The sequence below is a fragment of the Panthera pardus genome, unplaced genomic scaffold (assembly GCF_024362965.1).
Source record: "Panthera pardus isolate Hobbes unplaced genomic scaffold, ASM2436296v1 HiC_scaffold_8, whole genome shotgun sequence".
NCBI lineage: Eukaryota > Metazoa > Chordata > Mammalia > Carnivora > Felidae > Panthera > Panthera pardus.
This window is the reverse complement of record NW_026527013.1, coordinates 118,300,351-118,407,937: the sequence shown is the minus strand read 5'-3', so window position 1 is coordinate 118,407,937 and position 107,587 is coordinate 118,300,351. Positions and strand designations below refer to the sequence as shown.

General features: G+C 44.3%; 4 protein-coding genes and 5 long non-coding RNA genes across 15 annotated transcripts; 5 read left to right on the top strand and 4 right to left on the bottom strand.

Annotated features, from left to right (window-relative positions):
• The first annotated feature begins 10,075 nt into the window (after positions 1-10,075).
• HOXA4 (homeobox A4) lies at positions 10,076-18,455 on the top strand. 2 transcript variants are annotated; one of them, XM_019443665.2, is made up of 3 exons: positions 10,076-10,808; positions 13,861-14,040; positions 18,360-18,455. In XM_019443665.2, the coding sequence occupies exons 1-2, from the start codon at positions 10,175-10,177 to the stop codon at positions 14,037-14,039; spliced, it is 813 nt and encodes a 270-aa protein (XP_019299210.1). In that variant the 5' UTR covers positions 10,076-10,174; the 3' UTR covers position 14,040; positions 18,360-18,455. The 2 variants fall into 2 exon arrangements, with proteins under 2 accessions (XP_019299210.1, XP_019299209.1); XM_019443664.2 differs by lacking the exons at positions 13,861-14,040; positions 18,360-18,455 and adding an exon at positions 11,361-12,403 and having other exon boundaries at positions 10,085-10,808.
• LOC128775642 (uncharacterized) lies at positions 12,484-15,115 on the bottom strand. The gene is made up of 3 exons (XR_008420517.1): positions 15,005-15,115; positions 13,415-13,509; positions 12,484-12,840 (listed from the first exon to the last, which is right to left on the bottom strand). It is a non-coding gene; the product is annotated as an uncharacterized LOC128775642 (long non-coding RNA).
• Positions 17,382-33,149, top strand: HOXA3 (homeobox A3). 4 transcript variants are annotated; one of them, XM_053897932.1, is made up of 3 exons: positions 17,382-18,442; positions 29,681-30,326; positions 31,716-33,149. In XM_053897932.1, exons 2-3 carry the CDS (start codon positions 29,801-29,803, stop codon positions 32,513-32,515), a joined length of 1,326 nt encoding a protein of 441 aa, XP_053753907.1. In that variant the 5' UTR covers positions 17,382-18,442; positions 29,681-29,800; the 3' UTR covers positions 32,516-33,149. The 4 variants fall into 4 exon arrangements, with proteins under 4 accessions (XP_053753907.1, XP_053753908.1, XP_053753909.1 ...); XM_053897933.1 differs by lacking the exon at positions 17,382-18,442 and adding an exon at positions 18,764-18,856; XM_053897934.1 differs by lacking the exon at positions 17,382-18,442 and adding an exon at positions 21,343-22,456.
• Positions 18,120-26,544, bottom strand: LOC109263874 (uncharacterized). Of its 2 annotated transcripts, XR_008420515.1 has the most exons (3): positions 26,438-26,544; positions 25,807-25,900; positions 18,120-19,088 (listed from the first exon to the last, which is right to left on the bottom strand). It is a non-coding gene; the product is annotated as an uncharacterized LOC109263874 (long non-coding RNA). The 2 variants fall into 2 exon arrangements; XR_008420514.1 differs by lacking the exon at positions 18,120-19,088 and having other exon boundaries at positions 24,623-25,900.
• On the bottom strand, positions 32,831-37,256 carry LOC128775641 (uncharacterized). The gene is made up of 2 exons (XR_008420516.1): positions 36,684-37,256; positions 32,831-34,182 (listed from the first exon to the last, which is right to left on the bottom strand). It is a non-coding gene; the product is annotated as an uncharacterized LOC128775641 (long non-coding RNA).
• Positions 37,243-40,307, top strand: HOXA2 (homeobox A2). The gene is made up of 2 exons (XM_019443661.2): positions 37,243-38,444; positions 39,092-40,307. The coding sequence occupies exons 1-2, from the start codon at positions 38,051-38,053 to the stop codon at positions 39,829-39,831; spliced, it is 1,134 nt and encodes a 377-aa protein (XP_019299206.1). The 5' UTR covers positions 37,243-38,050; the 3' UTR covers positions 39,832-40,307.
• A 329-nt stretch (positions 40,308-40,636) lies between these two features.
• On the bottom strand, positions 40,637-44,353 carry LOC109263876 (uncharacterized). The gene is made up of 2 exons (XR_002078435.2): positions 44,124-44,353; positions 40,637-40,775 (listed from the first exon to the last, which is right to left on the bottom strand). It is a non-coding gene; the product is annotated as an uncharacterized LOC109263876 (long non-coding RNA).
• Positions 44,354-44,389: 36 nt separating this feature from the next.
• On the top strand, positions 44,390-46,268 carry HOXA1 (homeobox A1). 2 transcript variants are annotated; one of them, XM_019443663.2, is made up of 3 exons: positions 44,390-44,944; positions 45,148-45,242; positions 45,717-45,828. In XM_019443663.2, the coding sequence occupies exons 1-2, from the start codon at positions 44,591-44,593 to the stop codon at positions 45,205-45,207; spliced, it is 414 nt and encodes a 137-aa protein (XP_019299208.1). In that variant the 5' UTR covers positions 44,390-44,590; the 3' UTR covers positions 45,208-45,242; positions 45,717-45,828. The 2 variants fall into 2 exon arrangements, with proteins under 2 accessions (XP_019299208.1, XP_019299207.1); XM_019443662.2 differs by having other exon boundaries at positions 44,390-45,242; positions 45,717-46,268.
• A 5,939-nt stretch (positions 46,269-52,207) lies between these two features.
• Positions 52,208-88,845, top strand: LOC128775534 (uncharacterized). The gene is made up of 3 exons (XR_008420280.1): positions 52,208-52,647; positions 54,552-54,593; positions 88,780-88,845. It is a non-coding gene; the product is annotated as an uncharacterized LOC128775534 (long non-coding RNA).
• Positions 88,846-107,587: the final 18,742 nt, after the last annotated feature.

Here is a 107,587-nt window from a genome sequence, read left to right as displayed (position 1 = left end):
TCTCTGAGGAAACCAAGTTAACTTGCTGGGTACAAAAAAGAGGAAGAGAGAGAAAGGAGCAAAGCACAGGGCTTTGTTAACAGCCCTCAGGGCCCACACTGATGCTGCCTCTTTCCTGAGGTCACATCCTAGGCCTCCACTTGCTGAAGAGGCTGCTGTGCCACATTGTGGCCCCCAAACCCTCTGCCTCTGACCCACCCAGGCACCCCTTCCCATTCCTCACCCTGAGCCCGGCTGGCTTCTTTTGCTACAATTAATTTGCTACAAATGGAAGGTACTTACCCCATCCTAGCTCGATTGGGAAACTCCTCAGGGCAGCTAAAGCGCAACTAGAGATTTGCACATTTACCGACTGCTTACACTGATGCCGTCTTTCCTTTTAAAAGTTATAAAACAGTAAACTTTATAAGCCCCAGTTCCGGCTATATGACATTTGGGTGCCAAATGAATAGGGTTTTGTCTATGAATTAGATCGTAAAATCATCCATAGCACAGACAGATCGGCTCACTGGCTATAAAACGTCACGTGGGGCCATTAAAGTAAGTTTTATGGTTTTGGGGAGTTGACATCCAACATTATATACCACATAACATATAATCTCACTGACGCTGGACTCCATTTGACTCTTTTGCAGGCTACGTGTGCCGCCTGGTCATTCAAATTGTCAATTTTAGGTCCAGAAGTGTCCAAACCACAAGTTCTCAAAACTCTCTGAAAAATGGCTCCCTCCGAGTTAAGGTAAGCTTGCCTCCTGAGCGCTTTCAAGTTTATTTGTACTCTGAAAACTTTCTTCCTCGATCTCCTTCCCTCCCTCCCTTCCTCCCTCCCTCCCTCTCTCTCCCTCTCTCTCTCTCTCTCTGTGGTTCAGTAACTCGGAGGTTGCCTCTGAATTCAAAAGGGCAGAGCCAACTCTCCCTCTGCCCACAAGAGCAGCGCCAGGAGCCAGCTCTGCGGAGGCACCCCGGTGAAAAGCGCCTGTGGCCGCCGCGTCCCCAGGCCTAACTTTAATTGCTGCACCACCGCGAATGTTAATGACTTCCGCCGCTCTCGCCGGCGCAAAAGATGATTTTTGTGTGCGAATGGGCCTGTGTGGGGGGGACTTGGCGTGGCCGCCCCCCGTTCCGGGGCTGGCGGGGCTGCCTCTTCGGGGGGTAGCGGAGCCCTAGGGTGGGGGCTGGGAGACAGTGGGGCGCCGGCCGCGGGCGCCAAGGGCCGCTCTGCGCTGGGGAGTGCTTGGAGTTTGAAAGAAAGGCCCGGGCTGGGCCGAGGCGGACTCTGGCGGGATTCCTTACGGGGCTGTGGCAATATGTCTTCGCGGGCCGGGGTCATTTGGCAGCACTGAATTGAGGCGGCTGCCTTCGGGGCCGAGTTTCAGGCTGGCTCGGGAGAGCCGGAGGGTGGCAGAGGCCGGCGAGGCGCCGGCCGCACCTCCAGGCTGGGCCCCTGGGTTGCCAGGCCGAGCCCAGGACGCCGGGGACCGCGGGTCCCCACCTGGGGGTGGGGGTGGGGGTGGGGGGGGGAAGGGCTCACCACCCCCTCCCCCGCACCCGGGACCAGGCCCTGAACCTTGTTTGCCTGCACGTTCTTTTTATTTCGGTGGGACTGTTCTCACCCGCCTGTGAGTCTAAAGCAATAAACTTTATGGCCGGATTTAACTTTAGTCTTTGAATCCCCAGGCTAAATGAAAGGAGTTAAAGCGCTTTCTTTTCTTCCGCCTTCCCTTTCTTCTCGCTCTCTCCTTTCCTTTTCCTCTCCTCCTTTGTAGAATTAAAACATGCAGGCAAAGGACGCTCAAAAGGCAACTTAGGGATCCCCCTAGAAAACACTAAAGATTAGAGAAATTTACTCCCCCTCAACATACAGACAAACTCTCTCTTCCAAACTGTGCCCTAAAGTTTGAGGGGAAGTCGAGGTGTCTTCAATGCCCAACTTAAAAGTCCCCAGAGCCATTAGGTTGTTTTTCCTGACACATCATAAAGGGTAGTTTAGGGAAGAAATTGGTCGTTTGTCAGTAGGAGATTTCCGCCTTTCTTTTGTTAGCTGCTCTTTCTGTTTGATCCCAGGAAATTTACATAATCTATGATTTCCAAAACAGTTCCCAATATTGCACCACCACGAAGTAAGGTGAAGTAAATTTTTCCTGGGTACAATTCCAACTTGGCCTCAGCCACCACCCCCTCTGGCCCCAAACCCTCACATTCTTCAGTGACAAAGTGACTGGGGATGCTGTGGCCTGTCCTGGGGTCTTTCTCTGGATGGATACCCACAAGGGACCTTGCAGATTTCCCCCATTCCCTGGAATAATTAAGCCAAATTCTCCAACTCAGAAATGAAACAAACAAACAAAAAATTAGGACCTTCTGTCTCTTTAGGAGCTGGATAGTTTTCTCAAGTGCTAATTGCTAAAGATATTTGCTAAGGGCTTAAAGTGAAAAGATTTCAAGTGCAGTTTTGGAATTTCAACAAACTTTATTGTGCACTCAACATAAGTCCAACAGTTGTCCCCAAAGTCAGAGGCCCAAAAACAAACCTGGGAAGTTTTTTGAAAAATCAAAACCCTCCCACAAGTCCCACTTCTCTGAACCAGTGGCAAGGCAAATCCCTGAAGTCATCTTGCATGACCTGTGAAAAGACTGGCATTGCAGCGCTCAGTGTCCGCATCTTAGTGGGAACTAGAATGTGAACTCTATTTGCGTTCTCTTTTGTTATTTTGTGTGTCTCTGAGAATTCTGGAGTTTTTGTTTTGCTGCTCTGAGTTTTGGGTTCTTTCTTGGAAAATATTGGGTTAAGGTTTTATTTTAGTTACTCATTTGGTGATCTTGGTTGAGTGATTTCTTGGTGACTAAAATTAGTAGCAGAAAAGAGTGATAAGGCTTCTGGCAGGTTCATTTGAGTAACTTGCCTGGAGGAAGCGTCCACACCACCTCCGTGGCCACATCTCACCCCGGGGGTGTAGGGATGGGCAGAAAGGCTATTGGACCGATATCCAGCATTACCCAATATAGAGAATCTTTCCCCTGAGTTAAAAAAAAAAAAAATACAGCCTATAAATGTGGTCAGCTTGCTTATTTCTGTCTGTTGTAATCTTTATAAAACTTCAGAGTTTCTAAGAGAGCAGGTTAACTCACATGGAGTTAAATGACTTTAAAAACATACAGCATCCAATCAGACCTATGTGAGTGTTATGGGAGAATTTTTTTCTTCCTATTTTCATAGGAGGCATAGCAAAGAGGATGGCTTGTTACCTGCTCGTTTTGTAGGTAAGGTATTTCTTCTTGTACATTCTTTGGAGTTGTTTTTGCAGAGGAACTTACTTAGAAGGAAAAAAAAAATCTCTGTCATTAAGGTCTTTATGAAGACATCCAGCCTTAGCCGGTGGCAGAAATGTCTGTCTGTGCTCCTCATCTTGTAAGAGGAGAAGGTGTTCAGTATGTGCAGGGCCTCGTTTGTTTCTACAAGCTGAAGAGACAATATTTCCTGAACTATAAATATAATAGGAAGCTTCTGGTCACACTTACTTAGGGGTTTGTAAGGGTTTCCATGGTCTGATTTCACAACATTATGCCGAGGTTCCTTTTCTCCAGCTCTTTCCCCTGCTTCGTTGTTGGCGGCTCTGGGAGAGCAAGACAGAATTTTCTACCAGAAACAGAGTCATGTTCATTTGTTGAGATGTGAAGAGTATTATAGCCAAACAATTAGGGGGGAGCAAATTACATCCTGAAAGATGGGCTATTAAAGAGGAAAACAATCCTTTTAGCTTAAAAGTTGCCCTTTGAAGCCTCTCCCCTGCCTTAGCTCCAGAGTCTGTCCGAGGTTCTTCTACCATGGAGAGTGCAGAATGTTGTGGGTTCCATCCCTTTGGCTTCTTAGGCAGAATTTCTTTCTAGTCAATGACAGAACTATAAACGGGGCTTCCAGACGGGGCTGAGGGGGTCAGCTTAGGTTCCCACCCACATAGGAGAGGGGACCCACAGTGCTGGCCATTCTAAACCCCAGAAGTGAAGATATGCCTAGGTCTGTTTTGTTTGGTGTTTTTTCACAAAGGAAGCTGTCCTTCCACCAGGTCCCCTCCCCACAAACCGGTCTTTTCAATAATAATATTTGTTATGAAGGTTATTGGGTAATTATTGCGATTTTGTGAAGCAGCCCTTGCTGGAGGTGAAGTCTGTCATCGCCTAACAAATGACGCTCGTGCAGTTCACTGCCGGGTTAAGTAAATGCAGAGAAGATAAATCTGCACACCCTAGGAATCGCCAGCAGAGCACGCTTTAGTACAAGTTCACAGTCAACTCGCCTGCCTGGGCCAGCTCTCCCAACAATTAGGGCTGCGTCTTTATTTTTAAATAAAGGGGGGAAAAATGCCTCCGGCTCCCACTGCCTGCTTTCTCCCATCCTCTATTTTCTTTCACTTTTTTCAAGGTTCCACTGTCCTATTCCAAATTTTCCCTGTAAATGTGATGATGAGTGATTTTAAAAACAATCTCACTTCTATTTAAGTGCTGACAAGAAGAGGTAGGAGGCTGGTTTGACAGGGAATACAGTCACAAACACAAAAATATCCACTCCACCCTCTTAATCCAAAAGGTAGCGGCAGAAGCAGGGTGTCCTGGGAGGGGGGAACCCTGCCCCCTGAAAGAAGAGGCACAGCTTTGTGTATCTTTGTGGTTAGTGCGTTGCAACTGCGGGTCAAAAAGTTGAGGGTCAAAAGTTTATGTTGTGCAGCACTCTTAGTCATCTGCCCAGACAGAGTTTGATGTCAATGTTAGAGCCGCGATCTTGACTATCAGCACAAAAGATAAAATGGCTCGGAGTGACGCGTGTATCATGGTATGGACTCCAGGTGAACCCTAGTGGTTGAATGACCTCAATTACGGAGGAAAGGATAGAAAATTCCTCTTTTCAAGAGTAATACGTGCTGTATTTCATCTTGAATTATCGCTCCCATTCTGAGGGAATAGCAGCAGGTAAATAGGCATAGATGACTGAAGCACCGACACCTCAGATGTTGGGGAACCAGGAGGCTGTTTGTGGGTTTGTCACAAAATTAAAAAGCTCAGAACTCATCAGTGGATCTTTAAGAAATAATGTAGCAAGTCTCCAATGTTTCACCGTACCTTCAAAGGCAAGAGAACGGCGCAGGAAACTTCCTTTATTTGAAAATTGTTATTTTGATTGGCCAGCTTCTTTTTCTTTTTCATACGTACAATGGTCCCGAAAGTGTGTGAGGACAAGGGCAAGCATAGGCACTCCTCGCAAAATGTATTCTTTGCAGTTTTCAAACACAGAATGGTTTTTGTGAAACCGCCACCCACCAGTCGCAAAGAGTTCTCAGAGCTGGGAAGGGGAGGAAAGAAGTGGAAATGCTCCTCAAAGGGCAGGATTCTTCCACCTTCCACCAGCGAGGAAATGCTTATGGGTACCGTGAACATGTTCTTGTTGTTGGAAATTTTTCATTACATTTGTTGTTAACACTGAACGAAATATAAGAGAAATGCCACCGTCTGTAGGTGAATAACTGAACTGTAAAGAAGATTCCATTTGGACAGGAAAATGGAATCCATAAATGCCAGACCACTTCATTAAGACCACCGTGAGGGACTTCTATTCTCCAGAAAAGACTCTTTAAAAATACATTTGGAATAAAAGCTAAGGAGAGGGGAAGCAAGCTCAGGAGGAAGGGTGAGAGGGTCGAAAAGAAAGGGAATAGTGTGTTAAGGAAGCCAACTGGAACCAATGCCTCATATGTGAGTTGCAAGTGGAAAACTAAACAATATTTTATTTTTCATGCACTGACATTAGCCATTGGTGCCATTAGAATCTGTTTTGGGGGGTGGGGACATAGTTTCCTTTTCTATCTACTGAACTTCAAGTAATCAGTGTAGGAAAACAGAGGAGAAAAATGAAATTTTTTTCTACGTTGTTCTTTTTAACTTTAGAGAGAAGTTAATTCAACTACTCAGAATGTGGACTCTTGCAGGGATTTTTGAGATCATCCCAATATACTCTGGTTGATTGGATTTCCTGGTGCCAGGTACGTTTAGTGGCAAAGTAAATATTTCCCAAGCACTGACTTCATGGAAGTCATCAGATTGCTTCCACTGTGCAATGTGTAAAGTTTTTACTCTGGCCAAGAGCTTGAAGCCAAATGGGGGTGTGCCAGATGAAAATAGAAGGAAACAACTGTGGTGATTGCTGTTACAACAATGAACACTTCACCACATCTGGGCTAGCGAAATGAAGAAAACTGAAACCCCCTCTATTACTCACCAAGACAATGATGTGTCTCTTCAAGAAAACCTTGCTATTGTGTTATTGGTTAAAAGCATGCCACACCTTAGAAACATGTCAGCTTCAAGAAGCATAGACACCCCTTAGCCAGTTTTTGTAGTTAAAAAAAAAAAAAAAAAGTACCTGCAGAAGTTACTGCTTTTAGAGTACCTACTTTTTTTATTTGGAGGATTTTTATCTTTAGGCCTCTTGCACAATCCAGGTTAAAATTCAGGTTTAATCCTGATATCAATTTCAATCCTGATGTGTGGGTTGTGTCCACTATTATAAACTACTACAAGGAAACTGCCCTTAAACGATTATTTGGTCAAATGGCTGATTAAGTATTGCTTCTCTAAAATCGTATGCCTAGTGTAGGTATTGGGGAAGCCCTCAAATACCACCATCAGGCATTTTGAAATCCAGCTATTCCCGTATGCGCTCCAGACACAGAACAGTCTGGAGAACTCTCACTCTAAAGAACAAAGGACAAATACAGTCAATACATTCCATAACGTTTACATTTCCTTTGCTTTTCCCCCTTGGTTTTCCCTGAGAAGGAGTGACCTGGGCAAAGCACCCTGCTCTCTAAAAGGCACTGTATAGACCTTTTAGAAGCGCAAAGTCCAAGGCCGAGGTGAACTTCAGGTCAGCGCGTCTAACAAATATGAAAATGTCGGCTGGTGAAGGGCGCGCCTTGTGATTTAACAAAGACTGTCAATGTGTAAGATTAATAAGAAACAAAATGCACACGGTGTCACTGTTCGGTCACTTTGAAACTTGGGACAGGGTTGCATTCAAGAGGGAAGGCTGTTCCAAATATATTCAAAATGATTCAAATCAGATTCAAACTAGGCTGCAAACACTGCCTCCCTTTCGCCCTCCCTCTCCCTTAGACTCCCTTCGCTCTCCTCTTCCATCTGGGATTCGAGGACATGATGAAAAGTTATTTCATTTAATGGGATTTTAAGAAAGCTTTTGTTGGGAATATATGTTATCTCTGCACGTGGAAATGAGCAAATGTGCTCACCAGTTTCCCAAGAAAAGGATAACGCTTTCACCCTGCTAGGGACTGGAGCCAGTTGGTGTGAGAAGATTAGCATGCTCTCTCTCTGCTCGATTTCAGGGCATCCCATCTTTTCTCTGGCGAGATGCTGCTGGTAAACTTCAGTTTATTTATTAATTGAGTTAGACTCTTCCTGGCTTTACTCTGGTGTGTTGGATCTTGTGTAAAGGCAAGACGTTTTTGTGTGTGTGCTTTTTAAAGTGTTTTTCAAAAGATTATTTGATTCAATGGAACGATGCTATGGCTTGCAAAGAGAGATTGTGGAAGGATCAGAAAAGGTACTGAGATTGTTTATTACAGCCATAAATCTTGCAGTAAAATGTCAAAATGTCGGTGTGTGAGATAACACTTGGTGGTCCTGGCTCCGTTTGTGTTTATGATAGGAACCACAAAGACAAGTTACAGGCCTTGGGGGATTCTGTGTAAGCCCATCTTCCTCAAGTAATAGAACCACATAAAACACAGGCACAGTTAACCCGTTTAGGTTAACCATATACAAAACAGTGCCTGTGCCTCATTAATACTTTAAAATAGAAACTCGGTAGAAGGTTCTGAGGCTAAACAACATGAATTTTGTGTTTTAGTGTCTGTAAATAATACTAAACAGACATAGTTAAGACCCTAGTACTCAAGGCTGACGACATAAGGAGGAAGGCAAATTTTCCTTGTCATTTTTTCCCCCTGAAGCTTAGAAAGCCATGTTCTGCAAATTATATTATATATGTATATATTGTTCATATAAAATAGTATATATGTCTATATTATTTTTTCTTGCTTTTGAGAAATACAGATTTAGGCAGCTGTATCACAGGCTAGATTTCCCCCCAACTCTAGAGAGGATGTCTAAAGATTGATTTCTGTCTGTGGCTCAGATTTCATTTCAAAAAATTTCAGGGTGCCCCATGTCGATGGACAGCACTCTTCAGAGACACACATCCAATGTGGGAAACCTCTTTGTACCGCTTCAGGGTGATTCCAGTTGGAAAGCTAACATGATCCCTTTTTTAACCTCTTTTCCTAAATTAGTTTAAAGATTAGTCCCATATAATAGGCTTTATGTGGCTAAGCATTAAATGACTATCCATCAAATGGATATATTCCAGCATTTAGTAACTCATATGAGTAACCGATATAAATGAAGATAGAATTGACATTCCTTTTGAAGTATCTCCAGGCTTAGGCTATAACTTTCCTTGTCTGCGGTTGAGACTCAGTTGTGAGAAGGCTGTTTATCCTGCTCTCTGAAAAACCAACTAAGGTGCGCCAGCTGAAAAATCCTTGCTTTGCATGCCAATATGAAAGTATTTTTAGAATGGTGACTGTGCTACTTTGCACTGCTTTAATCTGGGCTGAAAAGTAGAGGAGCCAGGTGTGTCTGTCACTCAGGAAAAGAAAGGGAAAGTACACACTATGAGTTAAGGCATCAGTATTTACTTCAAAGATCAACATTAGGTGGAATTAATAAGTAATTTATTTCTTAATAATGGCGTAATTAGTTTACCCATCAGATTTCAATTACCAAATGGCAGGCAACAGTCCTCTCCCCCCCCCCCCCCCCCCCCACTTTCCAGAGCTACTGATATCGTTAATATGCTAATTTTCAGCAATTCAGAAATTATAGACTGTCCTGTAGGTGTAACTTTAGCCTCAGATACAGCCTTAGAAAGCAGCGTCCAAAAGATAAAATCTAAAATTCTTAGCGGGGGGGAAAAGACCCGTCAGCGATCAGACTGGGCACGGTACCTATTCTGTCCCTAGCTTGTTTTTGTTTGGGGATTGTTCTGAAATAGGAAGTTGCTGGTTTCCAAGCTCGATTTTGTGGAGGCGTCGCTATCTATTCCCACCCTTTGGCTATCTTCTCTCTCACGGCCGCACCTACTAAATGCAAGCATGTTTAACTCTCATACCGACACCTCCATCAAAATGAGATGCTATCAGAAAGGTTTTGATTTTTCTTAGCTAAAAATTCAAGCAGATTGTCTCTAAAAGGAAGGAAAAATGAAAAACGCCCACCCGGTTACATTGCAATGGCCTTGCTCCTCTGGCCGATTTCTCCCAGCTGTTCACCCACCCACCCTTTGCGGCTCCTGCCGGGCTTCTCAAAGCAGGGGATCTCGGGCGGACTCGGCGAGCACGTTGTGGGGAAGGGGGTCAGCTGGTGAAAATATGGATCTGTTGGCCTTATTCGTTTTAATCCGGGGCCACGGTTAAAATCAGGGTATCTCCTTGGTCCTTACGCCATTCCTTCCCTCCGCCGGCCTCGAACCCTAGAAGACGCCAGGACAGGCTAGGCTGGGCCCGAGGTCAGCGATGGGCCGCGGCCACTCGGCTGCCCCGAGGCCTAGACCAGGAGTAGGGCACGAAAAGGGCCCGACTTGGGCGTCCGAGAGGACCAGAAGCCCTGGCAGGGCCCGAATTGCCAGCAGGACCCAAAGTTGGGGGGCTGGGGGGGACCAAAGCTCCAGCTCCCTCCCTCCGCCCGGGGCCGGACAGCAGCATCCATCACTCGCCCGCGCGCTTCCTGATCCGGGTCCGCGCGCGCGGCGCGCCCATTGGCGGGGGCGGGTCACGTGGGGGTACTAGGCGGGGCGCGCGTGGGGCCGAGGCGAGCGCGCGCGCGCGCGTGCGCGCGGGAGGGGGGGAGGAGCGGCGCGAACTTTGGTGGCGTTGGCGGCGGCGGGAGGGGGAGGGGAGGGGAGGGGTGGGCGCTTGACAGCGGGGGAGGGGAAGGGAGCTGAGGAAAGGGGGGATGGGAAGCGAGGCAGGAGGGGGAGGGGCCTCGGCGAGCCCAGAAAAACGACAACGCGAGAAAAATTAGTATTTTTGCACTTCACAAATTAATGACCATGAGCTCGTTTTTGATAAACTCCAACTACATCGAGCCCAAGTTCCCTCCCTTTGAGGAGTACGCGCAGCACAGCGGCCCGGGCGGCGGAGACGGCGGCCCAGGCGGGGGCCCCAGCTACCAGCAGCCCCCAGCGCCCGCGGCCCAGCACCTGCCGGCGCAGCAGCCCCAGCTCCCCCACGCGGGCAACAGCCGCGAGCCCCCCGCCACCTACTACGCACCACGGGCCGCCCGCGAACCCTCCTACCCCGCTGCCGCGCTCTACCCCGCGCACGGTGCCGCCGAAGCCGCCTACCCCTATGGCTACCGCGGTGGCGCCAGCCCCGGGCGGCAGCCGCAGCCCGAGCAGCCCCCGGCGCGAGCCAAGGGTCCTGCGCACGGCCTGCACGCGAGCCACGTCCTGCCGCCCGGGCGGCAGCCCCCGCCGCCGCCGCCACCTCCCCCGCAGCACCGCGCGGCGCCCCCCGCACCCCCGCGGCGTTGCGAGGCGGCTCCCGCCACCCCGGGCGTCCCGGCAGGGGGCAGCGCCCCCGCGTGCCCGCTGCTCCTGGCCGACAAGAGCCCGCCGGGCCTGAAAGGCAAGGAGCCCGTGGTGTACCCCTGGATGAAGAAGATCCATGTCAGCGCCGGTATGTGGCGCCGCTGGGGAGGCGCGGGAGGGTGGGCTGGGGCCGGGTCGGGGTTCGGGGGTCGCGGTGAGGGTCAGGGGGAGAGGCCGAGGGAAAGGGGGCCTCTGGAGGGGAGCCCCCATCTGGCCCAAGCTACAGTGGGATGTGGGTGTGTGCGCGCCAGCCAGCCGCCTGATCCTAACGTGAGAACCCTTTTGTACCCGGGGTCCCTTTATCGAGAGATTTACGAGACGCCAAACTGTTAGGGCAGTAATTATAGCCCCCATAAATTTAATTGCCCTGGCAGAGGCTTCAGGCCATGTGTCTTTGAAGCTTTTCTTCAGCCCCAATGCCCAGCACCATTCTTTATGGCTCTCGGGTGTTTCCCGTTGTCAATAGCCTGTGAAACATTTTCTTTGCCGTTTTATGTATCTTGCGTGAACTTGGTGTCAGGTTATTATATAATGATGATGTCCAATTGCTCTTCCCCACCCCACCTTCTCTCTCCTCCTCCTTTCCCTCTCTTCCACTCCCTCCTCCTTGGCATTCTCCTTCGGGGTTATGGGCTTTCAGTCAACCCCAGTTATAACGGAGGGGAGCCCAAGCGCTCTCGAACCGCATACACCCGACAGCAGGTCTTGGAGCTGGAGAAGGAGTTCCACTTTAACCGCTACCTGACCCGGCGGCGCCGCATCGAGATCGCCCACACGCTCTGCTTGTCCGAGCGCCAGGTCAAGATCTGGTTTCAGAACCGGAGGATGAAGTGGAAGAAAGATCACAAATTGCCCAACACTAAGATGCGATCCTCCAACTCGGCCTCGGCCTCAGCAGGCCCGCCAGGGAAAGCACAAACTCAGAGCCCGCACCTGCATCCTCACCCCCACCAGGGCGCCTCAACACCCATTCCCTCCTCCATATAACCTTCAGAGATCTAGACCAGTTTCATCCCTCCACCTGTTTTTCTCCTCTCTTCTGCCCCTTTCCCCATACTCCTACCTGTCTGGACTATAACAGACCCCAAAACAAAACCCAGCTTGGCGAAAAGGATAATAAAAAAGAAGACATTCTCCGCAAAAGAGTGTGTGCTGGTTGCCAGCTAAGAGCAGACAATAGCCAAGGTGCTGGCTGGCCTGAATAAGGCCGCCAGGATTGGGTACCTGAGGAGCACCACTTGGCAACCAATACTTTTGAGATGGCTAAAGTCAGCTGGATAGCCCACGCTGACTGGGGACATAAACATGTATGTTTGTTGCAAGCAGAAGGAAACAGATCCTTTCCCCCACCTTCCCTACCTCCCCCTTCCACATTAAGGCAGCTCATACAAGCTTGTATTGAACTGAATAAACGAGTAGACATTGTGGACCTCACAAGATTATTTAATTCTCAAAATGTATAGACCTTGATGGTAGATGTGACACATGTTAGTTTCCTTTCCTTGCATTTATTTAAAATATTGTTGTAGAGATACTGTTGTCTTATTCTGAGGCACAATCTCGGGGGAGAGGGGAGTGCATTTCGACCCATGTGCAACTGTACAAATTGTGGTGTGGCTATATAAAAAGCCATGTGCTAAGAATAAACTCTGTTTTAAAAACCATTAAAAGTTCTAAGACACATTTGTATGTTTCCTACTTTTAATTAAAAAAAAAAAGTTTCTCTGGATGGAGATATCTGCCCTTGTGTGTAAAAATCTTGTAGATGGCTCAAGTTATGTTCACTTGGATTCTGACTGCTCACATAATTTGTGTGAGTGTATTCAACTTGAGCTGAACTCTTGTCAAGTTTGACCCACGGTGGGAAAAGTTCCAAAGAGCAGGAAGGCTCTTGAGCTCTGAGAGGGCTCCTCTTCTTCCCAAACTTGGCCAGGCTTTCAGGCTTCAAGTCTCTGTAAGGCATAGAAACGTGTCCTTCCCTGCAATGAAAGGTGAAACCACGCAGTGCTTCGGGCCCAGGAGTTTCTGCAGCTGTTCTACAGGCTGAACTCTGAGCACACTTGGAAAGAAGTGGTCCCTTTGGTATTTATTGCACCTTCACACTTAATCTGCCTGTTTCCCTGGAGATAAAAAAAAAATAGTTTATGCAAAGAATTGAGATTGCTTTTTTGTTTCTTGGCTGTCTTTAAGGTGCACTTCACTACAGCTTCGGGGTTTTTGTCTTTCTTTCTTTACCTCTTTCCTTCTGAAGCCAGAGCTTTCAAAATAAACTGAATTTTCCCAATAAACCCTCCAAAGTTTCTTCTGAGGAAAGAAAAAGCATAATGCCACCCTCAAAATATACCCCAAGCAAGGCAGACCTGGGACTATTCAGTGCTGGAAGAAAGCTCAACTCTGAGCGAGGGTCACTTTTCTTAAATGCTCCTGGATCTTTCTGCCCAACCTAAAGATCTAGATTCAAAGGCTGAAAATCAAAACCCAGGGCTGTCTCTATAACCATAGTGTTTATGTGCTGATTTACAAAATCAGTAAAGAGGATTTAGACTTGGTTGTCACTGAAGGAGTATTCTACAACAAGATGCAGAAAACCAACACATGCCACCCCTAGAATATAACTGTCACCTGGCCTTATATGAGTGCAATGTTAGGTTCGCGTTATAATTTTAGCAGAGATGGGAGGGGGCGCTCACCTACCTTTGGAATATCAGAGGAATTTTAAGCACATTTTTCCGTCAATGGCAAACCCTCAGCCAGCGGGCAGTGCTGTTCCTCCTCATGCCGCTGCCGCCCTGTGTGTGATAGAGGCAAGGGTGATCAGTTCTTTACCTATGAACAAACCATATCTGAGAGGAGAGTGATGGACACCAGTCTCTGAAGGGCCTCCACCTCTCCCCAAGAAAATTCAGGAGCAAACAAATGCATGCCTTCCCAAGTCAGGCCAAACCTGGCGTGAAGTACGTTTTATATGGTGTGAACGGGTGCCAGGGATTTCTGGGGACACTGCAACTGCTGCTGAAACTTATTAACCCTCCCCCTACTACACGCACTTGTAAAACGAAATTAAATCACGCTGAAAATAGCAATTTTCCCAGGAATCATTAATCACCTCATACAATAAATACTTCTTTGTAATTCAACAGCAATTCTGAAAGGCATTCTCTGGGAAAAGTCTGTGGAGAAGCGAGGGATCTTCTTGCAAATAATATGGTCTCGGGCAAAGACGCAGCATCTCGGCTGTCTGCTCAAAAAATGCCTAGACTCTTGGTGGAAACTGAGTGTCAAGCTGCAAAACCTCAAATGGCAGATTATCATCATTTAAGGTAAATTCTTAAATTTCTCCTTTGTAGGGAAGGAGGGGTATAGAGGCATTCATTCCAGCTTCATACAGGAGGCAGCTGTGTGGGGATAAAGGGGATAACTTTCTTTCACTTACTCTTATAGTCTGTCCAGGAAAGGAAGAGAAAGGATGGACAGATTGTTTTTCTAATATACCAGGACAAAATGGCATTTTTGTCTAAGCTGTCTTAATTATTAAGGTATTGGTAAGTGTTACAAAGCCAAAATGATCCAAAATGACCCAAAGGATTGTGTCATTTCTTTAGTGTTTTTCCTGTTTTAGATTTGGTCTTTAAGGGAGCTTGTTATAACAGCTTAGAAAAATCCCACTTTGTGCTTTAAAATCATGCATTGTCTTCCCTTTGCTAGGGCAACCATAAGAGTTCACCCAGAGGACAAATTTTCTATCTCATTAATTGTTTTTTTTTTTTTACGCGAACCCTAGTGGCCCCTCAAACCCTTGACCTTTAAAGACAGTATTTTGTGTAAGCTCTATAATTCTCCTACCAAAATGACCCTTACACATGCTGCCCTCTTCTTTTTCTCTTTCCCCCTCCTTCCCTCTAACACACACTCTTTTGCTTTAGTCACAGAGCCAAGCTGTGCATGACTCTGGAGATAAAAGTTTTGTCAACATCTGAAATCAACTTAAATCGGATGGGAGACACTTTAATGGTCACAGTTTGAATTAAGTACTTAACACTCTCCCCCCTGAAGAAAAATGGCACTTTGCAGGCTCTCTTTCCTAGTTTTGCTGAAATGTACGATATACCCGGTGTTTTATTACAGCGGGAATTCAACTGTGACAGGCATAGTAGAGTACTTAATACCCAGGATGGGGCTCCTGGGAAGATTACCTAGATATATGGGGAGTGGGCCCTCTGCACAGAATCTCTGACTTTATACCCAGCTCTTTGAGGGTGCCCACATTCTGCCCCCCCCCCTCACCTCTCAGCTTCTTCCCCCGAGGGGTGGGTATCTCCGTCTCTACTCTGTCCCCCTGATCTTCTAAGCTTCCAAACTGGGCTGCTCTTCTCACCACTGCCTTCTCTCCAGCAGTTGCAACATAGAAACTGATCTAGGACTCTTTAGAATGAAAGGGAAAAAAGACACCCAAAGAATCAGTGTAGCAAACAGAGAGTGGGGTGGGGGGGCTTCCTGTCTGAATGGGTGGGTTCTGTGCAGGGAGTAGGCTGTTCTTTGCACTCCTTTGGCTTGCATCCCTAGCCTAGCCGGCAGCCCTGTATTGAAGAACATAGACTCAGCCTTCCCAAGGGCTGTTCCTATTGCCCCTCTTCTATATTATACCCCAGGGGCCCAAGAAGAACTCTGCTTCCTCTACCAAAGGCTAAGGGCTAGGAAAAATAGGAGGAGGAAAGAATGTGGGTTCTCACTTCTTGTTGGAATCAGGGAGGGTGCTGGGGCTGTTAATGAAACATTCTAGTCTGAAACTTCTCTCTTGGAATTCTGGTATCACTTCTCAAGGCCCCACACTCATGGAGTAACTCCTGCCACGCACTCAGGCCAGCTCCCCTGTCTCTGGGCTTGATTTCTGGGGCTACAAGAGATCCTTGTTTCAAAGAATGTCCGAGGTGAAAGAGATTTGGAGGCCATTTTGGTTCAATCTTCTCAGTTTACAGTAGAGGAAACTAAGGCAGTTGAATGTTCCCCATGTTCCTGTTAATGAATGTGCAGGTTGAATAGAGCCTTTGGTCTCACCTTGGAGAGGGGTAAGTGCACAGGCATCTTTCCTCTGGGCAAGCCTATTCTGCCTGGAATGGACCTGCCTCTGGGCTTACACTTGACAAGGATGGCCACAGGTGTGCTGAGGCGTCCAGGGAGGTAGGGTGGGTTCTCGCCTGAAGCGCCATCAAAGCGGCCCCAGGAGATTAGGTCACCAAAGCGCCTTAGCCAGGGCACTGACACAGGTGGGCTGACCTCTGGTCCCAGGAGGGGACAGATGCTTGGGTGCCTGGGAGAGCGGTGGGCACCCCACTATCCACAATGCTCATAGTTCCAGAATGACTAATTCTATGCTGTCCCTGGGATTTCCATGGCAGTCGCTTGCCCTGGAGTTGAGCAAGGAGCAAGGAGTGTCTGCGTTCTGGAGGCCTGGGGACTAAAAAAGCCAAACAAGGACCGTCGTTGCAGCAGATAAAGGTGTAGCGCCAGTTCGAGGGAGATATTGAAATTGTAATCTTTTGAGGTCACGTGACTCATTAAATAATTAATGCGGATCGTCAGGAATGGATCGGAGTCGTCAGGGCCGCACTAGGAATGAATCTCTCAGAAGTGAGACCCCAACTTCCTATTTGATTTTTAAAAACACACACCCTCAGATTTATCTCCAAAGGCTTTTAACTCCTTCAGGAGGTTTGGAGAGAGAGCCCTTCGGCGGGGAGGACCGGAGCTGGCGGGCCCACGCCGGGTTTGGGGGCTTTTTCTTCAGGGTTTCTGCAAGTCCGGGGAGCGCGCCGCGTCCGGGGAAACGTGAGTTTGGGCTGGGTTTTCTGCGGTCACATCCCGGCTTTAGTGATGAAGTGGGACGGATGCGCAGACAGTTGATAATGTTCTGGTTCACACGGGGGAAGGCTGCAGAGATACCACAGGACCGGCGCGCGGCTTTGTTCAATTTTCCCGGTGTTCATAAATCACCCGCGCCGGGCGAGCGAGGGAGCAAGCGAGCGCCAAAAACGCCGAGAGAGAGGCCACGGCGGCGGTGGCGGCGGCGGCGGCCATTGCAGGGGGAAAGAGACCTGGGCAACATCTCTTTGTGACTCATTAGTCTGAACGATTTATGGGGAACGGCAGCCATGAATATTTGACTTGGGGATAAGGAAATAGCAACAACAATAATAACCATAATAATTACAATACTCCTAAGCGTCGTTGGTGGGGAGGGGTGGCGGATGGCGGCATAGCGGTTCTTTCTGGGGCGAAGTTGAGTGGCATTGTGCAGGGTAGCTAAGCCCCACCACGCTCAGGGTCCCTCCAGGAGCCCCAAGGCCGGAGACACTCCCTGTGGGGACATAGAGGGCGAATTTGAATAAGAGAAAGGGGCCCAGCGTGGATTCTGAGTCCCAAGGGCCTGATGGAGGGTGAGGGCTACAGGTCGAGAGGGTGGCAGAGGGCAACTAGTTGCTGGTTTTCCACCATTTGTTCAGTGTGCTAGGGGGCCCTGAAGCCTGAGGGTCAGGGGCTTGTCAGCTATTTGGTGGTCTCTCAGGCCATCAACAGGACTGCATGGACTGGGAATCAGGCATCCAGGGCTGGTTGGGGGCAGGCTGGCATGTGGGGAGGCTACCAGGCCGGGGGTGAAGGGGTAGTGGGGAGTAGGTTTGTGGAAGCAACCGGCCCAGCAGAGTCCCAGGCAGTGGAGAACCTAGCCAGGGTTCAGCATTGGGGATGATTCTTCTCCACCTTCCCCAGTGTCTTCTCTCCATCTCCGGAAAGTTGGCTGACCATTTGCTACTTAGAGAGCAAGAGAGGGTTGCAGATACCTTGAGAGACAAGTTGGCAGCAGAATTAGGGCATCGGTTGGCTTGGGACTGCTGTGCAAGGCAAGGCTGGTTAGGGCCCCCAGATCGGGTATTGTCAGATGTCTGCATCCTTCCTAGTCTTCCCCTATTTCCAACCAGCCGCAGTTGGCCTACTCTCAGGGACTGGGCGCTGCGGTGGTCCCGCCAGCCCACTGGGACCGAGAAGTGAGGCACCCAGGGCTTGAATAAACCAGAAGACAAAACCTCTCAAGACTGCCCCCCAGCCCAAAGACTGCGCCGGGGTCTAATTTCGAGTCAAACAGAAATGAGCACTATTAGTGAGGTTTCAAGAGAGTCTGTGATTGAATGCTCCCAGACAGGGCTTCCCTTTGTTAGCGAAAGAAAATAAAGCGTGCATTCACATTCCCCAAGTTGAGGTGCGTGAGGAGCTCTTGGAGCAGAGCTGGCACCAACGGCAAAGCTTCTTCCACCTTCCCATCTTCCTCCGCCTAATCCATTTTCTTCTCCCTACCCCCTTCCCCCATCCCAGCCCCCGTAAAAAGAAAGAAAGAGGAGAATGTGGGTGCGGAGATGGAGTATGTATTTATTTTACAAAAATAAATCATCATCTGCAGGCCATTCTTAGACTGGACCCTTTCGAGCAACGAGTGCGCCTCATGGACGAGTGCCCTGGCGACTCCTCCGTGTCCGCGTCACCCCGGGGGCCACCCTGGCGCCCGCGCAGGGCCGCACTTCCAACTCCGGTTCTCCAGCTCCCTTCCTTCGCAGCCACCGTTTACTCTCTGCTGTTTATTTGTCCGCAGAGCGCCAGGACACCGGAAAAGGCGATTCCCTGAGTGCCCGGAGTTGGAGACAATCACTGGTTCAGTCTTAAACATCTTTCGAGGTAAGCGCTGCGCCAACTCTTCACTCCTCCGGGCTTTGCACGGGCCTTTGGAAGGAGTTTCCTCGTCCAGGCAGCTGCAGCCCCTTGAAGGAGGTTCTGGTCAATATTTAACCTCGGAGACGTTTTGGAGCTGGGTTCTCTTGAGCTGCACGCCCCGGGAATGCGGGGTTTCAGGCAGACAAAGAGTCCGCCCCGAAAAACGGCCGGCACTGTGCAGGCGGGGCGGCTGCAGAGACCAAAGATGTGCGTGCGGGGGCGGCCGGGGGTGTCAGAGGAGCGTGTTTGTTTCTTCGAGCGAGCTCCAAACAAACCCCTACACGGAGCAGCAGGGCAGAAGCAAGTAGAGGCCACGGGTGCGGCGGCCGCTGCGTGGGCCGCGCTCCCTGTCGACTGTTTGCGGCGCCCGCGGAGACTGTGAGTTCGGGAATGGTCGTCAGTCACAGATCTGCGTTGAGGAAACTTGTCTCGCCGCCTTGCAGTTTCTCCTATCCTTTTGCCTTTCCGCGGCATGAGGGAGGTTGCTGCCTTTCGAATGTGTAGACCGTCGCAGGCAGCGGGTCTTCTCCGTTCCTTTAGGTGGGCGGAACTGCTCTTTTTCCTACGGGAAAAGCACGCGTTTCCCAGGTCTCTGCGTTTTCTTTTCCTACTGGAAACAAGGGAAGACTCTTTAAAATTCTTTCCAAGTTCTGGCTTAATTTGTTCTCTTAGTTTGGGATGCAGGGAGGTAATTACTGTGGTTTATTACCTTGTAAAAGATCCATAAATTTTGTGCCTGTTTGGGGGAGGGGCTGTTGGAATAGTGTTCAGAAGCTTGGTATGAGGGAATGGGTTTGCTTTGTTCTTTCAGGAGTTATTTATTTTAAAAAGTTTTCTGAGTTTTTGTTTTCTATTCCGCGGGCCTCAGTCTTCCCTAAAATTTGCTCCTCAAATAGATATCAGGTTGTTAATTAAGTGCAACATGCTATTCAGTGATGCTGTAAGGCTGATATGTTGTTCTGGATACAATTATTATCTTATCAGATAGAACGTAAACAGGGGAATAGTAAACCTGGGTTACTTTCTCAGCTCCTGTATGTCTATTTATATCAAGTATAGGTTGAGTATTTTAGGAATTTGCAACTCACTGTGTACATATGATTTGAATCTCTGCACACAACAGAATCACTGCATGTGTACATAGTCACAGGAATTGGAGACCATGTGTATAAAATGATATACACATCCATATGTGTCCAGAGAACTTGGAGCCCATTTGTACTGTAGTTGCACCCACAGGAAATATCTCATGTTAAATAATGATATATAACCTACACACACACACACACACACGCACACACAGACAAAAGTGGGCTAAGCAGGCCTTACCAGACACTAAGAAAAACCACTAGAACTAACTAAAGGGAGAAAAATGTTAAGTGTATTTTTGACAGAGAAATCAGATTGCAGTGTTTGGATACAGATATATCTAATCTGCCAACAGCCTTGCAAATATTGACTAAAGCCCTGTATCCATGCTCACCTGCTCCTTCCAAGACAACTTTTGGCTCTGGCGAAATGGATTCAGGGCATGTGTCCCCAGCCCTGGCCAGGTTGGGGGCTGGAGTGGAAGGGGACCGGCAGCTAGATTTTCCCGGCTGGGCTTCGATACTTGAGTATCTCTATTCTCGTTCTCTGGAAATGAACTTTAAAAGGTCCATAGCCTTGTTCAAGGAGAGTGGATTTCAGAGTGGTGAGGGAGGACTCTCAGCTGCTGGTTCCCTGGTGGCCTGCCGAGACCAAGGTCTCTCTTAGGAAAGCCATTTTCACCTCAAAAGTTAAATTTCTTTTGACTTCCTCAGATTTTTTCCTCCACATCCCACCAAATCACCCCATTCCAGCCCAAGTCGTTAATGTTAATTGTTAAACAGCAGTTGGAGCATTAACTGGGCTGTTAATAGCGGCAATGGAGGCTCCTGGCTAGAGCCGAGATGCCGCTGGGCCTTCCTGGCGTTAAGGCATTTCTCTGAAGCAGTACCAAATACTTCTCTCATTGATTTATGGCCTCGGAGTTACGATTTGCTCCAGACTGTTCTGAGAGTTCTGAAGGGGGCCCCTTCTCATCTTTGAGTTGAAGTCTCTGCAGAAACTTTGGTTGGGGGAGATGGGAGTTTGCCAGCAATTTGGCAATACTTCCAGGTCCTTTCTAGGCTACCTGGAGAGTTCGGTGTGAAATATTTGGCACAGGCAGGGTGGGGGGACTGCATAAGGGGAGCAGAGGACAATGTGTTAGTTGTGTGAGTCCTTGGGGGACTGCAGAGTGCTTTTTGGGAAACCAGCCTTTGGTTCTATCCCCCACACCCCATACCTGAGAGAAGTAGGTTTGCACTTTGGGTTCTCACTTTCCAGCTTGTGGCTTAGGTCAGAGTTGGGTCAGTTCACAGAGAGGTTCTCTCCCAGCTCTACCACAGACAGAACTTTGTTGGAATACTGCCACCAGCGTAGGCCAGGGCTCACTTCCAAAGGATTAGGTCTCCTCCTCTTTTATTGCCCTTCTGATTTGGACACCCCCGTGACCAGGCCCCCTTACTGAGGGCCTTACATTCTCACTAGGCCCCTGCAGGGCAGGAGAGGAGGAGGAGGAATCCTGTAGCTGCTATAAGTGAGTCCTCACTCTTAGAGAGGCCTAGCCAGCTGAAGACCCACTCTAAAGAAAGAAAAGAATAAGGCACCAGGAGCCCATCACTTCAGAAACTAAGAAGTTCAGAAACTAAGACCTGAAAAGAGAAACTTTTAAGGCAGGTCCTGAGAGGGTGAAGTGTTACAATCAGTAGACAGTGTCACCAAGCAGAAGTCAGGAGTAGAAGCAGGGCAGGGCCGGGGGGCGGGGGGGGGGGGGGGGGGCGGGGGTTGGTTCAGCTCGGTTGCTCCAGAGCAGAGTTGGTCCTGTTCATTTTCTGCTGGTGGACAGATTTGTCTTAGGGGAGGGTGGACAGACCCATCTGCAAAAGGGTCCCAGGTTACCTTGTAGGTTAATTCAAGGGATGCCAGCAAAGATTGGTTGTATGTATAGTTTTTCTCTTACAGAGTCAATTAGATCATTTCCCCTTACATTTTCCATTGTTAGAAGCCTATAATTTCATGTATCGCTCAGCTGTACACTGAGGAAGTACGCAAGTGTAGGTTTAGCCAGGGCACTGAGTCCCTCCAGATTTTGCAAAACCCTGACCCACCACTCTACAGGCAAGCACCTCTTCCCTAGAGGGCTCCCATTGAACAAAATCAACTTAGCCTTTTGTCAGGTAATTTGGGGCCTTTTGGCGTGGGTGGTAGCAAACTCCATACAATGGCAGGCCATGGGGGAGTCCACTGACTAAGCCAGTCATTACTGGGTTTTCTTCTGGAAACAGGGCCCGGGCCTTGCCTTTTGACGTACTGGCTAGCAGGCCAGAGGAGACTGGTGTGCTTGGGTGTGCAGGCTTCAGCTTGTCTGCATGTGGAAGACTGTACAGAAAGTTACATGGACTCTAAGAATGGGGACAGCATTGCTGTTTGGATCATTTGTAAAGAAATATAAGTGGAGATAAGTGGCCCAGTGTGGCACATGTTGGGGGGGGGTGCCCCCAGCGTCCTACTGCCCTAGATGAAACTCTTCCCCACTGCTGGGCAAGGTTCCCCACTTCCCCTCCCCCAAAGCCGAATGTTCTGCTTGGAAACCTAGTCCCTTCAGTGATTTCCTATTTCAAATAAAAGGATTTAAGTTGACGTATGACCACGTGAGCACATAATACAGCGCATTATTGTGGCATTTGGAGCGGAGACCCGGGCGGGCTTCGCCTGTGATTACGTTTTCTAGATTCTCTACAGAGCGAGAGCTTTTCCCCCCCCACCCCCACGCACCCACCTCCTCCTTCTCCTTCCCCTTCTCCGGAGAGCGCTCTCCTAGCGGGTTGCAGTTTTCAGCGCTCATGGAGCGGTTCTGGGCGAGCTAGCCGATGGGACTCGAGGCCACACCAGGAGGATGGAATTTATTTTAAGGTATTTCCGCCGATTGTTCATATTTAGAGTGAGTTACGGCTGTGAGAGACAAAGGTCAGGCGAGGAGACCCTGGTTCACCGACAGGACCCTCAGCCCCTCTCTTCCTTTGTTTCTCTCATAGAACCGAAACCATCTGAAAGATCTCCAGTAGCACCTCAGACTGAGTTTAATTCTCTGGAAAGTGTAGGGGGATGTAAAGGAAAGGGCGCTTGGGGGCTGCGAGGTGAGCCCGGTGGCCTCCAGCGCTCTGGCGGCTTTGTCCACTGCAGCGGGGCTTGAGTCCCAGGAGCTGAGCCGCAGGCGGAGGGAGGGTCCCGAAGCAGCGGCTCTGGCCGAGGTGGCCCGCGCGGCGCTTGCTCGGCGAGACGGCCTGGAGGGGGTGGGGGCTGGGTGGATGGGAAGGGGAATCTCTCCCGGCTTGGCCGCGTTTGCTGGCGGCCAGGGATGGAGAGGTAGGGCTGACCTAGGCAGCCAGAGCAGCTGGGAGAGGGAAATCAATGAGTGTGCAGACGCGCTGCCATTTTATTGATGATGCTTCAGGCCACTTTGTTCAGTGCTGGGTTGGTTGGAGGACGCGCTTTCCCACGCGCGGGACCGAAGGTGCAAGACCCGGAGGACGGAGGACGCGCCATTGTTTCCCCAGTACTCTACCCGGGTAGGGGTGAAGACAGTTCAGATCTAGGAGAGGCTTAGGGTAGGGGTAAGCGTGCCCGACGCCCAGAAGCTCTGTTAGTCTAAATTTCGGGAGCCAGAACTGGGTTTGGGCTTCATAATGTGCATGGCCTGTATGCCCCATTGTAATGCACCCAGCTGGCTTGCAGAGTTTTAAGGACTGGCTGGTGCACCCTGGGCTAGAGAGAATTCGAGGCAGAGTCCGCAGGAAGCAGAGGCAGACATTTCTCCGGCTTCAGACCCCAGAAACAGTGCTGTAGCCAGGATAGAAGCAGATGAGAGATAAACCATGCTTGCAAATTACTGGGAAAGCCTGTGCTAATTGCACTTTGGAGACCCAGCACTCCTGGGAAGGATGAAAACTCCCTGAAACGGTGAAGGAAACTTCACTTTTCTCTGCTCTTGGAGATCTTGGGGTGGAGGAAAGGGGTGTCTACAAGGAGTCGGGAATCAGATTTTCTCCGTGACTTAAACAAAAAAAAATCTTATTTCTTTCTGTACTTGAAAAAAAAAAAACCAAATCAGGTTTCCCCTACTTGAGAGGGATTTACATCCCCAGAAGGGAAACGCTGCTTCTACCCTCCCCCGCTGCCGTCCTCGGGCGCTAACCGTGTTTAACTGAGGCGGTTTCAAGTGCCCTAAAACACCCCTTGGAAATAAAATGTAAGCTTTAATTGCTGTTCAATTACTTGTCAGCATTTCATATGATTTATGACCCAGTTCTGGCGCATTTTTGACCCAGTTAAAGACTCATAAATAATATAGTTTCGCTAGAAAGAATGAGAGAGGGAATAGAGGTTTGTTAAAGGCATCTTTTTATTGTCACTTCAGTGCCAGCCAGCGGAATAAATATCTAGGGATGGACTCTCAAACTGGTTCTGTATAAAAGTGTGCACAGTGAAAAGAAACCAGTAGTCCAGTTTATAGAGCACCAGTTGGTTTTTCCTTCATGCAAGGAGCTAAAGCCACTCCATAATAGCTAAACTACAGCTATAAAAAACAGGCTAGTCCCCTTTTACCCTCAAAATGCCAGCCTCACCCTCACAGGCAAGCATATTTCCTCATTAATTTTCCTCTCCATTCCCAGATTTCAGTGCCTCTTGTGCCTTACCTTCCTCCCTGGCTTATAGACAGCCTTGCAGGGACCCCAGCGCCCCCCACCCCAACCCGCAGACCTGTTCTCAAGGAGGCCCCTGCAAAGGGTAGAGAGGCACAAGCACACCTTCGCTATTTCAGATATTTTTCTAGCGCTGGGAAAATGTTTTCTTCTAGTCCTGGTGGGCAAGACATAAGGGAGCACAGGGACTGAGGAGGGGGGTTTGGGGGAGCGAAGGGGTCCTTTCCACAAAGATAACCTCAGTGGTTTTGGCTGAGCAGGGTGAATGGCTGCGGGATTTGCCTAGAAAAGACACCGCAGCCGCAGCAGTGGGCAATTTCTGGCAGTGAAAATCGGCAGGCGGTATTTTTCTCTTAAAAAACAGTAACACAGAACCTTCAGCAATCATAAATTATTACCTTTAATCACATCGCCTGCCTTGCTCTAAAAGCCAGTCCTGTGGATTTCAGCAGAGAGGCCCAAACCCGGAGGTCTGCATGCCAGGGTGTGAGACCAGTCTTGAGGTCAGAGCCAGATTTGTGCCCACTGCAGCCAGCTGCCCAGAAGCCATCTAGTCTGGGACCATCCAGCAGAGACCCTGTCCCAAGCTCCCACTCCAGCTCTCCCTCAACTCCCATGGCTCTTCAAGTCCAGTCCCAGCATTTTGCCCGGCACAGTCTTGGTGCGGGTGAAAAGGTATGCGCCCCAGATGCCCCAGCCCTCACCTCGGAACCCTCGGCCCTCTTGGCCCAGGCGGTCCCCTCCCCTGGCAGGTTCTCACGGAAAGCTGGCCTTCCCTGCAGCTGGCTTAGCTGAGAAGGCGGTGAGAGTCGTGTCAGCAGTTTGGAGGAGAAAGTGCGGGTTGATTATTGACCCACGCCTTCTTTCTTCAAATGCCACATCCGACCAGGCCAGTTTGAAGAGAAAATGCAGCGGAGCGATTTTTGCGGCGGCTCTCACCTCCTACGCCGCCCGGCTCCCCCTTTTAAGTTGCGCTGCCGCAATATGCCATAAGGAGCAAGTGTTTGCTGTTTTGTGCTCTGTTTACAGCTTTGGGGCGCCGAGTCATAAATCTTGCCCAGCCATAAATGACAAAAACCATTGGTATGCATGAGGCCACCCTGGCCAGGAGTGCTTTTTGATTTCTCCCTTTTCCCTTGGCTTTGTTTTTGCTTTAAGGTGACACTTTGGCTCCCTGACAGTTTAAACATACTACTTATATTTTTAACACCTTCCTTTGAGAAGGACTGGCCGTTGACACCTTGGAATTGCATGAAAGCTCCATTTCTCTTTTTGCCACACACATACCCTTGCAGAGTTCGCTGGAGAGTGGAGGGAGGCATTAGAAGAGAGAAAGACCATCCTCCTTAAAGTTGTGGCAGTATTGCGGGGCACACCCAGGCCTTTCCTTTGCTCAGTGTCCCTGCATACCACTAATTAGAGAAGAAAACATTATAGATGTCGGTTTGTGTTGGGGTCAGAGTTTTATCTGTCTTTTCCTGTGAGTGAGCTGCCCGTCTGTACTATGAAGTAGGCATAGAAAAGCTGGAGACCCGGGTTTCTAGGCACCCTAGTACGTACCTGAGCCCAGCGCATCCCACTTCACTGCCTGGACTTGTGTCCATTTCCCCCAGGTTACTTCCCTCTTGGCTGCCAGGATTTTAAGAGTTTCTGCCTAAAAATATAATGAAAGACAGCCCAGTTGGCTCTTGGGGAGGTCTCTTGAGAAGGGAGGCCCTATCCCTGTCCCCCAAGGATTGCCTTTGAGGTTCTCAGGTTGGGGGTGGAAGATTTGGTAAAGTGCTCAAAGTCTGGGGGACTCTCCTTATGGTTCTCTTTCCCCTTGCACCCCAGCTGGAAGTGTTCAGAGCAGAGGGTTACATGGTTTCTCAAAAGGATTCCCAAGAAATAGAGCCCGGCAAGAGCCCCTTTGTGAGAGCCGTTTGTCCTCATTAGCATAATTTTCCTGGACTTTAGTGACGCCTAGAAGCGAGGAGAGGAGGGCGTTGGGGGTTGGGGGGAGGCTGCCCTCCTCCCGCCGCCGCGGAGCTCCCCCTCTCGCTCCTGTCCCTCCCCTCGCCTCAGCCCCATCCCCCACGCCGCCCCGCGCTTCCCCAGCCGCCTCGGCCTCCCCTCCCGCCCGCCCCCAGTACCCCCCACCGCACCCCGCAGCCAGACGCTGCTCCGCGTGTAATATTCATAAGAAACATACCCAAGTCGGTGCCACTAGCCCAGGCAGAGCCCTGCGCCGCGCTAGCGCTTATCTCCGGGCCACGGCTGCTGCCCTCGGGAAGGGCAGGGGGCGGGGGTGTGGGGGAGGGGTGGGTGGGTGGGGTGGGTGGGAGGGGGGGGGTCCAAGCCGCCCCAGTCCGCCCTGGGCGAGCCGTGCCGGAGCAGCGAGGCGGCCACGCTCTGCGCCGCGGCGTCCGGGCCTCGGGGTCTCCCTCCCGCCAGCCGTCTCGGCTGATGCTGAGGGTCGGTGCCCATCCCGCGCCTAGGGGACCCGGCCGGGCCGCTAAGCCGGGCCGGGGGCCGGAGCCCGAGCCCGAGCCCAAGCCCGAGCCCGAGCCTGAGCTTGCGGCGCTCATCAGAAGTTAAGGTAAGCAGGGCCACAACCGGCCGCTCTCCGCGCTGAATGGCGGAGTTTACGTCTCGGTGATTTATGGCTGCAGACTTAAATCTCGGTTCAAGAAGAGTTCACAAGCCGGAGCTTCCTTCCCGGCAGTGACTGATACCCTTACACTTCGAGTTCAGGCCGCTTTCCCATCCCCGCCCCCACCTCTTCCCTCTCCCCTAGCCCAGCCCCAACTTTTCTGGGTTGGGGAGGGAGGGGTGGGCAAGGGGACGAGGGGGCTCTTACCCGATATTCCCGCTTAAACTCGGGGTGAGGGCAGGCTGAGGAAGGGGCGGGAGTGGAAAGAGGGAGCGGTGTCTGAAGGAAGGAGGTTGAATTTGGGCAGATCTTCCAGAAAGACAATAGGGCTTGCTTTCTGCACTCAATTTAGCCTCCTCAACTCTCTTTCAGCTCTTGCACCTGGGGGTTATTGTCCAGAAACAGATCTTTTAGGAGGAATCTCCTCCCACCCCCAGCCCTTGCTTGAGGGGGTGCAAAGCAAGTTTCCTGACTGGCAGATCTCCAACTTCTTTACTGGATTGCAAACTTTGGGGGCTGGGGTGGGGTGGGAGGGGAGAACTGTGTGGGTCCCAAGGTGGTTGTCTGCTGACCTCAAACAATAGGAAGGACTCTGGTGGGATCTCCAAGGTGAATTCATATTTTTAGTTTATGGGGGTTGTTGTGTGCTCTTTGGTTTTTAATGGTATTTTTGTTATTTACAAGACAATGATCAACTTGATGAAAAGGCTTAAGTAAGCAGCAGGCCAGTGTAGCTTGTGATAATGGATTGAAAAGTCACTTGAAATGTTGCACATTCAAAATCACCTTTATTTTGTTTTATCTAATATCTTGCTGTTCAGGTGTCTGGAGTAATTTTCTTAACCTGACATTTTATTTTACACAAGCCTGGTATCTTAAAAATTTATAATGGCAGACAGTAACACTGCCAAATGTAATAGAACTATTTTCAATGAAAGAGCAGGAAACTGAGACATTCAATTACTATTCAGTTTTAAAATTTATTTTATCCTTTTTAAATTTTTGATCATAGTATCTGTAGCTTCCAAAATAGAAACAATACTCCAGGGCTCAGGATCACGCACACTAACTTCGAATAAGGGAAGCTGTAATTTTTAATTGAGGTTCTGGAAAATTAATTGTGCTTGTTTTCCATATGTTGGTCAGATTGTTGGTTTAATAATGAAATCCAAAGGAGCCCATTATTAAAAACAAAATTGTAGTCATCTGCTTGTGGATGGCTTTTTCTAGTTAACAAAGTGTCTGCTATTCCTAGAGAACTTGAATGACTCCAGGACTCAAATATACATAGTTGGGGCATGAACTAAACCATTTTCTTCTTGAATTTGTCATTGTATTTTTTCTTAAATGGTCACACTAACATTCTGAGTGTGTGTGTGTGTGTGTGTGTGTGTGTGTGTGTGTGTGTATGCATATTAACTCACGTAGAACTTTTCTCAGCTGAGAACGAGAGATTGACCATGCACAGGTTGAAAACAAAAATAAAACAGATTTCACTTCTGCAAACTGCTTTCTAAATAATATATTTTTAATAAGGGGTTGAGAAGGCTTTCAGTTGCTTTTAAGATTTCCAGTCTTGACCTTTACTTGGTGTTTCTGAAGCAGGTAAATAGGCCAAGTAACAAACATCAACAACAAGAGCACACAAAGATCAGGGCACTCTGGCAGGATTTTATGGCTTGTGCTTCCATCCCTCGTCCGGAGCCAAATGACCCCCATACATCAAATTACATAGCAGTTTCTAAGACAGAACCTATTATCGTTAAGTTGGAGGGAGAGTTCAAGCCGTGGTCATGGAGATGAACGCTGGTTTTTCAGGTTCCTGGTGGGTTGTTTTTTTCTCTAATCCATCATGTTTTAACAGGTAGAATTTGATAGTTATCCTGAATAACAGCACCTCAGAAAGTCCAAGGCAGGAGGGTCTGGGGACCTTCTGTAACAGGGGAGAAGAGGTGGGAGTGGCTTGCTGGGTCAAGCCTGAGAAATAGGGAGAGGAAAGGAGTAAAGAACTGTCCAGGATTTGAGTTTGACTTGCTGGAGCAAGTGTTGTTGTTGGTCCTTTTCCACGCAGGATGTCCCCTCCAAAGTTTTTTCTCTTCCCTTCTTGGCTACAAGGGGCTCATTTGGAGGAGGTAGGTCATATCCCCTGCCCAAGGGTAGATTAACTGCCCAACAAGCTCAGCTTCTGAAATCCAGCGGGGTAGTAGGGCAATTGCCTGAAAATGTTTTGTGCATACCTGTCTTGGGTGCTGAAAGATCCAAGAAGGGGCTCGATGGGAAGTCACCCCGCATCAGGGCTCTTTTGCCAAATATTAGTCCTAAAGCGAGGATTGGAGAACAAATTGGCAACCTAAGCTCTCCTTTGCCTCCTTGCCCCCTTCCCCATGATCCTGAGAGGGAAGGAGTCGCAGGGCTCGCTGGACAAGGCCAAAGAGCAGAGACGAAGGGACACCCCAAGTTTCTTCTCTCCTGGAAAAGAAGAATCCCAGCCCTGTTCCTTTCTAGCCCATCAACCTTTCTTCTTTAGGACTCCGGTTCTGGAGTCCCGGCTTCCAGCCCTCACTTACTCTCCTCCTCTCTCCCCGGAAAACCCCCTAACTCCAGACGCAAGTTAAGCAAATATTTGTAGCTGCCAGTAAATTCCAGCGGCTTTTTATAGCGCGGCTCTCTGCGCCCGGGGCCAAGTCGTGCTGCTAAATATTGCTGACCACTTTTTCTTTTATGGCTTTCATGTCACTTAGCTATTGAGAGTAAGATGGATTTGCGCGGAGCCCTCACCGCGCTGCGATTCTCGCCCCCCAGGTCTGCGCGGGGCAGCCATTGGCGGCGGAGTATCACGTGACCGCGGGGGCGTGCCAATGTGCGCCCTCAAGGGTGTCAAGCCCCTGTCAGAGTGTGCGATCAAGATTGTGAGACAACGCGATGCAAAAAGCGACCTACTACGACAGTTCGGCGATCTACGGTGGCTACCCCTACCAGGCAGCCAACGGGTTCGCTTATAATGCCAATCAGCAGCCGTATCCGGCGTCCTCGGCACTGGGCACTGATGGCGAGTACCACCGACCTGCCTGTTCACTCCAGTCGCCCGCCAGCGCCGGGGGCCACCCCAAGGCGCACGAGCTGAGCGAGGCGTGTCTGCGCACCCTGAGTGGCCCACCCAGCCAACCCCCAGGCCTCGGCGAGCCCCCCCTGGCCCCGCCGCCCCCCCAGGCCGCGCCCCCTGCTCCACAGCAGCCTCAACCCCCGCCACAGCCCCCAGCACCCGCTCCTGCCGCGCCCCCACCCCCCTCTTCAGTTTCCCCACCTCAGAATGCCAGCAGCAACCCCACGCCTGCCAGCGCAGCCAAGAGTCCCCTACTCAACTCACCCACCGTGGCCAAACAAATCTTCCCCTGGATGAAAGAGTCTCGGCAAAACACAAAGCAGAAAACCAGCGGCTCCAGCTCAGGTAAAGCCGTACCTTCTAGAGGAGGGGTCCCCTGGCCTGGCTCCCGGGCCCCCAAGCTACCTCCAGTCACAGTCTGGGAGCGCTGGAACATTTTCAAGAACTAACAGCTCCTTCTCCTTCAACTAGGGGGGTGACAGGACTCTGTGTCCAGGAAACCCCCAGACAGACCTGATGAGAGTCTCTCTTGACTTCCTCAAGAGCAAGTGGGGCCTAGTGAGTTTGGAACTCCTTCTTGTTACACTCTAGGAGTTAGGACCTTTGGGCATAGCAAACCTGAGCTCCACACTCTCTTTTTAGCATAACTCCTTTCTAGTGGAACAGTGACATCCATCCCACACTGAAATGTGGTAGAATAAAAGCAGGCCTAGTCACCATCCAAGTCAGAATCAATGCTTTGCCTATAAACAGAGCCTATTTTTAATTTTTGCTCCAGTAGATGGAGTGGCTGCCTTACCTCTGGGAAGGCCCTACTCAGATTTAGTACAATGAAGGCAGCCAGGGATCTCCTGCGGGTGGGGATTTGGATTTGTCATGCTAATAGGAACCACTTGGGCCTACCAGAAACTAGACTAGAGGACAGGGCCTGGGTCTTAGGCTTCCCAGCATCTTGGTTACCTTTCCCCCTGCCTTCTCCAGTTCCCAGTACTCTGCTCTGAGCCTGAGCATCTGGGACCCTGCAGAACCAAGGTGGGGGTAGGGCGAAGGGGAGGATAGGAGGGTACAAGATTAGTGGATTAAATTGGGGAGGCAGCTTGATAACATGAAGAACGCTTTAAAGGGACCCCGCCAGGGGCCTGGGCCTCCCCACCAGAAATTGGTACTTCCAATGTGATCTCTTCCTTTGGGCACAGAAGGCCTTCCAGATTGGGGCTTCCACTCCACCTGTCTCCACTGGGTAGACCAAATAAGTGGCCAGTTGAGGCAACTGTGCAATCCTTCCATCAGACAGTGAAAGAGAGAAAGGTTTATTGAGTGTATAATAGGTGCCCCACATCCCAGTTACTGTGAAGGGAGTGAAGATGGGAGACCTGCCCATAGGGAGCTTGTAGTCTGATAGGCCTGAATGACTACATGGTTCAGAAAGTGAATAGCTCCAGGAAGGAAATACAGATCAGGAAGGCAAACTGGGGGTTCTGCTTTCCTATCTCTTGCCCTTAGGGAAGCCTGTGATTTGCACCTTAACTGAATGAGGGGCTAGCTACCCAGCTGCTGGCACTATTTCCCCTCCAGGACAGAGGACAGCACCTAGTTCCTCCTCCCCCTTTCTGGGCCCTGACAGACCGAGGGATCTTGGGCCCTGGAGTGAGGAGGGGCCTGGCGGGTTCAGGGGCTAGGCGGGGCCTCGGGCAGCCCCTGACGCCACTCTTCCTCTCTCCTCTGTCCTCGCAGGGGAGAGCTGCGCTGGCGACAAGAGTCCGCCTGGGCAGGCGTCGTCCAAACGGGCGCGCACCGCCTACACGAGCGCGCAGCTGGTGGAGCTGGAGAAGGAATTCCACTTCAACCGCTACCTGTGCCGGCCGCGCCGGGTAGAGATGGCCAACCTGCTGAACCTCACAGAGCGCCAGATCAAGATCTGGTTCCAGAATCGCCGCATGAAGTACAAGAAGGATCAGAAGGGCAAGGGCATGCTGACGTCATCAGGGGGCCAGTCCCCAAGTCGTAGCCCGGTGCCCCCCGGCGCGGGCGGCTATCTGAACTCTATGCATTCGCTGGTCAACAGCGTCCCATACGAGCCCCAGTCGCCCCCGCCTTTCTCCAAGCCTCCCCAGGGTGCCTATGGGCTGCCCCCCGCCTCCTACCCCGCACCCCTGCCAAGCTGCGCGCCCCCACCGCCCCCACAGAAGCGCTACACCGCGGCGGGGGCAGGGGGCACACCCGACTATGACCCGCACGCTCATGGCCTGCAGGGCAACGGCAGCTATGGGACCCCACACTTACAGGGAAGCCCCGTCTTCGTGGGGGGCAGCTATGTGGAGCCCATGAGCAACTCTGGGCCTGCCCTCTTTGGCCTAACTCACCTCCCCCACGCCGCCTCGGCAGCCATGGACTACGGGGGTGCTGGGCCACTGGGCAGCGGCCACCATCACGGGCCCGGGCCAGGGGAGCCGCACCCCACCTACACGGACCTTACCGCCCACCATCCTTCTCAGGGAAGAATTCAGGAAGCCCCCAAGCTCACCCACCTGTGATGGTGGGCTCGGGGCTGCGCGCCAGGAGAGTTCCCCCCCCCCACCCCCACCTTTCTTCGTCGTTTCCCTGTTTTGTTTTGTTTTAAGATTCTTCCTGTCCTCTCTTTTCTGTTCTCCGCCCCTTCTACCTTCCCCTCCTCCTCGTTTTGTTTTCTTTGGTAACGCGTTTTTATAGTTTATGTGACGTAGCAATCTTGGTTGCTGGAATGGCTGTCAGTATCAGTAGCGATGTTTATCTCCTCCTACCCCCTCGCTCGGCCGCTGGCCCTGCACCCTTTACTTTCTCTACTCTTTGATCAGAAACAGGGTATATGAACAAATTTTCTAGCCGAGTTCTTCAATGTGAATTTGTTCGTACATTATGGCTCCCGAGGGGAAGCAATTACTTTTTTTTTTTTAACTTTTAGATTTTTTTTAAATTGCACTTCTTGTAAAGAGCGAGAAAAAAATCAAAGGCGCTTTGAAACAGGGGCTCCCTGTGCAAGGACGACTAAGTGTACGTCTTTCCGTGTGTGTATGCTGGTGAACAGTCAGATTTATTTATATTTTTTTTGCAAGCATTGAATAATCTAAGTTTTAAATATTATTTATCCCCATCCGTTCGTATTTATATTAAAGAAATTCTGTACCCTGATTGTTCAGAAGGTTTCTTGGGCCTTTTGTTCAATAGTGTATTGGCGTACATAGAAAATTTTTTTTTATTTGAAAGGGAAATATAATTCCTTTATAAAAACGGTAATGATGCAATAATACCAGAGAGGATCCAGCTTTTGAAAAGACTGATTTAGGTTTGTAACATCCGGCCAAACTGAAAAAAAAAAAAAAACAATCTGTAAACGTGAAAAATGCTAGATTTGTTTCGAGAGTTCTACATTCCTTGCTGCTCACATTCTGAGAAACTAAACAAAAAAAATAAATAAAGTTTTTATTCTGAATAATATCCGTGTTCAGAAGGGGTTCTTTGGCCGAAGACGGGGGTCTGCGTGGAATTCAGGCAGAGGCGAACTGGCTTGAGCAGGCCGCGGCAAGCCCTCTAGCTCCGGAGTGGGGCCTGGCCGGGCGGCTCGCCCGGGAGCGCAGCGAATTCTCGGAAGGCTGTAGGAGCTCCCGGAGGCGGGCAGCTTTGCAAACCGCCGAACGCCAGCCCGCTGGGCAGCCTGATTCCCAGCTGCCACGGAGGGGCCAGCCGCAGGCGCAGAAGCTGCGTGAGTGCAGAGTGCGGGAGAAACAAAAGGCCGCGGGCCGAAGCGCGGCGGGGACGCACAGGTGCCCGAGAGGCCCCGCTGGGGAGTAAGGCAGGGCGGTCTTCTCCAAGATCTTCCTCTAGGTCGAAGAGGACCAGTCAATGCCTTAACCCTGGGAATCGCCAGCCGCGCGGAGGATGGCGAGCATTTTCTCGAGCAACCGGACTCTCTGTAGATGCTTTTCGGTCCTTTATCGCACTAGGAGGAAAGAATCACTCCTAAAATCGCCACGGGGAGCTAGGAGGCTCGAACCGGACAGCCTCACCCAGGTCTCCGGCTGAAGAAAAGAAAGGCTGAACTCCCAGGAGCCTCCCCGAGCCCTTCCCTGGACTGTTTGAGTCCCAGCTTTGGCTTCATCCTGGAATTTGGGATCTGGCATTCTCTGGATTTATTTCCTCTCCTTCATCCCTCCTCGTTCTCCTTCTGTGGCCCCAGGGGGAGGAGGGGAGATAAGGGAGATTGGCATCTTTCTAATAAAAATGCAATTTTATAAGTATTTCTTTCTCATGATGCTTCAGGAGCTAAATGTTACATTTCTACTCCTGGATTTAAGATAAGGCTACCTACTGACTGGCTGGCAGAGGCAAAAGCAGGCACAGGAAAGGGAAATATTTTCATCTTCAGATTAAAGAACTGCTTGGAGAAGGAACCAAATTCAGAAAGTGTAAGCCTCAGAACTGTATCCCCATCAACATCCCCTTTCTAAATTGGAAGCAAGGAACCACCTGCGTCTGGGGATCAGAAGCATCTGATGTGAGAAATAAATCCTCCTTCTCCCTGGATTGTATCTTTCAGAGACGGAGGTGAAAAATGTCGCCATTTTGTTTGCAATCCAAAATATCCATCATCATGGCCACTATCTTTCCCCTGAGAAGCTCCCTCAGCTGATCTTTAGAAACAGGCACTGGAGCCATTTTTGGGTATCTCCTGGGTCCACAGGAGCTGCTTTTAGGGAACCTTTTCACATTTTAAGAAAAAGAAAAAGGCTCTGAAGGTATAAAGCCAGGTAGCTGTAGAGATCTGAGTTTTTCTCTCACAGCCAGAGATGCTTCTCCCATATCTGTTCAGGGGCTCCTGATACACATTTTTTTTTTTTTCATTTTTGAAAGAGTTTGGGTTACAGAAGGAGTAGATCTACTCCCCACCCCACCCCAACCTCCCTGCCGAAATATGGCGCACCTCAGAAATGCAGAGTCTGGAAAACCAGTCTTTGTGAGGACTGGAGCGTCTGCTCTTTTAGTTGTTCAGATCTGAACTGAGCAGGCTAAGCAACACGGAAGTCTTATGAGTAATAATTTTAGAGAAGTGTATAAAATTACCTAGTAAAATAAGGAACAGTGGAGAAAGAGAGACAGAAAGAGAGAGAGAGCGAGCCAGGGAGCTCTATCCATTCAGAGAGGGAAATCTTTCAGGGATATCACTATTTGAACCCGTTTCCAAAATCTGCTATTTAGCTGAGAGGCAACTGGTTTGGAGGCATCCTTCCTCCCTCAGGACACAGATTTTTAAATGAAATTCCAATATGATTTCCCATATCTTGGCAATCAAAACATTCGTTTTGGGTTTCAAAGAAAAAATATTGATCTCACCTCCAGCTTCCAAGATATTAAAAATAAGTCCTTATTAAAAGATTCCTGGGTTAAAGCAATAGATTTGGGGAAGATTTCAGTGTTGAATGGTCAAAGAAAAGGGTTTGCTTCCAGATGGTGTTTGAATTAAGGCCGCTGAGGCGAGCAGAAAGCTCTCACCCACGCAGCCCCTGACAAAGCCTCAGCGATATGGGGGCAGCGCTGCTCTCTCTCCGTAGCTCCCCCTCCCCTTAACCCCTCAATATTATTTCTGGTAAAAGCAAATGGCAAAAGCCGCTATCCCAGAATCTGCAAAGCACCTTTCCTAAAAGCAGCCTTATAACTCTTTCTGCTGCCAGAAAGATATATTTTAAAAGACTAGTTTTCCTTGTTTACTTGCGTTTCCTGCTCTCCTCTTTGCTCGGCCACATTTGATCTTGGAAAGAGCTCGAAGCTGAAATGTGTTCTTAAGGGCCAGAAGCTGTCAAGGCTTTTGGTGAGCAAGATTGATCGCGCCCAGACTTCCTTCAGAGCTTTGTTTGGAATAAAAGCAAGAAAACTGAAAAACCTCACATTTTCCAAAATAGCATCTCTATCTGTAAGGCAATGCTGTGGGCCAGTCAATGACGGAGGCCACTTTATATGTAATTTCCAACTCAAGCCCCCTTTGATGCCGGCCTTAGAGAAGGAGTCCTAGCCTTGTGCTGCGGTCGGCCTTTCTTGTTTTCTACGTAGATTTTTCTCCCCCACCAACCTCTCTCTCCCTGGCCATCAGAATGATTTATTTTCCTGCCACGGATGCCTGCCGGCCTGGGGGAGTCTGATCACTCGGTCCATTTCAAAGGAAGCAAAAGCGAATCATCATCCTCAGGGTTTGAGGGAAAAGAGATACCTTCAGATTTCTCTCTCAGCCTCCTCCCCTCTTTCTGGCTTGGTGGATTTTTAAAAAGTTATTGTTTGGTACCTAAAGGTGTTATCTTTTGAACCCTCCAGCACAGTCCACGATGCCCTCAGTCTCAAGTCTCCGAATTGGAAAAAGGAGAGAGTGAGCAGAGAAAAGAGAACGTTTATAATTCCTCCTGAGGTTGCCCTCTCTCACCTGCGATGCTGTTGCCCACAACAGAACCTGAGTGCAAACATCCCTGGTGGCCAAGGAGCGGAAAGGTGCGGGAGACAATTTGGGCTGCCAGGGAACACGAATTGCATCTGAACCAACAAGCCCCCAATCAGAGCGACAAGGACCAGGAGAAGAAGGAGAGGGAAAGAAAAAGGAAAAGAGAGAGAGAGAGGAATAAGCGCCTTCTCCTTCCCTGCTGCTAACTTCCAACAGACTTCCTGGAAATCAGAAATACTCACCGCACCCGAGCCCTACGGGTATGAAACCCAGAATGCCAGGAGCCGCAGGAGCCTGCTCCGGGTGGCATTGCTTTGGTTGGTCGCCGCCCTGGCTACAGAGATTTGGACACATGAACCTGGGGTTGTTGTCTTGCTTGGCACATGCATCTATCTTTCTTGAGCCACTCCTGAAAAGTTGATGGCACCGGAAGGTTGGGAAGCTTCGAGAGCCGCCTCCCCGTCTTCCGCTTCCCTCTGGAGCCAGATGCATAGCTGCCTTGGAAAAGCCGGCTAACAATGGGCCGGGGTCCGGGTCCGGCGAGGGGGGGGGGGCGCAGACTCCGAGCTGGGCTTTGGGAGGGGGGCGAGGGCATGCGGGAGGGGTTTGGGGAAGGAGAGGTGGACAGAGGAGAGAGGGAAGGGGACAGGGGGGAAGAGGAAAAGAGGGAAGGAAAGAGAGGAAGGAAAACAGGAATCACTTCTGAGATCCAGTAACTGGTTTTAGAAAAGGCAGAGGAAAATGGAAATAAAAGAGGGGAGACCCCAGAATGAATCCTCTTTTCTGTGTCTTCTCTCTCTGTCTGTCTCTGTCTGTCTCTCTCCCTCCCTCCTCCTTCCCTCTCTCTTTCTTCTCCCAGTCTCATCTCCCCTCTCCCTCTGCTCCTTCCTCCTGCCTTAGCAGAACTTATGTGGCTGGGATGCGGGGCTCTCGGGTGTCAAAACTTTGAAGATTAATGGATTACTTTGTTAATGACTGCAGGCGTCAGACTGAGGTGCTTAGATGATTTGTGAGGTGCGAGGCGTCTTCCCGACAGTCCCAAACAATGCGCGGAGTGTGCGGGGGAGTTAGAGGGCGGCCGCCGGCGGGCCGGGCAGCAGGGCTCACACTCGCACACACTCACACACTCACACACACTCCCAAGCGCACACACCAGGTTCTGTGCTGATCAGGAGGCAGGCAGGCACCCTCGCCCCCACGCACTCCCGGGCATCCCCACCCACACCCACATATATGTATTTTTGCCCTGAAAAAAGTGTAAATAAAGCCTCGCTGGCCCCCAATGAGGCGTTCCTTCCCGACTTTTTTGGATCAATCAAACAGACAGTGGCTTCTTTTGATTAAAGCCCAAATTGTCATTGGGCAGAAGCAATCATGTGACAGCCAATTCGGTCCAATTTCAACCTTGTCTCCATGAATTCAATAGTTTAATAGTAGCGCGGTCCCCATACGGCTGTAATCAGTGAATTAGAAAAAAAACACCCCAGCAGCGATCTTCTATGATAGATTTTTTTTTTCCTCTGCTCTCGCCTTTTTCCCGGGCCTTGCCCCCCCAAAGCCCCTCCAGAAGAGGGAACTTTTTCTCCGAGGGGGCTCCAAGGAGAAGGCCATGAATTACGAATTTGAGCGAGAGATTGGTTTTATCAATAGCCAGCCGTCGCTCGCTGAGTGCCTGACATCTTTTCCCCCTGTCGCTGATACATTTCAAAGTTCATCAATCAAGACCTCGACGCTTTCACACTCGACACTGATTCCTCCTCCTTTTGAGCAGACCATTCCCAGCCTGAACCCGGGCAGTCACCCTCGCCACGGCGCTGGCGGCCGCCCCAAGCCGAGCCCCGCGGGCAGCCGCGGCAGCCCAGTGCCCGCCGGCGCCCTGCAGCCGCCCGAATACCCCTGGATGAAGGAGAAGAAGGCGGCCAAGAAAACCGCGCTGCCGCCCGCCTCGGCCGCCGCCGCCGCCGCCGCCGCCGCCACCGGCCCTGCCTGCCTCAGCCACAAAGGTCAGTCCAAAGACTTGGCCCCAGGTCCCGGGACCCTCTGCTCCTTCGGGGCTGCCCGGGGAGCGGTTATGGGGGAGGGGAGCGTGGGCTGGGAGAGAAGGGGGAGAGAGGGAGAGATGCTTGGCTGCCTTCCCTTCCCCTGTGGGCTCAGGAGTGGGTGTGATGGAGAGAAAAGGGATCCTGCGCTGCACAATGAGACATATATATATTTTTAAGAAGGGGGGGGGGGAAACTTTCCCTAACTTGTGTAATGTGGGATGATTTATTTGAGTTGGAACTGACCTCCTCTTGTCTAGTTGTCCTAGAGTTTGGCTTTTTGACAGTAATGAAGAGTGATAGATCGCTCTTGCTCAGCTAAGCAGCTGATGCATTAATTATAAATTGTGGTGTGGCTAATATAAAGTTTGCTCCCGGATGGAGAGGTTGGGGGGAGCCACAGGCAGGAATCTGGTGGAAGTGGAAAGAGATGGGGTCTCCCCGGGCTGGGCTCCCAGGAAAGGCAGCACAATAGCTCCACTGCATCCAGGGGCGGCCATTTTGTTGCAGTTGATCTTTTCTGCTATATTTATTCTCCAGTGGAATAACCCCGCTCGGACCCCTCCACCTCCAACTGTGCGCGTGTCTCTTGTTGGTTTCCCTTTCCGCAGAATCCCTGGAAATCGCCGATGGCAGCGGCGGGGGCTCCCGACGCCTGAGAACTGCTTACACCAACACGCAGCTTTTAGAGCTGGAGAAAGAATTTCATTTCAACAAGTACCTTTGCAGACCCCGAAGGGTGGAAATCGCAGCGCTGCTGGATCTGACTGAGAGACAAGTGAAAGTGTGGTTTCAGAACCGGAGGATGAAGCACAAGAGGCAGACCCAGTGCAAGGAGAACCACAACAGCGAGGGGAAATTTAAAAGCCTCGAAGACTCTGAGAAAGTGGAGGAGGACGAGGAAGAGAAGTCGCTCTTTGAGCAAGCCCTGAGCGTCTCCGGGGCCCTTCTGGAGAGGGAAGGTTACACTTTTCAGCAAAATGCCCTCTCTCAGCAGCAGGCTCCCAATGGACACAATGGCGACTCCCAAAGTTTCCCAGTTTCGCCTTTAACCAGCAATGAGAAAAATCTGAAACATTTTCAGCACCAGTCACCCACTGTTTCTAACTGCTTGTCAACAATGGGCCAGAACTGTGGCTCAGGCCTAAACAATGACAGTCCCGAGGCCCTCGAGGTCCCCTCTTTGCAGGACTTTAACGTTTTTTCCACAGATTCCTGCCTGCAGCTTTCAGATGCAGTCTCGCCCAGTTTGCCAGGTTCCCTCGACAGTCCCGTAGATATTTCAGCTGACAGCTTTGACTTTTTTACAGACACACTCACCACAATCGACTTGCAGCATCTGAATTACTAAAAACATTAAAGCAAAACAAAGCATCACAAAACAAAAACCCCTTTGACCAGGTGCTTTTGCCTTCTTTTATTCTGAGAGTTGATTTTTATTTTCTTTTCTTCCTGACCTACCCTCTCTCTCCTCTAAATGTGGAAGATTTTCTGTTTAGTGATTCTCCTGGTCCAGTTTCAGAGCCATCTTTTACAGATTATTTTGGAGTTTTAGTTGTTCTAAATCTAATCCAACACCCCTCTATGTGATTTCCTGAAAGCAATATATGAGGCCTGCAAGAAAGTGATCATATAATTGTATCTTCACTTTCTTTTTATTTTTGTATTACATTAGGATGCATTGTCATGAGTATTTTTGGTAGAATAAATTCTCCTTTGCTATAAGTAGCTTTCTTATTTTTTCTCCCCCCTCTTTCTCAAGGCTCATAACGGTTTCTTTTTCTTCTTTTAGTCTAACTTGGTAAATAAAATTCTGGTCACAATTCATCTTCTTTTTCAATTTTAATATATTTATTAAGGGGGCATGTTCAAAGTCTTCAGTAGTCAATAACAAAAAAGAAAGCCAGAACATAGGACTTCTGAGAAATGTTTTTTTTTTTTCTCTCTTTTTAAAGGGAATGGATTTGGTTTTTCAGTGTAGAGGTTCAAGCCATACATTTAAATTGGTAATAGAAACAGGATTGGGCAGCCTCACAGTTGGGCCAAGCCCAAGCTTTTGAAAGTGGAGAAATAAAAGTGCCTACAGAAACCGCCCAACTCCAGGAAGAAGGAACATGGAGTTTCTTTAACAAGCTACCAGTCTCCAGGTCAATAACTAAGTTATCAACAATTCATTTATTTATACACATTTGTTTCAAACATCTACATTCCAACCCCCTCCCCCACAATCCCCCGGAAACATTTTCAGTGTGGTTGATTAGTCTCCCAGATGTTGATGGGTCCAGGCAAACAGACCTAAAAGGTAGAGAAAACAAAAATAAAACAAAACATGGTTACTAGCTGGAAAATGCACTTCAGAAAGCGTTCTTTCCAATCCTCTGGTCCAGTCATTCTAGGATTCTTTTTTTCAGGGTCAGAAAAATCAATATTTCATTCTTAAATCTGTTTACATGGCAAATAATGGATCATTAAAGCTTTGAAGCCAGGTTACCAAGTTGAGATTTAAAATGGAGAGTTTCTGCGCCCTTGGTTATAAATTAACCCAGTTTCTAGAGAGAGAAAGAGAAAAAGCACTTTAAATGAAATATCAATAAAATGTAATCTAGGGCACGTTCCTGGGCTGTCTTGCTCCCCCCCCCCCCTTCTTATATCTCCCCATGCTGATTTTTTCCTTACTGAGCTCTGTTGTGATGGCTACTTACCGTGAGAAAACGCAGTGTGTAAGCAACATGTGTGGGGGGCAGGTTGATTTAGGAACCCGGCTCTTAATAGTTAAGGCTTGGAAGTTACAATGAAATCGCGATCTTTCTCCATGGGTTTGCACCCTATCTTCCTTCACCCTTTTGCCCCCTACATCCTGGCAGCGGCGGAGGCGTGTAAGGACCCCGGCGGGTCTCCAGCCCCAGGCGCGGAGCTGAGCAGGGCAGCCCGGCCGCAGCCAGGGCTGAGCCGCTGCTGTTTGCGATTCGTCCTACGCTCATAAATCAAACGCTTTCTATGAATGAGAATGTCATCAAAGAGATCAATTGCAGGAACACATGCACAAATAAAAATCCTCTTACGTATTTGCTGGGGATCCCCGTCCGAAAGCATTAAGTTAGAAGGCGTTTAGTCATAATTCATTTTTATTGCTCTTTTAAAACAACAGCTTGGCTGAGCCGCGGATGCCATGAGCAGCTCGGGGCCTCGGCGGCGTTTGTCTCCTCCTCGCTCCTTCCCTTTCTAGAAGAGCCCTGAAAGAGGTGCTTTGAGCCCAGCAAGCCGCTTGCAGGCCATCATTTAAATAGTGACCAAGGTCTCCTTTCACCCACTCTCCCAGAGCATTTAAAGAGACTTTAGCTCCAGTCGTGGGGCACTGGCCTACAAGCCAGGAGAACCAAGAGTCTCCTACAAGGCGGGATGAGCCCCACGATTTCGTGGGGGGTGGGGGAAGAACCGAGCTACGGAAGCCTTGCGGGCTCGAGGCCAGAGGAGACCGCCTTTGTAAGTAACACCGGGAGAGCAGCGCTCTGGGCGGCCAGCCCGGGCGGAGCAGGCTCTGCTGCGGGAGTCCGGCCTTCCGGGAGCCGGGAGCAGCGCGCGGAGGCAGGTCTGTCTCCTGCCGGAGAGATTGCGGGCCTCTATGCAAGTGCATGAAAGCGGTCCCAAGAAAAACACCCCCACCCACGCTGGCTCTGAAAGAGGCCCGGAGGGAGGAAGAGAAGTGGAAGGAGAGCAGCACAGAGGCCGAGAACTAGCAGAGGCAGGAGAACGGTTGCGGTCCCGGGCGGCTTTGTGGCGCTAAGCCCTGCAGCCGAGGGGGTTGCGCAAACCCGGGCCGAAGAAGCCAACAAAGGGACAGGAATGAGGCAAGGAGAAAGAACGTACTTTGGTTCGGAAAGCAGATCGTCCGCGGTGCCAGCACCTACACTCTCAAGTCCTACCGCCTCCCCGACAGGAGCCGCGTCCCTCCCCATCTCAGGAGGCCTGGCACTCCCAAGGAAGCCGCCTCCAGGAGGGCCTCCTTTCCTTTTCCCTTCTCGGAAATAAGTGTCCCCAGGTGCTGAAATGGGGTAGGAGTGACCTTTCCTGGCTGGGCTCGCTCTTAACCGTGGTTGGGGATGGGTCAAAGGTCACAGAAAAATACTATTTCAAAAGTAAATGTTTAGGGAAAAATTGTCTTTGCTACTGGGGGAATCCATAGTCAAATGTCTGCAAGAGTTCCCCTCTTGTGGGGGCAGGTTTGGTGGGGTAACTTCTGTATGTGAAGAACAGAATGCAGAAACCTGAAAGGTTGGCTAACACATTTATGATGTGCCTGCTTCAAACAAAACTTCCTTCTTCTAACTGGGGAGGGAAAACTAGAGGGGAGTGGGAACCCCGTCCTCAGATAAATTTTATCTGTCCCATTCCGATGTGATAAGCAGGGTCAGAGAAAAATCTATACTGCATTGGCTGCAAAGCTTCTTGGATGATCTCTGGATTTCTTTTACCTAAGAATGCATCAATTCTCGGTCTCAGTTTGGCATTTTCTCTCTACAAGCCAAGGGTTGACACGAAACCTAATAGTAAACAGCAATTAACGACCCCGTCAGCATCAGGGTAGGATGAGGGTGATGGAGAACAGGACCCCTGGCCTGGGATGACGCTCAGATTTGCACGTGTCTCTCTAGAGAAAGACTTGAACGTTCACACAAGGAACTACATAGATACAAAGGGGAGGAGGTGTTGTTGGGGAAGAAGAAAATGTCCCGTCCACCATCAGCCATCTGTCCACCGCCCCTCCCACCTGCCAGCCCCTAACCCCCCACTTCAGACATGCAGTAGAATGGGGGGGGGGCGGTTAGTGGATAAAGGAAGCCCTACCACTCCTAACATCCCCCTCCAGAAAACAAGCACCACTGTTGGGGCGTGGTGGGGGGAGTTCAGCGTATTTAGTTGGGGCTGTGGTCTCGCCCTTTGAGGCCCCCGCTGAAGCGCGCAGACTCCTGGGTCCCGGGGAGCCGGCAGATGGCCTGCAGCGCACCGCCCGGCCCCCACGCTGGCCACGTCCGCTAGCGTCATCTTTCTCCCCCGCCTCCTACCCTTCAAAATCCAGCGGCCGAGCTGCTCCGGATCCCATAGGGCTCCCGGAGCAAAGCTGAGTGGGGAGGAGAAAGGGGCGGAGAGCGAGGAAAGAGGGAGGGCGAAGAGCCGGCCACCCTCGGCCTTTTCCGGCAACCTTAACTACTACCAATCACCCGCTCCCGGGCGTCGAATTACAAAAGCTCCTCATTGCCTCGTTAATAATCAGTTGCGGTGGGGGAATAGGGTTCAGAGACCCTCCTTGGGGAAGGGAAGGCTTTTTGGTTTTTGTGTTTTTTTGTTTTTTTCTTGCTCACGTCCCCTCCACGCCCAGCCGGGTTCCTCCCAGCCAACCCTCTGCGCACTTCCCTCTCCTTTCGAAGCTCGGGGAGCTGGTGGCCTAGCCTCGTCCTACGCCACGGTCCTCTGCGCTCCTCACTGCCCCGGCACCACAGCAGGGACTGTGTAGTGAAAGCGCCCGCGGAGCTACCCTTTCTGCTCCGCGCTCTGCGGGCTCGGCCCCTGAGCTAGTGGGAGGCCAGCGAGCTCCTGCCCACTGATTCCCGACCCAAGAGAGACGGAGCCCCCTTCCCTTCTCACCTCTTGCCAGTTCATCTTTCTGTGCACGGTGGGGAGGGGGCGGAGACGGGGATGCCTCCCAGCCCCCACCTCCCGGAGGGGGGGAGAGCGGAGTCGGCGCGCGCAGAAGGTGGCTTCTGTTCCCCTTCGGCCCAGCGCTCCGAATCTGCCCTTGCAGCCGCCGCAGCAGCTGCCGCCGCCTGGGCCGCCTGGGGGGGCGACTGCGCGTCACCTAGACTGGAGGAGCGCCGGGGATTTAAATGCCACTGAAACGGTGATCCATCACCGCGGGAGCCAGCAAACTTTCGCAGGAGGCTCAGCCATTGGCTGACATAGTCACGTGCCCCTCCCCCTGCGCCCTCCGCCCTCGCGCCCCCCCTCTTGCGCACTGTACATTCATATCATTTTTCTTCTCTGGCCCCATGGAGGAAGTGAGAAAGTTGGCACGGTCACCCAGGGCTTCTCAGGACCCGGTCCCTCAGTGACAGATGGACAATGCAAGAATGAGCTCCTTCCTGGAATACCCCATCCTCAGCGGTGGCGACTCGGGGACCTGCTCAGCGCGAGCCTACCCTTCCGACCATGGAATTACAACTTTCCAGTCGTGCGCGGTCAGTGCTAACAGCTGTGGCGGCGACGACCGCTTCCTAGTGGGCAGGGGGGTGCAGATCAGCCCGCCCCACCACCACCACCACCACCACCACCATCACCCCCAACCGGCCACCTACCAGACTCCAGGGAACCTGGGGGTGTCCTACTCCCATTCGAGTTGTGGTCCAAGCTATGGCGCGCAGAACTTCGGCGCGCCTTACAGCCCCTACGCGTTAAATCAGGAAGCAGAAGTAAGTGGTGGGTACCCCTCGTGCGCTCCCGCTGTTTACTCTGGAAATCTCTCATCTCCCATGGTCCAGCATCACCACCACCACCAGGGTTATGCCGGGGGCGCGGTGGGCTCGCCTCAGTACATTCACCACTCATATGGACAAGAGCACCAGAGCCTGGCCCTGGCCACGTATAATAACTCCTTGTCCCCTCTCCACGCCAGCCACCAAGAAGCCTGTCGCTCCCCTACATCAGAGACATCTTCTCCAGCGCAGACCTTTGACTGGATGAAAGTCAAAAGAAACCCTCCCAAAACAGGTCAGTCTTGCCATTCCTTGGATGCTCCTTGATGGTTCTGGAAGGAGCTAGTATGTTGAGTTGCCAAGGAAAATTAATACTTTTTTTTTTTTTTAAAGTTCTTGCTTCCCACTGGTGTCCGGTTTGGACAGATTGCCCAGGTGTGTTGGGGCAAAGGCACATCTGGGGCTGTCGTGTTTCCCAAGGGGCTGAGTTTTAGAGGTTCTGGAATAGGAAGTGGGTAGTGATGTGTGGGGGTGGGGGTGGTTCTGTTAATATCTCCAGGCTCCATTCATCACTGGTCTGACCTTGCTAATGGTTGACTTCAGATTAACACTTTACACCTCATCAGTCACCTTTCCCAGCTGAGTTTCTGTTGAGAAATTCTTGATCTCCCCTTTATCTGAATGTTGCTCTGAAGCTTCTAGGGGATCTCATATCTCGATTGTAAAAATTTTTACCTTGTTCTCTCATCGCTCCCCACCATGCCCCCAGGGAAAGTTGGAGAGTATGGCTACGTGGGTCAACCCAATGCAGTGCGCACCAACTTCACCACGAAGCAGCTCACTGAGCTGGAAAAGGAGTTCCACTTCAATAAGTACCTGACGCGTGCCCGCAGGGTGGAGATTGCCGCGTCCCTACAGCTCAATGAGACCCAGGTGAAGATCTGGTTCCAGAACCGCCGGATGAAGCAGAAGAAACGAGAGAAGGAGGGTCTCTTGCCCATCTCTCCTGCCACCCCGCCAGGAAGTGAGGAGAAGGCCGAAGAATCTTCAGAGAAGTCCAGCTCCTCGCCCTGCATTCCTTCCCCGGGGTCCTCTACCTCAGACACTCTGACTACCTCTCACTGAGGCCGACCAAGCCCCAGACTCCGCAGCCCAGGCTATTCCGCAGGCTGGGGACTCCTTACGCAAAGCACATTCTTAGCTTATCTTCCTTTCCATTTACAGTCTCTCTCTTCCTTTCTGATCCTATCTGGGGAGCTCCTGGCCAGGACAATGTGTTTCCAGAGAGTCCTGGAGTAGAGGCTTGATTGGGGTGTGTGTGTGTGTGCTAACTCCTTGATGCAGATTGGGTGCCATAATCAATTTTCTGATGGCCCCCAACACTCCTCCCTACTTTGGAGATTTCCACAGTCTGTTCCTTTCAGATGTCCTTTGGAATATAGTCTCCTTTGCCAGCAGAAACATGTTAGAGGGAGGCCTATCTTTTACCTATCTGTATATTTACAGTTCTCCCCTACTTTGCCCTCAAAGTAGGATAGAGAGAGAGGAGGGTCCAGGAGCTCATGAGGAAGAGAGGCACTATGAGCTTGTTTACACAATTAATTCATCCCTTAATTTAATTCAGTTTCATGTGTGTGAGTTTGCTGGTTGTAAATACTTTGTCCTGAGAGATTTATCTTTATACGGATTTTCTAGAAATGTTTAGATTAAGTGACTAAAACAGGGTAGGCAACTCTCAAAGCTGGTACAATTTTATATGTTATGGGTTAAAGAATAAAATCGCTCACTTAAACTCAATCAGATGCCTCAGAGGGTAGCCTGCATTTGTTCTTTCAGTGAGTTAAGAAGGCCTGCAGAATACGAGGTTCAAAAACCTTGCTTCCTGTGCTGGGTCTCCCCCTATCACCACCCATTTAGTGTTTCTCTGGGCACACTCTTTTTTAAATTTGTGCTAGATTATTCAGAACCTAAAGGTATTATTCGAACCAGCTTCTTCCTTCCACAGTTATCTTAGCTGGATATGATGTATTTTCAGCTCAATTGTTAATGTGATGGATGGCACAATGAATGTATATTTTGTGTGATTCGTGAATAGTCTTTTGCATGTCGCACAATGTTTTGATGTCCCTGAAGTACCACACTGAGTTATATCAGTTATTCCTTGTGAGCCTATGATATTCCCCATTTCCTGTACAATCATGAACAGCTCTGAGATCCTGGAGTGATGTGATCTAGAGCAGAGTTTACGGGTCTTAAGATGTCTGTAATAAATATATTCAAGTTTCACATATGCTTACGCGGCCCTGAATTTGGCTTGGCTACAATTTACTGGTTCCAACAGCGTTGGCTCATTTCATGTGGGGAAGGGGAGAAGGGTGCTGTGCATTTTCAGAGGTGGGCCTTTTCTTGGAAAAAAAAAAAAAGCAAATGCTTTTCATTATGTAGCTGAAAGTTCCCCTATGAGTGCCATTGCACCTAGCTAATACCTACTTACTAGGTTGATTTTCTTTAAAATAACAATAGTTCCTTTATTATAATCCAAGTTCATACTGGAAAAAATGAATGGTGAAGAAATTTATGAAGCAGATCTATTTTTGAAACAAACACGGATACTTCCTGGGTCAAGTGCTAACCTTTTCACCTCCAACTGAATGTTGACGTATATATAAACAGAACCCCCTTCCAAAGCCCAAACTCTTCAGTCAGTCTTTCCTCACATCAGTGAACCAAGAGCTAAGAGATTCACATTTAATTAGCTCCAGTATAAAGCTGTTTGAGGGTGAGGCCTCCATCTCACCCCTCTTTCTTCTTCTTCTTTTTTTTTTTTTTGGCTTGTTAGACAGTGTTCCAATATATTTCGCCCCTTAAATTGAGTGTGGTCTGTATTCAGTAAACCCTTGCGTCTCTCCTCCCATCCCTCCTGTCAATATCCATCCCTTCCTGCCACTCTCTACATGTCCCCCTGCCCACTCCCTCTGGGTTACACATCTCATCCCCATTAGATTCAGCTTCGATTTCATAGCCATCATGGCTGTAATGGGTCTGCTCTAATTCTAAATCCATAACCCAGTTCTAATCCCATAACTCAGAAAAAAAAAGTTGTTATTTTCTTCTCTGGGCTCAGCAGTTTCTTTCAGTTGAACTTGCGGAAGCCTCTATGAGGTCTTCCGATATTCAAGTTGCTTCCAAACTGAGGCAGGTGTCTGCTCTCAAATAGAGGAAGCCAGCAAATCAAAGGCTCTCCTCCTAGACCTCTTGCCACTTTTCCTTCACTTTCACACATTTTCAGAAGCTTTCATTTAGCCCCGAGAGTAGAGCAGAAATTTTACAGCATCACAAATACAGGCATCTGACTTCCTTCCTCTCCAAAGGGTGTTTTACAGAGGATGGGCTGAGGGTGGGAGGAGAAATCCTACAAAACTTGGAATTTGCAGGCCTCCTAGAGCACCCATGAGATTTCCTGTACTTCCCCGTCAAAGGGGCAAGCCTGGACTTTGCAGGCGCGGTTGCTGCGGCCATATCAAGGGCACCCGCTGCCCTCCCCTCTTGGCTCCTGGGCTCTGGGCTCGCCTCTAAAAGACTCAAGTGGATGGAGGAGAACTTCAAAGTCGGCCAACTCTTTCTTTCAGTTCCCACCCTGGCCTTATACAGTATCTTTTGTTTATTAGTGTAAGGCCACACAGCAAAACAGATGGCTGGTTTCCAAATTCTTTAATGTGCTAAAGTGTCATTTGCATGCCACTGCCGTAATTTCAATATCTAAAAGCAGGGCCCGACCCGCTGGAATCCTGGAGATTCCAATCTTGAAGGTGCTGGTTTTAATGTAGCCGAGAGAGGGGGAGAACGATAAATTATGGCTAAACATCCCAAGCCTTCTCTAGGTCATGGAATAAATCAGTTAACAAGCAATGCATTTAGGAAACATTAATATACCTTTCAACAAGGAAAACATTTGTATCTTTTTAGTTGTCCCAATCGATTAAATCAAAGGCGCTTACCACATCCTATTTCTAGGTCTCTCTTTTTCTGTCTTGGTCTCTGAGGAGCAGGGTTAGCTCCTTGAAAAATGACAGCAATGGTGACTGAAACAACAAAAGAGGGAACACAGAACATAGCATTTTATTGATAAATTTAAAAAGTACAAGAGTCTCAATTAGGGACTTGGGATAATTGCGAGACAAAATTCCAGTTTTCAAATGCGTTCTCCTCACTTCCTTCACACTCATTCAAAGTCCTCCTGAAATTCAGGGTGTCCCCAACCTAGGCTGAGTTGAGACCTGGCTCTCAAGTCTGCTCTCGGCTTCACCTTTGAAAGTTTACTTTTGGAGGCTATTCAGATGCCTTGGTGTTTTCCTCTGGGGCAATCAGATTCAAACCGATCAATATTTACTCAGTCTGAAAGGGTTGTTGAAAAGGCTGCTAACAACAAACTGCTTAGCTGCTCACCCCTGTTTAATCTCAGGTTCACCGAAAGTTCAAGAAGAGATGAATGTAGCGATGGGTCACTTTAGAATGAGTCCCAGCGGTTTATCTGAGCTCTCCGCTAAAGGCAACAATTATAGTGCCATCCCTCTTTGGGAAAGGGGCAACTTTCCTATTATTCTTTTGCTAAACAGTGTTTACTAGAAACTTAAAACACTTTCCTCTCCCTTCCTGGCTTTTTTTTTTTTTTTTTTTTTTGGTAGGTGGGGAGAGGAGTTTCCAGTTGCCCTTCTCCTCTCTTCTCCTCCAGCGTTCTGCCAATCCACTAGGTTTCATTTGACTTAAAATAAATTACACTGAATATTTTTAAAATGTTAAATTAGCCTGACAGAAAAGATCCAATTTATTTCAGATGCCAAGAGCTCTGAAATGAGGCTCTTTGGGCCGTTAAAGCTTATCTCCTTTGCGAAAGTACAGGGCAAGATTGAATTGAAATCCATTTGCGTTTGAGTAATATCGACAATCAGAGCCCCAATATCCATCTGAGATGACTTTTTAGACAGGAGGTGAGGGGAGGAGGAGGTAATTCACTCGTGCAAAAGCAAGTATCTCAGGTAGAAAGTCAACTTTAACATTTTATGCTCTCCTAGTGCACAGACTATTGAGATGAGAAAGGAAGACGCAAGGAAGCCAGTGGGGAATGGAAGGAGAAGGTGCTGGTCACTGAAGCTAATTGCTACAGCTCTTCAGAGGTCAAAGTTCATGTAATCACCGCATAAATGCATACTAAATAGGGATTTATTAAGCTTTTCTGATGGCTGAGCACGTCTGTGGGAAAAAAACAAAACAAAACAAAACGGTCACTGCTGTTTCTGTTTCTTCCCAAAGAATAATCATTCTAAGCAGTAGAAGCTCTTGGAGTCTGAGTCTTTAATTTACTGTTTTGAATGACAGGCTACCCCTCTGTTTTAAAATTTTGAAATCAATGCATGGACAACAACTTTCTTTATTTTGGATGGGACCCTAAAATAACTCTCTCGCTCTTAGAAATGCTATGATTTTTTTCAGTACATACAAGGACACAAGTTAGCATGTCCCTATCAGAGAGGCTACTCCCTAGATGGCTAGCTTTGGTGACTCTCTGTTGTGGGTAAGCCTACTCTTTTTGCCTGCATTTCTGAAAGCACACAAAAGTCCTGCCTTAGGACTTCTGGTGTGTAGATGACCAGAACTGAAAGGGACCCATTTACCCAACCTCTTGTTTTATGCATTGGAAAGATAAGGCACCCAGAGGTGGACTAGTTTGCCTTAGTATCTTCCTAAATAAAATCCAGGATAGCTTAGAATCTGAGGCCACTGCGCTTCTTGATTCTAAATTCCTGATTTGATTTTGCCCCTTCTCATTTATTCTATGTGATTTATTTCAGGCTGGAGATAGTTCATGTTTTTCCACTTCTGATTTACTAGCCATCCACTCAATCAAGTCCTTGATTTTGAAGCCACCAAGATTATTTGAATCTTTGAAACAACCTCCCAGTTGAATGTTTCTGCCATCTTGTTTGAACAATGCAATGTTGGGCTACTTGATGTTTAAGATATATGTCTTAAAATATAAAAATAGAACAGGTAAAATTCAACACACACATATTTTTGTTGTTGTTTTTGAACCTAGACAAGGGAAGAATAAATGAAAGACGAGTTGCCTGTGCCCAAGTTCAACTTCCATTAAATTGTCAAGAGGTGTCAGCTAGAAAGGGCTTGGAAAGCAAGGAACATTCCAGGAGGTGTCTTAACTCTGAATCTTTTTGTGTTTGTTTCTGTTTGGTTTGTGACACAGCATAGCCTCCTGAACACTGTTCTGTCTATATTTCTTAATTTTCTAAACGACGCACTCATGTACCAAACACACATACAACTTAAACATAAAATTTCCTTGTAATACAACTTTCCACGTTTTCCTTGCTTGGTGGGGTCCTACTGGTCTCAGTAGAACCTGCTGCCTAAGGGGAAACCTACGGCTGTCAGTGTCTGAAGATCTGAACTGGAATCCTCAGCGCTTGGGAGCCTTATTTCTACTAACAAGAGCCATCAAATACAGTTGACCTTCGATTGCAGAACTGAAAAGCAAATACCAATCAAGCAACTCTGCTGGTGGAAGCTAGTCTATGAACCACCCCCCCTCCCCGCCCCCCTCCCCGCCCAATCTCACCCCCCAATTATTTCCTGTAAAATATTCTGGAAAGACTGCATTTTGGGTTTATTGGAAACAAATGAAAAGACCGACGTTTCCTTTCCTCAACATTTCCAGACACGACTAAAATATGTGTCTCCATTTTTTAAACAGCCCATTAAATGTTTTCCTATTTAAAAACGTGGTGGAAAGCGTCCAGCCACAAGCCTGATCGATAGAAATCAAGATTGTTTTGCGTCTTCATTTGAAGCTTGGTCTTTTAGGGTTAAAAGACGCCACGGCTTGCAATTGAAAATAAAGGGGGAAAATTACAGAATTTTTTTTTTTTTCCTTTTTAAACTGGGATACTTTTTAGCCACGCTGGACATTTCAGCCTGCTTCCTTTTAAAAAGAAAAGTCGCCACAGAACCATAGCGAGAATGCAGAAAGCAAGGATTTAAACAAGTAGACCCCCCCCCTCCCCCCATCAGTACTACTGTTCCGGGAATAGTCTCATTCGGAGGAACAAATGAGGTCCTTCCTTTAGGACGCGCAGGGGCAGCTGCTCGAGGCCCGGGGAGCGCTCGGCTCGGGCCATCGGGTCGCGGGGCAGCGGCGGCCGCGCGAGCTCGCGCTCCGCCAGCGCCGCGCCGGCCTTGGGGCCGCCCGCGGGGCCTCCTGCGGTGGGGAGAGGCCGCCGGGTCCTCGGCGCCCCGCAGCGGTGGCGGGGAGTCCCGCCACCGAGGTTAAGACGTCTTTCCATGCTTAGCTCCCCCCCCTTCTCTCTCCGGATTCTTCGGCAAACGCCGCCTCTGCCTTCCCGTCCCGCGCGGGCCCCACGCGGAGCGGGGCGGAAGCAGCTTCCGGGCCCTTCGCGGGTGTGCGGGCGGCGCGGCCCTTCCGGCCCCGGCTGGCAGTGAACCGAGCGTGGGTCGGGGCACGTCCCCGGCGGCTGCCAGGAGCCCCGCTTTGTCTCCGGGGACCGCTGGGCCCCGCGTTCCCTCCTTCTTTCCCCGCCAGCCTCGCCTAGCTTCCAGGTGCTCCAGGAAGTGGCCGGAGCGGAGACTTGCGGCCTCAAATGCCTCAGACGGGAGCCTGCCTTCTCCTGGTGAGGGCTCGGGGCTTCCAGACCCTCAACTCACAACCCCAGGGCAGAAGCCTAGCCCCCGGGTTCACCTTTTAAGATGTGAAGGGGGGAGGGAGATTTTACCCCCTGCTTGCTACCGCCTCCCGGCTATTTCCAAAATACATTTAATTGAGTAACATATTCATTCTCCTCCTAGTTCAGCTTAAGGTGAACTAGGGTAGACGTGGGGGTTGCAGGAGTGGTGAGTAGAAGTTTCTGAACATTGGATGTTCCTAGAGAGACTAGACTAGTGCTTTTCTAGTCGGGGGAACTCCTTGCTTCTCTAATGTCCTCGCCCCCATTTCAGTTGCAGAGTCAAGCCCTGCCTTGCCTCAAGTCTCACTTCTGGAAAGTTTCTAGAAAAGTTTCCTGTACTACTTCCCACTCTTTCAGCTGAGCGCCTCCTCAAAACGCCACCTTTTACACGGGGAGTTTTGTTCTACAGTACTTAACTGTGACCGTGAGACTGTGAACTAGACTATCCATTTGTGTTAGTCTTGGCTCCCCCAAGAGGATCTCAAGCTTCTTGAGGGCAGGGCCCTTGACTTCCAGTAACCTGAAGAGACGGTTTCTGTAGCATCAGTAGGAGCTTAAGTTATAAAATAAGGTGATTGTTCTTGTTGACTTTTAAGTATTTCTCTAAAATGTATATGGCTTCTCAGTATCCTGAAAATTTGATATGTATCCTGGATGACTCTGAGCCAACCCCTATGCCAAATACTACACATACATTAACTCGTTTAATCCTTACTCAGCCTCAAGCAGGAGGTATTTTTAGTGTATTTTGATTTTACGGCAAAGGAAATGGAAGGGTCCAAGATGTTAAGTAACTTGTCCATTGAATCCAGAGCCCAAACTCTTATCCCCTGAATAGTAGTGCTTCTCCACAGGGCCAATCACATGAACCCTCTACAAAGAATTATCAGGCCATCTCTGTTCAATTCAAGGACTATAGTGGGTAATTGCTCATTGGTAAAGAATTAGCGGGAGAAAATGATTTTAATATCAGACATATATGCAAACTGTAGCTACACATTCTTGGGAAAATAAGCAAATGACAAATACTTGCATGAAAACAAAGCTAAAGAGAGAGATCAAATTTAACAATAAAGTCCATGAGAGAAGTAATTTAACAATAAGAGGCTTTTTTTTCAAATCTGGCACTAATTGATTAAGGGAATAATTTGCAGGGAGAAGAAAGATATCCTTTATATGCACAAGTTCTGTCTGTCACACGCCTAACAAGTGGACAAAAATGGGAATATTCAATATGAAATACAGATGTCTTGTCTCCATGAAAGTAAGCATCCGTACGACTGGAAACATTTGCACAATATTCCATCTCCCAGTTTTCGTTTGGTTATTTTATACACTGCAAACCCAGTCACGATTCACATTTGAAGAAAAAGAAGAGAAGAATTTATCTTCACTGGAAAGCACTAGTCTTCGTAGTTTACAACTTAGCACTTACAACTTAGCGCCTGACTGCCTTAGTCAGAGGATCATGTGACTCTTGATCTCAGGGTAGTGAGTTCGAGCCTCGTGTTGGGTGTAGAGATAACTTAAATAAATAAAACTTAAAAGAAACCCCAACTTTGCATCTCTTGATTAAGAATAACCAGAGGAACCAGGCTGAACAAGAACTTGAAGAAATATATCATGAGGCCTAAAGAGAGCCAGGTTTTTAAACGCCAGTTATTCCCAGTACTCAATTTACACAAAGTCAGAATAAGAGTTGTATGTAGAAGAACATACTTTGCTTCTTCCTACTCTTCTAACTTTTGTAAGTGAACAAGGACTTGGCATAACTACAAGCATTATAATAGTACTGATATTATTTAGTTATAGAATCACGGATCATCTAATCTGGTCTTTCTATTTAACAGGTGAAGAAACTGAAGCCCAGAAAGGTGCTGGCAGCAATAGTGGTAAGAAAAAACATTTGCTTATATCTTTACTATGTACTAAAGTGGACGTTAAAAATGGCAGGCAAAATTAATCTCAGGATAGATATCTTAATAACATCAGTAATTAATTACTATATTAAATATAGTAATTATAGTAATTAATTACACTAATTATTAAATATTGAAGATCTAAATGTTATTAAGAATAGATGGATTTGGATAACTAGATATATGGCCAGAGGGTTTCTTCCTTCCTACTTACCTCTGTGAATCCTACAGAAAGGGTGGCTGTTGAGATCCCTCTTATCCCATGGGTAAAGAGAAACTGAAGGATCCATTTTATTTCTTCCACTTCAGAAATTCTTTATATGGTTTGACAGGTGAGACAGGAACAGCATCAAGAAGAAAGCCAAACTTCTTAACTGTCTTGCCCAACCCACTCAGATAGCATGTTAGCTTCCTTGTTGCTGCTTGATTCAGGCACCATGAACTTGAGGGCATTCTGGGACACTGGTGTGTTCCCCATGGACCACAAGGACTAAACTTGCAATTCATTATGTTATGTAAAAATGAATCCCTCTACTAGAGACATCCAGACTTTAGCAAGTTGTGACAACTTATTTTTTTTAATGTTTATTTATTATTGAAAGTCAGAGAGAGTCAGAGCGTGAGCAGGGGAGGGGCAGAGGGAGAGGGAGACACAGAATCCGAAGCAGGCTCCAGGCTCTGAGCCGTCAGCACAGAGCCCAATGTGGGGCTCGAACTCACAAACCACGAGATCATGACCTGAGCCGAAGTCGGATGTTTAACTGACTGAGCCACCCAGGCACCCCGTGACAACTTATTTTTTTTATGTTAACATTTATTGAAGGCTTTCTTTGTATCTGATGCTGAGCTAAGAGCCTTCTATACATTACTCTTCACCATAGCCTTATGATGTGGGTTTTATTATCCCCATTGACAGATGGAGAAACTGAGGCTTACTGAAGTTTTAGAAGTTTCTCACCAGAACATAATGAGTGGTTAGTAAAGTTAAATTTGCAGCCTGTTACGGTTAAATCCTCACATGTTGAAGCCTGACTTCTTAAGAATGTGAGAATAATGTAAGACTAACCTTAAATCTAACTTTAGCTTTAAAATGTTTGTATTTTAGGTGTTAGGGAATTTCTCACTGTGAGTCAGAAAATGTTGCACAGCCATAGTGAAGGTGTTAGGGATGGCAGTACCAGGTCTAGTGGTTAAGCATCAGGGTTCGGGGCAGGGGCAGTTGTCTCATCAGACTGGCTCCGGCTGCTAAGCTTTCCATTTATCTAACTTGATTTTCAGTCTCTCTGGCAATTTTCTGAGCTACATGTATCTTCCATTTCCGCTTAAATCACCAATAGTCAGTTTCTGTTGCTTACAACTAAGAATCCTGATTCATGTACCATGTGATATACCAAATGATGCTGCTTTGAAATTTTTTTTTTTAAGATTTTATTTTTAAGTGAAATTCACAACCCTGAGATCAAGGGTCGCATGCTCTACTGACAGAGCCAGCCAGGTGCCCCAATGTGCTTTGAAATTTTTTAAGACCAGTGGGCTGCGGCTAGGAATTGTGGGAGGGAAGTTGGACTCTATAATGTAGAAAGTATCTATATAATATGGGCCAGATGGCAGCTTCTTCAGATTCTACTTTCTCTTTTTCCCTACCTTTGGGCTCTTTTCCTTTTTTAAGTTTTATTTATTTAAGTAATCTCTACACCCAATGTGGGGCTTGAACTCCCAATCCCCAGAGAAAGAGTCACATATTCCTTCGATTAAGCCAGCCAGTTGCCCCTGGACTCTTCTAATGCACACCCGTTTGGCCTTGTTAAATCTAAATAAATATACTTAAAAAGCTAAAGATGACCCTGTGCCCACCAACAAAGCATAAGTGCATCTCATTGAGTTGTAGAACATAGCTTATTTTCTATTTTATTTTACGGTTTTCCTATCTTGAGTAATTATTCTTCTGAAGCTGACCCTTTTGTACAACAGTAGCTGATAGCTTACATTGTGCTAGGCACTATGCTGAACACTTCACATGGATTGGCTCATTTAAATCCTCTCAACTATGAGGTGTAGGTAGGTACTGTTATTACCCCTATTTAAAGAAGAGGAAATTAAGAGGAAAGGTCACCCACATAGAAAATGGCAAAGTTCACTCTTAGCGTTGTGGCTCCTGAGCATTTATTCTTCAAAACATTGTATATTCTCTTCTCCCTAAGTGGCTTGACTGATCCAACTTTTTTTTTCTTACCCTTCCTCTTTCTCATTTTCTATCTCTAGTTTTTTCTTTCTTTCTTTTTTTTATTAATTTTTTTTTAATGTTACTTTATTTTGGAGAGAGAGAGAAAGATAGAACAGAGCACGAGCAGGGGATGGGCAGAGAGAGAGGGAGACACAGAATCCGAAGCAGGCTCCAGGCTCCGAGCTGTCAGCACAGAGCCCGACGTGGGGCTGGAACCCACGAACTGTGAGATCATGACCTGAGCTGAAGTCAGACGGATGCCTAACCAACTGAGCCACCCAGGCGCCCCTGTTTTTTTCTTTCTTAATTGAGAATGACATGAAAGCATCCTGTTCAGTCCCTAACTGAGCATCTGTAATTGTGTGAGGTGACTGGTTGGGTATCTGTCAGCTGCAGGTGCCCTTGAGAAGCACCGTTTGGTTTGCTCTTCTGGCCCTAAGAATTCCTTCTGACCTCACCTTTTCCTGACCTCCACTATCTCTGTCCCTCCCCACCCACTTGGAACTTCTGTTCTCATCTCCTCACTCTGGTTTTTCTTGCTGTCTTATATTTGAATCCTGTCTCATGACTTTGCTCCTTCATTAATCAAAACACTTATTCAGAGATGATGTGAAATTTTACAGAGAGAAGGTAGCATCCTTTTTCAAGGAGTTTATAAATCATTATGAAGCATATAATCTACTACCTAGTTTATGTTATGTTACATTATTTATTAATATTTTTATTAGAATTTAGTTAGGCATTTAAGCTTTAGGATTTTATTATAAAAGTCCTATAGAACGGGGGCACCTGCTGGCTCTGTAGGAAGGGCATGTGACTCTTGACCTCAGGGTCATGAGTTTGAGCCCCACATAGGGTGTAGAGATTACTTGAAATAAATAAATAAATAAATAAATAAATAAATAAATAAATAAATAAGTTAAAACAAGTCCTATAGAACAATTGGAGTTGACACTCCTTTCTCTCCAAAATGTGTAACTTGAGAATAAACCTCTAATTCTGGTTGGGGCAGTGATCAGCGTGTGATTTGGGTTGAATGCTAAGGTTTTATGATGACATTTGCTGGAGAAGACAAGGTATCTGGTAAATGTTAACATAAACTACATGCCCCAGATTGACTGTGAAAGACAAGGGAATGGAAAGAGAAGAAAGTAAGAATTATAGAAACTTGGGGCTCTTCAAGTACTTGTGAATCAAAAAGGAAGAAAAGGGAGGATAAGATAGATGGAAATGACCCTGGGGAGATTGTGTGTTTAGGATAAAGGAGATCTCATTTTGGGAAACTTCTGTAGATGGAATCTAAGGATACTACCAAGTCAGACAAAGCCTTTATGGTTTCAAGGTGATCTGTTTTTCTAGATCCAGTGCTGGAATATGTGAGAGGTGAAGAAATTAAAAACAAAACAAACCCAACTATGGTTTAGTTTAAAAAAGAAAAACAGGGGCGCCTGGGTGGCTCAGTTGGTTAAACGTCCGACTTCAGCTCAGGTCACGATCTTGTGGTCCGCGAGTTCGAGCCCCGCGTCGGGCTCTGGGCTGATGGCTCAGAGCCTGGAGCCTGCTTCCGATTCTGTGTCTCCCTCTCTCTCTGCCCCTCCCTCGTTCATGCTCTGTCTCTCTCTCTCTGTCTCAAAAATAAATAAATGTTAAAAAAATTTAAAAAAGTAAAAATAAAAATAAAAAAGAAAAACAGGGGTGCCTGGGTAGCTTGGTCTGTTAGGCATGTGACTTTGGCTCAGGTCATGATCTCATGGTTCATGAGTTTGAGCCCCATGTCGGGCTTTGTGCTGACAGCTCAGAGCCTGGAGCCTGCTTCAGATTCTGTATCTCCCTCTCTCTCTGCCCTCCCCTGCTCATGCTCTGTCTTTCTCTCTCTCTCTCTCTCAAAAATAAACATTAAAAAGAAGAAAGAAAGAAAACCAGAGTTAGGAACAACTGTAAAAGCAAAGATAACTTACCCATAATTTAATGTGTCTGTGCAATTATGCATGTATATGCATATTTGTCTCTTTAGGAAGAGCCTTTCCTCCTAAGGCCACATCACTCACATTGTTCACCTGCCTTCTTGAATTCCCTCCAAAGAGCCACGCTCTTTCTTCCCCAGAGAGTTTGCAACCTGGGATGAATCCCCACCCCCCCCCATTTTCCCCTGAGACTTTGAGGCCTTAGCTAAATGATGCTTCCTCAGAGAGACCTTAACCTAGTACCCTCTGTTTCCTTTACACACTTTATCACGGTTCGCAAATGTAGTTTTATATTTTTTGTCTTTCTTTCTTGACCATAAGCAACCTAAATCCTGAAACGCATAGTGTTTTCCCCCACGTAAGGTTCCTGTTGGTAACTACTAAATAGACATTGGATGAATGTTTATATTAACAAGGGTCTGACTAGGCTGCTGTAACAAAGGAATCTAAAAATATAGTGGCTTAAACATGGCTGGAGTTTAATTCTCTGACATGTAAAATTTCAGAGGAAGGTAGGAGCCCAGATTGGTGGGGTGCCTTACCACCGTGAGGTCATTCACAATCTGAGTTTCTCCCACTGCGCTGCTCCAGTGTCCCTAGGTCTTGTCCACATGGTATATCCATGCCACCTCCACATTCCCACTCTGTTTGTAGGAACAGGGGTAGAGTGAAAGTGGAGGGCAAGCAATTTCCTATAAAGTAAGTGACTTGGAAGTGGCTCACCTCCCTTCCACTCACATTTTATTGTGATAAACTTAGTCATACGGCCACACCTACCTGCAAAGAATACTAGGAAATGCTGTCTCTGGGTGGTGTAGCCACGAGCCATCTCAAATGGAAGAGGGAGGGGTGTCTGGCTGGCTCAGTCAGAAGAGCTGGCAACTCTTGATCTCGCGTCGGGGTCATAAGTTTGAGCCCCACTTGGCTGTAGAGATTCCTTAAAGAAGTAAATAAACTTTAGAGAAAAAAGTAAACAGGAAGAAGGTGAGAATGAGAATTGGGGATTAACGAACCATCTGTTCCATTGTTGGATAAATGCTTGTTGAAAGAATGAATATTCTTTTTTTTTTTTTAAGTTTATTTATTTTGAGAGAGACAGAGACAGAGAAAGAGTGCATGAGCAGGAGAGGGGCGTCGAGAGTGGGAGAGAGAGAGAGAATCCTAAGTAGCCTCCATGCTGTCAGCTCAGAGCCAACTCAGGGCTCTGAGCTCACAAACCCTGAAATCATGACCAGGGCCCAGATCAAGAGTTGGTCGCTTAACTGACTGAGCCACCCAGGCTCCCCTGAATATTCATTCATATATTGTCAGAGGTTGGAATAACATAGGGGTTTGAGGAGTATGTTTTAGAACTCCAGAAAATAGGGATGTGATACAAAAATATTAGACACTGGGGCGCCTGGGTGGCTTGGTCGGTTAAGCGTCCAACTTCGGCTCAGGTCATGATCTCACGGTCCGTGAGTTCGAGCCCCGCATCGGGCTCTGTGCTGACAGCTCAGAGCCTGGAGCCTGCTTCGGATTCTGTGTCTCCCTCTCTCTGACCCTCCCCCGTTCATGCTCTGTCTTTCTCTGTCTCAAAAATAAATAAACATTTAAAAAATATATTAGACACTAAGATAACATCAAATATACTCGGTGCTTCAACCTGTTCACCTGCAATTTGTGGGGCAAGGGAGGATTAAAAAACCAAGAAATTGAGCAAGGCAGGTGCAGGGCAGCTCTGGGTGTTTTGACTACACACCTGGTTTTGTTACAGTTTGGATATAAAATCTCTGCCTTCGGCAAGCTTCCAGAAATAAGCCTTTAGCTAATAAGATTAGCTTCTCTCCAAGCCTTCCCTTGCCAGACGGGAGCTATTTTGAGGCAAAGACATTACTTGACTACTGACTTTTTCTCTCCATTATCCTAAATTTCACACTAACAAAGGCCTTGAAATTCTAAGTTCCAAAACAGAGCCAAACCAAATAGTAACCATTTAAAAGACGTGGATACAATTTATTTTCCACCAACGTATCCTGATGCAAAACCCAACATTTTAAGGAGCGCAGGCAGAGTATGGAGTTGTATGACAATGTTTGCACCTGCCCTCCCCTTTGAGGGGCTAAGGGCATGTGGGCAAGGCTTATCAGCAGCTGGCCTCACCGCATCCAGGCAGATGAAAGGAAGTGGCCCACTTGTCGCCACAGCCCAAGTTGTCTTCGTGTCTGCGGTTGCAGGAGACGCTGGGCTTGGCATTATTAGCCTCTCCTTCCTTAAATTCCCTCCTCACAAAAAAAGTAACCACCCCCCACGCACCCTCCCCTTATATTTGGCCAGAAGGTTAGGAAACAACCCCTCTCTCTGCCTTTTGCCCTATCAAACTCCTTGGAGCTGAGCTCATGGGTCTGTCCTCTGTGAAATGTGCTCCAAGGAGATTGAATCCCTGGTCTGCTGTCCTCCCTTAGCATTTTCTACTTTTCAGAGTACTTATTACTTTTGGAGTTGAAATTCTTCCGTTTGTGCCTTTTCTTTGTAAACTTCTCCAGGATAGACACCGTATCTTATTAGTCATTGATTCTCTCTGCCTTGTACAATACCTGGCACATGGTAGGCACTTGATAAATATAAATGTTTGTGGAATGCATGAATGAGAGAATGATTGAGTGAATGAGGGAACAATTCTTTGCGTTCTGTCTGTAGCTTCTCAGCTTTTCTAATGTGCTCATTATTCCTGAGGCTTAGGAACCCAAAGTGTGGTTCCAAATTCTTCCTTGTTTCCAAAAAAAAATTTTTTTTACTTGCTTGCTGAAGTTAAATTGAAGTTCAAAATTCTTTAATGGAAAATTGGCTTTTCATTAGGCAATGAGGTGTAAAATGGTTTAAATGTAAATGTTTGAATTAACATACAACTAAAACTCAATGAAACTAAAGTGTAACCCGTCAGTCAATCAAAAAGTGTAAATAACTGATACTTAGAGTCTTTTCTGTCTTGACAGGGGGTGGAGGTCAGAGAGAAGTTGGTGCTCGGGCCTTAGTGGGGGTGGAAGAGGATGGGAGGTCAAAGGGTCATCTAGGTAGAAGCAGAAGAAAGGGGAACTAGGGGCCACTGATTTAGCACTTCCTTAATATCTCAGTTTTAGGGAGAGAAGTAAGGCCCACTGTGCTCCTGTTTGCAATTTCGTGAGAACAATTGTTGAGAACTGCCCGCACACAGATTTGATTTAGGTGGCTGTGCGTGTGTGCACTTAAAAAAAGTTGACTTTGTTGCAGAGGAACTGCATTTTCAGAAGAGTTAATTCAGGGTCATAGAACCTCGACTGTACCCTAAAATATCTCTGATGGTGGTAGTAGAACAGTTGGGGTACTTTGCATGGCTGACTAGGTGATATTGGAGATGTGCCTGGACAGGAAAGGGTAGAAGTGATGCCAAGATTTGATTTCGAGTGGAGCCTCTGGATCAAGAGACTGCTATAATCTGTGTTTTATGTTATCAGAGGATCTGCGATTCCTCAGATTTTACAGATAGAGCTGCTTAAATAGCTCAAGGCACTTTGCAAACTTCCAATTAGTTTTCTCAGTACCTTTGGAAGTGGAGAGCAAATGTGGGCAGAGGCCCAGTGCTACACAATTGGTTTAAAATTTGCTGCTTATTCAATGCCAAATTATCAGTTTGACTTTTTTTTTTTTTTTTTTTTACCCCTCCTTGAGCTGCAGTTGAGCTAGAGTATTAGTTGAGAGTCAGTGTCCTAGGTTTGTTTTGGCTTCACCCCCAGTAGCTATGTAACATATCACAGACCACTTCTCTCTGGTGGAGGTGAGACTCCATGAATCCTTAGGGCTCATTGCAGACCTAAGGCTTTCCATGTTAGTATTCCATTTCTACAACTAGAGTGAGCATTTGACTTAGCAAACCAGTGAGCAGAGTTTTGGAACACATGTCTTTTAACCCGTTTAACCTCTGCTTTTGTTTTACTTTTTAAGCTTTTTTGTTGAAGCGTAGCATACATAAAATGTGGTAAATACACACTGTGGACTAATCTTAAGTGTACAGTTTGCTGAATATTTTTATTTTATTTTATTTTATTTTATTTTTTGAAATGCAGTTTCTTTTTTTTTTTTTTAATTTTTTTTTAACGTTTATTTATTTTTGAGACAGAGAGAGACAGAGCATGAACAGGGGAGGGTCAGAGAGAGGGAGACACAGAATCCGAAGCAGGCTCCAGGCTCAGAGCTGTCAGCACAGAGCCCGACGCGGGGCTCGAACTCATGGACCGCGAGATCATGACTTGAGCGGAAGTGGGATGCTTAACCGACTGAGCCCCCCAGGCGCCCCACCCCACAGCCTTTTTAATGCTTGGTACTGCCAGTCATAGGTTAGCCTTTCTGGAGAGTTCTACAATTCTAAATAGTTACCACTATTTTTTCCCCATTTTAAAAATTGTGATAAGATATACATACACAGAATTTACTATCGTAACCATTTTTAAGTGTGCAGCTCAGTGGTATTAAACACATTCATAATGTTGTACAACCATCACCACCATCCATCTCTAGAATTCTTCTTATAAAACTGAAACTCTATACCCATTAAACAGTAACTCCCCACTCCCCTCTTTATTCTAGCCCCTGGCAACCAGCATTCTACTTTCCGTCTCTATGAATTTGACTACCCTAAGTACCTCATATAAGTGGAATCATACAGTATTTGTCTTTTTGTGACTGGCTTCTTTCATTTAGCCCAATGTGCTCAGGATTCTTCTAAAAACTGTCACGTTGTAGCAAAGTTGCAGAATTTCTTTCCTTTTTAAAGCTAAATAGCAACCACTGTATATTATTTCAGGCTAAATAACATTCATATTTTGCTTATTCACTCATTCAGTAGTAGACACTTGGGTTCCTTCCATGTTTTAGTTTTTATCAATAATGCTGCTATGCATATGGGTGTACAACTGTCCTTTGAGACCCCACTTTCATTTCTTTTGGGTATATATACTCAGAAGTAGATTTGCTGGATCATATGATAATTCTATTTTTAATTTTTTGAGGAACCACCATACTGTTTTCCATGATGGCTGTACCATTTTACATTCCACCAACAGCACACAAGTGTTCAATTTCTCCATATCCCATCAACATTTGTTGGGTATGAGGTGGTATCTTATTGTAGTTTTGATTGGCATTTCCCTGATGATTAATGCTATTGAGCATCTTTCCATGTGCTTATTGGCCATTTGTATATCTCTTCAAGTCCTTTGCCCATTTTTAAACTGGGCTATTTAGCTTTTTTGTTGTTGAGTGTTAGGCGTTCTCTTTATATTCTGGATATTAGTAAATACTACTTTTAAATAGAGTGAAATTGCATGTGCAGTACCAATAATGCAATTCGGAGGTGTGGAGAATCAAGAGTGGTTACTGACAAGACAACCAACAGGGGCAAGCAGTTGTAGAGCCACCTTTTGTTACCAAAAGGACCCAAGTTTTAAAAATTTATCATATCTGTATCACTAAGAAATAGTGGTGGTGGTGGTACGGAGCCTTCCCTCCCTGATTCAATGACTCCACCTCCCCTTTAATATTTATTTAATTCTAGTTTCCCTGGAAGGAAATATCTAGGGGGTTGGTTGGTGAGGACCTCCGTATTTTGGCCTTATCAAAAGAAATAGGTGACTTTATTCCTCCTCATTTGAGATGGCCTTTGGAGGCCTGTATCAAACCTCCACTGAAATCAGAGTAATAAATATTCAAGAATGGCAAGGAGGTTACAGAGAATCCATGAATGGGGTGTGGGTCCATGTATGTGTCTGGAGCAAAAATATGCTTCATATTTGCAAAGATAGTAGTTTCCAGGAAACATAGTGAGGCTGAAGGGTCCATTTAGAATTCAGCTGTTATTCTTTTTTTTTTTTTTTTTTAATTTTTTAGTGTTTTATTTATTTTTGAGAGAGAGAAAGAGAGAGAATGAGCAGGGGAGGGGCAGAAAGACAAGGACACAGAATCTGAAGCAGGCTCCAAAGCTGTCAGCACAAGAGCCCGATGTGGGGCTCCAACCCATGAGCCATGGGATCATGACCTGAGCTGAAATTGGATGCTTAAACAACTGAGCCACCCAGGCACCTCATTGAATTCAGCTGTTATTCTTATTTTATTATTTTTAATGTTTACGTATTTTTGAAGGAGAGAGAGACAGTATGAGCAGGGGAGGGGCAGAGAGAGAGGGAGACACAGAATTTGAAATGGGCTCCAGGCTCTGAACTGTCAACACAGAGCCCACTGCAGGGCTTGAACTCATGAACCACGAGATCATGACCTGAGCCAAAGTCTGATGCTTAACCGACTGAGCCGCCCAGGTGCCCCTCAGCTGTTATTCTTGATGTTAATAGCACCAAGCAGGTTTGAGTTGGTGGGCTATGGGTGGGCCTTGCAATGTAGTTATTCATTTGAAAATATGCCTCTGAGAGTACAGCTAAAAACTGCGAGATTTTTTGTACTCTACACCTAATGTAGACTGTATAATGGAGTTTTTATGTATACCTAAGAATCACTGTGCATTTTAGAGTATTTCTGGCCACTCTACAAATACATGAATCAGATTAAAGAATAGTCAGTCGGACTTGAATTAAATATATATTCCCATAATGGTTATTATCTTTTTTTCTTGGCTTGACATTATTATAGCAAGCTAAAATAATAGGAGATAAGTAGCTATTATAAATGAACCATTAAAAGCAACAGTAAGCCAAAGTTATCATTGATCTCTCCGTGTCTCTTACTTTATAAAAACTAATGTAGTGAATTGCCATGGAGTTACCTACTTTAATAATAAATCTGTTGTGTCAGGGCAGTGACCTGATGTTTTCTTTTACTCATAATTTATAGTCTATTGATTTAATCCTCTGACTATCTCACCCTATTTGTGTAGCATAAAACCATTTCTTAATTGAAAGACAAAGGAAGCTTGGATGAAACCACAGAATATCTTTATTGAAGATTTCTACTTGATCAATAGCCAAATAAATATGAACTTATTTTCAGTGACAGTTTCAAGTTTAAAAGACCAAAAAAAAAAAAAAAAAGGAAATGCTTTGATTCATCATCTATGTGGATAATCGATTTATAGATGTATTTAGAAATTTAGATTTTTTTTCCCATGGGCAGTGGCGGGAGGCTTATGGAAACATTTTAAGAAGACACTAGCTTCTTTTTTTAGTGAGTCATAAACAAGAATGTAGAAAATGAACTCAAGTAGCAGACAGTTTAAAGTGACTACATAAAACATTGATGTGCTACTAAAGCTCTTCCCTCAACTTATGGAAGAGAAAGCCAGCACTTTATATGCCCCTCCAGCCAATAACTGACACCTTTCCCTTTGGCTATACACGCCAGAATGCCAGGTGCCACACCACCACTCTCTCCCTTGAGTAGAATTAGCTGCTGACTTCCTCTTACTGTCAGTTTTAGATTTCTGGCAATGACTGTTACCATCGCCCTGCCATACCCCATCTCCATCTGCACAGATCCTTTTTTTTTTTTTTTTTTTTTCCATCCGCACAGATCTTGAGCAGTTCCAGTTCCTTAGCTTTTTTTCACCTGTTTCAGGCAAAAGTGTAACGAGTACCATCAAATATTGCTGAGAAAAAGCTAAGAAAATGGCAACTATAATAGAGATGAAACACAGGATTAATTTGGCAGAAGGCTCTTCTCTATTTCTGTCCGCTTGCCTATTTGTTTATTTATTTTTCTTTAGATGTCATAGATCTTACCCAGGTAAGCTAAAAAAAAAAAAAAAAAAAAAAAAAAAAAGACCATGCATCATTGTCATGTCACAAGCATAACTCAGCTTGGAAGGAAGCAATTTGAGGATGGCTATCCTATTACCATGCTTTATTTTTTCTTCACCTAATGCAGATAGCTGTAGAGAATATGGAGGAATACCTTAACATTCACCCCTTGAAGAGAAAGCAGTGATTTTTTATGGTGCTTGTAATTCATGCCATCAATTTTATACGTGGTAGGTCCATGTCAAAATCAGAGTAATTAAATGGAATGGCAGTCCTGTTAAATGTGTTCATGCCATTGCATTGGCAATAAAGCATGTGCAAATTTACAATTAAGGCTTGTCTTTCTCCTTAGCCGTAGAGAATTGTGACAAACATTAAGTTGCACAGTCATAGGGATCCAAAAGAGTATTCATCAAAATAAAAACACCAGGTGGATAGTCTCAGGATTATAATATCTTCTTATGCAATTACTCTTTTTCACTGCATATTTTTTGACTGAATAATAATTACTTTTGCACTGAGAAAAGGCAGGATCAGCTAGTTTAAACTTGTTTTATTACAACCCTCCTTTTTAAAATTTGCAAGGCAGCATAGAGCCATAACTGTTTATTCAGATAAAAGTGTATTTGTTCCAGTTCTTAGCTTTCAGAGGGTGACAGACTGTTTCAAATACAGCACACTGAGCTTTTAATACAGTCACTTTGGTGCTACAAAACACGCCATTAAGATGCATATGGATGGTGTGGTTAATTTCCTCAGCTATCACTAGGAATCATCAATACAACAGAGATAAAGGAGTTTTGAAACCTAGCCCAAGCAGTGAATTGACAGCCATCTTTAACCACCATGACCTAAGAATGACCCTGAGCCCCTCTGAGTGCAGGAGTTAGATATGTTGCAGAGCACAGGAATCGGATATCTAACAGGCCTGGAGGCCCCCACTGGGTGGCAACTGCAGAACCACTTGCAAGGTCTGACACACAGATTAGGTGACAAACAGTGATGTCAACTCCATGCTCTTTTTTATTTTTTTTTAAATTTCCAAACAGACAGAATTGTGAACGTTTCATGTTTATTAGGCTGTTCCCTCCTTTGTAAGCTTGTTAAGATTCATAAAAGTACACTCACCAAGTTTTTATATTGTTTAAAACACTCTAATTTGACTGTATCTGCAAATATTGGTACTGTGTGCGTGTACACATTTTGCACATACACTCATCAAGAATTGATTTTATAGCAATGGAACGATATATTCTAAAGTGCTCAAAATTGTCCATGGCACTTTATGATAAAATGTACCCTTTGTTTTGTTTTTGGTAGCTCTTTATTCCTAAGTCTTGCTTACATTTTAAATTTCTTGCTTAAATCTTTATAACTTGGTTAGTAACTATGGTTTTTGGGAAACACATATACAGGGCTGCAGAATATGCATTTAGGCTCAGTTGCTATGCTCCCTTATTTCAGAAATGGTATATGAAACAGTTATTGTAATAAAGCAGAGATGTTAATAAGGGGATAGACATTCAGAGGAGCTAAGGAATAGGAATGCAGGCTACCTCGTTAGCTTTCAGTGATTAAAGTGGAGAGTTTCTCTTTCGTAACTGTTCTTTTCCTAGGATTCTCATAAATGAAAAGTAGATACACTCACCTTAACAAAAGATATAAATTACATTATTTGTATTATTAGCATATGCGTAATGACTAAAATGTTCATATATCAATCAGGGAAAATGTAACTGGGATGGTATCTATACAGTTTCCTCCAAGTGCAAAATGCATTTAAAAAAATGATTCACAAACAATAAACAATCATAGCAATACTCTGTTTCTCTGAACTTTCTCTGGTTTTCAGTTTTTCAAAGAACACTGTAGCTTGCAAGTCAATCTTGCATTTGGAATTTGCCAGAGTCACTTTGGAAGTTCTGCAGGGTCTTTGTGGGGTCTGTGACCTGAGGCTGTGCTAAACACAGTAGAGCTGGAGCTCCCACTCTGACTCCATGGGGGTGGGGCGGTGGGGGGGGTGGGGGGGTGGGGGGGGGCAGGGAGAACTGCTGCCTTCTAATTGCAGTGCTGAAAAATAGCAGAGGTTTTGAATCATATCTTCACAAATACCACACTTAAGCTGAATCACCTCCCCTCCGGGGCCATTGCAGGATGCCAAATTCAACTGCGACATTCACTCCCAAACCCTTGCTTTTCTCAGGATGGCATTTCATGGTTATTGTTCTTTGCTGTCCTTTTAATGAGAGAAACAGGTAGTGATGTGCATACTCTAATTGGTAACGCTTTCTAATAATCTTGTAATCTGGGTTTATATAATAGTTTTGTGGAAAGTGTGGAGGGATCTGGGACTCAGAGAAGAGTATTACTTCCCTGGCTCTGTGACAAATGAGGATTTTAATCTGATTCATAACCTTTAACAAACAGCTCCATCTTGACCAGAGCACTGTATTTGGTGACCTATTCAATTTATTAATGTTTCACATTGGGCCTAAGTGCCTACAATAGGGAAATGACAACAAGTGAGTACTGGTGACTTCATTAACTTGGCTAATACTGGTAAACGGATGGGTTGACATTATGGAAGTGTGCCCCATGGAAACCCTTCTACCTGAGGACAGAGATCGTGAGACACAGTCTTGCTATCAGCTCCTTCTGCAATTTGTGTGTTCAGCTGCTCCGCTCATTTGCATACACCCCAATGCTTTTTATTTTGTAGGCACTATCTTGTTTGCCCAAATGATACCTCCCTGTAAGTGGGACTCATCTTTGGCTTGACTTGTGTATCATCACAAATCTTGAATGCTTTAGGAAGTAGAATGTTTCATGGTTCAGTTTCAGGAAGGAGAGACCATTCCATTTTTCTTCTTGTAAGAAGAGATTTAAATACAGAGAATTTTGTCTTTATGCAATTGGAGTTATGAGCTCAGTGTTCTCAGAGTCTGCAGGAGTGACTCCCAGAACAGTACTGCGGAACTAGCCTGAAGTGTTAGCTGCTACTTGATCAGGAAGGCCAGGAATCAGGAGGCTGCCATAGAACTATGGATCCAAAAGCCCACCACAGTAGCCTCAACAAAACTAGTGACTGGATGCTGGAATTTTGCTGTGGAAAAATCCAATATGTCTCCTCCCCAGCCCTACCTGCTAGCAGCAAGAGAAAGAATAGCAGGGTGATTGGTCCCACCTCTTTCCCACCTTCCAGATCTCAAGATCTCATGTGAGTACATCTTCTTGGTGGATCCCGATTTCAGAACTCTTGCTGCAAGGGAATGTGAGCTTTCTAGTCTCTGCAGTACTGGAAGGCACCCCCAAGGGGAGTTGTAGTGGATGTTGATTGCTAATTTACCATTTCCATCTCATAGCCTAAATAAGCAAAAACATGTAACAGGATAGGAAATCCATGGGTTCTCCTTCTCTTCCTGGTGCCCTTTGGTTTTCATTTAGACAAGTGAATTTCCTCCAGAAAAGTAATAAAAATAATGATGATTCTACAATATTTTTCTACCGTTTGTCTGAAATATATTGGTAACTTTATAGTCCTTTCTCAGGTATGAGTTGAAGGTGTACTAACCTGGGTCTCAGAGATTCTTCAACTTCTTCCATCTTGTGTTCCAACCAGTTGCTTCGGAACTGTCCATTGGCTCCCACTTGCTTTTGTCTCACTGTGCCCATTCCCCTCACATTATTGCTTAGGTGGGATTGGGTTTTTTGGACTCAGCTTTCTTACTGGAAGTTATTGTTGGGATCTTCCTTGTTCTAGGCTCAGGGGCTAGAGGAAGCCTTAAGCAAATGCTCACCTCTGTTCTTCTAACCCCAGCCTAGGTGTGTCATTTGGACCCCCAATCATCCAGGAGGGAGTTGGGCCAGTAACAGTTATGTTACTGAAATGTTCTTAAATTTATTTGTTATAAAAATTTCAAACAGTCGTGCATGGGTGGCTCAGTTGGTTAAGCATCCCACTCTTGATTTCCGCTCAGGGGATGATCTCACAGTTCCTGATTTCAAGCCCTGTGTTGGGCTCTGCGCTGGCAGCACAGAGCCTGCTTGGGATTCTCTCTCTCTCTTTCTCTTTCTGCCCCTCCCCTGCTCTCGCTCTCTCTCTCTCTCTCTCTCTCTCAAAGAAATAAACTTCAAATCTCAAACAGAGCTAGGTATGTCACTGAGTAAATAGAAACACTCAGGGACTGCATTTATTTTCCATCGCCGAGCTGCCCTGACTTTGCTGGAATTGGCACCTAGCACAGTCACAGAGTAGGCGTGCTATATTGGTTGAATAATGATGGAATTCGGTGATCCTGATGCCACATTCTCAGAACTCATTCAGGTATTTTGGTAAGAATTATGCTCTAAGCTTATGCATCTTCCTTTGGAGTGCAGACTTTACAAAGTGCTATGCTGTCAAGCCATCTGACTATACTAGTGTGGCTTAATTACAAAAGAGAGCGATTATGCTATGTGTTAGAGCTCTTCAGGTAACTTCTTGACTCACCTGAGAGGCCAGGGACAGTCTTCAAGGACAGCTGGTCCAGGCTCATGTGGTATCATTAGAACGTGTCTTCCTTTCCCCTCCAGTGGATATATAGCTACGTTCTGCTGTATTCGGTTCATTGCCAAGCTGTATAAGATGGCTTCAAGCAACTGCAAGAACACATCAACCCAGTAACAAAGCCAGTGACAAAGAGAGTTCACTTTCCCAAAGCACAAACTGGAGACTAAGACCTAAACCTCCTTAGCCGGAATTGGCCTGATTTAGGTCATGTGCCTATTTAGGAACCAGTTGGTGGCTGGGGGAATGGGATGCTCTGATCGATTTAGTCTTGGGCTTAAACTCTATCCTGAGATCCAGAGATAGAATCTGCTTCTTCGGAATGGGGCCGGAGTAGATCCCTAAATGGGAATTGAGGAGCTGTTGTCATAGGAAGCAGAGTAGATGTCAGATAGCAAAAGCAACGTAAGTCCACCATAAGCAGAAGGCAAACTACCTGTACAAAGAAGATACTGTGTCCCCAGAAACTCAACAGATATAAAGAGACATCCTGAAATTTCTGGCTGTTTTTCAGTGTCTGGGCCACAGATCCATTTGACTCTCTGCAAGCATTTTTGTTTTCATTAAACAGACGAAATAAAAACTGAGACGCCAACTTTAAGGACATGAGTCTAGAGCTAAACTGAGATGGATGGACCAAGATGGAATACACCCTGCAGTTTTCAAGAATGATTCAGAACTTTGGGCACTATTTGTCTGGATTGCTGTTTTTAATCTGAAGTTGTTTTTGCAATAATGTAACACTTAAAAAGGAAAAAAAACGCTCAAGCATACACAAATGTACAGAGATGGTATAACGAACCCCCCATGTACTCACTACCCAAATTAAATTGCTATATTGATTTTGTCATTTTCTTCATCCATCATCTCTTTTTCCCCCTTTGCTGAAATATTCTAAAGCATATCCCAGGTATCATGCCATTTTACCCCTACATTTCTCATTATGAAAAAAATTTAAAGTAGCCTTATTTTATCATTGTTATTTACTACAGCTGGGCATGATTTAGCCAGAAATCCAAACATTCTGGGGCATCAGGAGCTTCAACTCCTTTCTCCTAAGACCACAGAAGCCAAATACATCTCTGACCCAGTACCAAGCCTACTGAGTATTCACAATACTGAAAAGATTGCAGCATTCCAAACAATATGAAAGGAATTAAAAAGACAGGTGTATTCTATGCCTACATGGACAGAACTTTGGCTGGTTTCCTACTGAAGCAGTTCAGACATTTGAAAGGTACCATGGCTGCTAGGTGGGTGGATTTGAATCATATTTAACAGTTGTCTTTTTTTTTTTTAAGGGACTTAACATTTCCTCCTTTGAGATTTCAACTGATTGTTTTCTTTTCTGGAAACTGATCTCTCCAGAAAACTACTTATGAGTAGGAAACTCAAAATTTATTTTGATGTATTAATACTGTCTTGGGTTTCAATACAGGCACCCCAATCTGGCTAGCTTGAGACATTTTCTTGTATACAGTTTGATATGCAGGGATAATCAAATTCTAGAAGAAACTTGGGGTTAGGATTTTTACATTAAAAAATTCAGTTGGAGTTGTTGTCAGAGAGATTACAAGTCAAAGTTTAAATATGTGGTTTAAGTAAAATATCTGGTCTAGTTTCTGCAAAGTTTCCAGGGAACCTTGTTCCCTGAACCTATAATTCAGAAAGTCTCATGAGCCTTTGATCTCTGACAGCATTGCCATTGTTATTGATCCAGGTGAAACAAGGCAGGGGTGGGAAGAGCAGCTGGAAAGAGCTATTGATTTATTTATTTGACAGATATTTATGGAATTTCTGTTATGTGCTGGGCACTATGCTAGTACTTGGGTAAATTAAAGAAGAAATGACAAGAACCTTGGTTACAAGGAGCTTATAGTCTACTGGAGTAGAGGTAAGACCTTTACCCAAAGTAGAACGCGAAGTGTCGTAAAATGCATATGGGCATTCTGAAGAGGAAAAGATTTGTTCCTTTTCGATTCTGGGATCTGAGATAGCTGCATGGAGAGATGGCAGATGAAAGGAGCTGGGGAATATATTTTGAATTTGGACATGCAGACATGGTTAGGAAAGAAAACCAGCTCCGCGGACTATTCCAGATCATTGTATCCTTTGCAGCACAGCCTTAGGAGGCTGCTGCTGTAGTCCTTCAGGTGTGCAGACAAACAGACGGTATTGCTGTTTGTCAATTTTATGTATTACTTTTGTGTACAAGTTATGTATTACGAATTGTAGAAGGGACAAGAGAAATAACTCGTCAGATATTCTAATGCTATACTTACCAGTGCTCTGTGAATCTGTTGTAGCTTTGCTTCTGTAGCTCCTCTAGGATTTGGGGAAGAATAGGGAACAAGCTATCGCCTCCATCAGTCTTTCATGTGAAATAACTTTAATTCCTAAATTTTGAACCCAATCCCCACATGTAAAAGGCACAAAAAGTGTAAATAAAAGGGGATAATATATAATAGGTAGCAATGATAACTTTCTGTTTTACCTCCTTAGGTGTCTCTTGAATCTGTTTCTTTCTCATGTTCACTATCCAATTCCAGGTTGATAGTTCCCATTTAGGATTCCCTGCCTTTAGCTCTTTTCCTTTCAATTCCAGTCTCCATCCTGCCGAATGAAATTTCCACAGCTCCCAATCCACAGAAATGATAGTATTTCTTCTTGCTTAGGAACCCTTCAGTGGCACTGCATTGCTCCTAAGGTAAAATTTGAATTCCATTATATCAAGCAAGGCTCTCCATGATCATTTGATCAGGGATGATGTGTATGATCCAAGAGTATCTAGATGTAATATAAGCAACTTGAAAAAAAAAAGTTGAATATTAGATTACAGGGTAGTAAACAGTAGTAGATATCACATGATATAATACATTTAATCTTGATTATCTCTTGCTTTGTATTTTTTCTTTTCTTTTTTTAATGTTTATTTATTTTTGAGAGAGAGAGAGAGAGAGAGAGAGAGAGCGAGCACCAGTGAGGCAGGGGCAGAGGGGACAGGATCTGAAGACGATCTTTTTGCCGACAGCAGCAAGCCTGATGTGGGGCTCGAACTCACTCACGGAACGTGAGATCATGACCTAAGCTGAAGTCGGATGCTCAACTGACTGAGCCATCTAGGCACCCCTGGTATTTTTCTTATCCTGATTCTTATATGAGCCATTTAGCTGAACTTGAATTTATGGAATAGATTCTTTTCTCTATAAAATTAATTTCTGAATTTTAACTCGTTTCCACACTAAATTTCTTTAAAGAATTAGAGATTGATCCTTTTGTAAAGTCTATTGACCTTAAAATAAAAAAAATTTTAAACCTTCAAACATGTTAAAAGGAAATGAAAATATATTAACTTTTTAAAAATTCTTTAAAAAAAATTTTAGACAGAGACAGAGACAGAGAGCATGCACTTGAGCAGGGGAGAGGGGCAGGGGGAGAGAGATAGAGAGAGAGAGAATCTCAACCAGGCTCCATGCTCTGCATGGAGCACAATGCAGGGCTTGATGCAGGGGTTGACGCAAGGCTCAACTTGGAGCTCGATCCCACGACCCTGGGATCATGACCTGAGCCAACATCAAGAGTCGGTCGCTCAACTGACTGAAACACCCAGGCACCCTGAAAATATAACTTAATTCAAGTAAAAAACAAACGTTTACTTATTTAAAAAAATGTTTATTTATTTTTGGGAGGGGGGAGAGAGAGAGAGAAAGAGAGAGACAGAGAGACAACACAAGTGGGAGAGGGACAGAGAGAGAGGGAGACACAGAAGCTGAGGCAGGCTCCAGGCTCTGAGCTGTCAGTGCAGAGCCCCATGTGAGGCTCAAACTCAGGAACTGTGAGAACATGACCTAAGCCAAAGTCGGATACTTAACTGACTAAGCCATCCAGGTGCCCAATTCAAGTTTTAATATATAAAAACTGATTTATTTTGATGTATTTTAAATATATATTATTTTATATAGTAAATATGTTACATATATTTATGTATAAGTTATGTAAATTATAAATGTATAGTTATATATGATATATATTTAATACATAAATTTACAAGAGTTAGGATATTTTCTAGTTTTAAGACAATGAACTAAAGGCCAGTCTAGAAAGATGCTAATGACTTGCTTGGATAGAATACAACACTGGATAATCATAATTTATCAGCCTCCAAATCTTAATAAGCTACAGCAGGGTGGTGTATGATTTTCATATTCTGTTTCTTGGTACTTTTTAAAAAAATTTTTTTTAATATTTATTTTTGAGAGAGAGAGAGAGACAGAGTGTGAGTGGGGGAGGGGCACAGAGAGAGGGAGACACAGAATCTGAAGCAGGCTCCAGGCTCTGAGCTGTTAGCACAGAGCCCGACCCGGGGCTCGAACTCACAAACCGTGAGATCGTGATCTGAGCTGAAGTCGGATGCCCAATCGACTGCGCCACCCAGACGCCCCTCTTGGTACTTTTTTTAAATGTTCATTTTTGAGAGAGAGAGAGAGAGGAGAGAGAGAGAGAGAGAGAGAGAATGCAGGTGAGGGGCAGAGAGAGAGGAGAGAGAGGATCCAAATCAGGGAGCTCGAACTCATGACCGTGAGATCATGATCTGGGCCAAAGTCAGACGGATGCTTAACCAACTGAGCCACTCAGGTGTCCATGTTTCTTGGTACTTTTAAAAATTGTTGACATAAGGAAATACTAGTTGGTCTGGGCAAAAGAAGTTGTAAGTTATAGAAAAAAAAGCCAGTGCAATGAATTAAAAGCAACATTAAATAACTTTAAAAATGGGATGGTGCATTTATTGACACTTACTTAAAGGGAGATCTAGTGATAAGAAAGTCACATCAAAAAGATGTTACTAAATTATAGGCCAAGAGGTCTTGAACTTTTGAACAGTCTGCTGGGGTGATGCTTTCATTCATTCATATGCTTATTCAATGTTCATTCCAAAATATAAGGCATAATAAGTAAGCCCTAGCAATGTAATGGCAAAGTCAACATTCTGACTCCTTAGAATTTTCAACCTAGTGTGAGGGTGTGGGGAATGGCTGGGTGGAAACAGATGATAAATAAGTACATAATAAATTAGAAAGTTAACTTTTGATAGAGGAAGTTCCATGAAAGAAGTAAGACAGTGGGAGGTGATGGAAACTGCAGAGGGAGTAGTCATTTTATATAGGCTGGGAATAACTTTCTTTAAAAAAAAATTTTTTTAGGGGCGCCTGGGTGGCGCAGTCGGTTAAGCGTCCGACTTCAGCCAGGTCACGATCTCTCGGTCCGTGAGCTCGAGCCCCGCGTCGGGCTCTGTGCTGACAGCTCAGAGCCTGGAGCCTGTTTCCGATTCTGTGTCTCCCTCTCTCTCTGCCCCTCCCCTGTTCATGCTCTGTCTCTCTCTGTCTCAAAAATAAACGTTAAAAAAAAATTTTTTTTTTTTCAACGTTTTTTTAACGTTTATTTTTGGGACAGAGAGAGACAGAGCATGAACAGGGGAGGGGCAGAGAGAGAGGGAGACACAGAATCGGAAACAGGCTCCAGGCTCTGAGCTGTCAGCACAGAGCCCGACGCGGGGCTCGAGCTCACGGACCGAGAGATCGTGACCTGGCTGAAGTCGGACGCTTAACCGACTGCGCCACCCAGGCGCCCCTAAAAAAATTTTTTTTTAATGTTTGTTTATTTGAGAGAGAGAGAGAGAGAGAGAGAGTATGTTTGTGTGTGTGTGAGCAGAGGAGGGTAGAGAGAGAGGGAGACACAGAATCCGAAGCAGGTTTCAGGTTCCGAGTGGTCAGCACATAGCCTCACACGGGGCTTCAACTCACGAACTGCGAGGTTATGATATGAGCTGAAGTTGGACGTTTAACCGATTGAGCCCCCAAGCGCCGCTGGAAAGAACTTTCTAAGAACAGAGAAGATATTTCTATGATGAGAAAGAGCCAGAGGAATAAAGGACTGGGAGAAGAGTGTTTCTAGTCGAGGGCACAGTGAATGCAAAGGCCTGTAGATAGTAATAAATTTGGCATGTTTGCAAGAAACTTGGGAGCAAGAGGAGATGTGAGGTGGACAGGCAGGGAAAAGATTATACCAGGCCATGAAAAACATGGAAAGGAATGTGGATTTTCATTTTTAATGAAATTATTGAAAACCTGGTTTGCCAGATGCTATCTTCAAGGAGTTCATAGTCTATTAGCAGAGACAGACATATAAAGAAATAAAGACAAGTCACCAAGAAATAGTTGATTTCCACCTGCTATAAGTGGTTTGCAGATCTGGCTGCAAAGCAGAGAAAGTTAGGAAATATTTGGGTGCCATCCCCCAAATTTCTGATTTTAATGAACTGGGCTGAGATTGGACTTCCATGTGTTTAAGAAGCTGATTAAGAAGGTGATTCTAAGGGTGCCTGGGTGGTTCAGTCAGTTAAGTGTTCAACTTCTGCTCAGGTCATGATCTCATGGCTTGTAGGATCCAGCCCTGAATTAGGCTCTGCGCTGACAACACGAAGCCTGCTTGGGATTCTCTCTTTCTCCTCCCTCTTCCCCTCCCCTGCTTGTTCTCTTTCTCTCTCTCTTTCTCTTTCTCTCTCTCTCAAAATAAATAAACATTAAAGAAGAAAAGGAAGAAGACGATTCCAATGTCATCCGGGTTCTGAACTACTGGTGAGGACAAAGGCTTGATTCTAATGGGCAGATGTTGGTACTTTCCAGGCAGGTTCCCTCAAGAAACCACAAGTACAGCTCGCTGGAAAGTTTCCTTGAAGATCAAGGCTGGGATCATGTAACTTATATCATGTCCAGAAATTCATATTGCAAAGAAATGTGTTCAAGAGATAATCACAAAGCCCAGAGCAGGTAGCTTGATGAGTCTTGTATAAAGAAAAAAAAATTAAAAGAGCAGCTTCACAGAAGAAAAATGATACAAGAAGAAAATCAGAGGTAACAAACATATTTCAGAAGAGAAATAAAAATGAAGCTATCAATTTGACAGTCAAATTATTGAGTCCTGATGGTTAGCCACTATTTGATGTTCTAAACTGTGTGAGACATCTGCCCTACAGCAAGGGAGGAACAAAGGGAGCTATAGAAATGCTGGCTTTAAAAATGCTTGGCAGACGCCGTCTCCTGCAATCCAGTGATTCATCCCGTGATTTGTGGAACTGTTCTTGGTACACATACACAGAACACATTACAGGGTTTATCAGTCTTTACTTTTTCTCTTATCGTATACTCTGAGAAAGCCAAGGCAGTGACAAATTATACTTGGGCCAATGTCATGATCCAGATTTAAAACTGAGGTACTACTAACTCCGTTTACAAAAATGTTAAATAAATAATAATGCATCTTAGTGGCTTGGAAAAATTAGAGGCAACACTTCCAAACTTACTCTTTTCCTTAAGTTTCGTGAAAAATAGAGGGAAACAGATGTGCATAATGTTTGTTAAGTTGATCCTGATATCTCAGTTTGGCACACACACACTAACCTTATTGTTGCTGAGTTGCACAGATGTGTGTGTGTTTGGAAATAGTTTGGACCATTTGTATTTGATAGTTTCTATGTTAAATTACTCTGTGTAATAGTTTCTTATTTTTGTGTATTTTTATACATTTTATTAAATTACTTCTCCTAAAATTATCAAGTAGATGTCAACAAATGATGGGCCTCTAATCTGTCACCATTAAATTGCCCCAATTTCACCATTCTATTACTTAGAGACCATTCAATTGCTTATGGGATTAAAAATATGCTTTTTTTCCTAGCTGACCTCTAGGACAATGATTTCTAGACTTTTGGATTTCGTGAACTTCTAACATTTTAAAATAAAATCAGGAAACTCATATGTGGTTGCAGATTTTTTTTTTTTCCGCCAAGTAAGAAATACTTGGAATACTGTCTAATAAAATTATCAGTTCATTAAAAAATATTCACTCCAAAAAAGTAAGAAATTCCTGCTAAAATATTCTTTCTAATTCTAAAGTTCTTTTTAAAAATTTTTGTTTAATGTTTATTTTTGAGAGAGAGAGACAGAGAACAAGCAGGGGAGAGGCAGAGAGAGAGGGAGACACAGAATCTGAAGCAGGCTCCAGGCTCTAAGCTGTTAGCACAGAGCCTGATGTGGGGCTCAAACTCAGGAACTATGAGATCATGACCTGAGCTGAAGTTGGACACTTAACTGACTGAGCCACCCAGGCACCCCTAAAGTTCTATTTTAACTGCTGATTGTTTAGGGGCACCTGAGTGGCTCAGTCAGTTGAGTGTCTGACTCTTTATTTTGGCTCAGGTCATGATCCTGGTGTTGTGGGATCAAGTCCTGTGTAGGGCTCTACAACTGAGCATGGAGCCTGCTTGAGATCCCTCTGCCCCTCTTCTCTGCTTGTGCTCTCTCTAAATAAATAAATAAATAAATAAATAAATAAATAAATAAATTTCTCTTAAAAAATAAATGCTGATTGTTTAGAGATGATAATTACCTTTCTACATTACTTTATAACAATCACCACATACTTAGCACAGTGCTAAATACATAGGTGGTACCTAGGAAATATTTTATTTTTTTAAAGATTTTATTTTATTTTTTTAAAGTTTATTCACTTTTGAGAAAGAGAGAGAGAGCATGAACATGGGAGGGGCAGAGAGAGACAGAGACACAGAATCTGAAGCAGGCTCCAGACTCAGCTGTCAGCATAGAGCCCGACGCGGGGCTCGAACCCATGGACCGTGAGATCATGACCTGAGCCAAAGTCAGACACTTAACTGACTGTGCCACCCAGGCGCCCCTAAAGATTTTATTTTTAAGCAATCTCTACACCCAACGTGGGGCTCAAACTTACAACCCCGAGATGTAGAGTCACACTGTCTACTGACTAAGCCAGCCAGGCATCCTCGTGAAATATTTTAAAACTGATACTCTTGTTTTAGACTCACATGATATCTGGCACAGTGGTAGCTGCTCAGTAAAGTTTTGTTGAATAAGTGAATGAATGAATGAATATTCTTGGTTAGTATATCCAGAGAGTTCAGACAGTGATTGTCATAATTCTGAGCAGGTGAGATATGGTCACCAAGCCCGATGCATGGATTCTTCTCTGTATCTGTTAATGTGCTGCTTGGTGCTGTAAATAAAACAGCCATACTCAATGGAAATATACATTTTGATTACAAATGGTTGTATTTCTGCTATTGATTAATTAGTTCACTTTATGAATTTTTGAAATTATGTAGGTAATTTTGGTAAGTACTTAGCATTTGTCCAATTCAATTTTTATTCTTATACTTGAATGTGAACTGATCAATAACGTTGTAAGCAGTTTGATATTTTTCATCTATTACATTCTTTCCTCTAAATACAATAATCTTTTCTTTAACTACCTAACACATTGACATTGAAAAGTTGATGTGGAAGTTCAGGTAACTTCTTAGGGAAATGATACATGTGTCTAAATGTTTTTCAATCCTGCTTTGATCTGCAGGCTGCATGCTTCTATTGACTGCTGAATTGGATACAAGTGACTTAGCTTGTTACTCTTTCATTGAAAGTTTTAGCAATTAGGATCAAGAAACCATAAATGGATCTAGGTCCTACCCTAAAGTTAAAAAAAAAAAAGGTATAAAAGTAATACTGGCTCACTAAAAATATTTGAATTATATGGAAATATTTAAAAATTTTTTATGTTTATTTTTGAGAGACAGAGTGTGAGTGGGGAGGTGCCACAGAGAGAGAGGGAGACACAGAATCCAAAGCAGGCTCCAGGCTCTGAGCTGTCAGCTCGGAGCCTGATGGGGGCCTCAGACTCACAAACTGCGAGATCATGATCTGAACCGAAGTTGGACACATAACCGACTTCCATGTGGGGCACCTGGAAGTATTTAAAGTAAAAAAAAGCCCCCTCCTGACCATCCCTTTTCCCTACTTCTAAGAAAACTCTTGCTGACAATATGGTATTTTATTCTACTGTACACCCACATACATACACATTTTTATATAATTATATATATTTTTAAACTGTTGTAAAAAACATAAAACTTACCATTTTAACTACTTTTAAGTGTACAGTTCAGTTGTATTAAGTATATTCACATTGTTATGAGAAGGATCCCCAGACATTTTCATCTTGCAAAACAGAAACTCTATATACCAATTAAACAACTCATTTCTCCCGCCCCTCAGCCTCTTGTAGTTACCATTATACTTTTTATTTCTATGAACTTGACTACTTCATACACTTAAAAAACAAAAACCAAAACAAAAATAGGATCATTCTATATCTACTTTTAAGTAATTTGCTTTTTAAAATTTGACCATGTCCCCATTTTTTAAAAAAAGTAGCATTTGGGGTTCCTGGGTGGCTTAGGCAGTTAAGTGTCCCACTCTTGATTTTGGCTCAAGTCATGATCTCACGGTTTGTGAGTTCGAGCCCTGCCTCAGGCTGTGTGCTGACTGCACGGAGCCTGCTTGGGATTCTCTCTCTCCTCTCTCTGCCCTTCCCTCCCTCTCTCTCTCAAAAATAAATAAATAAACATTTTTAAAAGTAAACGTTATTTGCTTTCAGTTCCTAAGCCATTAATTTATGTTTATGAAAACACTACAGTCTCATTACAAAATGTTTTGAAAATACTGAAAAGGAGGAGTAAGAACCAGAAAAAATTTACCTATGGTCTCCCCAACCTAGAAGTTATCTTAATTGTTATTTTGGCATATTTCCTTTTGGTCTTTTTAAATCCACTTTGCTCTTTCCATTCCCATTTAGATCAAAGAACACGTACAATTTTGTATCCTGCCCTTTTCACTTAACATTGCATCATAAGCACTTGGCTTTTCATCTAAAAATATTTGTATGCATAATTTTTAATAGCTGTAAAATATCCCATTATTTCCGTTACCATAATTGGTTGGAAGCATTCCCTTTGTTCGGCTTTTAGATTGTTTCCAGAATTTTGCTATTATAAGCAATTGTGGCACATCTTTGGGGATAGTCAACATTTTGCATTACTTCATAATGATGGACTCCCAGAAGTATTAATACTGGGTCAAAGAGTGAGATGATTTATAAGGCTTTTGATTCATATAACCAAATTGATTTCCAGAAAGGGCCAATTTATTTCCCAAAATGAAGTGAACATAAATGTCCATTTCATTGCACTCTGGCCAGTATGGGGAATGAAAATAAATTACAATACTTTCCTATTTGTTTTTGGAGATGGTATTTCATCATTTCCAATATTTTAAAATATAGAGGTTATTTTCTTCTCCCCACTTGTTCTTTTTATATTGGCACATACATTTTATGTTTTGTCAAATTCCCTACATAGAATCTAGTACACAGGGGAAGAAAGCTAAAAAATTTAGGATCTAAGATCCTTGAATGTAAATAATTTGTTGAAATGTGAAGTAAGTAGCTGACTAATAGTGCTACATTAGGAGCAATGATGTTTGTAGCTGGAATAGAGAGAGTCCTCGTGTATCAGATTGTAAACATTGTTAAATTACACTAATACCTCTCTACCACTATCTCCATAGAAAATAAATCTGAAATGGCACTACCAGGGAAATTTTGCATAAACTCCTACAATAAGGAAGCTAGCAAAAGCAAGTTTTATTGTGAAGTAAAGAACAAGAGTTTTATTTAAATGGGTGAAACATTTCCGTTTAATTTTAATGTCTTTAAATGATACATTTCCTACTGTTAATAGCAGTAATCCCCATGGAGAATAACGTTCTTGTTAAAGTCATAATAGATCTCTGTTCACTCATTTAACAGCTTGAAGGTACACTTTTTAGACAGTAGAATGCTAATTAATCTTTGCTGCAATATTTCTTCAATGACTGTTGAACAAGCACGATTTTTGTTAAGAGTAGCATTACCATTGGTGAACCAATAGAATTACTACTGTACATTTTAAAGGAACTTCAAAAATTTTAATCAGAGATTATCCTTTACAAATTGACAGAGCCATTTTACCAATTAACAATTTTTTTTCTTTATAAGTATAAATCCTAATTTGGGGCTAAAGAAAGAATTACATGTCTTTCTATGTCCACGCTATGTTCCTCATTGAAAATGTATGTCAAAATGTTCTGATATTTAGTAAAGTGTTTTAATATACTAATAGTCTATATTCCCTAGCCAATAATTTAGTTGTAATCCAAGAACACATTTCTATCAAGTTATAATTTCACATATTATATTAGAAAAGTGGGCTAGCTGAACTGGGTCTTTATAATATATTAGTTTACATTCATTTCTCATTTTTCACTAAAGTCTCTTAATATATTTTATAGGTATTTTCCTAATTCAACAATTATTATTATTCATTTTGAAAGTGAAAACGAGGTGATAGATGTTAAGTGGCTTTCCTGGGTCATAGAGCTAAGAGGGAGATATTAAGATTGCTGACTCAGTCCTTATCCATTAGACCAAACTGTTGGTATATAATGATGTATAACAGTTGTTAACCTTTTGGGGCCTCTGGAAAAACACACATGTGCATATGAAAGGGGGAGTGTTCTAAATACACAGCTAAATCAAGATTTGATTGAGGAAGAGCTCATTAAAAAGGAAGCATTGATAACTACAGTATTTTTCATTGACTTATCTCAGCATACTTGGAAAGTGTTATAAATAAATACTACAGTTTCCTTTTCTGTATCAAAATGCAAGAATGGATATATTTTTAAAAAGAAAACAACTCCGTAATTACATTACCACATTACATTACTCTCACTCATGTATAAAGTACATTGATGTTTGTGGATTTTCTGGCTTTGCTCACATCCATGACTTTATTTGTTTGTTTGTTTATTTACATAAATTAATTTTTTTAAATGTTTACTTATTTTTAAGACAGGGAGAGAGAGAGACACACACACACAGAGAGAGAGAGAACGAGCAGGGGAGGGGCAGAGAAAGATAGAAAGACAGAATCTGAAGCAGGCTCCAGGCTCTGAGCTGTCAGCACAGAGCCTGATGTGGGGCTCGAACCCATGAACCATGAGATCATGACCTGAGCTGAAGTTGGACACTTAACCAACTGAGCCACCCATGTGCCCCTCACATCATGATTTAAAAAAATTTTTTAAATGTTTTTATTTATTTTTGAGACAGAGAGAGACAGAGCATGAGCAGGGGAGGGGCAGAGAGAGAGGGAGACACAGAATCTGAAGCAGCCTCCAGTCTCTGAGCCGTCAGCACAGAGCCTGACACGGGGCTCAAACTCACAGACTGTGAGATCATGACCTGAGCTGAAGTCAGACGCTTAACCGACTGAGCCACCCAGGTGCCCCCATGATTTTTTAAAAACATAACTGCAATAATAGAAATACAAATTTTACTGTTTTCAAAATTTGATTTTACATTGAGGTTTAGGGGATTTCCTAAGGACCCATATAAATTGAAAATTCATAAACTCAAACAAAGCTAGACATTCTAATAATCTGTTGCATACTGAAACTATTTTGCAATACAGACTATTTTGTTAAACTTTTTTGACTTCATACTGATAACCTGCTGGAATCATGTAATTAATTCTTCAGGTATAGTTGTGAACGGAGAAAAGCAATACAGAAATTCTCAATGATGATTCAGAATAGAGTCAGGCACGAATAGGCCACCTAGGGTAGAAATGTCAGGAGGAGAAGGAATAAGACTAATCAAACTGAGGTTTTTGAAATGGTCATTGTTGTGAGACTCTGGGTGGGTCTAGAGAGGAAGTCCAGGCTGGCAAATGAGGCCAAAGACGTGACAGTAAAATTATACATATCTTGAAATTCCCATGTGGGGATATTGTCCTTCAACAAGCCACGCAAGGCTTAGGTACAGAGAATCCGGGAGCTTGTGCTATTTGAAAATTGGCATGGTCAGGTGGGTTTAACAAAACCTCCTCCCTCAGGATTTAGGATGTGCTGCAAGGCTCCTCTTCCCTGAGAGGGGCCTGACAAGAAGGCCTTTTGCCAGAAGTGAGATCTTGATAGACATGGCCCTATGGAATAAGGCCGAAGGGCACACGACAAAAAACTGAGCCAGTTGGGCCAGTCAAAAGGGGTACATTGAACTTGGTTCTATAGCATTGAGTTAAAACTCATTAAATCATTATTGTCTAAGGTCAGGATTGATTGTAGAGACAAGGGTCAGAATTGAGCACAGGAGTGGGAGAGTAGGGGAAAGGGATGAGGACGAGAGTGGAATGTGGCTGAAGTCAGTTTGAACCATCTGGAAGGGTGAGAGAGGACAGGGAACCCAGCAGGTGTGGATTGAGTGGATATGGCTGAAACGCACTGGATGTTTTTAATATTCCTTACAACTCCAAATAAGGAGTCAGAAAATTATTTCTTAGTTTTGGGGATACTTGGGATAAATATTACCTCAGTTTTTTTCATAAAGATGCACAGTGTTTGGGCAAGATAATATAATTATTATACCAGCTATTGAAAGCTGCAGTTGCCATTTATTTTTATTTTTTGTTTTTTTAATTTTAGAGAGAGATTGTGTGAGCAGGGGAGAGGGGCAGAGGGAGAGAGATAATCTTAAGCAGGCTCTGTGCTTAGCACAGAGCCTGACATGGGATACCGTAACCCTGGGATTATGACCTGAGCTGAAATCAAGAGTTGGATGCTCAAGTGTCTGAGTCACCCAGGCACCCCTGCAGTTGCCATTAAAAAAAATAATAATGTTTATTTATTTTTGAGAGAGAGAGAGAGAGAGACAGAGTGTGAGTGGGGGAGGAGCAGAGAGAGAGAGGGAGACACAGAATCCAAAGCAGGGTCCAGGCTCTGAACTGTCAGCACAGAGCCCGATGTGGGGCTTGAACCCACAAACTGTGAGATCATGACCTGAGCCAAAATCGGACGTTTAACCAACTGAGCCACCCAGGCGCCCCTGCAGTCGCCATTTTTAATGGCTTGTCGTCTATACCCAGTGTGGGGCTCAAACTCCTGACCCCAAGACCAAGAGTCACATGTTCTTCTGAATGAGTCAGCCAGGCATCCCTTTCAGTGGCTTGTCTTTTGAAGTTTGTTTGTTTTGTTTGCTTTGTTTTGTTTTTTAGATAGGGAGAGTGAGTGTGTGAGCAGGAAGGGGCAGAGAGAGAGAATTCCAAGCAGGCTCTGCACTGTCACCACAGAGCCTGATGCGGGGCTTGAACCCACACACCATGAGATGATGGTCTGAGCCAAAATCAAGAGTCAGACACTCAATCGACTGAGCCACCCAGGCACCTCTCAATGACTTGTCTTAATGATCAAAACAGCTTTTAATTTTGCCTGAGATAATCTCTTTCTTCCTAGATAAGTACCTGAAGTTCCTTTTACTTAGTGGTTATTAAAATGATGTCCATAATTTGACTTTCCCCTCTTTTGTCTTCCATTCTTTTTTTTTAAATTGATCTATGATTTTTGGGGCGCCTGGGTGGCTCAGTCGGTTAGGCGTCTGACTTTGGCTCAGGTCATGATCTCGCGGTTTGTGAGTTCGAGCCCCGCATCGGGCTCTGTGCTGACAGTTCAGAGCCTGGAACCTGCTTCGGATTCTGTGTTTCCCTCTCTCTCTGCCCCTCCCCCACTCATGCTCTGTCTCTCTCTGTCTCAGAAATAAACATTAAAAAAATTTTTTAAAAATTGATCTACAATTTTTATTTTTAACTTTTTGAGGAACCTCCATACTGGTTTCCAGAGTGGCTGCAGTAATCTGCATTCCCACCAACAGTGCACGGGGTTCCTTTTCTCCTGCATCCTCACCAATACTTGTTATTTCTTTTCTTTTTGATACTAGCCATTCTAACGAGTGCGAGGTGATATTTCATTGTGGTTTTGATTTGCACTTCCCCGATGGTTAATGATGCTGACCACCTTTTCATCTACCTATTGGCGATTAGTGTGTCTTCTTTGGAACAATGTCTATTCAGGGGCGTCTGGGTGGCTCAGCCGGGTAAGCATCCAACTCTTGATTCAGCTTGGGTCATGATCTCCTGGTTCCTGAGGTGGAGCCCCACATCAGGCTCTGCACTGACAGCACAGAGTCTGCTTGGAATTCTCTCTCCCTCTCTCTCTGCCCCTCCCCCCCCCCCCCATAAATACATAAACTTAAAATAAAATTGTTTATTCATATCCTCTGACCATTTTATTATTTTTTTGAATATAATTTATTGTCAAATTGGTTTCCATACAACACCCAGTTCTCCTCCCACCAGGTGCCCTCCTCAATGCCCATCACCCACTTTCCCCTCCCCCACCCCCCATCAACCCTCAGCTTGTTCTGTGTATTTAAGAGTCTGTTATGGTTTGCCTCCCTCCCTCTCTGTTTGTAACTATTTTTTTCCCCTTCCCTTCCCCCATGGTCTTCTGTTAAGTTTCTCAAGTTCCACACATGAGTGAAAACATATGAGATCTTTCTCTGACTGACTTATTTCGCTTAGCATAATACCTTCCAGTTCCATCCACGTTGCTGCAAATGGCATTTGCCAAGTAGTATTCCATTGTATATGTAAACCACATCTTCTTTATCCATTCATCAGTTGATGGACATTTAGGCTCTTTCCACAATTTTCCTCTGCCCATTTTCAGTTGGATTGTTTGTTTTTCTGCTATCGAGTTGTTCCTTATGTATTTTGAATATTAATCCCTTATCAGGTATATGGTTTATAAATATCTTTTCCCATTCATTATATTTCCTTTTCATTTTGTTGGTGGTTTCCTTTGCTGTGCAAAAGCTTTTTAGTTTGATGTAGCCCCACTTGTTTATTTTGTTGTTGTTGTTGTTGCCTTTACTTTTGGTGTCATACCCAAAAAATCATCTCCAAGGCCAGTGTTAAGGAGTTTGCCACCTATGTTTTCTTCTAGTTTTATGGTTTCAGGTCTTACATTAAAATCTTTAATCCATCTTCAGGTAACTTTTGTGTCTGGTATTGACCTTCATTCTTGTTTGGTTGACCTAAACCTTAACTGGTGAGATTATTACTGCTCTGACTAGGCAGAGGAATTTCTTAAGAATTTTAAATGTAGTGACCATATAATTTGTTGTCCAAACTGAGATATTTGTGAGAGTGAAAGGGGGTGCTATTGATAATTAAGCTTGGACAATAGGTAATAGGTTGGGCTGTCCCAAGCAAACCAAGATATGTGGTCACTATGTATCACGAGTGTCAGAACATAATTCGTTTTGGTTCTCTAAATTTCTGCATGTCTTATGAGCATTGCCATTGCCAGCCTTTTGTTCAGGGCTATTTTTTTAAGAATGTTGGTATAGCAAACAGCATTGGAAGAGGGTGTCTTTCTCTGGAGCAGAAAGAAAAGATTGAAATTTTCTTTCTTTCTTTGTTTTTTAAGTTTATTTATTTTGAGAGAGAGACAAAGTGAGGGGAAGAGGGGCAGAGAGAGAGGTAGAGAGTGAGAATCCCAAGCAGGCCCTGTGCTGTCAGCATAGAGCCCTACACGGGACTCTAACTCATGAATCTGTGAGATCCTGACCTGAGCCAAAACTAAGAGTTGGATGCTTAACCAGCTGAGCCACCAGGTGCCCCAAGATTGAAATTTTCTGAGCTTAGAGTTCCTCTTCTTTAATTCAACCCACTGTATATGTGTAGGTGTCCCCTAGTCCTTTCTGTGTCACCCTGGGGGAATTGAATCTTGGAGAACTGTCACAAGAAAATGATCCTCTTGCTATTGCCATTCCATAGGTAATAAACTGTCCTTTATCTCTGATCCAGGAGTCTTGTGTCTTCCGCTGACATCCATGAAATTGTGGCATGCTGGCTTGTTTGTTTGCAAGTAGGGTAAGTCTTAAACCCTTCACATTTATTTCCAACTGATACAATTATAAACACTATACAAACATGTACTTACTACTGCTACTACTACTACTGTTATGAATTCAGCTGAATTTCATTCTGTGCATTTAAGAATTTCTCTCCCAAATAATATTCTAAGACATCAACGTCAGCAAAAGCAAACATAGGCATTACTAGATCTGGTCTCGTTGATTTTAAGATAGACTGTTTTATTTTTTATTTTTATTTATTTATTTTTAAACGTTTATTTATTTTTGAGAAAGAGAGAGACAGAGCATGAACAGGGGAGGGACAGAGAGAGAGGGAGACACAGAATCTGAAACAGGCTTCAGGCTCTGAGCTGTCAGCACAGAGCCTGACGCGGGGCTCGAACTCAGGGACCGTGAGATCATGACCTGAGCCGAAGTCGGACGCTTAACCGACCAAGCCACCCAGGCGCCCCTTAAGATAGACTGTTTTAATCAATGAGATTTAATATGTAGTGATTATAATTAGTAATTAAATTATTAAAAGTAAGTTATAACTTTATCTCAATGCACCATGTAACTGTTTTAGTTCTATTATAAATTGATTTCTTAAAACTATGTCACATATTTTGACTCAATGTGTATGAATAAAATTCCTTTTCCTAGCATAATGATCCACACTTCAAAGGAGTATATGTTTTTTTTTCTGGTATAATAATGAGGTTGGATGTTATTATTTTTATAATAGTTTTATTGAGATATAATTCACATGCTATACAATTCACCTATTTAAAACATAAAGTCAATTGGTTTTTAGTCTAGGAAGCATGTAACTTGGTGTAATGAAAAGCAGGTAATAAAATGTGCCAAATTCCAAATGTCTCTTTCTTCTACTCTAACTTAGCCCATGTGCTTCTTTTTTTTTTTAACTTCTTGAACTTTCCTTAACCTTTTTTTTAAGTATTTGAAGAGTGAGACACCCTTATAAGCCATAAAATTTTAAGGTGGCAGATAATTGCGAAGAGATATACAATGCACCCTAGTGATTAGCACTTAGGCAGTGCTTTAAGAACATTAAGAACACTAACCAATTGATTTGCGCAGTACCCCCTGTGAAGCACTAAGTAGCATTATCTTTACTTTCACAGTAAGAAAATGTACAGACAGAAGCTACTTGACTTTCCTGAGCTATTAAAGCTAGTGAGATCTTAATACAAATTAAAACTCGCCTGTATTCAAACTTCTGAAACTGGCTCTATTCACGATAGCTTATTTGAGGGTCCTTGGAAAAGGTATCTTTTTTAGGCTGTATGTCTTGCATACATTCATATTATATGTTTATTTTGCAAAGCATATTATTGAAATTCTTTAATCCAAAAAATAGAAGTCCTTTGGTGAAATGCTTCGAATTAAATGATGTTTCCTAGCAATCACAAGATTATTGTCCTAAGAAACAGACCTGTGTGACAAACTATTTTAGTTATAATAAAATGAGACAGGGTCAAATATTAGTTTGTATTAGTTCAGGGATCAGTAATTAATGTTACTATTTTACTCTTATAACTAATTTTAACATACTAAAATATTGAAACTTTCCATATCAAAATGATGCAAACCTCATTTGTTATCAGTTTGATTTCTAAGTAAGTAATTTCGGAATGGTCTGTTTTGGAGTGGTAATGAATTGTGCTAACCTATTTTGTCTGATTCTCCTTGCATCCATGAGAGAGACGGCTTATTGGAACAAGATATGAAATTGTGACTAGAACAAGGCCAAAAGACCTTTTAGGGAGTGAGCCCCTGACTTCAGCTCCTTCTAGAAATAAGCTGAGCTAATTAGCTCTAGTGCCTATTGCAGCATGGTACAACTTGGCAATCGCTTCTCAAAAAGTCAATTGTGTTATTGTGTCACTGGCTTAACAAATGTTGATTGAGTATCTACTGAGTGCAGGCAATATGCTAGATACTCAATATAGGACGTGAACATACTTCTGGTTCTTGAAAGAACTGGGTGATTCTCTACAGCTAGGAAGTAATTCCAAAATTTCCTAGTCGGAAACCATAATATAAGACTTTATATGTTAACTATACTTTTGTGGAAAAGGTTTCCATGCAAATCCACAGACAAAAATAGCCAAACTCTTCTCTAGGAATGAGCTACCTTGTCAGCTTGTCACTGTTTCTCCCGTTAGTGAACTGTAACATGTATGTGCCCAAAAAAGTGGTGTTTTTGACAGAATAGGAGCTGGTCTAGCTTTCTGGCATTTTGTTTCCTCTTAAAATAGCATCACTAGCAGCCCTTCTCCTTGACCTGATTTGGGCACTTGATAAGGCATTTGGGTCAGTTAGATGTGAGTGGACAATTTCAATGAAAACGCATATTAGTAAGATTAACTTGGGAAAGAACAATGACAATGGTCAAATAAAAAGTTTCTTATTTAAGTGCTCTAAAAGGAAGATTTAGGTTTGGAATAAATTCAAAGGTTAGATTTCTTGTTTTCCTCAGTAAAAGCTGTTCTCTATGGAAGTTAAATCACTATACATGTTACTAGAAAGAGAATGGGAATGACAACCTTTCCTAAGAGATGCACTTTATTTTTTTTAAGTTTATTTATTTTGATAGAGAGAGAGTTCACAAGCGGGGGGGGGGGGGGGAGAGAGAAAGAGAGAGAGAGAATTTTAAGCAGGCTGTGTGCTGATCACATGGGGCTTGATCCCATGAACTGTGACCGTGATCATGACCTGAGCTGAAATCAGGAGTCAGACACTTAACCTACAGCCACTCAGGCACCCCAATTTATGTAGCTTTTTAACTACTGTTCAAAGTTTCTTTTTTTTAAAAAGTAATATGTTCTTCTTATACAATATTTTGAAAATACAGAATAAGAAGGAAAAATACTCATTAAACATTTGCTCCAAAATAACCATAGTTAGTATTTTGGTATACTTCCTTCTAATCAATTTTTTTGTGAGTAGATATTTCCTTTTTACATACTTATCAAATTAGATGTACAATTTTGATATTCATGCGTTTTTAAAAAAATGCTTTATGTATTTTATTTTTTAAAAAGTAACCTCTACCCCAATGTGAGGCTTGAACTCATGACTCCAAGGTCTAGAGTCACATGCTCTGCCGACTGAGTCAGCCAGGTGCCCTTCATGTTTTTTTTTTAATACTACATCTTAAACATTTCTCATGTTGTTGACTATTACATCATCTTTTAAAATAATTTTAATGATTTAAAAATGGTATAATAATGTTTTATTGAATTTATGTGCAGTAACTTACTCAGCCACTTAATTTTGTTGAATGCTTAAATTATTTCATGTTTTTTACTAATAAATGATATTTGAGCAGTGTTTTAAAAATTATTCTATGTTTATAGTTTTTCCTTGGGATTGATAACTGGAAGTATAATTAGTGAATAGGATTAAATGAAAAAATTTAAGGCTCATGATAAATATTGCCAAATGGCTTTCCAAAGAATATGTAGCACTTAAGAAATGCATTTACATTTATTATTAACTTGATGGCCTGGCAAACTCCAGTTAGGCGGGGCAGATATTGTTATGCCCATTGGCTACATGAGGAAATTGAGGTACATAAAGTGTGAATGTCTCACCCAAGTTCAGTCACTTGATCATTAACTGAGTTTGAACTAGGTGCTGTGGGAAACACAAAATGAAGAAACTCTTTTGAGTTGAAGAGATAGTTTTAGACACCAATAACTATAAAGCAACGTGACCTGGAAGCAGCTGCAGAAGAGGTTAGAAGGGTGATGAATGAGTGCCCAGAGTGTGGGCTTGCACTTGGCTGTGCAAGACTGGAAAGAATTTTCATGAGGCATGGTGTGGAGATGGAGGGGGAGGCAGGGTATTCCAGACAGGGCAAGCCAATGGTTGAGGAGAGAGACTGCAAGAGGTGATACCTGAAGAGTAGTTTTTAGATAAATAAACAATGACTTTTGCGTTTTAAATCTGTACTTATTCTTTTCCTAGGCTCTCTTAGAAGGATTTTGCTAAAAATATTTCATCCTATCCTGTCGTTGGCTTTTACCCTATTGGCGGCATAAAGCGTCAGTATGTGGTGATACTGTATTTCTAAGAGTTATTTATTATTGAAGTATAAGTGGCATGCAATGCTGTTTTAGCTTCAGGTATACGGCAAATCTTTTTCAGGTGTGCAGCAGGGTGATCTGCCAATTCTGTACATTACTCAGGGCTCACCACAATAAGCGCAGTCACCATCTGTCACCACAGAATGCCATTGCAGTACTGTTGACATATTCCCTGCGCTGCACCCTTCATCTCTGTGACATTTATTTCATAACTGGAAGTTTGTACCTCTTAATCTCCTTCTCCTGCCAACCTCCCCCCTGACAACCATGAGTTCATTCTCTGTACTTAAGGGTCTGTTTTTCATTTGTTTCTTTGTTTGTTCATTTGTTCTGTCTCTTAGATTCCACATATAAGTGAAATCATGTGATATTTGTCTCTGTCTGGCTTATTTCACTTTGCATAATACCCTCTAGGTCCGTCCATGTTGTTGCAAATGGCCAGATATTGTCCTTTTTTATGGCTGAGTAATATTCTATTGTGTATTGTGTACACCACATCTCCTTTATCCGTTCATCCATCAGTGGACACCTGGGTTGCTTCCATATCTTGGCTCTTATAAATAGTGCTGCAGTAAACTTAAAGGTGCATATATCTTTTCAAATTAGTGTTTTTGTTTTCTTTGGGTAAAGATCCAGTAGTGGAGTTCCTGATCATATGATAGTTCTATTTTTAATTTTTTGAGGACCCTCCATACTGTTTTCCATATGGCCGTACCAATTTATATTCCGATTGACAGTTCATAAGGGTTTTCTTTTCTTTATATCCTTGTCAACACTTATTTCTTGTCCTTTTGATAGTAGTCATTCTGACTGGTATGAGGTGGTATCTCATTGTGGTTTTGATTTGCATTTCCCTGATGATTAATGACCCTCAGCACCTTTTCATGTATCTGTTGGCCATCTGTATGTCTTCTTTGGAAAAAAACTGTCTCTTCAGGTCCTTTGCCCATTTTTAAATTTTTTATTTCTCTTTTTGGGTAATCTCTATGCCCAACTTGGGGCTCCAACTCGTGACCCCAAGATCAAGAGTTGCATGCTGTACTAATTGAGGCAGCCAGGCACCTTGCCCATTTTTAATTGAATTGTCTCTGATTTTTTTTGGTTTTGAGTTGTAGGAGTTCTTTTTAATATTTATTTATTTTTGAGAGAGAGACAGAACGTTAACAGGGGAGGGGCAGAGAGAGAGGGAGACACAGAATCTGAAGCAGGCTCCAGGCTTCAAGCTGTCAGCATAGAGCCCCATGTGGGGCCTGAACCCATGAACCATGAGATCGTGACCTGAGCCGAAGCCGGATGCTTAACCAACTGAGCCACCCAGGCGCCCCGGGGTATATGAGTTCTTTATAAATTTTGGATATTAACCCCTTGTTAGAGATATCATTTGCAAATACCCTCTTCCATTCACTAGCTTGCCTTTTCATTTTGTTGATAGTTTCCTTTGTTGTGCAAAAGCTTTTTATTTTGGTGTAGTCCCAATAGTTTTTTGTTTTTTGTTGTGCTTTTGTTTTCCTTGCCTGAGGAGACATGTCTATAAATACATTGCTAAGGCCAATGTCCAAGAGATTACTGCCTATATTTTCTTTTAGGAGTTTTATGGTTTCATGGATTAGAGACACATTTAGGTCTCTAGTCTATTTTGAGTTTACTGTTATATATGGTGTAAGAAGCTGGTCCTGTTTCATTCTTTGGCATGTAGCCGTCTAGTTCCTCCAGCACTATTTATTGAAAAAACTATCTTTTCTCCATTGTGTATTTTTGCCTCCTTTGTTGGAGAATAGTTGATCATATAGGCGTGGGCTTATTTCTAGGAGATGATACTTTTCTTTAAAAATAAACATTCCAGGGGCGCCTGGGTGGCGCAGTCGGTTAAGCGTCCGACTTCAGCCAGGTCACGATCTCACAGTCCGTGAGTTCGAGCCCCGCGTCAGGCTCTGGGCTGATGGCTCAGAGCCTGGAGCCTGTTTCCGATTCTGTGTCTCCCTCTCTCTCTGTCCCTCCCCCGTTCATGCTCTGTCTCTCTCTGTCCCAAAAATAAATAAACGTTGAAAAAAAAAAAAAAAAATAAAAATAAAAATAAACATTCCAGGATTGTTTTCGTCATGTTTATTAATTGACACCTAAGCATCGTGCTAAAATACCGGGCTATTTTGGCTAGTGGATGACCAGCTCCTATGTTTTGAACCACTTAACTACTTTTCTTGAGGCAACTGAAAGGCAGGCAGTCGCGAGTACAGTACGTGCTCACAGCAGCTCACGGCCTAACAAGCGCTGTCAGGAAGCAGTGCATTTCAGCTGTTCGTTTTGCTGAAGGCAGATAATTTATGCTACATCCCACAGCACCCATCAAGTACATAAAGCCAGAGAGGAATGTTAATGGAAAATGTTACAGAGTCTTAAAGTGACAGAGTTTTACATATTTAACCGATTTAATCAGGTTGCAATATTATCAGCGAATCTGAAAATTTGAATGAAACGTAGGTAAAGATAAATGAAAGAACTTTGTAAGAGTGAAGGAATACAGTGTATTTGATTTAAAACAGGGCAGCGTCTGGCACATAGTGGGCATTCAGAAATGCTTATTGACCTAATAAATGAATGGGCGTATATATATTTTTTATGTGCCTAATATACATTTTTAATTTTTATTTTTACTTATTTATTTTTTAAAATTCCAGCTAGTTAGCATACGGTGTTATATTAGTTTCTGTTGTACAATATACTAATTCAACACTTCCATACATCACCCTGTGCTCATCACAACTGCTTACTATACATTTTAAGAATTTGTTACTACTGAATTTTACTGAACTGGCAAACTTAAAAATACTTGGAGTGAATTATTGTAAGGCACACCTTAAAGTGAATGTGTTTTATTTTTGCTAGAATTTTTGAGACATTTGCCTTATTGCTTTTATGACTTAATTATAAAATACAATAGAACACATAAATATGGGCAGAATATCATTCATAGCCTCAGAGACAGTTCAGATTTTCCAAACCTCAAATAAATTTTCTGCTTAGTTTAGGGGCGCCTGGGTGGCTCAGTCGGTTAAGCGTCCGACTTTGGCTCAGGTCATGATCTCACGGTCCGTGGGTTCAAGCCCTGCGTCGGGCTCTGTGCTGACAGCTCAGAGCCTAGAGCCTGCTTCGGATTCTGTGTCTCCCTCTCTCTCTGACCCTCCCCCCGTTCATGCTCTGTCTCTCTCTGTCTCAAAAATAAATAAATATTAAAAAAAAATTAAAAAAATTTTTTTCTGCTTAGTTTAGTTAAACCACAATAATGAGAGGGGTGTCTGGATAGCTCAGTTAAGTGTCCAACTCTTTTTTTTTTTTTTTTTAAAGATTTTTTTAACGTTTATTTATTTTTGAGACAGAGCATGAATGGGGGAGGGTCAGAGAGAGAGGAAGACACAGAATCTGAAACAGGCTCCAGGCTCTGAGCAGTCAGCACAGAGCCTGACGCGGGGCTTGAACTCACAGACTGTGAGATCATGACCTGAGCCGAAGTTGGATGCTTAACCGACTGAGCCACCCAGGCGCCCCAAGTGTCTAACTCTTGATTTTGACTCAGGTCATGCTCTCGTGGTAGTGAGATCGAGCCCTGTATTGGGATTCTCTCTCTCCTTTTCTCTCTGCCCCTCCCCTGCTTGTTCTCTCTCTTTCTCTCTCTCAAAATAAATAAATAAACATTAAAAAAAAACCCACAATAATGAGAACCAGATCATATGATAGACCAATCTTAAAGTATTCTGGGGGCACTGGAGTGGCTCAGTCAGTTAGGCATCCCCCCTGTTGATTTCGGCTCAGGTCATGATCTCGGGGTTTGTAGGATACCATCTGGGTCAGACTCCGTGTTGACGGTGCAGAGCCTGCTTGGGATTCTCAATGTCCCTCTCTCTCTGCCCCTTGCTCACGTGCGTACATGGGTGCATTCTTCTCTCTCTCGAATAATAAATAAACAAATAAACTTAAAAAATAAAACTATTCTGATTGCCTGGGTAAATTACTTCTTAGGAAAGACTAATAAATTCTTAAAAGAGAAAGTTACTTCTGATGAGAGCAAGAACTGATTTCCAATAGACAGTATGTTTTGCTTTCTCTACTCAGAGGTGGGCTTTATTTTTTATTTGTTATTTTTTTTTTATTAAATTTTTAAAATATTTATTTATTTATTTATTTATTTATTTATTTAATGTTTATTTATTTTTGAGACAGAGAGAGACAGAGCATGAACGGGGGAGGGCCAGAGAGAGAGGGAGACACAGAATGTGAAGCAGGCTCCAGGCTCTGAGCTGTCAGCACAGAGCCCGACGCAGACTCGAACTCACGGACCGCAAGATCATGACCTGAGCTGAAGTCGGATGCTTAACCGACTGAGCCACCCAGATGCCCCAATGTTTATTTATTTTTAAGAGAGAGACAGAGTGAGAGCAGGGGAGGGGCAGGGAGGGAGAGGGAGACAGAATCCGAAGGAGGCTCTAGGCTCTGAGCTGTCAGCACAGAGCCTGACACAGGGCTTGAACTCACCAACCTTGAGATCATGACCTGAGCTAAAGTCGGATGCTTAACTGAGTGAGCCACCCAGGTAACCCTCAGAGGTGGGCTTTAAATTTAATTAGCAAACAACCCTCTATTTCTTTTTTTTGCAGAGAAGAAAACAATAATAGTTATAGATTATTAAACACTTCTCATGGGCCAGGGCCTGTACTAAGACATGTGCTGTCTCATTTTATCCTCACTCCCACATTCTGAGGTAGATACTATTATTATTGTTATCATCCTCATTTTACAATTGTGGAACAGAGGTGTAAAGTTTATGTGACTTGTACGAGGTCACAGAGCTAGTGAGAGGTGGAGCCGGGATCCAAATCCAGCTCTGATTCCAGGGATTTAGTAACTGGCATATGCTGCCTTTCTATACAGATGTTCAACCTGTCATCTACAGCAACTCATGAAACAGAAACACTTGAACATTGCCTCAGTTGCCAGTGAGTACGCAAGGTCTGTTCTTAAGTTTGATGCTACAGGAAAGTTTTCACTTTCTTTCACCCTAACTTCCTGTTCTCTAAGCCTTAGGAACTGAGGTAAGCTAGTAAACTTGCCTTTTGAAACAATGCTGTAATAGCCAACATTTATTGGCTGCTTACTGTGTGCCAGGCACTTTCTATTCGCTGTATAAATATTATCTTATTTAATCATTGCAGCATCTTTTTTTTTTTTAAAGGGAACACTTTTTAAAAAATGTTTATTTATTTTTAGAGAGGGGGAGAGAGTGAGAGAGAGAGCACAAGCGGGGGAGGAGGAGAGAGAGAGAGAGAGAGAGAGAGAGAGAGAGAGAATCCCAAGCAGGCTCTGCTCAGAGCCTATTGTGGGGCTCGAACTCATGAACCCTGAGATCATGACCTGAGCCAAAATCAAGAGTCGGATGTTTAACTGACTGAACCACCCGGGCGCCCCTCATTGCAGCATCCTAAGGAAGGTATTATTATTAACCTTCATTTTATAGATCAGGAAACTGAAGCTTAGCAAAGTTAAGCATCTTCGCTGCCAAAGTTGAGCAAATTACCAATGGTGAGCAACTCAAAATCACACAGGTTAAGCACAGAGGCAAAGGAGTGGGATTTGAGCTCGGGTAGTTTGATCAACAATTGGCTGACTTAGCTGCCTCTCTCTACTGCTTTTCTAAGTCACAAACAGTGGGCCTGTCCCCCAGCAGCTTCAGACACCACTTCCCCTCCGCTGTGAAGCATGCCTCCTGCTGACATTCCGGGTCCAAGTGAGAAGTCCGCAAGAGGCAGAGTCCCATAGAACATCACTCGGAGCTGTATCAGGCCTCCACATGCTGGAATGTTCTATATGGATTTTTTTGTTTTCTCATGGCTAGAACATTGACATCCTTCACAATTCCCCTGAGGGAGGACAAACTTTTTTCTGACATGTGAGCCTCTCTCTGATTGCAGACGGAGGGTGTGGATTGCATCTGTCTTGGGCAGCTCGTCTCTCTCTTGTTCTCTCTCCTACCAGCTGAAATGCCCCAAGCACTTGCCTGCTTCTCTAGTTCTCCTACTATTTCCCACAGTTTTTTTTTTTTTTTCTTCCAAAGGTAAAACGCAGATCTTTCTGTTTCATGTCGCACCAGCTGTCTGGTTTGCCCCCCTTCACCTCCTACCACCAATTGGAGCAAATGGAAAGGAACGCATTTGCTAAAATGGGACTGACCCAGGCGGCCTACCCCTGTTGGCTCAGTGGGTGCCCTCTGCAGGGGAGATAGTGTGAGTTTTTGTAATCTTGCTACTTTCCCTGGGAGGTCTTTTAAGGGCTGGGGGCCTAGGGATGTTTTTCTATCAGGCCTTTTTTTCCCCCCCACCTAGGTTTGATCTTGCATTCCACTGCTAAATCAGATAACAATAATAACTAATATCTACTATGGAACTTTACAGTTTACAAACTTCTTTTTTATTCACTCTCATTTAACCTTTACAACCACCTAGTGGTAAGTATTACTCAAGCATTAAGGGATAAGAAAACTGACTTAAAGAGATTAAGTTGTTTGCCCAAGATCTTTTGCCAAGGAATCCCTGGTCCTTTCTACTCTAACGATGTCACAGTAGCTTTTAAGTAGTATGATCATCAAGTTGAGTGAAACTCTGAGAGATGCTTCATACCATGGAAAGTCTTTGTAGTAAAGAGCATTTTGGAATGTGGAGGTCAGCGCAGTGCCCAGGCCTTAGCAGGTGTTCAATAAATTGTTGAACTGAGCCAGTCAGACATTGTCACTAACTTGTACTATGCAGTTTAGCCTCGGGCAACCCTTTAACCTCCTTTGCCCTTTTTTCTTTATCTGCCTTGATGGTCTCAGAGGGTTGTTGTGAGCATCAAATGAGATGAATGTATAGTTTTGCAGAACGATATAGAAATGTAAAGAACCAACTTTACGCAACTATTTTTAATCTGAATTTCTCTGGCAAACTCCGTACTTTCTGTTTCCTTTATGAGTACCTTTCTCTGGGATGATCTTGTCTCAGAAACTCTGTGGGAGTATTTTAGTGACTGGTTGCATCCTTCTTTTAAAAAGAAAGGAGGCAGGAAAGGATAGGGACAAAGAAGAAAAAAAAAGAAGAAGAAGCCTTAATGCAAAAGCCCAGGGAGACAGCACTTTTAAAGATAAACAGTAAGACATTTGAGGAATAGGTAAAGTAGCAAACGTTACACACTTCTTAGTGTGAAGCCGGGTACATGCTTCTTGGGTATTAATTAATCCTCCCGGTGACCTTGTAAGGTAGATACCATTCTTATCCTCACTGTCCAGATGATGAAATAAGGAGTTAAATAATGTGCACAGACCATACAGCCACTAAACGGTAAAGCAGGCATTGGGGCTCAGGCCATCACACTTCACCTGCTGCCTTTGGAATCAGAGATGTAAAGGAGACAACACACTGGTTGTCTTTTAGTAAATTGAGGCAAGCGCTTAAGGAGAGAGCATTTGAACTTGCTATGCTGTAATTCCTCTTCAAAATATTTTTTTGCTTGCTTTTATTTTTATTTTATTTTTTAAAGTTTATTTATTTTGAGAGGGAGAGACAGCGTGTGCATGCGTGTGAGCGGGGGAGGAGCAGAGGGAGAGGGCGAGAATTCCAAGCAGGCTGTGTGCTGTCAGTGGGGCTTGAACTCACGAACCGTGAGATCATGACCCGAGCCGAAATCAAGTGTCAGTCGCTTAACCGACTGAGCCATCCAGGCACCCCTCTTTTTGCTCACTTTTAAAACACAGATGCAAATCAGTAAAGATATAAGATTAGTAAATATTTTGGAGGTCTTTTAGCCTATTCTTCAGTCAGAACCAATTGTAGCTTCTATCACTGATGCTTTTCTAAATTTTATTTCTCTATTTCCTGATAATTTATTCTCTCTGCCAAACTATAATGCCAATAGCCTTACAATGACTTTCTTTAGTATATTCTTTCTTTCTTTTAGCTTCCTTGCACTGAATAAAGCTACTATTTCTTTTTAAAAAATTTACATTTTTTAGGTGGGGTGCCTGGCTGGCTCAGTCGGCTAAGTGTCTGACTTGGGCTCGGGTCATGATCTCAAGGTTCATGAGTTTGAGCCCCACATCGGGCTCTGTGCTGACAGCTCAGAGCCTGGAGCCTGCTTCAGACTCTGTGTCTCCCTCTTCCTGCCCCTCCCCCACTCATACTCTGTCTCTCTCTCTCTCTCTCTCTCTCTCTCTCAAAAAAGAAATAAACACAAAAAAATTTAAAATTTTTGAATAGGTGATATAATCATATAGTTCAAAAATAAATGAAAAGATATAAGAAGGTGTACCATGAAAATTGTCCCTCCCACTCTCTGTCCTTTATCATGCCTACTTTCCACACACCTCAGCTCTGTAACCAGTGTTTAGTGTTCAGTGTATCTTTTCAGTTTCCTTATGAATGTAAGAAGCAATCGTGAATGTTTTTAAACTTTTTTAATGCAAAAGGTAATATTAATCTGTATCTTCCTTTTTTACTTAATGTATCTTGGAAATCTCTCCATGTTAGTACTTAGACAACATCCTCTTTTCCTTCTTCTTCTCCCTTTTTTTTAAACAATGCATACTAATTCATTTTATGGAGTACCATAATTTATTTGATGGACATTTGAGTTGTTTCCGTCTTTTCAAAGCTACCATTTTAAATGCTTTAGTGAGGGAATGTGGGGGTAGGGGCAAAGGTAAAATGAGGACAAGAGAATCTAGAAATTTTCCAGATAAGAAGTTGTGACCTGGGAGGCAGAAATAAAAAAGTTCTGGCTCTGCACTGTGACAAAGCACATCTGGAGTGCCAGAGGCTTGCATTTTGACTACACCTGCCCTAGTTGGAGAAAGAAGGAAAACAGTCAATTCTTGAGAAGCTTCAATACACCTGAGTTTGGCTTGCTGCAAAGTCTCAAGGTGAGGACAGATTGACAGCTGGTGTATGAGCCGCCCAAAGGTAAACTCCTGTATTAAAGAAATTGATAGCATGATAGATAGAGGTGAGATAAGGACTATTATGCACAGGTAAAGTCCTTTCAACAGGCTGCTACCAATTCTCATATATAACTTGCAATAGAAAAAAAATGGTTCAACAGCTCTATTCATTCTTAAACCTTTAAGTGAACTCTGATACCTTATCAAAGAGCAAGAGAGAAGATTTATCTTTGTATCTTGGACACATGTCAAATAAAAAACCTCAGTAAAGGGTAAAGCATTTAAAATACAAATGACACATCTTAAACGTATAATATTTAACAGTTTATTAAAGGCTTACTGGAATGACAAAATCAAGAGGTAGTTTAATCATAAGCTTTCTTTTTTTTTTTAATTTTTTTTTAACGTTTATTTATTTTTGAGACAGAGAGAGACAGAGCATGAACGGGGGAGGGGCAGAGAGAGAGGGAGACACAGAATCTGAAGCAAGCTCCAGGCTCTGAGCTGTCAGCACAGAGCCCGACGTGGGGCTCGAACTCATGGACCGCGAGATCGTGACCTGAGCTGAAGTCAGACACTTAACCGACTGAGCCACCCAGGCGCCCCTAATCATAAGCTTTCTAAGGTTAATAATTATATATGTGGGATTTTATGTCATAGTTTTGATATGGATCTATGTTTTCCCTCCGTTAATAAATAAGGCATAGTTGCAAGCTGACATAACAGATTATTACTGTACTTAAAAAAAATGAAATATACCTGAAATATGCAAATATATAATTTATATCAATGTTACGTACTGCTTATGGATTGATGGTAAAATGGAAGATACTTCTAATTTATTATTATTGCAAAGAAATATCACGATTTGCATGGTTAAGGAAGAAAACTCAATATTACTACTGATGTTCACATGTAAACCCAAAGGTGGTTTTTTCTTTCTTTCCTTCCTTCCCTCCCAGTTCCTTCCTACCTTCTTCCTCCCTCCCTCCCTCCCTTCTTTCCTTCCTTCCTTCCTTCCTTCCTTCCTTCCTTCCTTCCTAACTTCTTTCTTAGGTTTATTCTTTTTTTTTTTTTTTAAGGAGCCAGATGAAAGAAGACATAAATGTCAAATAATTCGTTTCATTTTTATAAATATTTTTCCTGATATTTTGCCTAATAAGGCAGATACAAAAAAAAAAAAAGGAGCTTTAGTATGACCAAGCCACGCAATCAGATTTCTCTAAAATTTTCTGTAGTAACATTTTCAAGAGGTGCATTTTATGGGATAATTACTGTATTAGAAATAGCAAGGTTCTTTAACATTTGGGGTTAATTAAATTATAAGGAACTTATCAGGACCCGTGTTGTTACTTACTTTGGAGAGCTTTTCTGAGGTTCATTGAGAAAAGCATATTTAAACTCTAAATAACTGTGAAATCTGAGTAACTCTGGAGGAAGAGCAAATTGAGTAACTTGTTTTCCCCTTTGTGAAGATTGATAAGGTCTAAAAATATAATTTATATAAAAATATAATTTATATAAAAATATAATTTTCTTTTAAAAATTTGATCAATAACACTGGAAAAGTTTCATTTTAAATTTCAATCAGTTTAATAACTTTACACTTTTGAAAAATACTTTTTGAAGATTTGAAGGTGACAATTTCAGAAACATAACTGAATGTCTTATTCTTTGTGTGTGTGTGTGTGTGTGTGTGTTAAGAAATATTTTATTTAACCAGCTTCACAGCTGAATATTTATTCTATAAAAATTTTACAGATTATACAGTTTATCATATATAGTTCAAACTACTGAACAAAAAAAGTGGATCCCACAGATGCAAAACCAACCTAGGTAAAGACAGATTTACACACTGAACAGCTCTCCATGTGGCCAGGAGGTAGTCAGTTCTAAGTATAAACTTCAAAACTGTACAAAAATAAGGTTTTGATATTATTTCATTCTTCATACATTCAATATGATTGCAAGCTCAGAAGCCTAACTAATAATAGGTGTCTATAATCAGGAATCAGTCCCCACTCCTGAAAGGAATGTAAATGTCTATTTATACAGCATACTCTTGGACACCATACTGTACCCTGCATATTGCATGGATGTGAAAGCAGCAACCAGAAACATTAAACATTGAGTATAAGGGAGTTCTTTTTTTAAATATTTTTATTTTTTAAACAAGTTTTTGCATGTAATAGTGTACCAAAAGAATTTTAACTTATTAAATAAAATGTATTCTAAGTAAACCTAAAAATTACATTTTATAACCATGAAGATACTTTTTTTGGGTATGATACATCAATCATATCTATAAATAGAAAACTAAAACTGTAGGGGCACCTGGGTGGCTCAGTTGATTAAGCGTGTGACTCTTGGTTTCAGCTCAAGTCATGATCTCATGGTTCATGGAATCGAGCCCCAAATTGGGCTCTGAGCTGACAGCATGGAGCCTGCTTGAGATTCCTTCCTTCTTTTCTCTCTACCCTTCCCCTTGCTCTCTCTCTCTCTCAATAAATAAATAAATAAATAATAAATAAAAGAAAACCAAACTGTATATAAAGTAGTATTTCTCACCCAGAAATAAGAAACATTTATGTAATTATTTTTCAAAAGGCTCAAAAAACTATTTAAAATCCGCTAACTTATAACTTAGATATTTATACATAAGCTATTTATTCAGAGATTCACTAATAATATAAAACAAGCTTTCCTCTAGAGAGACAGTGGTTTCTTCATGTTAACTGGGTAAGAACTGGACATATTTTAAAAGAAGGCAGAATCAGTGGATTTTCCAGTATGAATCCTAAGTTGCTTAGTCTTTTTTTTTTTTTTTTTTTAATTTAAGTAATCTCTACATTCAATGTGGGGCTCACATACATGACCCTGAGATTGAGAGCCACATGCTCTACTGACCAAGCCAACCAGGCACCCCTAAGTTGCTTTTTTTTAAATGCTTATTTATTAATTTTGAGAAAGAGGGAGAGAGCACCACCCAGGCACCCCTAATTTGCTTATTCTTGAACCAAAAAATTTTGAATCCAGGATGGAATAAATCAAGTTATGTCTTCCTAAGCAGTCCACATGGTCACTGACTTATTACCCTCATCCACAGTCTGCCAGTTCAGTTTTTCTGAAGGGGTAAAGCAGTTATATTAGGATCACTTTGAGTCTTTAGGTTTGATTATTATACTGTAGTCATGTTAAAAAAATAAAGTCATATTTTTCAGAGACACAAATTGAAGTATTTAAAATTTTTTTAATGTTTTATTTATTTTTGAGAGTGAGAATGAGAGTGGGGGAGGGACAGAAAGAGAGGGGGACAGAAGATCTGAAGCGGGCTCTGTGCCTACAGCAGCAAGCCCAATGTAGGGCTCAAACTCACAAACTGCGGGATCATGACCTGAGCTGATGTCAGATGTTCAACCAACTAAGCCATCCAGGCGCCCCTACAAATTGAAGTATTAGTGGATAAAATATTAAGATCTGGGATTACCTTTAAAATAAATTAGTGGCAAAAGATAAGTGTTGGGATATAGATGAAATAAGACTGGTTCTGTGTTTATTGAAGCTGGGTGATGGGGATGTGGGTAATCTTATACTATTCTCTCTAATTTTATATGGTTTAAAATTTCCATTGCAGACAGTTAAAACAAATATCTCTTGTGGTTTTGTTAAACATTCAGATTCCCAGGGAGTCAGTTAAGCATCTGACTCTTGGTTTCAGCTCAGCTCATGATCTCATGGTGGGTGAGTTGGTGCCCCATGTAGGACTCTTCAATGACAGTGCAGAGCCTGCTTGGATTTCTCTCTCTCACTCTGTCTCTGCCCCTCCTCCCGCTCATGCTCAAGCGCTCCCTCTCTCTGTCTCTCTCTCTCTCTCTCAAAATAAATAAACAGTAAGGAAAAGATTATGTGTAGAAAATAGAATTTATTTTTAAAAATCTAAATTCTTCACCCAAGATCTCCTGAGTGAGAGTTTCAGGGGTGAGACAATACAACTGGCATTCTATGTAGCCCACTTGTGCTCTCTGAAGTTTGAGGACTGGTGATACAAGGTTATTTTGTGCATCTGATTCAGTGTATTCATGCCATCCATGCATGCATTTCCTGTTTTCCACACATCAGCCCATTTCAGTTCACAGAATACAATCCCAAATGAAAGTAATTACTGTATTTGGATAATTCAAACTTTAAAATTTAGTTTCAAAGGATTTGTAAAGTGAAACAAAATAAAACCAAAATACATCTGCTTTGAACTGAAACAAATATTTAGGCAAATAGGCTAGCTGTCTTTCACTTTCAGCTGAGAATGGATTATTTTTGCGAATGTCTTAAATTCCTTCTCTTACCAGGGCATTAACATCCTAGTCCAGACATCTACTTGCTGTTCACAGTAGTTGCTTGCTTTTTCTCAAATGTACCACGTTACCTGGGAACTCCAAGACTTTACGTACGGGGTTCTCTTCAACTGAAGCATTGCTTAATCCTCTCTTAGTTTCTATACCTTTACCCACACCCCATTGCTAAACTTGTCTCCTACACAGGAAAGCCTTAGTTGTATGTGCAAGGGGGATTAGGCGCTCTTCCTTTGTTCCGCAGTCTGCTGTAATACTGTGATGCTGAACACACTGTGGCGGTGCTTTTACATTTTGTCATGAGGCTAGTTCCCTGCCCCCTTCTCCATCCTCTAGATTATGCATTTCTGTGGTTAAGGACTGTGTTTTGTTTATGATTTGTGTCGGCTCTGCTGAGCGCTGTGCCGGGCGTGTGGGAAACACTGAATAAATGTTTGGCGAGCAACTGAGTGAGTCAAAAAATATCTTGGTACTGTTTTCTGACATGCCAAAGAGTCTTGGGAAGTATTACAGTTGTTCCTTAAGGAAGAAAACCTCTCTGGAAAGCACTCCTTGGCCATAAATACAGATCTTGGAAAAAAAAAGTTCCCCAAAAGCAGACAAAGATTGCACCAAGAATTTTTCTCTTGGATACAATAATGCTTATAATCACTGTGCTTAGCTTTTTTGCATACATACTTATTAATATACCATAATTAAATTATATCTCTTGACCCCAATTTTTTTTTGTGAAAAATTTCAAATATACAAGGGTCAAAAGAATTATATAGCATAGCCATATATCCACCACCTGGATTCCATAATTAAAGCAGGGTGTTCAAAAAGTCTTAGTGAAGTTTTAAGCTTTAATAGTTTCAGAAGTATAAAGGGTAAAAACTTATAAAAATATCATGTAAATATTTACTTGATTTTATATTTAATTTTATGAATTTTAATAATATTTTAATTTTGGTTTTTTTGTTTTGCATCTTTAGAGGCACCGAAAGAAAAAATTAAAATTAAAAGTTTATAAATCAAAATTTATAAAACTAAATAAATCTAAAAATTTGAAAAATTAAAGTCTCAAATGATAAAAATTTATAACATTAAATTAGTAAAGCTTGAAGAAAATTATTAAAGCTTGAAACTGCACTGAGGACACTATCAACAGAGTGAATGGCAACACATGGAATGGGGAGAAAATATTTGCAAGTCATATATCTACATATAGAATATATGAAGAATTCCTATAACTCAACAACCACCACAACCAAAACCTAAAAAATGGGCCAAGGACTTAGATATTTCTCTGAAGAAGCTATACAAATGGCTGCCAATAAGCTCATGAAGAAATGCTTA

Bases quoted from the DNA above. Each gene is read 5' to 3' on its own strand.
- HOXA1 (XM_019443662.2), top strand. From the start codon at position 44,591: ATGGACAATGCAAGAATGAGCTCCTTCCTGGAATACCCCATCCTCAGC. The intron at 45,243-45,716 runs GTCAGTCTTGCC...CCATGCCCCCAG, and splicing joins AAGAAACCCTCCCAAAACAG to GGAAAGTTGGAGAGTATGGC.
- HOXA2 (XM_019443661.2), top strand. From the start codon at position 38,051: ATGAATTACGAATTTGAGCGAGAGATTGGTTTTATCAATAGCCAGCCG. The intron at 38,445-39,091 runs GTCAGTCCAAAG...CCCTTTCCGCAG, and splicing joins TGCCTGCCTCAGCCACAAAG to AATCCCTGGAAATCGCCGAT.
- HOXA3 (XM_053897932.1), top strand. From the start codon at position 29,801: ATGCAAAAAGCGACCTACTACGACAGTTCGGCGATCTACGGTGGCTAC. The intron at 30,327-31,715 runs GTAAAGCCGTAC...CTGTCCTCGCAG, and splicing joins AACCAGCGGCTCCAGCTCAG to GGGAGAGCTGCGCTGGCGAC.
- HOXA4 (XM_019443664.2), top strand. From the start codon at position 10,175: ATGACCATGAGCTCGTTTTTGATAAACTCCAACTACATCGAGCCCAAG. The intron at 10,809-11,360 runs GTATGTGGCGCC...ATGGGCTTTCAG, and splicing joins GAAGATCCATGTCAGCGCCG to TCAACCCCAGTTATAACGGA.